Below are 144179 nucleotides of genomic sequence, written 5' to 3'. Positions count from 1 at the left end.
ATTTTGACACAATAAATAATTAACCGGTTTTGTTTGTGACTCAGTGAATCTAAGGATGGCAGGTGGTCACAAGGATTGTTCATTTTCCCTTACAATTTTTACTCCCTTGAAACTTCAATGAATTTGTTTCTAGCTCCCTTACTGCGTCTGAATAATTAGTGGCAACTACGAGCCACTGTTAATATGATATCTGTCTGACAAAAGTTGATTTGAAGGCTAAATCTGATTTAAGCAGTGTTGCCAATTTTAAAGTAGAAAAAGTGTCAATTTTTAATTTTAAAGTAGCTCCGCTACTGCGTCTGAACATAGAAATGACATTGTTTTACACCTTCATTTTATACTAAACGTCTTTGATATCTGGATTGGGTAAAAATAATTGTCACTACTCAACATAAGAACCTGATGTTAAATCAATGTAAAAGTAACGTATTGTGCTGATTAGAATTTTACATTGATTCAGCATCTGCAGACGTTAAATCAATGTAAAAGTAGTAGATTTCACTGGATATAAAGAAGCATAATGTTATTCAACCGTCGCAGACAATATAATTGCAGTTTCATTAATTAACTTTGATCACATCTTAATACAGGTACAATGGAAGCAACTTCTCACAATGAGCATTATGAGCAAACAACACCGAGATCAACTTCTGCACCTTCTCATCCCTCGCATCAACAAAGTAGGTTTAAACGAATCTTAATTTAAACTTCACCATTAGGGGCTGTCTATAAAAAACGTCCGCAGTCAGGGGGAAGGGGAGGGTTTGCAAATTGCAAACTTCTGTTAACAAAAGGGAAGGGAGGGTTCCTGGAATGCGGACATTCTTAATAGTACATACAACAAAATTAGTTTACCGATCATTTGACCCACACCTGTTTCCACACCGATTTCACAACCAGGTTTTGCGCCTGATTGCAAAACTCGGAGGGGTTCAGACATGCACCAACATCAACAATGTAGCAGAGATGTCTATTTCAGCATGACGTATCCCTAAGAACCGATTCCAAATTTAAACTAGATCCAAACAATGGAACCGAAATATCCATAATTATGTTCTTATCCAGTCACTGCAGAGCACATCAACCCCCAAGAAATCAAGTCTCCAGCAGCAGATTAGAAATGACCAGAAAACCATGTTTATCACAGTCAGCATCTCCTGGAAATAGTTGGAGGTGATAATGACTCTTGTTGTGGATCTTAGAGATCTAACTTGAAAGTGGTTTTGAGAAGCTGTTTCCTCCCGGCACCGTACCTTGTAGTCAATATCCCACGTGGACTTTACGTTCGTAGTTCAGGAAGTATAACCGATATTAATGCCATGAAGTTTTTTTTTTTTTTTTTAAAAAACAGCTATTCCACAGCCCTGCCTGTAACACCAGCAAAAAGATTAAAGCCACCTATCTGTTCTATAATCCCAGGGATATCTAAGGAAGGGGATGTGAAGGCTCGCAGCGATTACCTTACTCTTGTACCACTACCAGGGCGGTAGTTTGTAGCGCGTGAAACATGAGGTTCTTTTCAAAATTGCAGAAAGTTTTGTAGTGCAGCTGGTACACTCGGCTACACAAGACAGATAGCAAGTGTTACATAGAGCATATTCAAAGAATACTTGTTTAGAAAGACAGTTGAAAAGTTACCAGTAAGCTGTTTTTCTTAAAGCTTTTGCAGTAGGCTAGATGTAAAGCAGCTATACGAGTAGTTGAATTAACAAGTAGCCTAACCATGAGCATGAAGTGAATATCCAGGCCTGATGCTAATAGCGCAATGCAGGTTATCATAACAAGATTTATTGAACTATAATCGGTGTCAATTGTCATTTTACGGTAAACAGAAATTATTTACGATAAACAGAAGCCCTTCTACTGTCAGACGTATTAAAAGCCTTCGTATCCCCTTCTTTAGATATCCCTGCATAATCTATATGTCATGAACGAAGATGATTAGATTAGGCTTACATCTATTGCGTGTAGTCGAAAGAGAGTTTTGTGTACAGTCCTTGAAAAGTATGGTTTAACCCTTTGAGGACCATTAATTTTCCCGAAAATTTTTTTAGGTAGAATTGTTTGTTTACACTTTATACGTCATATAAAAAAACATCTACGAAAAAAAATAAAAAAAATATTTCATATGCGGGAGATATTGCATGGGACATATAGCCTATGTCCCATCGGTCCTCAAAGGTTTAATAACCCAATTTTAAATAAAGTTTTTTCAGCTTTAATGCACAATTTGTGAGGATCAGAAATAATTGACTATAGAAGGTTTGTAAACCACCACTCCAGTGGAAGTATATTTGTAGTCTCAAGCAAGCAATACAAGTTTATAGAACTGCTGTGGCCACTTACACTTTGGAGATATCGGTAATGTTTTCCGCACGGACAAGGAAGAAGGGGAGGTTGACACAATGCGGAAATGGAAGGAGGGAGGACATTTTTGCAATTTTATGAGGACGTGTTTTATGTACAGTACCTTGTGTGACAGTACCTTTCATACTTTACGGCACTCACTTCATCTGTGGGCATTCTGGACCAGATGAAGTGGCTGTCTGGGTAGAAAGCGTTGCATGCTGTGTAGAGTGAGCGCATCTTTTATTTATCTTATGTTCCTTAAAGATAAGTTTACTAGCAGCTTATTAAAACCTAACAAAAGGTGAATACTAATAGATGTGTTTTCTTACTTTACATATTCAGTTAATTTTTTTTCTTCTGATTTTAAATATTTTTTCCGCAGTTGTTACATCTGTAAGGATATGCGGGAAAAACTGCAAGAAACAATTCAAAAACGCCAGGATCCACATTTGCTACTTTTTAATGTACAAATTTAATAAATTTGATTTTTTTGTTTTTTAGGCTCAAACATCGGAATAGAAAAGCTAAAAGAAACGACCCTCAAGCTGTATGATCCTGAATATGACGTCGACCTTGGCCATTTTAATGTCTCTTCAGATGGTTTGCCAAAAGTGTGTGCTGAACTTTTTTTGGTTCAATTTTACGAAGGAAATGTTGTTCCCAATGACAACAAATATAATCCCAAAACCCATGAGTTTGAACTAACAAAATCTGACGAAAAAGTTGACTTTAATAAACTAGCTTTGGATGCTCAAAAGAACGATTTTGTTTCAATAATTGGATATCCTGGAGCAGGGAAAACGACCTTGTCCAAGCGCCTGGCTAGGCGTCTTTGTCAGTCTGGTGATCTTGTTGTTTTAAGGAAGCTTTTTATGAACATGGGCGACTGTGATGAAGACACATATACTTTGAAACAATTTTTATTGGGAGATAGCAACTACAACTTAAACGAGAACGAAGCCACTTCTGCTTTTGAATGGATCAAACACAATCCAAAAAAAGTTTGTATCATTCTTGACGGATTTGATCAAGTGAAATGGGATATAATAAAAACTGTGAAGACATGCAACTATGATAGCTCTCTTACTTCTCAGGAACTAGTTTCAAACCTTTGCCAAGGACAATTTCTATGTCACTGCCACCTCATCTTCACTTCTCGTCCACACGCTATGCTTTCCGTTCCTAAAAACTGCAGACCAAGTCTCATTTTCTTTCTTCGTGATTTAAACTCTTCAGATATGAGAAAATTGTTTGATGCTTTAATAAATAACCAGAGCAAAGCCGACGAACTCTGGGAATCATTAACCAGTAAAGCACCCCAGCTAGAATCATTATGCCACAACCCACTTATGTTACAACTTTATGTCAGAGCTTCATTGAGTTCATCTGGTCAAGTGAAGCGCATTTCCACAATGACCAAAGTGTTTCATTCTGTGCTTAAAAATCTTAAAGCGTCTGACCATACAGGTTTTTTGTCGGATGAAACTGTTATGAAATTGTCTGAAATCTCCTACAAAGCGACAAATGAGGGTACAGTACGTATTGATGCTAGAACTCTTATACAAAAAAATCTGACCATCAGCGAAGTTCAGGATTTTGTGGTACCTTTATTAGGATCCAACAAAACATGTCCACTGCTGGAAGGTAACCAACAATTATATTTCACACATCAAACCTTCCAGGAGTACTTCTCAGCTTTGTATCTTTGTCAACACATGCCATCAAGAGAGTTCGCTTCCTTCGTCCAAAACAATCTGCTCAATGATCATTGGTCCATTGTTGTACAATTTCTATCCGGTCTTTTGCTGGATCCAAGCACAGGAAATGGTAACTTTACGATTGATAAAAAATCATTCTTGCAAACAGCTCACTGTTTCTCATTTTCCATTATTATCCTTGATTTGCATTTCTATAGTTACAATGCTGAAAAAAAGTTGAAGATTTTAACGCTTAAAATTTGTTTAATTGTTTGTGCTTCTTAAGTGTACGGTACCTATTTACTTTCTCATGGTGTTCAAAAACAAATTTAGTTGCAGCGTCAACAAATATTTAACAATAGCTTTGCTATTAAAAATTAAATGAGACTGATCATCGGGCATTTTATTCAACATCATGATACGCTCTTCTGGTGTAAAATGAGCTAAACTTTAACAAAAGATATAACTTATTTTTAAATCAATCATAAACAAACGAAACCTAACAACACGGTATTCAGCATGACATGAAATAAAATTGGCAAACAATTTCGGCTGTACATCTAGTGCTTGTTAAAACTTTTAAAAATAATAGGCTATGTATTGCTCAAGTGATGATGATGATGATGTTCGCCCTTCGTTTCCGAAGATGGCCAATGAGACTGAGATCAAGCTTCTTTTTTAGTGTTGACTTTGGTCAGTGCAGGCTACATGAGTGCGGAGATGGCTGATGAGGCCTATCTGTGCGGTGAGACTTCTGCTGCAGGATGGACATTGGAAGGATGGTTGGCTAGGGCCAGGGTTGTTTGAGGATCGGGCCTTGCGATGTTCTCGTTTTCTGACAGCAGATAGCGTACGGTGTTTCTCAGCTGATTCTGCGCCTTTATAAATAAGGCTGCGCCATGTTGGTCGTTCTGCGGCTAAGTCTTCCCACGAATCTACGTCGATGGCGAATTCATTCATGGAAGCTTTTAAAGTGTCCTTAAAACGTTTTCTTTGACCACCTACATGACGTTTGCCGTTAGTCAGTTCTCCGTAGAGCAGTTGTTTAGGAATGCGATGGTTCGGCATCCGGTGGACATGGCCAGCCCATCTTATTTGCGCCTTTTTTACGAGGGTAAGAGTGCTGGGCATGTTTGCTTTACTGAGAACTTCGGTGTCTGGGACTTTGTCCTGCCATCGAATCTTGAGGAGCTTTCGGAGGCAGGAGAGGTGGAAGTGGTTCACCTGTCTTTCGTGTCTCCTATAAAGAGTCGAGGCCTCACATGCATACAGAAGGGTCGTCAGAATAACTGCTTTGTAAACTTTTAGCTTCGTGTGCAGCTTGATTCCCCGCCTCTCCCATACGTTAGACCTCAATCTACCGAAGGCGATAGATGCTTTGGCGATTCTGTTGTTGATTTCCAGGTCAATGGTGGCTGTGTTAGAAAGAGTACTACCGAGATACTTGAAACTTTGACATGCATGTAGTTTCTGGTCGTTTACAGTGATGAGTGGTTTGCTATAGGATTTTCCAGGGGCTGGTTGATACATTGCCTCTGTTTTTTTAGTGCTGATTGTTAGTCCAAAATTATCGCAAGCAGAGGAGAACTTATTCATTTGTTGTTGGATCTCGCTTTTGGAACAGGCGTTCAGGGCACAGTCATCCGCGTACAGAAGTTCTTTAATGACAGTTTCGGTCACTTTGGTGATTTGGTGTCACTGCGCAAGAAACTGACATCCCGCGCTGCATTACTGAAGCGCCTGGCAGGCTCTAGCTGGGGGGCGAGGGCTGACACTTTGCGAATAGCAGCCTTAGCCCTTGTCTACTCTTCAGCAGAGTACTGTGCACCTGTCTGGTGCCGCAGTGCTCACTGCCACAACATCGACACTGCCATAAACAGCGCCCTGCGCACAGTGACCGGATGCCTGCGTCCCACACCATTGGACAATCTCCCCATTCTCGCTGGCATCCAACCTGCTGAGCTTCGTCGCGAAGAAGCCACTCTGTCCCTCGGTCGACGGGCACTGGAGCCTAATCATCTTCTCCACCACAAGATCTCTGCCTTCCCAAACGGGCACCCCCGCCGACTGAAATCAAGACACCCATTCGTGCCAGCCGCTCGGCTTCTGATCAACGAAGCTGATGAACAAGACATATCTGCGGCTACTTGGGCGGACCATAAATGGAACTCTGAATGGAGGTCAAGCACCACCAGACTCCATTCATTCATCCCCACCGCCGACACACGCCCCATCGGCCTGACACTACAGAGACAGGCATGGGTGCGCCTCAACCGTCTCCGTACGGGCGTCGGCCTTTTCCGCTCAACCATGCACCAATGGGGAATGGCTTCTTCCTCCTCCTGTGAATGTGGTGCCGAGGAACAGACCGCAGACCACATCATCAATGACTGTACCATCTTCAAGCCACCTAACGGAGTGGAAGGTCTGCGCGTCATGGATGATGATACTAAAGACTGGCTGCTCTCTAGCAGCCTTCCAGTGTAGTCCGGGAACATCGTGAATCTGGGGTGGTAAAAGGATAGACCCTCGGCCCCAGAAGCTCAGACGACGACGACGACTTTGGTGATTGCTTTGAAGCGTCTCAGGTTAAATAGTTTTCCGTCACAACGATAGCGAATTGGAATACCATTGCAGTCCTCATCTCTGAAAGCATCTGTTAGCATTGCTGAAAACATCATGCTAAATAAGGTAGGTGCCAGGACACAGCCCTGTTTAACGCCGTTTGTAACTGGGAAGGCTTCAGAGAATTCATTGTCATCAACAACGTAGGCCATCATTCCATCATGAAATTGTCTTACAATGGAGATGTATGTATTTGGGCATCCGTATTTGTGCATGATCTTCCACAACCCTTCCCTGCTCACTGTATCAAAAGCTTTTGTCAAATCGACAAAGACAGTGTAAAGGTCTTGGTGTTGGTCCATGCACTTTTCTTGAAGCTGTCTGGCCGCAAAGATCATATCTACAGTTCCTCGGCCCTGGCGAAATCCACACTGGCTTTCAGGGAGGAGGCCTTGCTCGAGATGGTTCAAGAGGCGGTTCAGTAAGACACGAGCGAAAATTTTTCCAGCAATTGACAGGAGGGAGATTCCTCGATGGTTGTCGCACAATTGGGGATTTCCCTTGCGTTTGTAAATGTGCACTATAGATGCATCTTTGAAATCCTGGGGAAGTACACCTGTAACCCACATTGACTGGAATAATTCAGTAAGACTGTTAACAAGGCCCTTGCCACCTGATTTGTAGATCTCTGCTGGTATAGAGTCAGGTCCAGGGGCTTTTCCCAAGGGTAAGAGGTCGATGGATTTCTGAACTTCATCAACTGTTGGGAGGGCGTCGAGTTCACAATTGGTGGTTACCTGAGGGAGGCGATCAATGGCTTCGTCGTTTATCTCTGAAGGCCGGTTGAAACGTCATGGAAGTGTTCGGCCCACCTTTGTAAGATTTGGCTCTTGGTAGTGAGCAGAGTTGATCCATCGATGTTAAAGAGAGGGCGTGGTTTAGAGGTGGACGGCCATACACAGTTTTTAAGGCGGTGTAAAAGCGCTTAGTGTCGTGCCTATCTGCATAGCTTTGGATCTCAAGTAAAAAGGGTTAGTAAAAATTGCTCAAGTAAAAAGGGTTAAAAATATACATTTTGCGCAGAAAAAAAAAAAACGATTTAAAATTTGAGAAAACTACAAAATTGTAAAAATACGTTATGCAGTAAAACGGATCAAGTATAAGAAAAAAAATTATTGCCCAGTTAATCCCAGCACGTGTTAACAACTATAAGACTACGCTGGCAATCAATTGTCTGTCTAGCCCTGGGTTGGAGGATTAATAAACTTCATGAAGTAATCTTTGAGTAACATTTAAAATTTAGTTTAGCGATTGCAAACCTGTTTGCATTTGTATAGGCTCTTCAAGTTCTTCAACTATCCAGTTACCTTCAGATGAATCCGTTGCTTTACTACGTCAAAAATCTTCCCAGCAAACAGAACTATTTTCACCAGATAAAATATACTTTACATTTATGCGTTAAATTAGGATTTTAACAACACTGTAACTTAAAACACGGGCTACTTTATTTCTTCACTTCGAACACGGAAAAGTTCATTTGCACACCAAAATTGTTTGTTTAATTAAGATAGAACGACAATCCAGAGTGTAGTAGAGTTAGTTGTATAATGGAGTTGGAACCGTACTTCCACAATTTTTTTACAAGTTATCTCGCAAACATTTTGGCAATATCCAGACCCGTACCGCTCGTCAAAAGTTTACTACAAATTACAAACCAAAAATTTCAGTAGAGAAATTATTTTCAGACCCTACAGTGTGTAGAATTTTGGCGCAAATTGTACGTTAGAGAATATCTTTCTCACTGGCACCAAACAGTGGATCGGATTATTGTAATGGCTCGCTTGGATATACGGTTTTGAGACCTTCAACAAGACAAACAAGCTAAGTAGATTGAACTGAACACGGTCTTGAGTTCTGTTAGTTTATTGGGCAGAAAGGTTTCAAGATCACAATGTCGAGGTTACAAGGTCACAAGTTCAAGGTTACAAGGTCACAAGGTCAAAGTTACAAGGACACAAGGTCGTTTACCAAATTTAGTGCGCAGATGATAGTTCAATCCTAAGTAGAGCTGGTGTACGAGAGACAGTTCAGTCGACTCACCGAAGTCAGTAGGGTTTGAAATGATAATAATCAGTAAAGACCATAATCCAAATGAATATAGTCGTGACAGTCATGCATCAAATAATTCGACTAGTGCATCTTATTCAAATAGAATATAACATTTACAATTAGCAAATGATCTAGAAACATATAACAAAACCTTTCTCAATTTATGCTTAAGAATTAACTTTGAACAGCTCACTTACAAAATGCAGTTAATATAAACTCAAGAGAAACCCTACAGTCTATAGCCTACTTTCATGAGTAAATAAATGTTCAATTCGTAAAACTTTTGTGCTGATGTAGCAAGCACAGAGAAATTGTGTTATTTAAAGAGAGAGTGAAGAGAAAATAACTTCAAACAGTATGCCTTGCTGAAACAAGTGAGCGGATAACTATTGTTCGCTAACGTTGATATTGCATCTTTCAAGATGAGGCGAAAGCTTCGAAGAAATAATGCTCTTACGCCAGTATTTACAGTCACAGACATACAGATATCATTTAGACGCTGAATTAACGTTGGCCATGCTATGCCAACGTTTAAATGGATGATGAAGGACGTCAATTAATTCTCAGCCCGCACAGTGACATGAATTGTTTTTTAAAGAAGCAAAAGTTAAAAAATAGCCTTTCTGAACAAAGAAATCACAATTTCTGTTGCCTTTTCATGAGTCAGGCCTTTGTAGACCCAATTTCTAGTTTAAGCCTTTGCTTTTCAACGTTTTTTTGGAAGTTAACTGCTCAAGGGGGGGCCATTTTTGGATCAAATTCAATCAGCTGTTACGTGTTATCCGCTGGTGATATTTCAACAGAAGTTGCACTGGTGTGAAAGCAAATCATTTGTCTATAAGTTTGAAAAGTCATTATTTTAAAATTTTATATATTAAACTTGATATTTCAATTTTTGCAAAGGTACCCAAAAACGACAATTTTGATTTAACTTGCCGCTATTTAATTACCGTGCTAATCCGATTTCATGCAAACTTCTGAATAACAAAGAGCTCGATCGAACGCACGAAGTGTGTGTGCGGTGTGCCGAATCATTGCATTGATTAGAATTTACGACTTGCGAGCAAATCTTATTGTAAGCTACTCACTGATTCTAAAATAGTTACAATCAGAGTAACATTGTTACACGAATTTGAAAAAAAACAAAACTGCGTTTGTTGTCTTACATTTTTATCCTAAACTAATGCATTCCGAAACTCATGGCTAGCTTCTAGTTTTATGGAACCAAATTTCTCATAAGTAACACCTTAGCCTGCTTGAATAGCTGTTTACATCTTCGTTTGTGTATTTTATGTCTACAATTGAGTTTGTAGTATGAATATTTTTAGTAGAGAGAAGACAATTGAACAAGTTGTTGAAATTATCTGAAATTTCTAAGTTCAAATTAGGTGCTTTTGAAATTGTGGATTTGTGTCAAGTCGCAACACAAATATCATGCAGGCCACATCATAAGTCATTTCGCTTACGGGTGTTTATAAACATGACTCATAAATTACATCCACAAAAAATACAGCATTTACATCAACAAAGCTAAGTTCGAAGCTCACTTTTTATTGAAGATTGTGTCAATGAATTTGAAATAACATTTTTAGTCCGCCAGCGTCGAAACAATGCAACAGCGAATTGAGGAACATGCGTAAACAAAGGAAATGTGAAATAACCCACAGTCAGCAAATCTACATAAATTTAACGTTTACAAATGTTGAATCAATGTAAAAGGACTGGATTGCTGACTGGGTTCTTATTGTTTGAAGCACAAAAAATACGCGTAAAGGCGACAACATCAGCAAGGCAGCGATTATGTTTCTGGCCAAAAAAAAAATTAACTTTTGACTTCAAAGATAAAAATGATTATAACGAAGCTTCAAAGTTTGTCGTAAAAAATATTGCAGAAATACAATAAACATAATCATTTTGTGCCAGATTGTGAGAAGACTTCCTAGATTCTTCCCAAACATTTGCATGATTGCAAATTATTTTCTATAACTTTATATTGCCAAAAAATGGCTTTTTTGTTGAAACAACGTGGCTACAATTCTATAAAAAATTCTTAGGCCTACTACATTGAAGTAATAAATTTTTTTTTGTGATTTTGCTGATGACGTTTTAGAATATCCGAGAAGTAAAAAATAATAATGATGAATTATTTTACAAAACCGTGGTTTGCAAGCGCTTTACAAAAAATTGTTGGGGAAAAATTTACTATTAGACGTCAAATGTTTGTAAAAGAAAATTGTCGGTTTACGTATTTATAATGTTTATTGCGCTGTTATCGAAATATAAACTGCCTGTATTGTCTACCTTTGTGGTTGCCGGCCAGCTTAGACCAGCATGCAAACTACGCGTTTTTGGTATTTGCATCGTGTTATGATTCTCGAAAATTTCCCACAAGGTCTTTATTTTCATCGTGATATTTTTGTGCCTTTTCTGTCCTAAACTTGAAGTCATTGTGAAGCACAATCCACATCGGTTTTTAGACTCAATCTTCATTGAAAATATTTTGAGTGGTGCATCATTTCAAGTAGTGTCTTCCCCTAAGCTGTTACACAAACCGCCCAGAACCAGGTTGATTATTATATATCTTACAGCCGTTGAAAGCCCGTTATTGTATGTGTGGAATTATTACTGTAAATGTCTGACTAAATTCATGCCAAAGTTGAGCAAATTCTGCTTTCGGGATCCTTGCCGTTATTTACTGTATTTTTTGTTGATAAGTTTAGGCAGCATTTTTCCAAGATAAATGAAGACATCGGTATTGTTCGTCACTTAGATTTAGTTTCCTCAGCATTGTTTATTCATTCTTTGATCCACTAGTTTGTCTCACTTTTGGTATAATCGGATCCTTTATAAATGGCGGGTCTTCACAATAGCCGGCCTCTTTTTCTGTACATTGGCGCAACGTATTCAGACGTTGAATCAATGATCAAGAAAGCTGATTTGTTTTTTGTCTAATGTGACGCCTAACTTTATGCCTTGTCTACATTACAAAATATTTTGTAATGTAGATGAGGCATTATCATCTTTATTTTGCGCTCTTTGGAACAACACACAGTGCACGGTGAAACAAAAATGCAGGACATAAGAACAAGTAGGCGACATAAAGCAGGGAAGGGACGCCATCGAGTTAGCTGCTACGTGTAAATGGAGCCTATCTCATAATTTTGAGTGTATCTCACAATTACTGTTTGTAAAAACGCTATTTCTCCGGCTTCTCCCAAAAGCATTTGCAGTCATACATTTCCGCAATTGCAATGCTTGTCAATGAGAGTATTTCCATAAAACGTTTATTTCGAAACCAGGTTTTCGTGCCTTTACCCAAGATTTCTTATTGTAACGTTTTTTATTCGTCAATGAATATTATCTACTTGAAATAACTGTTTTGAATAGTTTGTGGCCTACATAGCCTACTATTTTGATCGTGGATTGCTATTCTTCTTTGTAGAGCTGATAACGCAAAAAACGTTTGCTATTATTTTTTCTAATTAACAGCTTTGTGATCACTGGCTTTTCTTTTGTAGCATAAGAAATAACGCGCTTTGTATTATTGAGGTCAAACCAAACAAAGGAAAACAAGAGGACGTTTCTCTCTGCTCGCGCATATCGATGCACGAAGCAATTATGAGCTTATGGCTTGTTATCGCAATGTAATCCATTTCACGCTTTGCTGGAAGTTAGCTAGAAATAGCAAAAATTCACCAAAATCTTGAATTTACAAGAAAACTACACAACTGTTAGTATCAAATTTAATATCATCAGATCCGCCTGGCAATTTTAGGAAAAGTCAAGAAAAACCAAGTGCATGGCGTTACTGTGCTTCAAATAATCAAAGGAAATATGAGGGGGGGGCCAAATCTGGCCTCCCTTTGAGGAGCAAAGTGTTAAGACAGCAATCCATTATTCAAACTTGTTTTTTAGAAAGAATAAAGCATTGCTAAAATGCCATTGTTCTTGTACAAGCTGATGGACCAGCAACTTGTGGAAAGAGAGATGTGGATTTTAGTAAACGCAAGCTTTATGTCTGTAAAAGTTACGTAATAATCTATTAACACAAAGACACGGTTGGCATTTTAGAAGTTTTCTAGAGACAACAAGCACCGCTTGGTCGACTGATGTTTGACATGATATTCTAGGCGATTATAAAATTAACACAGTGATTTTCTGCAGGCCTACTTCTGCAAAAGTGATGATGGCAAGCCGTAATTAGTAGTAAGTAATAACCCATCTCGGACCCCCATACACCATGCTGTGACGTCACAAAAGAAACAAACCAAAAACCACTCATGCATGACAATGAATTGTTGTTTGTTTCTATGATGATGCTAAGGTGTTGACGTCACAACCACTCATGCATGACAATGAATTGTTGTTTGTTTCTATGATGATGCTAAGGTGTTGACCTCACAAAAGGTGTTGAAGCGGAACAGTCCCACTTTTAGTGTAAATTCACCCGCCAAAATTCAAATGTATAAAGAATAAACAAAGAAATTAAAATTCAAATGTATAAAGAATAAACAAAGAAATGTGAGTATGATTCAAGCTCCAGGGTTGCCAGATGTATGGTAAATAAATCTCCAGGGTTGCCAGATCACTTTTTGTGTAAATTTACCCGCCAAAATTCAAATGTATAAAGAATAAACAAAGAAATGTGAGTTCTGCAGGGTTGCCAGATGTATAGTTAATAAATCTCCAGGGTTGCCAGATCACTTTTTGTGTAAATTGTGTGACAAGAACTATCCTGATGCCACAGTGTTGACGTCACTTACGTCACTTGTTTCTATGATGATGTCACTGTGTTGACGTCATGTTTCCTTGCACCATCCTTGAGTAATGGGTGATTTGGTCTCGATTTTTTTTCTTAATTTTTTTTTGTTTAAAACAAGAACACAACTCATTTCTATACGATTGAAAATGGATGTACGCTTTCAACACCCGTTCACGTGTGTGATCGCTGGACCAACTGGCAGCGGTAAAACTGAGTTTGTGGTAAAGTTTTTGCAACATCTCAAAGAGATGATAACACCTTCTCCAAATAAGGTGTTGTGGTGTTACGGGGAGTGGCAGGAGAGGTTTAAAACAATCCCGGATGTTGAGTTCTTACAAGGTCTCCCTTCAAGTGATGTCTTTGACTCGGAGAATAAAACATTGGTCGTGCTCGATGATTTGATGAGCGAAACTAATCGTAGTGTGACAGATCTTTTTACGAAAGGAAGCCATCATAAAAACATCAGTGTGATGTACATTGTTCAAAACCTTTTTCACAAAGGGAAAGAACACCGAACGATTAGTCTCAACGCACATTATTTGGTGGTGTTTAAAAACCCTAGAGACAACTCTCAGATACTTCATTTGGCAAAGCAAGCTTATCCGAGGCAAACGGGTGTTCTTCAAGAAGCTTTTGCAGACGCAACATCTAAACCTTTCGGTTATTTACTGTTGGATTTTAAACAAAGCACCCCAGAAAAATTTCGATTGCGAACTGACATCTTTCCAGGAGAAAGCAATTTTGTATACGTCCCCAATCCTCGATGATGACTGCTCGTTTACAACGACACATCGACACACTCAAACTTCTTTCCAAAGCGAATCATGATGTTGCTAAAGGGGTTATAAAGTCAGCAGATAACGAATTGATTAAGTGTGTTTGTGATTGTTGCTACAACGTGTTGAAGGGCAACGTCCCCATCTCTTCAAAGCAAAAGGCAAATCTGCTTAAATACAAGAAACCTTTGCGTGAACTGGCCAAAAAGAAGACCAGTCTTACTAAAAAACGACAGATTATTCAACACGGAGGCTTTCTGGGAGCTCTCCTGTCCGCCGTTGTTCCTGCGATCGCTGGGTTGATCGGCACTTTGGCTTCGAAATAACAAGATGGAGAGTGTCAAAAAGATGAGTCTTGTAGAACCAAGGCTTCTAGAATCGATGCGGGAAAAGAACATTCAAAAACCTCCTTTTCTGAAAGCGATGAGCGAGTTGGACTCCAAAATGAATGACATTCTTTCACGTTCTGATCTGACCACGAGTGAAAAAGTGAAACTGTACGATCAAATCTTGCAGCAGTATATTGTTTATCGTGAAAAATATGTCGACACTCCAACAAAGATTGTTCTTGAAGAGAAACGACATTTTACTGAGGATGACATATTGGCAGGAGTTGCAAAAACCTACCTCGGAAAAAGTCGCGATCTTGTAGCCTTCATCAAAAACAATCCTTCTCTCGGTTGGAACAAATCAGGCGAACTCACGATTCACGAACAGGCGATTCCTAACTCCAATATAAAACATTTGATTTCGGCTGTCGTTCATAAATCGAAAAACTCTCAACCGATCGGTTTGAAAGAGTTTCAAGAAGAGTTGGGTGAAGCTCAACCTTTTCCCAGTCTCAAAAAGAAGATAACATGGCGTCAGCACGATTGATTTATTATGACGCCGGGAATCCTGGAAGCTTCGGTGGAGAGGAAAGACTACGTAGGGTGATCAACAAACCTGTAAAACCCTGGCTCAGCTCTCAAGACGCTTACACACTCCATAAACCGATTCGCATACGCTTTCCACGTCGTCGTGTGGTGGTAGGTGGCATCGCAGAGCAATTTCAAGCTGATTTGATCGATTTGATCGCTTTGAAAAAAGAAAATCGCAACTACAAATATCTCTTGACTTGTATTGATGTTTTTTCAAAATTTGCTTGGGTTGAACCTTTGAAAGACAAAAGCGGAAAAAGCTTAGTTCGGGCCTTCTCAAAGATTGTTCAAAAATCTTCTCCTCGGACATTGCAAACCGATAAAGGTACAGAGTTTACAAACAAAACTTTTCAAAAATGGTTGAAAAACCACAGGATTTATTTCTTCACCACACACAATCAAGAAACAAAAGCCAGCGTTGTGGAGCGGTTTAATCGCATCCTTAAAAATCGCATGTGGCGCTATTTCACCTGGAAGAATACCAGACGTTATGTTGATGTTCTAACCGAGTTGGTGCGTTCCTACAATCATTCATACCACAGAAGCATCAAGCGCACACCGGCCTCCGTTAACACTGAAAATCAAGAGATTGTTTGGCAAACTCTTTACGGTGACATTTCCTTGCCTAAACAACCGAAGCTTGAAGCTGGTTCGCTTGTTCGAGTCAGCAAAAGCAGACGAAGCTTTCACAAAGGTTATTTACCTAACTGGACAGAGGAATTGTTTCTCGTGGACAAGGCTTTGACCGGTGACCCCCCGGTTTATGTTTTGAAAGATTTAGACGGGGAAGCACTGCACGGTACGTTTTACGAACAAGAAATTCAAAAAGTTTCAAAAGAAAACGACATCTACAAGGTAGAAGCGATTCTAGGGAGGAGAAAAAAGAATCGAAAGAATCAGATCCTTGTAAAGTGGCTCGGTTACCCGGACAAGTTCAATTGCTGGATTGACGAAGCGAGTGTTGTACGTTATGGTTGAGTGGAAAATGTGTGGAAAAAACGTTCCCAGAAGTGAAATAGTCTATTTTTTTCAAATGGTTGTCATTTTGATTGTGATATCGTTCAGTCTCTACAATCTGAGTTTAGAAGAGGACTCGCACAAACTTTGGATCGTGTTGCTTTCCAATTGTTTAGGTTTGGTTATGCCCCAACCCAAAATAAAATATCCAAAGAAAAATGTTTTACCTAACCCTGCCGAGTAACAGCTCCATGAAATTTTTCCCTTCCAACACCTTGACGGATTATGTGGTCAGACTACCGAATGAGATCAACTTGGAAGGAGATTGGGAGGTTGGTATCGCCGAAATCCAATATCCACACTCCTGGAAGAACATCACCAATTCGGTCAATCATTGGTTGCGCTATGTAGACGGTGTAATTGACACTGTCGTGGCCTTGGATTCTGGTCACTACCCTAATCCTCAAGCCATCCTTCAATACTTGGAAATGAAATTAAAGCGTACAATTGGAACGCAATTGTCATTACACTTGTATTACAATCCTTACACAAGGCTTATCAATATGTTGGTCAAAAGCGGCGCCCACATCACGATGGGTGAAGGACTTGCTCAATTGTTGGGGTTTCATAGAAAACGTTTTAAAAGCGGTGAATATGAAGCAAGACGTCGCGTAGATATACACCAAGGCTTTTATACCATGTACTTGTATTGCGATGTGGTAGAACCCAGGGTGGTCGGCGACACCTTAGCTCCTTTGCTGGCTATAGTTCCTGTGGAAGGAAAAGATGGCGATTACATTTACCAAAGAAGTGAGAAAGTGCATTATCACACGGTTCAACTGAAAAACTTCGACACGGTACATATATCGCTGCGAGACGATCAGGGCAAGCCAGTTCGATTTGAGACGGGAAAAGTAGTGGTCACGCTTCACTTTCGGAAAAGACGTCTTCATCAACTATAATGCCTCACAAGCCCGCGTTCTGTTGCAACGCAAGAGCCTATGAAAACTACTACGTCTCTCAGGTTGGTCACGGTACACCAGGGTTTTTTTCCGGCGCCCAATATCAAAACGGTTACGGTTTGGGGAGTATATTTTCCAGCCTCGGAAAAGCGATCTTGCCTTTGATCAAGTCAGGAGCAAAGACGGTTGGAAAAGAAGTTCTCAGGTCAGGTGCACATTTTGCTTCGGATGTGTTATCTGGAAAAAGTGCAAAAGAAGCGGCTTTACAAAGATCGAAGCAGGCTGGTGTCAATTTATTGAAACGCGTCGCGGCCCCGGTCCATCGAACCCCACCACGCGAGACCTTTTTCTCATCTCCGCCTGTCAAAAGGCGAAAGAAAATCAAAAAATCCAACAGTTTGAAAAAACGTAGACGGAAAGCGGTCGTATCAAAAGACATTTTCGATGGCTAGCTTGATTCATGAAAAGTCTTGTGAAGGATTGAAAACCGAGCTGGATTTGTTCGCTGTTCCGCCTACCCAAACCAGTTTGGAAAGTGGACATTATGTGGAACATCGCCCGCAATCTACTCTCACCGACAGCGGTCCTGTCGAGTTTTTGATTGTCGAGGAAGGTGACTACTACATCGATTTGGCCAACACCTTACTCTACGTTCGTGCTAAAGTGGTCAAAAACGACGGCACAAATTTAGCAGCAGACGATGCCGTTGCTCCGGTTTGCAATTGGTTGCACAGTCTGTGGTCACAGATCAATCTAAGCCTAAACAACACCCAGGTATCTCAATCGAATCACACGTATCCCTACAGAGCTTACTTGGAGACTCTTCTCAGTTTCGGAGGACCTGCAAAATCTTCACAGCTCTCTGCAAACTTATGGTACAAGGACTCCAAGGATAAGTTTGATACGCTCGCTGTTGCAAATGCAGGCTTCAATCGACGCAAGGCGTTGACGCAAGAAAGTCGATCGGTGGACATGATAGGGAAATTGCATCTGGATATGACCTTTCAGAATCGATATTTACTCAACGGAGTCGAGATGAAGCTCAAATTGACTAGAGCCTCCGACGCGTTTTGTCTCATGGGGGCAGGAAAGGTCAAGCTGCAAGAAGTGGCTTTATTCTGCAGAAAGGTCAAACCCAGTGACCCTGTAAGAATCGCCCACATCAAAGCGCTCCAGTCTGGAACAGCCAAGTATCCAATCCGCCGTGTAGAAACAAAAGCTTTTACCGTGCCAAGAGGCAATCTCACCGTCACCAAAGAAAATCTCTTTCTCGGTCAGTTACCAAGAAGGGTGGTGATCGGCATGGTGGACAATGCTTCTTTCAACGGTCTGTCGGCCAGAAATCCGTTTGATTTCAAACACAACTCTGTCAATTTTTTGGCTTTGTATTGTGACGGAAAGCAGATTCCTTCCAAACCATACCAACCTGACTTTGGAAATGGAAAATATATACGCAGCTACCTCTCGCTATTTACAGGAACAAATCAATATTACGCAGACGAAGGCAATGATATCTCCAGAGCGGAATATCCAGGCGGATATACCCTGTTTGCGTTTGATTTGACACCGGACCTTGGCTCGGGGGCGAGTCATTTCGAATTAATAAAGCACGGAAACTTACGATTGGAAATTCACTTTGCGACAGCCTTACAGCAAACTATCAACGTCATTGTCTATGCAGAGCACGACAATCTTCTAGAAATTGACCGCAACAAAAGTGTCATATTCGACTATTCGGCATGAACTCGGACCAGATTTCGAGGATTTTATTCAACGACTCTTGTCTAAAGCGTGTTTTCAAGGGTGTGTACGCGAGAGACATGTTGCCCCAAGACGTATCTCCACCTGCTGCCTTTGTCTTCAACACAGACGAAAGCGATCAACCGGGTGAACACTGGGTTGCTGTTTATTTGAACGGTCACGAGCAAGGCGAATTTTTCGATTCTTTTGGTATCCGACCCTACCACCGTGAATTTATCGATTTCATGCATCTCCACTCGATCGATTGGATCTGGAACCACACCACAATTCAAGGACCTTTGTCGCTTGTCTGTGGCCACTATTGCATGTATTTTCTATTAAAACGCTGTCGCGGTGTTTCCATGAAGGCGATTGTCTCAAATTTTTGTTCTGATCTTAATGCAAACGATCGTGCTATTGAAGATTTTGTACGCCAGCGTTATAGAGTAAAAATTTAATTTGTACATTTGTTTTGCTATTATGTATTCGTGTCTATTGCACAGTTGCTGCATTTTTACTTTTATTTCATGTATTTTCTATTAAAACGCTGTCGCGGTGTATCCGTGATAAGGCCATTGTCTCAAATTTTCGTTCTGATCTTAATGCAAACGATCGTGCTATTGAAGACTTTGTACGCCAGCGTTATAGAGTAAAAATTTAATTTGTACATTTCTTTTTCCGACGTAAAGTTAGAAAAAATAAACTTTCTAATTAACCTTTCAATGCAACGGTTTAAAGTTTAGCTTTTTTTTTTAATTCTACCTTTGCACTTAAAATTAAATTCTACCTTTGCACTTAAAATTATATTGCTGTTGTTGTTCAATAAAAAGTTGTTTTTTTTTTTCATTCTACCTTTGCACTTAAAATTATATTGCTGTTGTTGCTCAATAAAAAATTGAATACAAGTTTGCAATTTTATTTTATTGCAAAGCGCAAAAAAAAAAGCTAAAATGATGCAGGTGAAAAGACACAAGTTTATTTTATTGCAAAGCGGAAAAAAGCTAAAATGATGCAGGTGAAAAAAAACAAGTTTCTTTTCGAAATTTCATTTCGAAGAAATGAAATTTCGAAAAAAAAAAAAAAAAAGACATCTAGATGTTGCGGCGACGTTTGCTTGGGGGCTCGTCAGAAGCGGTACATTGCTTGACCTGAGACCGTTTGAGCAGTGCAAGGAGTGCCGCAAATTGTTCACCATCGTCAGGGTTGTCGAACTCGATCTCCTGGTTGTAAATCGCATAGGATTCGCAACGATCCAGAACGTGGACTAGATACTGGCTTGGTGCGTAGATGTTGTTGCTCTCGAAGTTTAAGACAAACTTATCTTCAGCAATTTCTGCCCGCACCAAGTCGACGCGTTGCTGATGACGGCAGTCATCGTCGATTTCCGCTGTGCTCCAGTATACAACAGTCAAGAAGGGGCGACTCTTCTTTCTGGGAAGAAAAGCGAGATAAGGAACGTTGAGAAAGAGACTTTCGGCGACCTTTAAAAGCTGCTGCGTGTTAAATTGCAGGGTTCCACGCTTAACAGTGAGGATAGCCTTGCGCAGTCGACCGTTACACGGTACGTGATCACCTTCGTCAAAGATCGCCGTAAACACATTGCGAATAGCGTACGATCGCTGCTTCAGATCATCGGCTTTATCCATCAAACGTTGAGACTCCATCAAACCGTTGTAACAAGACGTCGCCGGGAGAGTGTTGATCGATTCTTCGGTGATTTGAAGAGCTTGCTGTTCTAGTTTTCTTGCAATGCTAGCACAGGATTGCATTTTGTCTCACACTCGAGCACTGCTCCTTTTTATAGGCTTGAAACCTTTTTTTTTTTCAAAGACCTGTTCAGACCGGCCCACCAAATGCGGCAATCAATTTTTATATATTTTTTTTTCAAAGACCTGTTCAGACAGGCCCACCAAAGAAACGTCGCAAGCAACTCAAGGTGTTTATCAGGAAATGGTGCAACAACAGAGTTTGAAACAAGGAAATTAAGAAATTGATAGCGTTACCTTATCTGTGTAGCTGTTACTACGTTTCCAACACAATGAATATGATAAAACATAAAAATAAATCAACAGAGATTGAAACAAAGAAAATTTGCTTGTCTGTACAGCTTTTCACTATGTTGCCAACAAAAGAATATGATAAAAAACAAAACAAGTAGTTAAATTTGCAGCGGTTCTGTCGATACACCGTCTTCAAGAACCTTGCGTTTGATGTAAAGATATGTAAGGCTCACACGTTCTTGCACGCAAGTATGGACGGCGTTTTTATGAACTCGAAATGTTGTGTTTTTGCCAGATGCAGGAACGCCGGTTTCAAGAACATCGAGATATGTTTGTTCTGTCAACGGGTTTTGTTTTTTGACGATGCCTTTACAGGAGAGTTTATTTCCTTCTTCACCGCTGCAGTGGTAAGTTTTACTGTTCAAGGAGACAATCGATTCGCCGACAAATTCTGTCTTGAAAAGACCCGGTTCACGTTTGTCAAACTGCTCCCGAGCTTTGCAACACGCGTGAACCTGCGGCCATGTTTCGAATCGACACCGTGTTTCAATAAAATCATTCATATGCTTGTCGCAAGCGGGCGAAGGCAGCCAGCGATGGAATTCCGTAAAGAAGGAACGACGTTCATTTGGTTTGACCAAAGCATCCAAACTGTCACCAGCCAACGCAATGTAAAGTGAATCGGTGTCTGTGTTAAAAAAACATGTCTTAAAAAAACATCTTGTTAAAAAAAGCATTTGTTATTTTATCGGTAAATCGACACAAACTTTTACGTTAGGCTTGTGCTGTTAGGTGGTGCTAGAGAGCTGTTAACCACTTACCTGAATAGCAGACTTGAAAATCGTCTCTGTTGATGTAACGATCGAGAAATTGGAAATAAAATTCAAGCATTCTCAGCTTTGCATATTGATACACGAAAAACGCCACTTGAATAGGCAGGTTCAGCTTTACTTTCCTTGGCATAGACACAACTTCAAAAAGTTCTGGAGTGATTTCAAGCAAACTTCTGAAACTGTGGCTTTCGATCTTGCGAGAAAGACCACCTTCGCCCACAAGTTGCACTGTCCGATGGCGTTCTTTGTTGGTTGCCATTTTACCATACCCACAATTTCCAATTAATTTTTCAGTGTCGGCGATAATTTTGAAGCTGTCGTGAATATCAGCTTGGCGCCTAGCGGAACAAACGTTTTGAACAAATGTTTGAAAGGGTATTTTCTTGGTGTAACACATCACTGAATAAACCGCTGTCACTTGCAAACCGTTTTCGATGTACCATTTTAAGAGTGGAGTGGCCAGCAAAATCTTGTCACCTCTGTAGCTACCAACGAGTGTTCGCCGCGGTCGCTTTAATAAACCGTGCTGGCGAGCATAAGTCGCCATAGTCGACCCAATGTCGCCCAAACCAATTTCAATATTTTTAAAAATTGGTGTCATTTCGGAAAAAAACTTGCGCCGTGACTCAGGACGTGAAGATCACACAAAACCAAACCAAACAATTTACCACAGGCAATTTCTTTGAGAATTTGAACTTGGGTGCGCGGCCACACTTTGCGTGTTTCAAAACTTTTTAGAAATTCGGCTATTCTGTGAATTTGCCTCAAACGCAACCATTCACATTCACGCATGATTATGACGCGGTAATTTAAAGATTTGTAATATTCGTGAATTGCTTCCGTTTCTTCCGCAAGTTCAGAAGCTGAAAGGTTTTTGAAAGGGTGAAAATTTGCTTGATTTCGATGTGCCGTAACCGAACAGACATGACCGTGAAATGCGCAGCCTAGAAAAGAAAGAATGAGATTTCGTTGTTTGCAGAAACCATCAACTCGTAAGCGTCTAGCACCGACTTGTTTCTCAGGGCCGTTGCGTTGGTGTCTCACATGCACACCATTGATAAAACCAAACCAACGAAGCCATTGGTCAGCCATTTCTCCAAAGTACCAACGTTTGGCTCGCATTGGTTTAAACACACCGTCAGCGGTCGGTTTCAAGGTTGTACACGGACCACAGGGCAAATCGTGCCCGAGACAGTAAAGGTAAAGCGAATTGCAATCATACCCCACAATTTTTTGACACATTTTAGTCCCATTGTCTTGGGGTCTAAGGAACGTTTCGCCCGCTTTGTGTCTACGGTGAAAACAGATTGACGGCCCACCAACGATTTGCGATCGAATGAATTGAAAATTGTCTGCTTCAGTCTTATCAAATAGAGTTAAAAAACAATCACTTTTCATACTTTTCATGAGAATGATTTGGGCCAAACCTGGAACAGTGATTGCCTGTTTAAACATATCTACTCCTTTTTCACGATAAATGGCGCTTTGCTTTTCCAATGCTTCTAAAACGGAAGGACATCGGCGTTGTTGTACCAGATGAGAAAATCTCGAAGGGTTCGCATGCCGTGTTGTTTCCAGGCTTTTTGGCATATGCTATAGTCTTCATCGCTTATGGCGGTGTTGTTCATCTTATTAAAGAAGGCGCTTTTGGGTGGTAAACATGTTTCTTCAAGGCTTTGAAGGCTGGTGATGTGATCGTAAGGAAACACACCTTTTTCGCCTTCGCATTTGTACGCTTTCAAGTAACCTCGATAAGAAATCCCTGGTGCTAAATAATTTGTGATGTCTAAAAAAGTAAATTGAGAAGTGGAAATGGAGAGATATTCATTTCCCCTCTTAATCAAATGAGGTGAAGCCTCTTGTGAGTGAAAATAAAGCGCAAACAAAGGTTTCAACACGTTTAAATCATACTTTCCACCATTAAAAGAAATCACAGGGAGTTTTGCCAGGTAAGCCAGCAAATTGTTTTTGAGTTGGTGTAGAGGATGTTTTTCACGATTTTCCAAAGCAGGTTCTAGCAAAAGCTGCTGGTTCAATTCGTCTTCAATATTGTTTAAAACTGCAGCGTAGCGATCTGACAACAAAGCAAATGCGTGACGTTGTATTTCTTCCAAATAGTTCATTGTTTGACAGACCAATTGATACGAATTGCCGTCCGAAATGAAACATTTTGGAGCAAGGTACTCTGCAATATTACTGGCGACGCTAATTGACAAAAGTTCATGTTTTCCTAAAAACTTTGTTTGCTTTGATTGAGGTGGGCATTGGTCTGTGTTCAAATACGTTTCAATGTCAAAAGTTGCTCTGAAACAATAATATTTCAATGGTTCTGGCACAAAGACCCCCCATTCTTCCAACTTTTCAAATATAGTTTGCTCGTTGTGAAATACACCTCCCGGGTAGATAAGCTTTACTTTACCAGTACATGTTGCAGCGTGTTTTTTCATGTCCTTGAGTGTTTCCCAGGTTTTTTTACAACGCGGACACTCAACTAACCCTGTGTAAAGCCTAAAATCAGTTATAAGTGAAAAGTGGTTTTCGAAAAGATTCAAGAGCATGCAAGGGTCTCTCGGGTGTAATGCCTGGCGTGTGCTTTGTTGGATCAGTGAAGCGACAACTTTTTCAGCATTGTTCTGACGCAATTCATAGACCACGATATTGACACCGTAAACCTTTTCCAACGAAGGAAGACTTTTCAAAGAAACACCCTGAAATTGTTTTGGATCACCGCCTGACTTTGATGAAACAAACGCAAAGCAGCGCGCTCAAGCGATCGTTTAGGAAATCCTTGAAAGAGTGCGAGAGCTCTGAAAAAACAAAGCTTGTTTTGAAATCCACCTCCTGTTTTCGAACTTTTTACCAAACCTGCAACGCCTTTATTACATTTGAGAAATCGTGGAAGCTCCGTTTCGCTACCTATGGGTCTGTGAGAAATTAAGAATAAATAAAATCCTACGTTTAGTAGTTTCTCAACGAACCATTTGCTGTCCGGGCGTTTGTTACGAACCAGTGCAATAAAATCTGTGTTGTTGAATTCTTCCTGAAACTCTTCAAAATCGAGACGGTTTCGCACTAAAACTGGTTCTTGCAATATAGAATCATTTGAACTCGGGTGAAAATAACGCGTTTCTCCGGTTATTCTATGACGCAATAGGTACCCGAAAGAATATGTCAATTTAAACGCAGTTGTTTGTTGCTGCAACATGGCATTGAAATCAATCGCGTTGTGAATAGACGCTTCATCGTCGTCGTTCAAACGAAAGTTATAAGCGTTAACACGTCGACCGAGATGAATGACACGTGTCCGTACGGCGTTCCAGTGGTCTACAACGAATTGCGGTGCGTTTTCTGGCGGTCTAAGAGAATCACACGAAAAATGTGGACCTGATGCTGCCGAAGATGAACAAGGGCGTTCAATACACTGTCTAGTATGAGCAATGAGATTTTGCCTTCTAGTAAACTCTTTTGCACAAAATAAACATTTTTCTCGTTTTTCATCATGCGTCGTTTGAATATGACAACTGCGTTCCAATTGTACGCTTTAATTTCATTTCCAAGTATTGAAGGATGGCTTGAGGATTAGGGTAGTGACCAGAATCCAAGGCCACGACAGTGTCAATTACACCGTCTACATAGCGCAACCAATGATTGACCGAATTGGTGATGTTCTTCCAGGAGTGTGGATATTGGATTTCGGCGATACCAACCTCCCAATCTCCTTCCAAGTTGATCTCATTCGGTAGTCTGACCACATAATCCGTCAAGGTGTTGGAAGGGAAAAATTTCATGGAGCTGTTACTTGGCAGGGTTAGGTAAAACATTTTTCTTTTGGATATTTTATTTTGGGTTGGGGCATAACCAAACCTAAACAATTGGAAAGCAACACGATCCAAAGTTTGTGCGGGTCCTCTTCTAAACTCAGATTGTAGAGACTGAACGATATCACAATCAAAATGACAACCATTTGAAAAAAATAGACTATTTCACTTCTGGGAACGTTTTTTCCACACATTTTCCACTCAGTCATAACGCACAACACTCGCTTCGTCAATCCAGCAATTGAACTTGTCGGGTAACCGAGCCACTTTACAAGGATCTGTTTCTTTCGATTCTTTTTTCTCCTCCCTAGAATCGCTTCTACCTTGTAGATGTCGTGATCAAATCTGTTTGAAATTGTTCTGCAATGCCACCTACCACCACACGACGACGTGGAAAGCGTATGCGAATCGGTTTATGGAGTGTGTAAGCGTCTTGAGAGCTGAGCCAGGGTTTTACAGGTTTGTTGATCACCCTACGTAGTCTTTCCTCTCCACCGAAGCTTCCAGGATTCCCGGCGTCATAGTTAATCAATCGTGCTGACGCCATGTTATCTTCTTTTTGAGACCAGGAAAAGGGTGAGTTTCACCCAACTCTTCTTGAAACTCTTTCAAACCGATCGGTTGAGAATTTTTGGATTTATGAACGACAGCCGAAATCAAATGTTTTATATTGGAGTTAGGAATCGCCTGTTCGTGAATCGTGAGTTCGCCTGATTTGTTCCAACCGAGAGAAGAATTGTTTTTGATAACGTCCACAAGACCACGACTTTTTCCGAGGTAGGTTTTTGCAACTCCTGCCAATATGTCATCCTCAGTAAAATGTCGTTTCTCTTCAAGAACAATCTTTGTTGGAGTGTTGACATATTTTTCACGATAAACAATGTACTGCTACAAGATTTGATCGTAGAGTTTCACTTTTTCACTCGTGGTCAGATCAGAACGAGAAAGAATGTCATTCATTTTGGAGTCCAACTCACTCATCGCGTTCAGCAAAGGAGGTTTTTGCATGTTCTTTTCTCGCATCGACTCTAGAAGGCGTGGTTCCACAAGGCTCATCTTTTTGACACTCTTCATCTTGTTATTTTGAAGCCAAAGTGCCGATCAACCCAGCGATCGCAGGAACAACGGCGGATAAGAGAGCTCCCAGAAAGCCTCCGTGTTGAATAATCTGTCGTTTTTTTGTAAGACTGGTCTTCTTTTTGGCCAGCTCACGCAAAGGTTTCTTGTATTTAAGCAGATTTGCCTTTTGCTTTGAAGAGATGGGGACGTTGCCCTTCAACACGTTGTAGCAACAATCGCAAACACACTTAATCAATTCGTTATCTGCTGACTTTATAACCCCTTTAGCAACATTAGGATTCGCTTTGGAAAGAAGTTTGAGTGTGTCGATGTGTCGTTGTAAACGGGCAGTCATCATCAAGGAACGGGGATGTATACGAAATTGGTTTCTCCTGGAAAGATGTCAGTTCACAATCGAAATTTTTCCGGGGTGCTTTGTTTAAAATCCAACAGTTAATCAACGAAAAGCTTAGATGTTGCGTCTGCAAAAGCTTCTTGAAGAACACCCGTTTGCCTCGGATAAGCTAGTTTTGCCAAATGAAGTATCTGAGAGTTGTCTCTAGGGTTTTTAAACACCACCAAATAGTGTGCGTTGAGACTGATCGTCCGGTGTTCTACTCTAATTTCTTTGTTTATTCTTTATACATTTGAATTTTTTTTTGGCGGGTAAATTTATACAAAAAGTGATCTGGCAACCCTGGAGATTTATTTACTATACATCTGGCAACCCTGCAGGAAACAAACAACAATTCATTGTCACACATGAGTGGTTCTTGTCACACTTGAACACTCATGTGGAACATGCTTACCATACATCTGGCAACCCTAGAGATTTATTTACTATACATCTGGCAACCCTGCAGAACTCACATTTCTTTGTTTATTCTTTATACATTTGAATTTTGGCGGGTAAATTTACACAAAAAGTGATCTGGCAACCCTGGAGATTTATTTACCATACATCTGGCAACCCTGGAGCTTGAATCATACTCGCATTTCTTTGTTTATTCTTTATACATTTGAATTTGAATTTCTTTGTTTATTCTTTATACATTTGAATTTTGGCGGGTGAATTTACACTAAAAGTGGGACTGTTCCGCTTCAACACCTTTTGTGAGGTCAACACCTTAGCATCATCATAGAAACAAACAGCAATTCATTGTCATGCATGAGTGGTTGTGACCTCAACACCTTAGCATCATCATAGAAACAAACAACAATTCATTGTCATGCATGAGTGGTTTTTGGTTTGTTTCTTTTGTGACGTCACAGCATGGTGTATGGGGGTCCGAGATGGGGTATTACTTACTACTGTAATTTTTATGTGAATGCAATTGTTTTCAGGTGAGAAGTTGCAAAAGCAAAAAGTATTTATTTCAGAACTGTACAAGCAAACTCGGAAAGCTGCAAGTAAGTAAATGTGTTTAACTGGTCAACAGTGTTTTCTATGTTAAAAATGTTTCGCCAATTTCAAGGTAGCCTATATTCAAGGCACTGAAACTCAATATTGCATTGCCTTTTGAGTGGTTTTATTTTTAAAAAGTGTTCAAACTTTAGTTAAGTTTAGTTTAAACTTTATTTTAAACTTTTTTTAAGTTAAAAACAATCAAAAACTATAAAATTATCAAGTGAATAGAATCAGCCAGGTTCGGAAACAAAAGTTAAAACAATAAATAAGTTATCAGATACAAGTATAAACACAGTAAGCATAATGGCATAATAAGTAAGCTATACAACAAAAGTGGAAAAAGCATGGTCACAGTTCAGGCAGCAAAGTCAATTTATTCACTATGCAAGACCTTGTTAAGTTGAAACAGTCTTCACAAGATAGCCCAACTATTTGAATCTTAACATTTACGAAAAAATGAGCCTAGCCCCATGGGCGAAACAAATGTCTATTGTCAATTCTTGCTACACTCGACTGCCCAGAAACACAAGAAAGACCTTGTAAATTGGAGGTCTTTATGGCTAGCGTGGAAGCTACACCGTTATGGTTAGCGAAGCGTTACTGCTGCTCGCTGTTCTAGCGAGTGATCAGCCTTGTGCTGATGGCCGGGAAGAACACCCCTTTTTCACAAAAGACCTTGTAAAGTTGAAGTAGTCTTGACAAATAGCTTAACTTTTCAACATTTTAGCCTAGGCTACGCCTCTGTAAAAGCCTTACCGTCGATTATGGAGTGGCAACCAGAGATAATCGGAGTCTTGATTTTCAGGCTTCTTATCCTGTTGTTTGCGAAAAATTTGATCATTACAAACATTACAAAGTGATTGTCTGTTTATCCAAAAGTTTTATATTTACTTAACACCAAACTTTGCCTTTGCATCCGCTCCAGCTCCGGTTTTCAGACGAAAATTCGGGCTCCAGTTGAAAACAGCCGGACTCCGCATCCTTTTACTCCAGAATTCCGGCTCCTGTTCATATCTGGTGGCAACCCTTCGAGTATAACCCTTCAATTTTTTCATGATTATGGACAGTACTCTGCTCTAGAGAGCAATGCCTACGGCCCTTCTAAGGGCTATAGCTAACTAGAACTAAGAAAACATTAATGTTTTTTCGTGGAAACATTAAATTCAATACTTATGCTAATAAATTTCAAAAAATGGTTTAACACTTTGCTCCTCAAAGGGAGGCCAGATTTGGCCCCCCCCTCATATTTCCTTTAATTATTTGAAGCACAGTAACGCCATGCACTTTGTTTTTCTTGACTTTTCCTAAAATTGCCAGGCGGATCTGATGATATTAAATTTGATGCTAAAAGTTGTGTAGTTTTCTTGTAAATTCAAGATTTTGGTGAATTTTTGCTATTTCTAGCTAACTTCCAGCAAAGCGTGAAATGGATTACATTGCGATGACAAGCCATAAGCTCATAATTGCTTCGTGCATCGATATGCGCGAGCAGAGAGAAGCATCCTCTTGCTTTCTTTTGTTTGGTTTGACCTCAATAACACAAAGCGCGTTATTTCTTATGCTACAAAGAAAAGCCAGTGATCGCAAAGCTGTTAATTAGAAACAATAATAGCAAACGTTTTTTGCGTTATCAGCTCTATAAAGAAGAATAGCAATCCACGATCAAAATAGTAGGCTTTGCAGGCCACAAACTATTCAAAACAGCTGTTTCAAGCAGATAATATTCATTGACGAATAAAAAACGTTACAATAAGAAATCTTCTCTTGGATAAAGACACGAAAACCTGGTTTCGAAATAAACGTTCTATGGAAATGCTCTCATTGACAAAACTTGCAAATGAAGAAATGTATGACTGCAAATGCTTTTGGGAGAAGCCGGAGAAATAGCGTTTTAGCAAACAGTAATTGTGAGATACACTCAAAATTATGAGATAGGCTCCATTTACACGTAGCAGGTAACTCGATGGCGTCCCTTCACTGCTTTATGTCGCCTACTTGTTGTTATGTCCTGTATTTTTGTTTCACAGTGCACTGTGTTTTGTTCCAAAGAGCGCAAAATAAAGATGATAATGCCTCATCTACATTACAAAATATTTTGTAATGTAGGCCTACAAACAAAATGTACAATGTACACAACGTACATTACAAAATATTTTGTACTGTAGACGAGGCATAAAGTTAGGCGTCACATAAGACAAACAACAAATCAGCTTTCTTCATCATTGATTCAACATCTGAATACGTTGCGCCAATGTATAAGAGGCCGGCTATTGTGAAGACCCGCCATTTACAGTATAAACGATCCGATTATACCAAAAGTGGAACAAACTAGTGGATCAAAGAATGAATAAACAATGCTGAGAAAACTAAATCTAAGTGACGAACAATACCGATGTCTTCATTTATCTTGGAAAAATGCTGCCTAAACTTATCAACAAAAAAATACCGTAAATAACGGCAAGGATCCTGAAAGCAGAATTTGCTCGACTTTGGCATGAATTTAGTCAGACATTTACAGTAATAATTCCACACATACAATAACGGGCTCTCAACTGCTGTAAGATACATAATAATCAACCTGGTTCTGAGCGATTTGTGTAACAGTTTAGGGGAAGACATTACTTGAAATGATGCACCACACAAAAGATTTTCAATGAAGACTGAGTCTAAAAACCGATGTGGATTATGCTGCACAATAACTTCAAGTTTAGGACAGAAGAGGCACAAAATATCACGATAAAAATAAAGACCTTGTGGGAAATTTTCGCGAATCATAACACGATGCAAATACCATAAACGCTTAGTTTGCATGCTGCTCTAAGCTGGCCGGCAACCACAAAGGTAGGCAATACAGGCAGTTTATAATTCGATAACAGCGCAATAAACATTATAAATACGTAAACCGACAATTTCTTTTACAAACGTTTTACGTCTAATAGTAAATTTTCTCCCAACAATTTTTTGTGAAGCACTCGCAAACCACGGTTTTGTAAAATAATTCATCATTATTATTTTTTTACTTCTCGGATATTGTAAAACGTCATCAGCAAAATCACAAAAAAAATTTCATTACTTCAATGTAGTAGGCCTAAAATTTTTTTCTAGAATTGTAGCCACGTTGTTTCAACAAAGAAGCCATTTTTTAGCAATATAAAGTTATAGAAAATAATTTACAATCATGCAAATGGTTGGAAAGAATCTAGGAAGTCTTCTCACAATCTGGCACAAAATGATTATGTTTATTGTATCTCTGTAAAATATTTTACGACAAACTTTGAAGCTTCGTTATAATCATTTTTATCTTTGAAGTCAAAAGTTTTTTTTTTTTTTGGCCAGAAACATAATCACTGCCTTGCTGATGTTGTCGCTTTTACGCGTATTTTTAGTGCTTCAAACAATAAGGACCTAGTCAGCAATCCAGTCCTTTTACATTGATTCAACATTTGTAAACGTTAAATTTATGTAGATTTGCTGACTGTGGGTTATTTCACATTTCCTTTGTTTACGCATGCTCCTCAATTCGCTGTTGCATTATTTCGACGCTGGCAGACTAAAAATGTATTTTCAAATTGATTGACACAATCTTCAATAAAAAGTGAGCTTCAAACTTAGCTTTGTTGATGTAAATGCTGTATTTTTTGTGGATGTAATTTATGAGTCATGTTTATAAACACCCGTAAGCGAAATGACTTATGATGTGGCCTGCATGATATTTGTGATGCGACTTGACACAAATCCACAATTTCAAAAGCACCTAATTTGCACTTAGAAATTTCAGATAATTTCAACAACTTGTTCAATTGTCTTCTCTCTACTAAAAATATTCATACTACAAACTCAATTGTAGACCTAAAATACACAAACGAAGATGTAAACAGCTATTCAAGCAGGCTAAGGTGTTACTTATGAGAAATTTGGTTCCATAAAACTAGAAGCTAGCCATGAGTTTCGGAATGCATTAGTTTAGGATAAAAATGTAAGACAACAAACGCAGTTTTGTTTTTTTTTCAAATTTGTGTAACAATGTTACTCTGATTGTAACTATTTTAGAATCAGTGAGTAGCTTACAATTAGATTTGCTCGCAAGTCGTAAATTCTAATCAATGCAATGATTCGGCACACCGCACACACACTTCGTGCGTTCGATCGAGCTCTTTGTTATTTAGAAGTTTGCATGAAATCGGATTAGCACGGTAATTAAATAGCGGCAAGTTAAATCAAAATTGTCGTTTTTGGGTACCTTTGCAAAAATTGAAATATCAAGTTTAACATATAAAATTTTAAAATAATGACTTTTCAAACTTATAGACAAATGATTTGCTTTCACACCAGTGCAACTTCTGTTGAAATAGCATCAGCGGATAACACGTAACAGCTGATTGAATTTGATCCAAAAACGGCCCCCCTTTGAGCAGTTAACTTCCAAAAAAACGTTGAAAAGCAAAGGGTTAATTCAAAGTAATTTCAATGAAACATCCAAATAATGAATTTTCTTGCACTACTTGCTACTTGAATTTGTGGGTAAACGCTTTTTTTTTGAGCAACACTACGCAGAAATCCCGCCTAAAGCTGCAGACGACAATTTTTGTTAGTAGTTGACAAGAGTTGCCAACCTTGCAGTTTATCAGAAAGCTCTAACTTTCTTTTTTAAGTATGCACGTATTTTTTGCAACTTACAAGTTATTCGTGATTTTTAAATTATCTTTGATAAAAATTAAAATTATTGTGTGCTTTTTTCCAACTGGTTTAGCTTTACAACTTTAATTTAGTGTTTGACGCTTTAATTTAATTGGCAACCTTGCATAAAAACTCCCGCCCAAAACTGCAGGCGACAGCCATTTTATTTTCAATCGTTGAAGAGAAAGGAGTCAGTTTTGGTTCAGTTGCAGCAAAAAATAGTTGGTTTCCGCTTTCAATTCTGTCTTCATTCTGTTTGGTTTCATCAGACAAATGTTTTAAAGTTTGTTTCTGTCCGTGTCTTCTGAGTTTGAAGAAAGCATCAGCTTAATGGAGCTGCAGCAAGAAATGGCTGGTTGGAAAATTTTTTCGATCAAGTTCTAAAGTTGCTTCGAAGATTTATCGAAAAAGAAATCAAAGTTTATTTTAATTTGCAAACTCTGGTTAGTTTGATGTTAACAAAAGTTTAGATTCCACCTGCAAAGCTAGCAAAGTATTTTATCCTAGTTTGATAAAACTTCAAAGCCATTGAAGACAAAACTTATGATTTTGCGACCAGCTAACAAAAGTCAGAGCTGGTATACAAGCCCCCCCCCCCCCCCCCTCTTGGCAACTCATGACAAAGAGGAATTGACCAAAACATGTGGATTGAAGTGTGTGGACAGTAAAGCAAAGGTAAAATAGTTTCACCCTATATGTTTGGTTGAGTCCCATCTTTATCATGAGTTACCAAAGGGGGGAGGGGGACTTGTATACCAGCTCCCAACCTGGTTAGCCGAACTAATATTGATCGATATTTTTTCCAGCATTGTTAGATGATTCTCGCTCCATCGCCTGGATGGAAATGTTCTCAGGTAATTTTCAAATGAGAACTTTGACTCAAACCTGAAAGTTTTGTTCAAAATAATTTGTTTATATTTTTGTTTGCGATATAAATAATTTAATGGTTTGTTCTTTAGTAAACAACTTGTGTTCAATGTTTGATTATTTTATGGTTAGAACCAAACTGTGGTTTAAGATTACAACCTGGTTAGCCGAGCTAATATTGATTGATATTATTCCTGCAGTGTTAGATCACAATAATCGCTCCATCATCGCCATCAGCAAGATTCTGCGGGAAGTCAACGACTTGGAAGTGACAGTCACAGCAGGAAGTCATTTTGATGGAGGGAGGATAAAGATGGAATCCTCCAACACTCAGAATGACTTCCATGCTGTGATGTCATTCATCAAGTCGATGCCGACGCGACTTGGATTCCTTGATCTGTCCGAATGCAAAATGAATTCCAATCAATTCCTTCCATGGAAGGAGGTGATCAAATCGACGCCGACGCGACTTGGAATCCTTGATCTGTCCAATTGCGGAATGAATTCCAATCAATTCCTTCCATGGAAGGAGGCGATCAAATCGATGCGTGGATCCGTGAGTCATGTTTAACTTTTATAACCAACACATTGATTCATGGTCAGTTGTTACGTTGATTCAACGTCGCATTACGTTGTTTTAACGTCTCAGTTTCAACAAAGTAAGTTCCAGTTTCCAATTTTAATCATTTTCTAACAATTCTTGTAAACATAAAATAAATAAACAAAAAGTCGTAACATAAATAAATTGTTAATTGTTGCATCATAATTAATTTGTGTTTAGTTTGTTCGGATGAGTCTCCAACGCAACTTCCTATCTGTCGATGACGTCATCGAAGTGTTGCACAAGATTGAGGAGGAAGTTTGGATGCAGCATTCCCTCGATGATGGAGATGGTATAAGGAGGAGAAATCCGAACATGGAGGAAAGATCCAAGCTACAAGAAACATTGGATCGGTTGGACAATAAAGTGAGAGTTGTTTACGTTGTATCAACGTTATAACAATTAATTGTGTCAACATTAAATCAACGTCAATTATTCGCTTTGTCTTTTACAGGAGTTGAAGATCCATGTTGGCTACGGTCCATACCTCACCCACAAGGATCGTTGATGTTTTTATTTATTTGTTGATGTTTATAATAAAATTATGTCATCCAGTGATTTTGTTTGGTTGAGTTAAAAATACAACAAACTGCTTGTTTACATCAAGTAACGTAATATCAACAAAAATGTTTATAATATTGCATCAGGCCAAGGTTTGTTTATGTTCTTCAACCTGAGATCGATAAACATCAACAAAAGTAAGTTTGTTTCTTTAAATTTATTAATTTTTATGAAATAATTTCAATAAAGAATTAAAATTAAGTTATTTGTTAACAGTGTTGCCAGATTAGATAATTATTTTCTCAGTTAAAATCTGAAAGGAGCCGTCGAGATTAAACACATTGTAGGTGACGTCGCAACAGTTCATTTGCTAACAGTGTTGCCAGAATAAATTACTTTTTTAAATCAGAGAACTGCAGGCGTTACCTCAAAATAACCGTTGTCATGGTTGCCAATTCCATTCGGACTTGTTCTTCCGATTAAATTTTGGAATACGGTGAAGATAACATTACAATTTTGCCAAAAAGAACCCGCAGCATCAGGCTATAACAGACCGTTTGAATCTACACTGTGAAGTAAATAACATTACAATCCGATAAAAAAAAGTAGCGCGTTACTGGCCAAGACGTACACGCAAATATTTATTGTCAGGGTTGCCAGTTCCATACAGACCAGTTTTGCGCTTAAGATAAGGGTAAACGTTATGGTCCTATAAGGGAACGTTCAAATCCTTTGAGGGGGAGAGGGGTTATGCAAAGTGTTACGTTAGCGTCACATCGGGGGGGAGGGGGTTCAAGCAAAACGTTACGTAGGCTACCGTAACGCTTTCGAGTACGGAATGGTAGTTTTTTGTGCTGAATTCGTAATAGAAAAGAGTTACATGGGGGAGGTTGAAAAAAACGTTACATGGGGGAGGAGGGGTCAAAAATTTGGAAAAAAAGCGTTACATAATATTTGAACGTTCCCTAACTTTTCCAAATGTTTGTCAATCCCTAAAAGTGCCGACAATGCTTGACCAATTTTATGGGTTACCAGTTCTGCGATTTTTGCTTCAAAATAGGACTACTTTTGCTTCGCAGTCGTGATAAAATTATGCCAGCTACGAGTTGTCTTGTTGATTTCTTTTCATTTGGAACCAGCTTTTAATAGATAAATGCTATTTTTACTTGAACACAAACCCGGAACACTGACAATGGGTATTTCCGTATTTATAAGTAGTGTCCTCCACAATAAGCTGATTTTAAGATTAAACAATGACGGTTAGCCTATTTTGCTTAAATGTGTAACGAAAGATAAATGATTGAATCACAATTTCTATAACAAAACACATCATAAGACTTAAACTCGCCACCATAATCAAACAACTTGCGGCTCGCTAGCCTGGAGTGGATATACAATGGAACGAAACAAGTAAAATAAAGCATAATCTTGCTTCACTAAGTATGCGTAAGGAAAAGAACAACTAGTAATTAAAAAGAGGCACAATAGCTGGATGCATTTGTGCATCTTCCAGTTTGTAAGGCGAAACTACACTTACGTGAGCTCAAATATTACACCAGATGAAAGACTCTGTGGGTGAGCCACTGGTTAAAGATGGGTTGACTTTGATGACGATCACATTTGACTCAACAAGGATCCACGTTTTGAAAGATGTTATTGGTTTGCTTTTGAATCATTATCCTCAGACTGACAAAGCCTTGATAGAGATTCCTGGTAGTTTCGCATACGTGTAGTGGCCTTTGACAGCAGGCCCGGATTTAGGGGGGGCAGAGGGGGCAGTTGCCCCGGGCCCCCCGATTTTCTATGCTGCCGATAATAAAGTTTCAATGTGTTGTCAGCAAAGGATTGTGACGACCAGCTTAAAAGCCAAGCGGTAATCGCCTTTGTGAATTATGAGAAGATCCATCTATCACGTGCTCGAACCAATTAACATAACACGCAAGAACACCGAATTAATGTAGCTATTGTCGAGTAATAAAGTATCGGGTACTGAAAATTGAATGAGGCTGTTCACCAGGCATTAAATTAAATAATACGAGATGTTCTACTGGTGCAAATTAAGCTAAACTATCACAAGATGTATAAAGTGACAATCTGCTTTTATTCCGCCGTTTCGTCAATCAGACACGACTGACTTCTTCAGGGAGCTAGACCAGGTAGTGACTACCTGTCTAGCATGGCAAAACACAGAACCATGATGCTGACATCAACTAAACGTGCAAAATAAAAATTCAACTTTTAGACAAAATTATCGCGCGCAAAGTTTGAAATAAGTTAGAAAAAGGGGCTTACATGTTAATGATCAACAAGAAACTTAAATAACAACAAGAGAGGAGAGTGCGTATAAAACTCACTTCATCATGACTCATGCTGTTCACAGTAGATTGTCACTGTATACATCTTGTGATAGTTTAGCTTAATTTGCACCAGTAGAACATTTCATATTATTTAAAGTATCGGGTAGCATACCAAAGAAAAAACACAACAAAAAATGGATGAGATCATTATACGTGAACAATGACAGAAAAACGAAACGTGATTATTTAGCGCAAGCAATAAGAACATGTCAGAAGGCAATAAGAACATGTATTGCAGTTATTGATATTCCTTTGTGCACATCTTTCCAGCTTTTAGTTTATAATGGAAACTATAAAATGTTTCAGTTTCGAAAATTTTGTTAGTAATGTTTGTGATATCTTAATATTCTTGTTACTTCGAGTCCAAAGATAAATCTGTTTATATTGCACTGAAAATGTTAGTCTGATTTCACATTCGCTCAAAAATGAATGAACTTCGTTGGTAATAAATTACGGACCATTATCAGAGGTTATTAAACAAGGTAAGCCATGCGTTGCAAATATTTTCTTCAAACTTCCAATCAGTTTTTCACTATTAACTGATTTTTTTTTTTTAGCCAAAAATTTCGCTGTGAGCCCTTATAAGTCTACCAAGCTCTTGTTTTTGTATATAGTTATATGCCATTATAACTACCAACAAAAGCATGTACATTTGTATAATTGTATTTATATATAACTTACGTGTTATACTATATGCAGCTTTCTGAGGCTTCTGTGTAATGATTTAAAGTGTTGCTAAAAGCACATGCAGGTACTTTTTTAACGCTACACTACATCTTTTCTGGACCTGGGTTTTTTTTGCCTCATCTGTTTTTTTTTGGACACACGATCTAAGTTTATTGGAAATTTGTTACTGGCATCCCTGGTATTCAGATATTAGTGTTTGTGCGGTATGTGAAAGAGAAAGAAAAAGTGGAAGAATTCTTATTTTGCTCTGTTTTGAATTCCAGTTTAGTTGATATTTAAGATTTGCAGCTGAGGTATAATTGTCTTTTAAAATTTAGAAAGAAACATTCATGTCTAAAAAACGTAAGTGGAATGAAGACTATGTGAAATATAAGTGTAGTGAAACCATCTACAATTCCTCTATTAAGAAGTTTATTACGCTAAAATGCAGCTAGGTTGCTCTGACTACGTAAACTGCAAACTGAAATGAGACTGAAAATAAACACTAGTAAAAACGACAAAGGAACTTAAGGCAACGTAACATGTCATTCACCCCTTCCATAGATTATCAATAGGGATCAACAAAAATTAAAGGCGCTAATACATTAAATACATTTAATTAATTTACAAATCTGTTTGGCGGTCGCCTTGAACGTGATGAGCGCCGGGGCATTGGGCGCTCGCTGGAATTAGTCGGTATGTGAGTTTCCGATGACGGGGCAGGTGCATCTTCATTGACAGGCTCACTATTAGTTGTTATTTGTTCGGGAAATTCCACAGATGGATTGTTTATCTCTTCGTTTGGACTCCCGGGATCCGGCAAACTAAGAGTCGACTCGTCAAGGCCACCACGAGCAGTTGGAGCGATGTCACGAATTGACACTGTGGTTTCGCGTCCGTTCGCGAAACGAACGTGCGCGTAGTTCGGAGTTGCATGAGTTATTTCCACTTCTTCGACAAGCGGTTCATACTTGCTAGCACGAACGTGTCGTCTCAATAAAACCTTTTGAGGGCATTTAACCCAAGTAGGTATGGAAAGACCTAGACTTGAACGACGCTGAAAATTAAAAAATCGCTCGTGTGGCGTCACGTTTGTTGCAGTACATAATAAAGAGCGCATAGAATGTAAAACATCAGGTAGAACACACTCCCATTTAGAAATAGGAAGATCTCGAGTTTTCAAAGCAAGTTTTACAGAAGTCCAAATTACGTCGTTGTATCTTTCGCATTGGCCATTAGCCCGTGGATTGTATATAGAGGTTCTGCTGGTAGGAATACGCAAACTGTACATGTAAGACACAAAATCCTTAGACATAAACGATGCACCTCTATCCGAATGCACATAACCACATTTACCAAACATCGCAAAAAGACTAGACATGCACGAGATTACAGTTTCAGTGTCTACTTTACTACAAGGAAAGGCGAAAGGAAATCGAGAGTACTCATCTACTACAGTCAGAATGTATTTGTTATTCGTAGCAGAAGGTAAAGGTCCTTTGAAATCGATGCTTAAGCGCTCCATAGGTTGCGTAGCTTTTATCAATGGAATATCAATTGGCTTGTAGAACTTAAGTTTCAACTCAGCACAAATTTTACAAGCGGATGTCATTTTACGGATGTCATCAATAGAATAAGGCAAATTCTTTGTTTTAACATAATGATGCATGCGAGTTACTCCAGGGTGGCATAAGGCCGCATGAATTTCATACAACGAATTGTCCATCATAGTTGCACAATACACTCTAGATAAAGTGTCGGGAGCAGTATTATACTTCCCTGCTCGATAAACGATTTCATAATCGTACTGTGATAGTTCCAGTCGCCATCTCAAAATTTTTGCGTTTTTTTACCTTGCCATGGTTGTTGCTGTTGTACATGAATGCCACCGATTTTTGATCTGTGACAAGTTTGAATCGGCGTCCCTCTAGAAAATGACTCCATTTTCGAATGGCTTCGATAATTGCAGTCGCTTCTTTCTCTATGCTTGAGTGTACTTTTTCACTTTTGTTGAGTGTCCTGGAAAAAAAAAGCAACGGGTCGCCCGTTCTGATTTAAAGTGGCTGAAATGGCAATGTCAGATGCGTCAGTTTCTACTGTAAATGAAATTTCTTCATCTATCACCCCAAGCGTAACTTGAGCCAATTCAGCTTTCAACGTCGCGAAAGAGTTTAGGGCTGCATCATTCAGAGGAAAGGTAGTGTTTCGAATTAGAGGCTGAATCTTGTCAGAATAACGCGAGATCCATTGCGCATAATACGCAAATAAACCGACAATCCTCTGCTGTTGTTTAGTACTTTCTGGAGGCGGGATTTTTAGTAAAGATTCCACTCTTTCGGGGTTAGGACTTAAAGTAGCCTACCTTTAGAGATTCTATATCCAAGCAAGTCGATTGTATCTGCTGAATAAGTACTTTTTGCTTCATTGAAAGTTAGATTGCATTCTCGATCTACTGCAAGAAATTTTGATAAATTTTGATCGTGCTCTTCTTGGGTTTTCCCGCAAATGGTAATATTGTCAAGATAAGCGTACTTACCTTTGCACTCGTAGTCTTTGATAATGTTGTCCATTATCCGTTGAAAACCAGGTACTGCATTCGTTAGACCAAACGGCGTTCTCTTCCATTGCCACAAGCTTCCATTGGCTTCGAAAGCAGTGTAATTTCGATCTTGCAGAGTAACTTCTACCTGATGGTACGCACTTTTTAAATCTAGCGTTGTGTAGATGCTGTTCCTAGCGACATTGTTCACTACGTCTGACATAAGAGGTAAAGGATACGCGTCCAAACAAGTGAATTTGTTTATGGTTTGGCTAAAATCGATGACCATACGCTTTTTGTAATTTTCTTGAGTGACCACAAGAGGTTGTGCTCGCCATGGCGAACGACTCGGCTCAACCTTCTTTATAAAGTCGCTGCACCTCTGAAGAGATAAAACTTCTATCGGCTTGAGAATACTTTCTAGACTTTGTAGCAATCGGATGGCACTCCTTCCTTAAGTGTTTGAAAAGCTGTATTGAAGTAGACGTTTTAATAGCTTCTAATGCTCCAATCTGTAACGTTGGCATAGGGCCTCCAAATTGAATATTCACGCTTGTTCCAGCCAATTGTTCACCAAATCAAACGTCATATAAAAACCGTTATGCTCTACTTAACCTAGCTGGCATCTTACGCCATGGAAATTGCTAGAAAATGTCCAAATATTGCACCATCGGTCGTAAGACCTGATGAAATATTGCATTAGCCGCTTGAATACCTGTTTGAATGACTTCATAATTGTCTTTCATTATTGCGTCACAGTACTGTGTACGTGCATTTGAGATATTGCTATCTATTTTGGTCATTCGTGAAATGGTTGCTTGACAGTTAGTCGCACATTTAACTGTTGGCTTAGTGCTTGCTAGCTGGACAAAAATTCCGTCTTTTATCTAAGTAATCTGTATTGTAGTGACAGTTTTTAGAGGCGTACGGTGTTGCGTTCCATTTTCGATAGCCGCGGGCTAATTTTTACAGGAATACACTTTTGAATAGACGTTTCAAAAGAGTGTTTATTTTTCGGTCATTACATGCAGACGAACGGATTTGGGAATCTTATGTTACAATTTTCCCACGAAGAGATTATGGTTTACCGCTGTGACCAACGCTTTTGTGCTGTTTCATAAAAGTTTGTCCGATAATTAGGTCGGTGAGCAAATTTTTCAAAACAGTGACTCCTACATTATCATACTCTTGTCCAAAAAGCGCGACTTTTACGTTACAGATTCCTAAACTTTGCGATGAACATCCTTTCACGGCTAAACCAATGCGGCATTCACTTTCTTCAAGATTTAGTTTTAGACGCTTTCTTAAACTGTCGCTCATGTGACAAAGGGTAGAGCCAGTGTCGATGAGAGCATTGGCTTGAACTCCGTTAACTGTAACAGGGACGTTGACCTTTGCGTGGGTGTCGAAAGATTCGGTTGTCATATTCATAATGACATCTCGTGGAGTAGAAGCAGATGAATAAATAGGTTTTCGATTTACCCTGGAAAGACGACAAACTTTTGAGAAATGACCTTTTTTAAAACATTTGAAACAAATAACTTCACGAGCAGGGCAATATCTTCTACTATGTCGCCTATTTCCGCAATAGTTACACTTTTCAACCAACGCGGGGCTAACATCTGAGCTTTCTTCCTTATCTGAAGGATCTTCAATTTTAAAGGTAGGACGTGTTTCAAAAGCTGTTGTGCCACAATCAAGTGAAGACGGAGTCTGGCTCGCAGTCATTTCGACACGATTGCAAAACGTTTGGGCATCATCTAAGGATCGAGCTTTATCAAAAGTTTGTTGTAGCGAAGCATTTTTGTCCTCTAGCAAGCGTTGTTTAATGTGATTTGACAAAATCCCAGCGATAAACGAGTCACGTATAGCTTCCTCTGTATGCGCAACTGCCGATACGGCCCGAAAGTCACAAGAGAGGCCCAATCGCTTTAACCCTTTGCTTTTCAACGTTGTTTTGGAAGTTAACTGCTCAAGGGGGGGGGGGCATTTTTGGATCAAATTCAATCAGCTGTTACGTGTGATCCGCTGGTGCTATTTCAACAGAAGTTGCACTGGTGTGAAAAAAAATCATTTGTCTATAAGTTTGAAAAGTCATTATTCTAAAATTTTATATGTTAAACTTGATATTTCAACTTTTGCAAAGATACCCAAAAACGACAATTTTGATTTAACTTGCCGCCTTTAATTAACCGTGCTAATCCGATTTCATGCAAAATTCTAAAGGACAAAGAGCTCGATCAATCGCACGAAGTGTGTGTGCGGTGTGCCGACTCATTGCGTTGATAAAGATTTACGACACGCGAGCAAATCTTATTGTAGGCTACTCATTAATTATAAAATAGTTACAGAGTAACATTGTTACATGAATTTGAAAAAAAACAAACTGCGTTGTTTTATATTTTTGTCCTGAACTAATGCTTTGCGAAACTCATGGCCAGCTTCTTGTTTTATGGAACCAAACTTCTCATAAGTAACACCTTGGCCTACTTGAATAGCTGTTTACATCTTCGTTTGTGTATTTTAGGTCTACAATTGAGTTTGTAGTATGAATATTTTTAGTAGAGAGAAGACAATTGAACAAGCTGTTGAAATTATCTGAAATTTCTAAGTTCAAATTAGGCGCTTTTGGAATTGTGGATTTGTGTCAAGTCGCATCACAAATATCATGCAGGCTACATCATAAGTCATTTGGCTTACGGGTGTTTATAAACATAACTCATGAATTACATCCACTAAAAATACAGCATTTACATCAACAAAGCTAAGTTCGAAGTTCACTTTTTATTGAAGATTGTGTCAATCAATTTGAAAATGCATTTTAGTCCGCCAGCGTCGAAACAATTCAACAGCGCAGTGAGGAACATGCGTAAACAAAGGAAATGTGAAATAAACCCACAGACAGCAGATCTACATTAATTCAACGTTTACAAATGTTGAATCAATGTAAAAGGACTGAATTGCTGACTTGGTCGTTATTGTTTGGAACACAAAAAATACGCGTAAGCGCGACGAAGCGATACAAGAGCAAAGCAGCGATTATGTTTCTGGCCAAAAAAAATGGACTTATGACTTGAAAGATAAAAATGATTATAACGAAGCTTCAAAATTTGTCATAAAAAATATTGCTGAGATACAATAAACTCAATCATTTTGTGCTAGATTGTGAGAAGACTTCCTAGATTCTTTTCAAACATTTGCAGTATTGCAAATTATTTTGTATAACTTCATATTGCCAAAAAATGGCTTCTTGGTTGATAAAACGTGGCTACAATTCTATAAAAAATTCTTAGGCCTACTACATTGAAGTAATGAAATGTTTTTTTTTGATTTTTTCTGATGACGTTTTACAACATCCGAAAAGTAAAAATAATAATGATGAATAATTTCGCATAACCATGGTTTGTAAACGCTTCACAAAAATTTTGCGGAGACTTTTCTGTTAGACGTAAAACGCTTGTAAAAGAAAACTGTCGGGTTACGTATTTATAATGTTTATTGCGCTGTTATCTAGTTATAAACTGCCTTTGTTGTCTACCTTTGTGGTTACCGGCCAGCTTAGAGGAGCATGCAAACTACGCGTTTATGGTATTTGCATCGTGTTATGATCCCCACAAATTTCCCACAAGGTCTTTGTTTTTATCTTGATATTTTTGTGCCTTTTCTGTCCTAAACTTGAAGTCACTGTGCAGCACAATCCACATCGGTTTTTAGAAATCCACAATCAACATTGAAAATCTTTTGTGTGGTGCACCATTTCAAGTAGTGTCTTCCCTTGAACCGTTACACAAACCGCCCAGAACCAGGTTGATTATGAATATTATAGCCGTTGAGTGGCCGTTATTGTATGTGTGGATTTATTAGCTGTCTGACTAAATTCATGCCAAAGTCGAGCAAATTCTGCTTTCGGGATCCCTGCCGTTTTTTTCGGTATTTTTTGTTGATAAGTTTAGGCAGCATTTTTCCAAAATAAATGACGACATCGGTATTGTTCGTCACTTAGATTTAGTTTTCTCAGCATTGTTTATTCATTCTTTGATCCATTAGTTTATCCCACTTTTGGAATAATCAAATCGTTTATAAATGGCGGGTTTTCACAATAGCCGGCCTCTTATACATTGGCGCAACGTATTCAGATGTTGAATCAATGATCAAGAAAGCCGATTTGTTGTTTGTCTGATGTGACGCCGAGCATTATGCCTAGTCTACAATACAAAATATTTTGTAGTTAAGACGAGGCATTATCATCTTTATTTTGCGCTCTTTGGAGCAATACACAGTGCACCGTCGAACAAAAATGCAACACATAACATGTAAGCGTAGGCGACATAAAGCAGCGAAGGGACATGTAGTCATCGAGTAAGCTGCTACGTGATCTCATAATTTTGAGCATACTGTATTTCACAATTACTGTTTGCAAAAACGCCATTTTTTCAGCTTCTTCCAAAAGCATTTGAAGTGATACATTTCCTCAATTGCAAGTTTTGTCAATGAGAGCATTTCCATAGAACGTTTATTTCGAAACCAGGTTTTTCATGTCACTACTCACTACCTAAGGGAAGATTTCTTATTGTAACGCTTTTTATTCGTCAATGGATATTTGCTGGTTGAAACAACTGTTATGAATAGTTTGTGGCCTACATTGATCATAGATTGCTTTTCTTCGTAAAGCTGATAACGCAAAAAACGTTTGCTATTATTGTTTCTAATTAACAACTTTGTGACCACTGGCTTTTTTTGTAGCATTAGAAATAACGCGCTTTGTGTTATCAGGGTTGTCAGATAGCTTTTGAGAAAAAGAGCCAAACAATGTCGAAAAAAGGGCCAAACTGGGTAAAAAAGAGCCAAATTGTTCAATAATGTTAATAACGTTGCTAATAAAACATAATAACGTTACACCATTGCAACAACACAGTGGCTTGAAGATGGTACAGTCATTGATGATGTGGTCTGCGGTCTGTTCCTCGGTACCACATTCACAGGAGGAGGAAGAAGCCATTCCCCATTGGTGCATGGTTGAGCGGAAAAGCCCGACGCCCGTACGGAGACGGTTGAGGCGCACCCATGCCTGTTTCTGTAGTGTCAGGCCGATGGGGCGTGTGTCGGCGTCGGGGATGAATGAATGGAGTCTGGTGGTGCTTGACCTCCATTCAGAATTCCATTTATGGTCCGCCCAAGTAGCCGCAGAGATGTCTTGTTCATCAGCTTTGTTGATCAGAAGCCGAGCGGCTGGCACGAATGGGTGTCTTGATTTCAGTCGGCGGGGGTGCCCGTTTGGGAAGGCAGAGATCTTGTGGTGGAGAAGATGATTAGGCTCCAGTGCCCGTCGACCGAGGGACAGAGTGGCTTCTTCGCGACGAAGCTCAGCAGGTTGGATGCCAGCGAGAATGGGGAGATTGTCCAATGGTGTGGGACGCAGGCATCCGGTCACTGTGCGCAGGGCGCTGTATATGGCAGTGTCGATGTTGTGGCAGTGAGCACTGCGGCACCAGACAGGTGCACAGTACTCTGCTGAAGAGTAGACAAGGGCTAAGGCTGCTATTCGCAAAGTGTCAGCCCTCGCCCCCCAGCTAGAGCCTGCCAGGCGCTTCAGTAATGCAGCGCGGGATGTCAGTTTCTTGCGCAGTGACACCAAATGGTGGCGGTATGTGAGCGATCTGTCCAGTGTCACCCCAAGATACCTTGGCTCGGGGCAGAAGGACAGAGGTTTTGCGTTGTTGTGGACATGTAGCTCACGATCAGCTTCCCGATTGTGTAGGTGGAAAGCTGCCGCCACAGTTTTGGTTTCGCTGAGTTTCAGTCGCCAATTCTGGAGATAAGCTGAGGTGGTTTGCATGTCCTGGTTCAAGGTGTCTTCTAGATTTTCCCACGACTTTGTGGACGACACGTTCCTCTTCAGTGAGTGGAAGGTCTGCGCGTCATGGATGATGAAACTAAAGATTGGCTGCTCTCTAGCAGCCTTCCAGTGTAGTCCGGGAACATCGTGAATCTGGGGTGGTAAAAGGATAGACCCTCGGCCCCAGAAGCTCAGACGACGACGACGAACAACACAGTCTACATTCTACAAGAGCAATTCCAAATCTTCATCTTTTACAGTGTTTCCACTCGAATCTTTGGCATTGGCATAAACATTGTCAGCTAAACACTGTCTAAAAAATCGTATTAACACTTTTCAGTCTCAATTTCCGAAAGACATTTATTTAAATAGCTAGTTTGATAGTATGTGCCAACTGCTTCCAAAAAGAGCCAAACATTGAAAACAAAGGGCCAAGGGGCCAAACAATTTTTTTGGGGCCAACTACCTCTAAAAAGGGCCAAACTTCACAAATTTGGCCCCAAAAGGGCCAATCTGGCAAGCCTGTGTGTTATTGAGGTCAAACCAAACAAAGGAAAACAAGAGGATGTTCCTCTCTGCTCGCGCATATGGATTCACGAAGCAATTATTAGCTTATGGCTTGTTTTCGCAATGTAATCCATTTCACGCTTAGCTGGAAGTTAGCTAGAAATAGCAAAAATTCACCAAAATCTTGAAATTACAAGAAAAATACACAACTTTTAGCATCAAATTTAGTATCATTAGATCCGCCTGGCAATTTTGGGAAAAGTCAAGAAAAACCAAGTGCATGGCGTTACTGTGCTTCAAGTAATCAACGGAAATATGAGGGGGGGGGGCCAAATATGGCCTCCCTTTGAGGAGCAAAGTGTTAAGGTCTGCATGTACTCGTCTAGTGATTCATCTGGCTTCTGCTTCCTAGTTTTTAAAACAAATCGAGAAAACATGGGGTTAGAAACCTTTTCAAAAAGGCGCTTCAGTTGTTCGATAGCTTCATCATAATTTGTTGTCTCACACACCAGTTCATATATTGAAGCGTCTATATGATTTATAAGCAAATTCAACTTGTCTTCAGCTGAAACTTCTCCGAGCTTTTCTACATAAATTGTAAAAGACTTGTACCAATGCACCCATTGTCGTTTAGCGTCTTTACTTTGCGGGTCCGCAGCTAAGAGTCTAGGGCGCAAGTCTTTTAGATCCATACTTTATTAGCGTAATAAAATGTAGTGAAGCCATCTACAATTCCTCTATTAAGAAGTTTATTACGCTAAAATGCAGCTAGGTTGTTCTGACTACGTAAACTGCAAACTGAAATGAGACTGAAAATAAACACCAGTAAAAACGACAAAGGAACTTAAGGCAACGTAACAAAGCAATCACCAACAAAGCAATCAGCAACAACGTAAATTACAATGCAACTTAAAGCAATAACATGTCAATAAGTTCACTTGCATGACGGAAAAAGATGGAACTTAGAGACCGCAGTTCATATTATACAACAAAGTATTTGCAAATGCAAATCTCAAGCCTCCAAGGCTTAATGAGCACATCAATAATTAATCGACATGGGGTGAAAAGTCAGGAAATAATTTAAATATTTAAATATAATTTGAAGACCATAAGGAAACGTTTTCATCAGAGTGGTACCTTACCAAAGCATAGTTTTTTAAAGATTGAAAATCCATTGTTGCTAGTATCGTATCAAGTTGTATTTCTGTTTGCCAAAAATAATAAGCCACATACAGAAGCATAAGAGTTAGTGAAACCATGCGCAATGGAAATGGCAAAAACAGTTCAGGGGACTGAAACTGAAAAAAAAAACTAAGTTTAGTGCGATTGTGAAATGACATCATCGGTTCCAGGATTCGTGATATGAGCGAAGATATTTTGTAGCAGGTTACTGCCGATATCAAATCCAGTCCTATCAAAGTGAGTCTGCAGTTGGATGAGTCAACAGACGTCAGTTGCTGTAGTCAGTTATTGGTGTTTGTGCGGTATGTGAAAGAGAAGATGTACTTGAAGAATTGTTATTTTGTAAATCATTGACAACAGTCACAAAGGCAATTGATGTATTCAATATCGTCAAGAAGTTCTTTTTGAATCATAAATTGACTCTTGACATGTGCGGTTCACTTTGCACCGATGGTGCACTTTAAAATGGTGCACCTGCACCTGTTTAAAGTTTTTTTGTAACGAATTTGGAGCTAAACACGGTGCGGTGGCTTTCCCGTGGTCTATAGTGCTTGCTCGTGCTTTACAAAGAAATTAAGCTGTTTTTTGGACAGAAGGTTGTAGCATAGTAGAACACTTTGAAATGAGAATTTTATTTTGTCCCTGGCCTACTTGGCAGATATATTCAGCCACTAAAACGATTTGAACACCTCCATCCGGGGTACAGGGATAAACATGATCACTGATCTGGAAACATCGCATTACTTGTGGAAACTATGCAAATTTTTCAAATCTTGATAAAGTTTTCAATTCAACAAATTTATTTCCGGAACATTTTGTGACTGAAATAAAAGAACACTCGCAGGGACTCAGACAGTCTTTCCAGGGATACTTTCATCATGGGAGGTTTCTGTTTTTCAGGGATGGATGCAAGACCCATTTATTTTCAGCCTACATTCTATGGATGATAATGACCAAATGAAAGACTATCTTATTGAGATGAAAGCTAGTAGTAAAATCAAAATCGAGTTTGATCCAATACAGTTGGATGCCTTCTGGTGTGCACAACTCAACACATTTCCCCAGTTAGCAAAAAAGCTTTAGACCAACCTTGTGCTTTTGCGACACCCTACCTATGTGACACTATGGGTTCTCAACTCTTGTAAGCATCAAAACTAAGGCGAGAAATCGTTTGGATCCAAGAAATGATATGCGTGTGTCCATCTCAAAGATAGAACCTGGTTTCAACATGATTATTGGCAAACAGCAGCAACAATAAAAGCCATTAGTAAATTGATTGATTGTTGATGTGCTGTAAATACTTACAAGATTGTTTTTAATGCATACATCCAACACGTAGCCTAAGTTATGAATACACTGAGTTTAATTCCTATTATTATAATTTTATTGACTTCCGTCGCCCATTGTAGACATGGGGTACGAGAAAATTTCACGAAAGCTCAAAAGGTACGAGCGCTAAAAAGGTTAAGAAACACTGGTTTTAAGGATTGAATGGATTCCTTTATAAACTAACAGAAGCTGCAACCAGTTGGCTATATAGGGATCCGAGCAGCTTGCAAAGCACTTGGTGGAGAACTTGCTGTTCATGGAATGCAAAGTGATCTTAGGGGGTTAGTGGTTGTTTCATATTTTATTCTTGTTTTGATGCATTGCTACAATTATCCTGTTTTTTCTCTTTTCTTTTCTTATACTCATTTATGTTTTTATTTTTTTCCTTATCCTTCTCTCTCTAGCACTGTGTTTTCCTTCAAATTAGCGGATGCCCACCTCTGCCTGCAACTAACAAATGAACCCCTGTTAAAATTAAATATCTTTTATAGGTAAACTACATAGGCCGGCTGCATTGCCCAGTGGTGGCAGCCCTGGTTGGCTACGGTACTCGAAAGGGCATTTGTTCGACACCGCGCATTAGCATGCAGCTGTGTCTTTAGTAGTAGGCTACACTTGCCATGCCTGAAGGAAACCTTTTCATCCACCACCTAGCAACTTGAAATTTAAGTTTTGTGTAGCGTTTAAGTTAAATGCTATTCAAAACTTTCCCAAACGTCTGTTAACTGCAAGCTAAAACAGAGATGTTATTGAAAATAGCTGTTTATAAAAGAAAGTGTTGTGTTGCATTGGATGAGATGATATGTGTCTAAAAACAATGGGACCAGTTTAAATGCGTACTCAGTGAAGTATATTGCTGACTTCATTTTTCTGACTCACATTTTCGGAAATGATTTTTCAAAAATGTTGCTTGTTTTCGCAAAATGTCGCCACTGATGAAGTCAATTGTTGTTGATGCAAATCTTACTTTTAAGGACCATAATTATACAAAGAAATATCTGGTGCTGGTTTCATCTGAGTAGGATTGAATGATATCAATGAAGAAGGAATCCTCAAATGGGTGGATGGAACTCTTTCAACTTCAAACAACACTGCATGGAACAGAGGACAGCCAGGCGGGATGAGGGAGAATATTGCGCTTTATATCTCGATCAAAAGACTCGTATCGTTTCCATGATGGAATATGTTCTCACCTCTTCAAAGGAATCTGTGAAAAAGTCTCACCTCTTAAAGTTGTGGAATTCAAAGAAAGGAACGAAGTGTATTATAGAATTTAAAACTACAAGAAATCTTTGTTTTAATCATCCAGTTGTTTTTGTTTTAATCATCCAATCACGATACGCAAGGCGTCATTTATAACAGTGTCAATTTAATGGCAGTGGACGCTGCAACAACTGAAAAATTAAACTTTTACACGAAACGAAACAAACGCGTTGGAACAAATCTTTGCATTTATATGAGCCCCATGACACCCCCATGACATATTTTGGCCAGAAACAATTTTTTCCAGTAACTCCTTCTTCGTAGAAAATACTTTGTGCATCTTACGACAGCTCGGGTGTAGGTTTACCTTTACTTGTAGGCTATCAGGGATTTAACTGTTATTTCAATAATTCTGTTCCTTTCCTTGGTCGACTATGAGCGAAAACGAGAGAGAACACTCTTTCCACAAACGCGTTACTGACCGGAAGAGAGAAGATGATGCTAACCAGCTTGTAGAGCAACGGAAAAAAAGTCGTTTCCTGTAAAGATCTTCATCCCTGTCCTCAGGTTCATCCTTGCGAAACACATCATCTGGAATCTTCTGAAGCAAAGCATTAACAGCCAAAACCTCATCGAACAATTCATTACCATAGGTGGATCAATTTGCTTCGCCAACCCCTTTACTTTCTTGCTTTTAAATGTTTGATAGCTTAGTAGGATCCAGTTGATGTGCATTGGATGCTTCTCAAATCGATACCATTTATTAAATATTTAAAAATAAAGATTAAGTTTTGTAATTGCTAAAAATAAGATAAAGTAAGGACTTACGTCAAAAACAAGGACATTTCTTAGAAATAGAGACAATAAATTTTTCCAAGACATTTCCCTTCGAAATAAGCACAAATCTTAGAAATAAGGACGGTATGGCAACCTTGTAGGCTATGCAGCAACCTTCGAATTTGACTTCGGCAATCCGCAATTGTCGAAGTAATTAAGTCTATCTGTACCGACACAGGGTTTTATGAGGACGCCCCACTCTAGTAGTGAAATATTTCACAGAAGGAAATATGCTAGAAATGTGAATTTCTTGACTTTTAGCTTTTGTTCTTTGCGAATTTTCAAAACCTACACTGGTCATTTTTTGTTGTTCTTCTTGCCCTTCACAATAAGCATTTTGTCTCAGGTGGCTAGACATTTTCGTGCAATACTAGTTATATATAATTATGTTAATGTTAGTGCAATATAAATGTCAGTGCAATTACTTTGAAATATAAAAACGCCCAATAATGTCTTATCTTTATGAGCAAAAGTAATTTTTGTTTACGTAATAAGAGTAAGCTAATGCACCTAGTTTAGCATTACTCTATGACTCTATGTTATAATTCAAATATTGTAATTTTGAAGCTATTTTCAGGAAATTAGAATAAAATCCGACTTTGTGACGTTTTTTCATCTCAAACACTTTATTTCAATAAATTTTTTGGGTAAAAATTTAATTTCTTTACGCACAATACACATGACTATCATCTTGTAAAATATTTTGGCTCTGTGATTTTCATAGCTCCCGTTATTAGCGATTAATTAGCACGGGGCTAAGATAGCCCGTGACGTAGACTACTTTCCGAGTACGAAAAAAGCTCGTACTTTTAAGATAGAGTTAAGTGCCGACGCAAATTTCGATGGGTGTTAACTACACAAACTAAATCAGTAAATCAATCCTTTTTTACGATGGTTCAACGTCTGCAGACGTTGAATCATGGCTGTAAAATGATGTAAAAATGGCTGATGTCAGGCAGGGGCAAAAACCGTGTCAAAGTAGCGCGAAGAGAAAATTGTAACTCATGACGTAAGTAAGCGATCGATTTCATTAAAAATAAGTGGAGAAGTGACGCCTTGAGAGAAAGATTCAAACGATTCAATTCAAACAAAACTAGGTCAGTAAAATATCTGATGAAGACTCCCCGTGACGTCCTTGAAGCTAAGATACTCGTATAATTGTTTTGTATTGTGTATTATTATTGTGTATTATTATGTAGGCCTATTGTTTTGATATGATGGTCAGATATAAAAACAACTGAACTGAACTGAATGTGTAAGAATTAAATCGAAAAATGATAAAAAATGTTTAATGGTTTTGGTCACAGATGCAAATATTAGTTTTGACGTTGTCAATATTCAGTTCTCCGATTTTCGTGCCGAAAGCTCATACAGTTTAAAAATGGTCATATGCAAGTTGCTGCTAAACGATGAAGATTGAATATTGCCGTTGGTGATGGTTGGTGTATCGCTTTCGACTTTTCGAGCATTTTTATTTTCTTGTGTTTTTATTCTGTTAATATTTTGTTTGTGTAATCAGTTGTCTGCATTAACGACGTCTATTACCTGGCCAACTTTACGTCCTGGTTTTATGCGGCCGCTAAGCTTTAAGGTTGACTGCAACAATCTTGGAATGTTGCGTAACGAAAATAATTATATAAGCAAAAATAAAAAAAATAATCGCAAGAAACCAGGGGCTGTGAAATCGGGCGAAAAATTTTCGACTCCGGCTCCTCGGTTTAGGCTATAACTGAGCGACACCGACTCTGGACACACCAAAATGCCTCCAACTCCACAGTCCTGCTTAAAACAGCTCCTTTTGCCTACTGAACAGTGAATACTATTTTCCAATAAGCAGTTACTTTGTCTCGTGAGCATTGCATAATTGCTCAACAAGCACATTAAGTTCAGAAACGACAAAAAATCATTAAGTGTAAAAATGTGGTTTGAATTACTGCAAATAAACGGGTTGGAAACATTTACTTTGGTCATTGCGGACGGCATTTCACTATCCGTAATTTTACGTCGAGAGTGATTTTGCTGCAGTAAAAATATGCTAATTTCGAAGGCTGATGCTGACAACAACACTACAAGAACAAGGGGGAACAAAAGGGGAAACGAACTCCTTGGGTATGTGCTTGAACAACGCACTTCAAGGTTAGAACTCAAACCCATCGCAACAAGTTTGGATCGATTTTGTGACTTCATTTCAAAGATAGAACGCAAAACTGTTCAAGCTATTTATCAAGAGTGTGTGAAACAACAATCGCCAACAATATTCTGACAAGTAACAAAAGCTGTTGTTGTTTTCTTCTCTATATTTATCTGCTTTGTAATGACATTGTTGCTTGATTGACCGACGAATTTAGTTCTAATCGAACGGCATCCACTGCGTTGTATTTTTAGCCAAGCCCTATATACAGTATAAGCATGCGAAAGTCGTTCGGTATATGTCTTTCGGTCAACTATACGCAATTAGACTACAGGCAAACTAAACAATGAGCAAAATGATGCACGACAATCGCGAGACTGACATGTAGGTCCACAAATATTATTTAGGCTGAAGATGGACAACTTATAACTTTCAGAATTAAAGGGTAATTCACGCTCTCCTAGAATTAGCTTACTTCGGTAAAAAAAATCGACGCCAATTATTTTTTCGAAAGAATTGTTTACCTACACTGTATAACAAAATGAAAACTGACGATAGATCATTGTGTATTAGGGAGGGCCGTCGGAAACAGATCGCTTAGCAACTCGAGTTTCTTAGGAGGCTTGTCGAGTTAATGGCGAAATTGAAAACCATTTTTTAATTGAACGCCAGGAAGACGGTGCGCCACAGGGTCCAACTAATCAGTAAATCACCCCATTCCTATTGTGTATTCATAAACGGAGGATTAACACAAAAACGTGATACTGCACTTTACCTTGAAATCTCTAAACATGTCTGAACTAGACAAGGATTTTGTTTGAACCAAAACAATAAACAGTTTGATAGTATTTGTTGAACAAGCGATCTCTTCTTCATCTTTTTCATATACAGTGTCACTATGTTGTATACGTATGCAGTCAGATTGTGCAGACATCTCATAGAATAGACACAACTTTGGAATGTGTCTTCAATCACTTTAGAATTGCAAGAAACAACACCTTTTGTTATTAGGAAACATGTTTAATATAAACAAAGTATAATAACGGTATATCCACTAGGGTGGCTCATTTTCCTTGATGTTCTTTAAAATTTTTCTCAGTTTGGAATAATGTTCCATTTTGCTCACTGATATTTGTAAACCAAAAATTTTTGTTGGGTTTTGACCTTTGACCCTGGTTCACCCAAGGAGAAATTCTGAATTTTTCTGAAAAATTAGTAAATTTCGAAGTGGTTTAGCAGTATCTGAAGAGAGGATTTCTCAAAATTTGACAACGTGATTTTGACGTCACTTCCTCTGTTAACTTCCACGTGGAACATCTTCACCCTACTCCAAGTCTGAGAGTCACTAATAGTGCATGCTTTTAGTGTCATTTTAATTGATTTTACAGCCTTCTCGCAGTCAGTGAATCTATCACATAGACCAACAAGGCACAAAAGATGAGAGTCATTTTAGAGTATTTCAAGGCCCCTGATTCCGAAAATGCACTTAGTTTTTTCGAATTGGCTCTAGTTTTCGAGATATTCGACAATGAAAACATTTTTGAAATCGTTTCTCAAAAGCTTTCAATTAGCAAATTACTTATTTTCAGCCCTGTTTACCATTATGATGTCATAATTGCACTTGTCTAGTTCAATTGGTTCATATTGCATGAAAGTTCAAAACGCAAGCAAAGGTTGAAATGAACTGTGTTTAACGTAAGGGAGACATGATACTCAATGAAAACAGTTGTGAATCAGTAGGCCTACATCACAAGAAAAATATCCCGAAAGTCATGTGTTTATGAATGCAGCTTTATATTGAAAAGGTAGGCCTACTGAAATGGATACTTGTACAAATGAAGTTTTATTCTAAGCCTTTGCTAAGGCCAAGTCTTTGCTGCAAGAAGTTTTTTTCTGGTCTATAGGCTAAATAAATGGCATATAGGCTAATAAAATATGCCTTTGACAAGTAGGATGATGTACAAACAACCCAGATATATTTTGCTGCATCAGGCAACGCATTCTGCGATAGATACAGCGCTATATAAAAACAAGCATTATTATTATTATTATTACTTTGAAATGAAGCTGGGTGATCAAGATAAGTCCTGGGTTCCTCCTAAAGTATGCAAACATTGCACTCAAACCCGTTTCTGGGCTCAAGGCTAAGAAGTTCAGAGTGCCATGGCATAAAGAGAGCCGTGGAATCACCATGAAAATTGATACTTCTGCACGGTGAGGATAGGGACAGTAATCTACTGTCCCTAGGTGAGGATGTTCGAAGGAAGTTGGAACATCATGTTTACATGGAGTGTGCAACGCAGTCATTGCATGGATGTTGCTATTTCTGTTTTTTGTTTGCCCTCTCTAGTTTCAAGTGGTGATTTGCTTGAAACAATAAGAAAACGGGCATGACTGAGAGTAACCTCAATACCTTCAGTAATGTTTTGGAGCGAGGTCAAGTTTTTTCTCAAAACCATTTCTACCACCTACTGTAGTAGTTAAAGAGTTAGTTATCAAAAGTGGTAGCTGCAATCTTGGCTCCTCATCTCGATCAACATGGCATTCTTGACTCCAAGGCCAAGATTACGTTCTTCCGCAGCAAGGATAAAATTCTAAGCAGCTACTTTACTGAAGAACATAACTTTGTATTCTGTAATTATATAAATGGCCTTCGTACCTTGATGGGTGTTGCTCAGTAGGCCAATCATAATAAAGAGTTGCGTTTGTTCATCGATAGCTTGGTTTTGCTTATTTGTCTAGTTTGTTAAGCAAAACAATGTATGCATTTTGTTTGTAATTAGTAGCTTACTTAGTAAGTCTGAGACTGTTGAAATCAACAAATATATTAATGCAAAACGCAAGTTATATATTCTACATCTTGTATCCTCAGGCTTACTTCACATCATATTTTGATTAGTACTAGGCCAGGAAACGTTAAATGGATGTTTGTTTGGGTTGTAATCAACGTGATTGGTTCCAAATAGCGTTTATACAACTCAGAAATGTGCCTGGGATTACTTCCAGTTTTGTCTATGTAGTAAACGACACAACGTTAAATCTATAGGGGCTCAAAATTGCGAAAAAAATATTTTTGCTGTATCTCAAAAACTAAAGCCAATTCGAGAAAACTTAGTGCATTTTCAGAATCAGGGGCCTCGAAATACCTTAAAATGACTCTCACATGTCTTTATATAAAAAAAAGTTTTGTTGGCCTATGAAAATCGATAAACATCGTCAAACGATTCAAGAAACTGAAAGCAGTAGATATTTACTACGTGAAGGGTGCACAAAGAAAATCATGTCTGAAATGTGGTAGAATTCGACATTTTGAGAGTAGTACATGTGTCAGTGTTCATGGAGTTGCTAATTAAACCACTTTGCTTGCTACGAGTTTGTGTTACTGCCTCTTATTGTGTCCATTAAGATGCTAGAGTGCATTAGAAGATAGCAGGTGAGCAGTTTCAGGGATAAGCGAAAATTCGATATTTTGAAAAAATTCAAACCAGGTGAACCAGGGTCAAACGTTAATATTTTTTTGTGAAATTTGTTGTAGGAGATACATTTACCAAAAGGAACAATATTCCAAACTGACGAAAAATTTAAAAAAAAAAAAATTTTTTTTCAAGATTTTGCGCCAGCCTAATATCCACACATCACAATTACTGATGTATTTGCAACATGCACAACAAAACTGCACTTGGATACAGACCATGTCAGATTTCATGGCCTATATAAAAAGGTGAGCAATGAGCAAGGATGGAGAAACCACGTGGGCCTCGTGGGCCTGGGCCCACCTACTTTATTTTCTGGTTGGGCCTGGCCCAGCCACTTTTGAAAGCCAAATTTCTTTGAAAAGGTAGTGGAAACGGCAAATTAGAGGAGTTCCAAAAAAAAGCTCGTCACTCATTTGATACACACTAGTTTAATTGCACAAGCCAAAAAAAAAATTGGCACAAAAGGTGAGAGTCATTTTAAAGTATTTCAGGGCCTCTGATTCCAAAAATGCACTTAGTTTTTTCGAATTTTTGAAACTACCAGGAATTGAATTTCGAACCAAGATTACATTCTTCCGTAACAAGGATAAAATTTTAAGCAGCTACTTTATTGAAGAACACAACTTTGTATTCTATGGCCTTCGTACCTTGATGGGTGTTGCTCAGCATAATAAGCCTACCATAATAAAGAATTGCGTTTGTTCATCGATGGCTTTATGTATTTTGTTTGTAGGCTACTTAATATCTTAGTTAGTAGGCCTAAGTCTGATACTGTTGAAGTCAACAAATATATTAACGCAATGCACAAGTTGTATATTCTACATCTTGTATCCTAAGGCTTGCTTCACGTCGTATTTTGATTGCTACTAGGCCAGTAAACGTTAAATAGCCGTTTGTTTGGGTTGTAATCAACGTGATTGGTTTCAAATGGCGTTTATACAACTCAGAAATGTGCCTGGGATTACTTTTAGTTTTGTCTATGTAATAAGCGACACGACGTTAAATCTATATAGCCTAGGGCAGGGGTTCCCAAATCCCAACCGGGGGTACTCGTACCCTTTGGGGGTACGAGATTGAACACTAAGGGGTACGAAGATCCATGGACCACAGAGCAGCATTTCAAACAGATTTCACACTACAATTTTATTTTGGAATTGTAAATGATTAATATACCACTACGGTCTTTTGCTTTGAAAAAAACAATAATCTAGAAATAATTGTTGTTCTTTAGTACGAAGCCTCATTGTCTCATAACAATGCGTTTTCTTTACTTGCTGCTGCCAGCAATAAACAAGAAAGTACAAAGTTAGGAAGAAAATGCGCAGATAAAGGAGGCATTTAGTTCAGTTCAGTTTGTTTTCATTTCTAACCACCACAACGGAAAACAATATATGCCAAACATAGCAGAGGTCTAGAAAAAGGTAGAAGCGACAAAACGCGGACGCTATAACGTGCATGATACTGTTGCATCATAGGCACAATCATTTTTTAAGGACTTTCATATAAAATAATCATGGCTCTCCAGTGGACACATTCTTTAGACACGTTTGACGTTTTTGACGTGGAGTGACATATCAATTCCATGCAAAACTTCCATGAGAGACTCACTTCCCATCTCTTCCAGGGTGAGATAATTGGCCAGTTCGGATTGGTTCCTTCGAATTTCGTCAAGCCAATCACTGAGGACCAGCTGACGGCGAATCAGGTTCGTAAGGTGTCGGCGACGACGATGACCAAAACGACGTCGATCGCAAGGAAAAGCGACAAGCCGACCGACCCCGCGAGTTTCACATCCACCAGCGCTAGCAACTCAAGCTCAAACAAAGGTGACGGGGTAAGTTGAACCTTGTTGGGACCTTGTTATAAGTTTTGATTTGGAACCTGCTCCTTGTGGTTGATAGGTTGCGGAAATGTGGCGATTCTTTCGTCTGGTTTTGACATGAAACTCCCATCTGCTTCGTGAGGAAACTGCCGTTCGGAGGTCATCGGTTCGATTCCCCCTGCAGCACGTGGCTGTGTCTTTACAAGATTGTTGACACGCGGTGGTCATCAACCACCTCACATTGTGGTCTATTGTTAAGAAATTATTTTATTGTTTATGAATGATGAAGGTTACTGTGCAGCGTGTATGTTTGTGACGGAATAGTTGATGGCAAACAACCCAACAATCGCCCAGTGCGGTGATAATCGGCTTACCTGGCGGTGTCATCGAAGTAGCAAAGCATTGCTTAGTTTTGCACCTCGGCGTACAATAATGCTTCTGGATACTTACTGCATGTGGTCGCCCTAAGCCCGATGGGAAAGTATTTGATGCCGCAGAGTGTTAACACACCCCGCCCCCAACTTTGTGCAAGCGAACAAAATATTTCATAATCCATGATGCACTTTCAGACGCGAAAGAAAGGAATATTCTCGAAAGGGAAGAAATTGTTGAAGAAGCTCGGAAACAACGAGACTCGAAGAAGATGACGTCACAATGGACGTTTCTTTCGCTACAAACTCTTCTTTCCAGACGCCTGCACGTTCAGGCATCGTTGTTAGACGCAAACCGATTGGTTGCTTGCCCGCTGTTTATGCTTAAGTTTTTATTCAAGAAGTAGTTTATTTGAATGGTGAAAACATCAATATTTTTATAAACTTTTCATCAAAATGCCAGAAATTTTTGCACGTTTTGTGTTCATGGAGTTGCAGTACCTGTGTATGTACTGCTCTATGGTGCCACCCTCGTGGTTGACATTGCTATGAAAGGTTTGCCACTGTGGGCGATAAGGAGCTAACCTGTTGTGTGTAAACATTTAAGCTTTGTAACTCTCAGTTTTTACATCTTGATATTTTAGCGCAGACTTTGCGGCGACGCCTTGTGCGTCTTTCCCATATTTCGACGCAAGTTTGCAGCGACTAGATGTTCACCTACACATTCCTATCCTTTGTGACATCACAAACACCTGCACGATGGCCTCCTGATTGTTTGTCTTGTTTGTAGATCGATATGTTGCTGCTTGTTTTCACTGTGGTTCAAACATTCGTTACACCAGTACGTGTCAACATCACATTGTGGTCTCCGTTCAGTGTTTCCGCTTGCTGTTTGCTTAATTTCATATTGCATTTATGATGACGCAAGCCTCGATTCCGCGTTAAATCTACGTCATAGTTAATGCAATTGTTTGTCTCGCTCGAAACTCACATCCATGACCAACGCCACCATCCATGACGCCTCATCGTTGCTTGCTGTGATATCTCAAAATCCTTCCACGGTTGTGTGGAGTCGAACCCGCAGCCTTGCGTCTCTCCACCCACTTTCCTCCCGACGGCAAGAATCTTGACGCTGAAGTTTCATCAGTGTGGAATGCACGGGGTGCTTCCAACTTTATTCCAACCTCACAACCGACACTGCTGGGATAACGTTTGGCAACTCTGGGTGAACAAACTTGACTGTTGTCGCTGCAAGATGTAATATCAATGCAAACAACTTGTTGTACATTCTCTTGCATGCATCTGTGCAGAGCCGTTCTTTTGTTCCCAGATTGTAAATGACTCACTGCTTATCTTGCCACCTAGCGGCCACTGTGATGTCACAATGCCCAGCAGAAAGCTCGTTCTGTTCATGGAAATCTGAAGATGTCTGAAGGAAATTTATTTTTCATTTCCTTCACTCATACACAGCATCATTACAACGCAATTACACAACGATGTTTTAGTGTTAGATTCAATGTGTTGTTTTAAACTTAGCAAACATCCCCACTTGAGGTACGCTCCATGTGATATCGATGTTTCATCAACGTGATTATGCAACTTTATGTTACCTGGATTGGATTTCCTCACATCTCATTGACTCCGTTTATCGCCGGCATCCCTTGTTGCTATAACTATAGTCTTGCTGATTTTTACGTCTTTTCTACATCATATAGGCTTGTGCCTGTTGCCGCATATGCTTGGTGCTATCTCATTTTCCTGGAAGGGATTGATTTTGAAAGTTCGGGTGCTGTTCTCTCAATTTAAAGTTGGTTCATTGGTGAAGCCAGTGCTCTTAGGATAATTTTTCAAGGGTTCTGCTGTTTACCTCACCCCACTGACCTGGGGAACCACCGGGATGAAGCCCCCGACTTCCCACAACTAGGTTAGACACTAGACATCCGTCCCTGTAGAATGTTCATGAGCAATATGAAATGACGTAATGTCCCTAGAGAGCTGTTTAAGAAGTTGTGCTCGCGTAGCTATCCCCGTCTCGTGTAGAGCGGGGGATGGTGAACGAATAAATAACAATTTGTTTAAACGTTTGTTGCTTATTTGGCTGGAAATAGAAGATTTTTGATTGAGCAAACAGGAAGGTAGTTTCTTCCAAACTTCGAAACAACGTTGAAAAGTTTTCACGAGATAGTCTGCATTGTTGCATCACAATGAAACAGCTCCATGATCGGAAAAGTGATTTTTTAATGAAATCTAAGACACTTTGCCTTATTTTTGAAGATTGTTTGCACGCAATGAAACAATACAATGCCAAGATGGCCTACACAAGATTTTCCTGAAGGGAAAAGTCAGTTTCTTGTTTTTTTCATAACCAACATAAGATAATGCCATGCTTTGACTATGCGACAAATTGGCATTTTTTTCTTATCGGAAACAATCTATGCAATAGGCATCGATCATAAGTTGACGTGTGAGCAGGGCCGTTGAGGGGACAATTTGGGCCAAGTACCAATGAGATCCTCGGGCCCAAGTCAAGACATTTCTAAGAAAAACGCACTCAGTGAAAGAGATAAACAAACTAATCAAAGAAATTAAGACAAACAACCAGTGATGTACGCGCATACAAAAAATATTGACGCCGTCAGCGTAAACGTTCGAAAAACTATACGCCGTATGCGTCAACGTAACTTGTAAAAAATGTTGGCGACGTCAGCGTTAGCGCATACACTAGCGTAAACTAATTTTGTTTGCTAGGTGCCAAACATTCACACGGTATAAACCACTCGAAACAAACAAGTTTTATTTTGAATTTCCACGAAGAACTACAAACATCTGAAAGTGGTCATCTGACATTTTGCTGTGTTTTGGTTCTAATATGTCTTTGCCCATACCTCTACGAAATCGGAGTGTCTAGGGAGCTGACTGTTCAGCCCCCATCCTATGGAGATGCCTCAACGTGGTGTAGAGGTGAACCCAGGCTGAAAACTAGGCTAATCCCTAGCAACTCCTGGGGCTAATGGACACACGTGAAAGTCCCCAACGGCAATCTCTTTTTGGCGGAAGAGGGCAATGTCTGACGGGCAGGCATCTTGTAAGGCGGGCCTCAATGATCAGAGCACCCGGCAGCCCGTTGCAACCGGTTCCCCTGAATTTGCACGTTCCGATCTTATTGGACCGCAGTGGGCATGGAGCTGGCCAAGAGTGTGTGCGTAGCCCTCGCGCAGTCACGACCACCTTAAACAACCACACAAGCGAATGGCCTTTGTCTCAATTTTGGACCAGGACCGAACAAAGCCCAATGGCGATGATATCACGGGTAACGGGGGCAGGCTTGGTAGAGCTGGAAGCCTCCAGCCCGGCCTCACACATTGGCGGCGGATCTATGATGATCGTCTCCCAATGAACTGCGGTGACATTGGGTTCCGGTAGCAAGACCCGTGTCTGGGCTGGCCTATCTAGGATTTCCCGCAGCCCACCCCACATGGGGAAGCCCCTAGAAAAGATGGGGTATACATCGGACACCGCAAATCTCATCTGGCCAGCTTGCCGGATTACCCAAATAGCGGTCGACCTACGACGACGATGTCTTTGCCCATTGAAAACATTCTTTCAACTGCAGCGCTGGAAGGTATTGGTGTGTTGTAGCGAAAAAATGCATTAAAAAGTATGCGTTGACGCTATACGCTAAAAAACCGCGAAAACTTTACGGCGTAGCCTCAAGCGCAAACTATCCAAAAAAATGTGGCCGCAAGCATTAGCGTAAACAAAAATTCTACGCCGCAAGTGTGCGGCGTATACGTACATCTCTGCAAACAACAAAGGAGGTGAACATGGTCATCACTGCGACAATATTTCCAGGATTTATCATTCGATCAGTCCTCATCTTCATCACTGGTACCACTTGAAGTTTAGTGATGTATTAGTAGGTAGCCACTTTAATAACTTTTGTAAAGCATGAACCAATCAGATACTGCGCTTAAGTGGCTCTCGTCCAATTGTGACCCTTCTAGCACTCAGCCAGAGTGCATTACTACCTTGAATCTATTTCTTTGCAGAGTGCCAAACAGAAAAAAGTTTCAACACCACAGCGATATACAGTATCACTGATTAATGATTTGGTTTTGACACCAAATATGTCGAAGATGTAGCCTATAGCCTAACCCAGGGGTGTCCAACCTTTTTGGCCAAAGGGCCACATGCAGTTTACGAATGATTGCGCGGGCCACTTGAGTATTTACTGCTAATTTGTAATCTTAAAAATGGCGGTCTTATAATTTTTAATTAAAACCTTCACACCAAAGCTCTAATCTTAGAAATGTGCATTATCCTCTTACAATTATAAGAACAATAGACAAATCAAGATATAGTAAAACCGACAAAGTTTTTACTACACGTCGACATTTCATTGTGAAGTTTGGCACTCTTTTTCTCTAACAAGTATGGCAATGTGCGGTGAGATGGACGATGTGCCAATGCGAAGCGAGGTTTTCGTAATATGGCTGTCAGAAATTAGTGATCTCACAGCCTCACAGGGGATTTGACATGGTTCATCCGCGAAAAAACTTGCTCGCACAAGTAAGTGCTGCCGAATAATGATGTCACGAAAACTGCCAATCTGTAAATCCTCTGAAATTTTTCTAAAGAGACAATTTTTTGTAAAATTCTAGAAATAGAAAGTTTTGAACTTCTCCCTTTAAAGCAAGAAATATTACTCATTGACTGACTCTTGAAGCACGAGTACAACAGTTGCGCACCCCTGCACTAGGGACTACAAAATAATAGACAAAGAAAGCTAACAGTAAATGCCAATTTCTCGAAATGTAAGTTCGCCATAAATTACGTAGGCGATTGACTTGGTTATATAGGTTATTTCGAAATGTATCACGCGGGCCACTCAGAACCTTCTCGCGGGCCACGGTTGGACACCCCTGGTTACCCTATTATTTTTAAAAACGTGGCAAAATTTAGTCAACTTGTACGATGAACCTTTTAAATTTATATCAAATATTTTCAAGAACAATCGACCGTGATTTTAATGTTGGCGACAGTTAGCTGGTTCATAAAAGCTTCGAACGAAAAACATTTTGGGAAGTTTTTTGTTTAACCTAAAAGTCATAAAGTGAAGCTTTACGAGGGCCATGGGTTTATTGTTGGCGGCAGTTAGCCGGTTTGCACAGAATGAACAAACACTTTGGATACTTTCATGATTTACAAGTCACGCTCGTTTGCGACTTGATATTGAGGCACCCTTGTTTGCTAAGCTGGTATTGTTGAGTTTGGCGATAAATTGTTCGCCTTTAATGAGAGTTATTCAAACAGTGAGCAAACCGTTGATCACAAAAGCGCGCAGTAAAGTTCATTGGTGAATTCTATTGCTATGGACAACAAACAATTGTTTAGAAACTTTTTGTAATTTACGAGCTTTTGTGAATCACTGATGTAGTTCTTTGAATTGTTCAACAGTCAACATTAATTTTAATTTATTTTAATCTTGTTACGTTGGAGTTCATGGCAGAATAAAATTGAAAATCTCTCTGAGTTTATATGACGATTCAGAATTGGGCAATACAAGAATATGTCCATTGCGTCTTTCCAACGTAATACGATGAGAAACATATTCAGCTCACATCATGAATATGGTAATATAACCAGCAACGTACAAACGTAGAAACAGACTGAAAATACTTCAAATAAATTTGTTGTGTACAAAGTAAGTTATAAATTACAATGTACAAACAAGCTTTAAAATACAAGGAGATTAGTGTCGGTTTCTTTCGATTGTTTTCATCTAAGCATTCGAACGAGATTGTTCACTAGTCCACTGGTTCTCCAACTTGTTTCGTGGCAAAAAATTAAGACAGAACTTTTATTTTGGATATATAATATTCTTTGTTGTAACAAAAAATACAAAAATCCTTATTTAATATTTTAAAGATAATTCAGGAAGGTTTTTTATTAATGTTTACAAATAATACACGTTGTTTTTGCATGCGATTGTTCGTCGTAAACAGGTTGAGCGTAAACTACGCAGCTTTTCCTAGTTTTCGTTGCTTTCGTTTGTTGGCTTGGCAGACATAGCAACTGCCAACAATCATATTAGGTTATGTCTGAGTATTGTGTTGAAACTTTCGGACCAATAAGAACCATACAGAAAGTATACCTGCGCTAATTTTCATGCAACATTATATGAAGCTACAATTGCACCTATGCCGCCTGTGAGTGTTGTAAAATTATGCCTCCGGACGAAGGTTCAGAGGGAAATTTTAACAGCAATTTTAAGTTATTTGAAACAAGTGTTTTTGTTTTCAAGATTATATTGACTTTATTAATTTGTTTTACCAGTACATGTTGTACAATATTGAAAACATTTAAGTTATTCTTTAAAATCGTGATTTAGATATGAAGATGTTTGGTCACGTAGGCTAGACTGGAGAGCAAACGTTATAGACAACTTATCACAACGCAGCTCCATGTTCACAATTGACGTTTTTCAGGAGCTGCATATTTGCTTCGTATGCGCTCAGCTCTGCGGCTCAACCGCCAACTTACCTGGTTATTCGCTTATCCGCTCACAATATTGTTTTGGTTAATTTTCTTTGAGGGAAGAGGAAGTGAACATGCATTTTAAAATAGAGACACAGTTTCATCTTTAAGAGGATAAACTTTATGTCAAAGTTTAAAAAGGTGTTTTTGCAAAAACTAGCTCGTTGTTTTAACTTTTTGTGACAATCCATGTTACAGCTATAGTGGCATATCTTAAGGCGCAGCAACTTGCCTACTGCCTACGACAGCAGTTCAATAGAGAACTTACGAACTGAGCGAAGTAAAATGCGACACATCAACTCCTGCAGCGATGTGTCGCTTACTGTATGAACTAAAGAAGGAAAGAAAAGTTCCAACATAAACAAAAGGAAGCAAGCATTAAAAATGATTGGTAACCACTTGCGGACGGATGATGTATACAGGCAAATGTAACAAGGAGGTTAGTAAAGTTAACATGCAAGGCTTGAAAATGTAGCACAAAACAAAGTTTAAAAGCTGTTCATGAAAGGGGAATCTCCCGGTTTCCATGGTGAAAGTGAGGTTTATGTTTACGATGAGTACGATCATGCCGGCCGAACGACTCTATGGAAACATGCGACGCAGCTGACGTGTCAACCTGCTGTTAAGGGGCAACTTGGGCAGCACCGCAGTTGTTCAGGCAGTTGAAGGGTAGTTCCTCCGCAAATTAATCATATGCTGACAACATGAGAACTCTGAACTGTGCAAAGTCGTGATAGAATCAAGAAAACACTCTGAACTAAGAAATGATAAACAACATTTTTAAGCGAAGAGTTCGTTAATTACAAAAAACACACGTAATGTGACAAAAGGCCACATAGCAGAGTCTTTGTCATATGGAACGTCATTGTCCTAACAAATTACATTATGACCCCCCCATTAGGGTGTACCATTTTTCAAAAAGTTTTTAGAAATTATTGCGGCTATGTATTACGGGTTTCCACTTTTGTTAAAAATTATTTTGGTAGAGTTTCAGAATTTTTCCGCCAAAACTGCGGTTCTGCCGCCATTTTGAAAAAATGGCGTCCAGATAGGATATTATGAAAGTCTACAGTCTTAAACTGGCGCAATGTGATCATATAATATGTCGATTACGGGGTTTTTGGTGTCGCAGAACTCGAATTTGAAGTTAAAAACACTCTACGGCAACAATTTTGCAAAGTGAATTTTGACATATAGATGTGACCACATTGTTTTGGACTGCAGATTTACATGAAAAGAGCATCTTATTGTCATTTTAATCTTGAAATGCATGTAGGCTATGCATAAACTTTTCTATTCGGTGTGATTATATCAATCAGTATGAGGGAAAAATTAACATGTACTTTCTCGTGTACTTTCACATCCGATGAAAATCTACTAGCTAGTCCACAGTATAGCCTATAGCCTGTCTTTAGTTACTAACCTACCTGTTTATTCACTAATGGCGGCAACAGAGTACCCCACGGCAGACCAAAAAGTTCGAAAAGCCGAAGTGAACTCTCCCAACTGGGTAAATGCTTTACTTCTACACGACGAAGATCATCATTAGCTCAGTGACTCGAAGAGTAGCTAGTGATCGTACGCAAGTTATACAAGATTCAGATCAGTAATGGCACTGAATGAGACGGCCGGTGAAGCACACCGCTCACTGGCACAAAAACCAAAAAGAAACTTCTTCCTCATTGGAAACACTAGCAAAAGACTAGGTGTTCCAAAGCTTCCTAAAAGCTCTGACGCTCTAGCTAGGCTGTTGTTCCTCAGAGACGAAAGTCACAGAACGATCAACCAATCCATCGTGATAGCAAGGGAGGAAATTCCCCTGGTATGGAAACATCATTTTGGCGTGGGTTAGGTATTTGGTAACAAAAACGAGAAACAATCTGGAAAAAAGAAGTAATCGTGAAAGGATATTGTTAAAAATGCGAATATAGACCGGCATCTGAAGAATTTGTATAAAACTTAGTATTTAAAACTTGATTCCAGGCATGAGAGGAATAATAGTGATTCATTTAAAAAATGTTTGCATGATATGGAAGAAAAGCTCAAGGATCCTCTGAATATATGTAAGACTACTTCGCGATCAATTCTCATGCATTCCGGTATTATTGACTGGGAGACAGATTTGGAACATCTGAAAAATCAGCTCCAGAGAGATCAAGTAGGCTAGGTTGCGCATTGGGCAGAGATGCTCTGTAGAAGAGACGGGACTGAGCTAGAGAAACACGACACAGTGCAGCTGGTGAAAGGAAACAGAAAGAGGATGTTGCTGACAATCTAAAAACCGTGAAGTTGGACTTGTGCAGTTGGTGCAGATGAAGAAACAGAAAGTGACAGTGACAACTGGAAAACTCCTGAATGGAAAAGAAAATGGGTATTACGTCGCCTAGCCTATACCTTTAACATCTGATCGACGGATGAGCTATCGGCAAAGAACAATGTTCGCTATGTGGCTCAAGCGTCCGGCATACAAGTCGAAGATACTAATATCAGTCACAGCAGCTCATAGACTGGCTAATAAGACTATAGGTCCTTTCACTCCCAAATTAATTATCAGAGATGAGTTCCAGACCCCTGATTTCGCAATAATTCATTGGGCCGGTAAGATTCTGAAAACGAGAGGAAATGTTTCATCAGAACAGTGCTGTGTATATGTATCTGGCGTTAGTTTTGATGATGAAGGTAATGCAGAAATGAAAGCTTCTGGAGGTGCATGAGACCAGACGGCACCAGATCATCTCAGGAACAGGCCGTTATAAAATTGGTGGAAGACTGGAGAGAGAAAGGTGTCATTGATGGAGGTATTTGATACGACTGCCGTCAATTCAGGGAAGTGGCAAGGTACTTGTAGGCTACATTGCTGGAGGCAACAATTGGGAAAGCAATTTGAAATTCACTGATCAAGAGTGGCAACAAATGCCAGTATCAGAATGGAAAATTTTTAGTGATTATAAGAAACTAAGAAAATTCGTTTTGAACGTAAGGATGGTCAATGATATTGCGGAAAGCGAGATTAAGCTAATCACTGATTTTATTGACAGGTGTTCTGACGAAAGCCACCGGCAAGCTCTCTTGCTTGTCGTGCAAACTGCAAAGGCACAGAGAACAGTTCTAAAATTACAAAAAAGCTACCTTAGCCAAACTCAATTGTTAAAGAAATTCGTCAAAAATTCATTGAATTGAGTGTTTGCATAACTCAGGTAGGCTATTGTGTTGATGAAATACTGGGAATTGAAATCAATCAGGACTGAAGCATAAGGAATAGCATGCAGAAGAAACAGGGATGGATCGTGTTTGAGAGTGATTAACTCAATTTGTTTGCAAATGAATCGTGTTGTTATTTCAACAGTTTGACAATATTTCAGGAATGCTCATTCTGGGGTGAGGTATTCTTGGTTAGGTTGTGTCCATGTCTGCAAAATTTCACCATAAATTTCAAGTGGTAAAATTTCACTTTGCAAAATTGTTGTCGTAGAGCGCTTTTGACTTCAAATTCGTGTTCTGCGACCCCAAAAACCCCGTAATCGACATATTATATGATCACATTATGCCAGTTTAAGGCTGCAGATTTTCATAATATCTTATCTGGCCGCCATTTTTTCAAAATAACGGCAGAACCACAGTTTTGGCGGGAAAATTCTGAAACTCTACCAAAATAATTTTTAACAAAAGTGGAAACCCGTAATACATAGCCGCAATAATTTCTAAAAACTTTTTGCAAAATGGTACACCCTACCCCCCCATCTACCACGTCACAGATGATCAACATTTTTCCTATCAGCACTTCAATGCGATTGTTGACGTTTCTACTTTGGCCAATTCTGCAAAAACATCATCCGATATCAGGTTGGCAATTTACAAGAACCGGTGTTATCAAACAAACAGTTTAAAGGTCGCTGTACCCAGGGCCGGATTTAGATGATGGGGGGCCCGGGGCACTTTTAGATTGGGGGGCCCCCGTGCAAAAAATTTTTTCAAGCCTACGGCGCGAAAAACCACCTCTACGTCTACAGTAGCATTAATCCAGCACTGCACAGCATTTTGCAGAAACTTTAAAGGCTGAAAGAAAAAAATAACACAAAATCACATTTTTTCCATGTAGAGGGGCCCTTCAAAAGTCGGGAGGCCCGGGGCACCTGCCCCCTCTGCCCCCCCCCCCTAAATCCGGGCCTGGCTGTACCAAGTCCTGGCATCACCCACATTGTTCGTTGATATGTTGCGCAAATTAATCTTATCATGAACAAACAGTTTGAAGAACCTTCCACTTAGCAAAGTCACCAACTAATTTGCACTTCCATTTCGCCGATCGTTTACCGAGCTATTATTGTCCCGCACGATGCTACATTGTTGAGGTCATAAGAACCCTGCAAATCATGAGGAAGCAATTTAGAAGTTTTTAGTTACGATAAATTGATCATGAACAAACAATTTGAAGGAGATTATACTTATAGCGGAGTTATTAATATTTGCGCTTGGCGGTATGAAGCTAAGTTGTCATTGTTGATCTGAACGATTTGCAGTTGTTTGATTTCCCACACATGGAAGCCTAGCAATATTGTCATGCTTTATATGAACAAGTTAAATACAATTTGAACCGATTTGTTAATAAAGAGGATTACAGTGCTGCATGTGCGTGGAAGATTCCTGTTAAGAATTATGGAATTGCAATCGACAACGTCTTCTGATGAATGATTCCTTTCAATTTTGAAAATGCGTAATGTGCAATAACACAGGAGCCTTCCACAACCTTTATCACATCAGAATAGCCGACAATTTAAATGAAATGCAACTCGGCTCCAATGTGCCAGCAATTCAAAATATCTTGGTTCTTTAATTCTTCCTGTCCCACCAGACTTATGACCGGTGGCTGAATATTTGAATTGCACTCATGGGAAAGTAAAGAAGACAATTTCCATTTTAAAATGCCTCATGTGCAAAGAATCAGTTGAACTTAAGTTATTGTATTTCTAATTTTATTTCAAGTTACTTAATAACAAGAACGTTAACAATCTTTTCATCAAAACCCCAGTTCCTTCCATTCTTATAGACTCGGACAAACAGAATTTCTTATCGACTCTGCCCCGATAGCTCAGTTGGTTTGCTCGTGATTTTGTGAACGAGGAAAATTCAAGATCAAGCGGCGCTGGTTCGACTCTCACCGTGTGCGCTGGAGCCACGAACGTTAAAGGCATAGCCTACTAAAGGAAAATTTCAAACCGGAATTAAGCATTAAAATGAGTAAACTGAACATTCAAGAATACATTTCAAAAACAATTACCGAAAAAAATTTGTTTTCAATGGCGCTGGCAAGGCCCAAAGTCCAGAGTTTCATTTATTTTCATTTTTTTCAAAATGACCAAAACTGCTCGAGAATACGTCATAAAGGCCAGCAATAACAAAAGCCACGTTACCAATCTGATGTTTTGAGCAAACTGTCTGCTGTTTTGATGTTAAAATGTGCTGTTTTGATGTAAATACATGCATAGCCTACAGTCAAATCGCCCGCAGTAACAATTATTGCGTGATCGGTTGATTGCTAGCCTTTATGACGTAGACTGTACAGTCGCACGCTTCGTTGCTCAGGCTCAATCTCATTTTGAAAGCTTTGACAAAAGCACGCCCACAATGGTGGTCAGACCGCAATGGGGCAAAATTTTATTGAAAATCGTTTTATGGTAGCATGTTAAACACAAAGAACGTGGAAAATCGCCAAGTCAGGTTTTTCCTTTAGTACCCCTTTAAGATCTGCTTTCCATTCAGCAGCATCTAATGGATGGAATAATTCTTTGTCAATCTGGGTGACTGGCACTGCGTCAGTTGTTTAAAGCCACCACAAGTATGCGAAACTGCCAGGATTAAGCTCTCGAAGTCAGTTTTCATCAGAAGCTTTCCCAGTCCGAGGATAAAGATTCAATAATATTTTTTAAATTGTTTTGAAATGTGTTGACCCATGGCCACCTGGAAATCATTTTGTCACATTTTGTCACCTGATTTGCCACATTTTGCAGATTTTGATTACAGCTACTGCTAGTGTTTGACTGACATTTTTTGAGATGTTTTTACTTTTTGCTGTGATATAAAAGCTTTTTGTTGGCTTGGGGAAGCAGTAGCAAATGAGAAAAAGATAGTTGGAAAACGCTCAATCAGATTGTTATTGAAAAATTAACAGTCCGACTAAAATGTTCGAAATCAAATTTTCTTTGTTTTTCAACATCTGAGGATGTTAAAACCTATTGTGTCATCTGGGGAAAACAGTAAAGAAGGCGTAAAAATATAATTAAAAAAAAATTATTTAAACATTTGCTCAAAGTTAGCAAAATCTGAAAATTTCTGAAAAATGTGACAAATCAGGCCGTATCTTTAGTTAGCCATGGTTGACCTAACACGAGGTTTCTTCGCTGATTATACCCACGTTACTTGCAACAGTATCTATTTATCTCCCATAGTTGTTCAAGTATGATTTCAACACATTTTTTAATGCAAGCAGAAACGTTATGTTATCTTCCAGTTAGATCAGTGGTTTTCAACCAGGGTTCCGCGGAACCGTAAGGTTCCGCAAGTTCACATTCAAATCCGAGAGTCTATTTAATTATTATATGCATATTATTTAAATATAATCAAATATTGATTATGTTTGCCACTATTAATAAATTTTCTACACTTTAACACGTTCGCTGCGATCCCGAATTTGGTGCGATTACCTTTAACTTTCTGCTTTCCGGCCAAATTTTGTCGACATGTTTTCTTTGCTTCAAGGACTAGGAGTTCTTTCAGACAGTTCGTTTGTACACCGGTGGGTCAAATTGTCGTGAACGTGTTGGAGTTAGAGATCATTTTGTTTTGCCAGTAGGCTATTAGGTTTTTTACAGTTTTTATTTTTATTATACATAAATAAATCTGAACATGAGTATTTTAATTTAATTTTATTAATCAAATGATGTCTTTTTGCATAAGGTAATTAAATTATTGAACAGGGGTTCCTCGAGCTTTTGGAATGTTTCATTGGGTTCCGTTCCACCAAAAAGGTTGAAAGCCACTGAGTTAGATGAACTAGATCATTATTAACCTGTTGATCAAAACCGCAATTGTTTTAGTTCCAACCGACTGCCACAAACACAATTTTGTCAACTTTTCAAATTTATTTGAAGCATGGCAACACAGGTTTTTGTAGAATATTAATTAAAATTTTATCAATGCTTTTTCTGAACAACTAAAGCAGATAATAATCTTAACATTACAATTTGGAAATTATCTTCCACACTCACAAAGCAATGCCAAGTACTGCGTTAATCCAACGCCACACAACGCAAATTTAACGTAATGTGTGGTTGTAAGTTTCAATGTAAGCAGCAAGCTGCAATACATCAAGAATGCATCCCAAGAATGTGAACGCAAAACAACAATACAATGAAACGAGATGTATTTGCTACAACTTGTGTCACTAGTGATGGTTGCAAAGGATGAAGCTCGAAATTTCTCCCATAAGGGAATCAAAAACACAAGGCTATTGGACGGGATCAATGTTGCGCAGTGAGTATTGCGACACCAAACAATAGCAAAATATTCCTTATAAATATAACAAAGGCTAGGATTGTTGGATGAAGTGTATCAGCCTTCGTACGAACTGCGTCAATTGTTGTGTCAACTCCCTTGTTTCCCAAAGGCTAGCACACCGCAGTCAACCGCCCTTACCCTTTATCATTGATTTGCGTTCAATAGTAATGGTATGCGATAAAAATTCATCTTCTAAAACATGGCTGAAAACTTTATGATGCTTTGTAAATTTTATATGTCAACTATATTCTACAGGCACCATCCGTTGTCCTTTATCACTAATTTGTGCTCAATAGTATTCAGACGCAATTAAAATCTGTGTTTTTCTAAAAAATCATGCAACTTTGTATTGTTTTATAAATTTTACATGTCAACTATCGTCTACTCTCCCCGCAATGAAAGTGCAGATGGCAAGCAAAGGTAAAAGTAGTTGACTCTTTATCAAGCAAAACCTCAATATTTTCATTTACGTTGATTCAACATATGCCAACGATGTAACGCAATCAACTAAATCGCTTATGGCTGGAGGTTTTCTTGTTTCTCACAAAGAAGTTTCCATTTTTTCTGTTTACACTCACGTGACCATTCCGCTGTAAAACTCCAGTTGCTGAGCACTTCTGCCCAATCGGCGAGTTTGAGGTCTGGGTTGTAGTCAAATGAAAGTCAATACAAAATAACCGAATTAAACTGTGATGCTGTTTCTAATTTTGGTGATGAAAATAAGTTTGAGTTAGAACAATAACTTATGAATCCCGCGTGAATGAGTTTGTATCATTTGTTGTTAAACAAGCTGGTTGTTCGCCAAAAAAATATGGTTACTCAGCGTCAGTGGAAACTACAGTCTACAGTATTATGAAGATAATGGTTTATGTTAGCTTGCTCAATGGAATTTTATCATTGCTTGACTTGCCATGTTTTTCTTGAGGAAAGCAACATTAAAATCAATCACATTTGCGTTTTGCAGCATCAACTACAGACAGGCGCGGATCTAGGAGTTTTTTTCGGGGGGGGCCACAAAATTTGAAAAGCAATTAAAAAGAAAGAAAAAGATAAAACAAATATGAGCAATGATACTGCGACATAATACGATATGCTGTAAAATAGAGGAAAAACGTTTGAAGAAAATGTAATTACATCTGACCAAGCTTAAGCTCAGTTACGGTAAATGTTACATCTGACCAACCCCAAGCTAAACTTAGAGCCGTAAACAAATTCCAATGCAAAGGTTAATGCAATAAAGCAAGCTTTTAAACAAAAGTTATTGGAGCAAAAGCCGTCGGGTTTTCTTTTGTGCGTATTTGTCCGTAATCTTAGCTTCATCAATGTGCTGTGTGGGATTGCAAGCAAGTAACCCTAACGAACTGAGACGTTCTTGTCCACATGTTGAACGTTCGTAAGTTTTGAGTCGTTTTAGAGAACTAAATGTTCGCTCTGCCGTAGCAGTCGTAACAGGAAGTGTGCCAAATATGCGCAACATGATTGAAACTGCAGGAAAATACCGATCTCTAGCTGCGGTCAGAGCGTTTTCTAAATCGGATTTGGCAGCATGGGTGATAATATCTTCATGCTCTAATGCCATCCAGCGTTGCACTTCAGCTTTGACGATCATTTCAGGCCGATTGACGTCTTCACTGTAAACTGAAGCAGCTTGACAAACGCGTTCAAATGATCCTTCACGCCGATAATCTGGCATTAGCTCCTGAAATACTATAGCTGGGGCAACGTTGTCAGCGCCGAATCGTTCATCCAGCTGAACCAGAATCCCATCCAGAAAAGGGATGAAAGCATTATAGCGATAATACTCTTCTGGATTTTTAGCTGGAACATTTCCTCGATTCTGTTGGGTTCCACTACACCGGGGCATGGCAATTTCACCTCCTCCTATTTCCAGCATCAATTTTTTTGCCTCTACAAAAATATCGTGAAATTTTTTATCAGCTTCAGATCTTAAGTTTTGCAGAGTAAGCTTGAGCTTTCGAATGCGGCCGTACGATTCCCCCAAATGCTGATCGACTTTTTGTAACCCTTCACTAACGTAAACTGTATGAATCATCACAACCTCGCAGATTTTTAGTGCCATGATAAATGGTGAAGACTGGATTGCAGAAAGCAAAACTGTAGCATCTGATGTTGTTTCCAAAGATAGAAATTTTGAAACGGCTGGAACCATTTCTATAAACACTATTACAGCATCATGTCGTTGCACCCAACGAGTGGGACACAACTGAACTAACCGACGTCTTTTCGTTTCACCGGAGTAACTGTTACTCACCGTGTCTTCAAGTTTCTTAGTCCTGACAGAAGAAGATTTGATGTAATCGTACACTTTTGTCAAGATTGAAGCCATGTTTCGAATTGGAGGGAATTCGCATGATTTGGACAGTACTAGGTTTAACCTGTGGCTGAAGCAATGAACTGGAAAGGCAACAGGGTTATCGTTTAAAATAATTTTTGCACAACCTCTTATTTTACCCATCATAGCGGCAGCACCGTCATACCCCTGGCCTCTACACTTCGAAATATCAAGTCCTAACCTTTTCAAATAGTTCATTAGGAGCAGCGCGAGGCCTTGTCCAGTTAAATTAACTGCATGGCTGAAGCCAACGAACTCTTCCGCAATTGTGCCAGCTTCCTCCACATACCGAATTACAATTGTTGCTTGCTCTTTACAACTAACGTCTTGGGTTTCATCCATCAACACGCTGAAAAAAACATTTTCTTTCACCTTGGCAACAATTTTTTCCTGGATTTCTTCTCCAATAATACTTAGCAACTCATTTTGAGTGAATTTGCTGATCAGGATTGGTTTGGATGGTGATTTGTTAAATAGTTCCAGCAAATCTTTATCGCCAGCTTGCAATCGAAAGCGAAGTAACCCTCGAAAAATACCCTCTCCAACCACATGGTCCACATCAACATCGATTGCACCATCATCTCGGTGGCCTCGAATTGGAAGTACATTTCTTCCACAAAACACCAAAGTTTGAATGATCGGTACCAACAATTTTCTATTTCGTTTAATATCGCTTTTTCGTTGTTGATCCAATAAATTGGCAATGCTTTGACTGGGATCTTTTCGTCTCAGCACAAATTCTTTCATCTTCGTCATAGATTCATTGTGAAAATCGCATGTATGATGGCCTTTCAAATATTCGGTAGCTTTCTTGTACTTTATCATTGGCGTTTTTACAAATATGCCTGGATTTTGATGATTGCCTCGACCAACAGAATTGGGTCCAAAAAGCACGCAAGCTACGCATAGACCTCCACTTTTGCAGTGGCTATATCGGAGCCAAGAATAGGTGTGTAACCATGAATGCTGAAAAGACCTTCGATGATTCCTTCTTGGATTAGTGGAAAACATGTAGTACTTGGCTCTTTCCAGTTTATCAACTTTAATATCACTTCGTCAGATAAATTTCTCTGGCCCTGCTCTGGAACATTACCAATGTCTAAACAAAAGCCCGCGTCGTCTGCATTGATATTATCAGCTTCTTGTGCAATAGAAGTAGTGTGCTGATTTATCGAAACCGGGTCTGTGACTGCAGGGAAAGTGGATTCAGTATTAGATGTTTCAGGTATTTCATCAACCGAATCAATGGTTATCGAAGGTCTGACAAAAAAATCTGTTATTTTACGTTTCCTCATCTTGGAAAGGATGTTTTGTTCAGAAAGCTACAGACAGACACGAGACACCACACTATAGTCACAAGTCACTGATAACAATAATTAGATAACGAGTTAAAATGGATGCCTGCCTACCGAGGAAATAACTGAGACACGAGTCCAAGTATTCTTAAACTGTCGTTGGTTTTACCTTTTGTCAAGTGGTACTGGTAGGCTAGCCTAATAAAACCTTTCCTATGCTGCCTTACTCTGTTACTAGCGTAATTAGCTCACCAAACTTAACTCTCGCTGCGTCCACTAGACTAGAGTAGCGTAACTCAGCAATTAGCGTAAATCTGTTGTACAATTTTTGGTTAATTTGTTCTGTATTCAGCTTGAAAACAGCACAGAGTACAAACTGCAAACCACAAATCACAATCATCATTGACAAGTGATCGACAAGTTTCAAGGTTTCAGATTGTTTCAACTGACGTCATTTGGTTCAGCGTTAGTTCCAGCTGAGTCAGCTCCAACAAACGTTGCTATTAAAATGTATTTAAAGTTGTATGAAAGAAAATAACGGAGTCTGATCGATGGATAATTCCAACCACAATAATAACAAAAAGTAATCCCCCCCCCCCCCAGGGATAAGTTAAGTCCGCCGTGGGACTAATATCAGCTGTTTAGAAGCATATCAAACCATTTGATGCGGAATTGCGGAAACATACAGTTTCAACAATTCCTCACAAAATTTCGGGGGGGGCCCGGGCCCCCTGGGCCCCCCCATAAATCCGCGCCTGACTACAGATACTTAGTTTTAAACCTGTTCTTTCTTCAAGTTCCTTAAACTAAACACAAAATGTCTCGCAAACAAACAAGACCAGTTGTTCAAAATGAGGATGAAGGTGACTTGTCAACCAATCTTGGTAAGTTTGCTTGGAGGTTTCTATGATATGTAGATTAGCCTACTTTGATATTCATGAGTTTTTTGACATTTTACACATAAATATCACGCTTTGAAATGTGTTGCTGCATTTTACTGCAAGAGAACGAAACTTAGAAACCACTATGATTCTAGCATCAATTTGTGTAGGCATCAAATTACCTCTATAATTACCTGGATTTTTTTTCTACCTAAAATTACCACAATCTTTTATAGGACACTGTTGGTGATACCGTTTGGTAATTTTTGAGCTGTTCTGAAGAAAGACAGTTATGCAATGAACTTCTTTGAGTGCAGTTTGAATTTTGATTACAGTATTTGAAAAATTAACTACCAAGGGTTTAGCAATATTCTGTTGCATCTGAATATCAGATTCTAAAATTAAAATTGAAAAATTGTTGCAAAATGAGGCATCTCTCTTTGTTGTTGGTTTGAATCTTTATCCTCGGACTGAGAAAGCCTTGATAGATTATTCCTGGCAGTTTCGCATACTTGTATAGGCTTTGAACCACATGCGCAAGCTTGGTTATCGAAATTGGCAAAGTGAAGTTACCAATTATTGAAGTGTGGTTATCTTTGAATTATTTCATTTACCAGGTGCCACTAAATGAGAGCTGTCTTTAAATTCGTTGCTCAAGCGCACACCCCAAGAATCGAACCGGCGCTGCTTGATCTTGCATCTTTTCATACACAACGCTGGGCACTGAATCAACTGAGCTAATGGGGCGGACAACCCTTGAAAATGTTCACACCTGTTGTCTACATTGTTTGCTTTCCTTTCACAAGGTTGCTTGTCACTTATGCTGACTCATCGCTGTTCTGACACATCACAAACTGTGCTGCCCCACATTGCCATGGCTACAGCGGTTGATTGTTTCTCTAGTCTATAGCAAGCAGCTTGTTGCAAAAACACAGCACTGTCGTCTGTCGACGACTCCATTATTTCCACGGTCGATTCTTCTTCTTTAACAGATTGATCATGTTTGATCAGCTGTGATCTCCCTTATGAACTGCCTCCATTTTGTTCTGTCTTTTGTTTTTATTAGTACTTCCGGCATGCTTTTTATTCCTGTAATTTGCTTAATATTGTCAAAATATTTCATTTTTTGTTGTCCTTTTCTTCGTTTGCCTTGCACCATCCCAGTCAACATTGAATTTTCCAACGAGTTGCTTCTTGCCATGTGTCCGAAATATCTCAATTTTCTGAGGTTAATGTTGTTAATCAGACTCCATTTATCGTTTATTTGTTGGGAAACAAATTCATTTGTTTTTCTTTCCATCCAGCTGATGCGTAATAGTCTTCTGTGACACCACGTTTCAAAACTTTTTAACTTTTTAATATCAGGCTTTTTGCATGTCCAAATTCACATCCATATGTGGCAATTGGGAAACGAGAGTTCGCAGAAACCTTAATTTTGTGTTTTTACCAATTGACCTCTGTTTCCACACCGTTGTAAGTGATGTCACAGCTGTTTTTGCCATAGCAATTCGCCTTCTAATTTCCGTGCTATCATCATAAATGTCAGTTATGACACTGCCAAGATAGCAGAAATTGCTTACACTTTGAACAACATTACCACCAATGTATAAGTTTGGACAAATTTTATCCTTTTTACTTATGGCCATCATTTTTGTTTTTGTGGAATGTAATAGCAAACCATATTCTTCACTTCTTAACTTGACCCTATTCAAAAGTTCTTGCAGAGTGAAAAGGATCGATATCAAACTTGATTCAATGTTTTCCCTTAACCATGATGTCGATGTTGATAACAATCGTATTTTTGATTGCCACCTTGATATTGTAGATTATATGTCAATTGTCAAGAAATCTTGATTATTCTTTGATTTTGAATCCATTTTCTACTTTCCAGACACTTTAGAGATTCGCAACCTGGAATGTCGAACTCAAAACAGAGAAGTGAGCAGAGACGAGACTGGAAGTGCCATGGAGAGAAGAGCAAAGGTGAGTTAACATAAGCAGCGAATCGTTGTTCAATCAATGGAGTCACCAGTTAACGATGACACGACAGTGTGTGCCACAATCAATGTGCGTAGTCCCGCGGCAGGCTATATTTTTGTTCTAGAATAGGTGAACTATTTTTATTGCGTAATTCTGTTATGGCGTTTCGACAATTGCTGACCGATGGTAACCTTTTGTTACGCAATCTGTTATTGTAAAGTCTTCTTCTAGAAATTTTGTGTACGTGACATTCTGGAAACTTCTCGTTCTTGACCAAAACAAGGAATGTTTGTGATGTAATATCACAATTGTATAATATAATATCAATTATGATGTAATATCTTGTGATGCAATATCACAATTATATAATATCAATTATGATGTAATATCTTGGGATGTAATATTAACCCCATAGCCCCTGGAAGCTTTCGGTCCAAGCGACCTGTTATAAATAGTCACGTGATTTGTTTACATTTATTAATAGAGTTGTGTTGAGAGCTGTGTATTCTGGTGATTAGAAGTTGTAATGAAAGTATATTGAAGACGATTGTAGATTTCCAGCCGATATTGAACAGATTGTAAAAGTGGAAGTTGTTGTCAATTGTATAGTAGCTGTTGCAAACTAAGCTGGTGAACCTCTTTCCTGGTGCAAATATTTGGTATTTTTGGTAGAGCTTGGAACCCATCTAATGGAATTATATTTTATGGATTTTCTATTAACACGTAATAATTTACCTGTGTCCCATCTTTCAAACTTTTATATTTCAGGAACTGTCAGTGGCAACTAGCAGTGATGCATCTTCTAGACCATTAGTGCTCATGGAACAAGCTGACAACTGCATAGGTTCAGTTGAAACGTTTTTTGAAATTCAGAATCCAACATACACTCAAACTATCCACCAAGTCCACCAACATCATCATTATACGCCAGGTGAGATGGTTCTCATTTCATTTTTTTCTGTGCATTAACTGGTTATGGAACAACTTCCATTTCTGGTTTCGGCTCCAGCCAAACTCCGGCCATTTTTTTCAACAACTATGGGGCCAAATATGATAGTGGCTCCGGCCCGGAGGTTTGTACGCAAGCTATGTTTATGTGGCTGTGGTCAAATTCATGACCTTGGATAAGGTTAATTTCTCTTATCATTGTGGTACCGGTACTACTGTAGTAATGCAAGAATATACTGTATATATATGTTGCCGATATCATTGGTCTTATATCTAATGTAAGATTGAAAACCGGATCAAGGAATTCAATGAAAAATTATTAATATTTTAGAAACAATACTACATCGGGTGGATAGGTCACATTGCTAACTTTGAAATCCACCCAAAAATTTACTCATAAACGGACTCTTTTGAAGGGTTAGGGTTAGCCACATAGAACTTAATAACAGCCTCTCTCCGATTTTAGCGAAATATTTCCAAAGCATAAATTCGAAAAATTATCAATACAAATAAATCTATTTTCACGAGAGTCAGTGTAATCTTAACAGCTAAACGAGCGCTTTCGATCTTGTAGATCAATTCTCTTCAACTTTCTTCTTGTAAGCTCCCTTCCGAATGGATGCTGCTACTCCATAAGCCTTTGTGGTTGACTTAATAATCAACCGGCTTTCTAGGAAGACTTACAAGCGTGAAATATGAAAACGTCAAATTGGAAAACCTCAAATATGAAGCGACACTTTTTACAACAAACATGCAATAAACTTGCGCTACATATGCAACTATAGCTACCTTGTAATTCTTTACTTAGAGATAGTTAGAGATAGTTTTTGGTTCTTATAAAGAGTGGGGGTTTGATGCCTGTCTAGAATTCCTCCTTCGCGCGCTCTACTGTCGCGCACATAACTTTCTATCCTTTGTTTTTCTATGATTGGGAATAAAAACTTGATTTTTTTTCACACGCTAGGATTTTGCATACACTTATAAATCAAACTAATATCACAAATCTCTAGGAAGGCGTCCTGTCATTCTCTTGCTTGCTAACGTATATTACTGAATTTCCAACACAAAAAAGGTACACAGGTTTTCAACACAATGGCCGTTGGCAGGCAGCAGAAGCGATTATAGGCAGGCTACGTCATGAAAACAAACGCGAGATAACGAAAAAACAAAACAAGGAAAAATAACGTTGAGGCAAATGCCATATCCAAGGAAGGGCAACTGGGCTGCTGGATCAGTTGTCAAGACTTAAGAACCAACCTCATGTTACATCAAAGGTTTGGTTGCAACTCGATGACTTTCTTCTGTTTTAAACCTTTGACCAGTAAATAATAGTCAGAATAAATTTTATAAAATGAATAACAAAACTCCCATTGAATCTTTGGTAAATATAAAAGTTTGCTTTTAGCGTTAGGCATGCGAACATATATAATCGTATTGTCACCTATTTCATGCCAATCAGCTAACCCACGTCCTGTTGCTGTCTCTAAAAACATAGAAATGCAATGAATATATAGATTGTAAGCTAGCTCTGTGTTAATTAAATTATAACATTACGTTTACTAACGTAAAGGTTGCATTAAACCAAATTTAAACTTTTCATTTCTACAAACTTGGTTTATTAGATTGTAAAATAAAACAATCACTTTTTTTCTATCTTTTATCTTATGGGTACAAAGTAAATTAAAAATGAATTTCTGTCACTTTTCAAACTAAAAATTAGATCTACAAAGGTTTGACTCATAATAAGATGCCGGAATTCACTTTTCTTCACAAGCGATGCTATGGTAAATGTAAATAGAAAGAACAAAAATCTTTAAAAATAATTACTATGCGTTATCAAACGCGTTGATACTTAATTGGTATAGCTCGGTTTGATGTTGATTCAATGTTTTTAAATGTCATTATGTTTGTTAGTGATTGTACAATGTAAGTGCTTGAGTGGACTACAAATCTGCTAAACCTTTGCTGCATTAGGAGTTGACTTGAACGAAAGTGAAATTTTAAAGGAAGAAAGCTTAAATACTGTAAACGTTTATGTTGAATGATTAACCATAGAAGGACCAAGTTGGTCAAATGTTGAATGATTTGATCTGAGGAGCAAAATTAGCTGAATAAAATCAGTAATTACAAGATTTCTATTTTGAAAGTGTATTAGATAATCTGCTGTGTGCAGTAGCGGATCCAGGGAGGCACTTGGCCACGTGCCACCACCAAAAACAAAAAACCTAGAACACTTTTGATTGGATAAATTAGAAGTTTTTGTGAAAGCCTTTTGTTTCAAATTTAGAAGTTGAATTGTTCGGTCAGATTGCGTCACAATACAATTTAGATAGTTATCATTTTGACACAATAAATAATTAACCGGTTTTGTTTGTGAATCGGCGAATCTAAGGATGGAAGGTGATCACAAGGATTGTTCATTTTCTCTTACAATTTTTAATCCCTTGAAACTTCAATGAATTTGTTTCTAGCTCCCTTACTGCGTCTGAATAATTAGTGGCAACTACTGAGCCACTGTTAATATGATATCTGTCTGACAAAAGTTGATTTGAAATCTCAATCTTGTTGAATCAGTGTTGCCAATTTTAAAGTAGAAAAATTGTCAATTTTAAATTTTAAACTAGCTCCGCTACTGCGCCTGAATATAGAAATGACATTGGTTTGCGCCTTCATTTTATACTAAACGTATTTGATATCTGGATTGGGTAAAAAATAATTGTCGCTACTTAACATAAGAACCTGACGTTAAATCAATGTAAAAGTAACGTATTGTGCTGATTAGAATTTTACATTGATTCAGCATCTGCAGACGTTAAATCAATGTAAAAGTAATGGATTCCGCTGGTTATAAAGAAGCATAATGTTATTCAACCGTCGCAGATAATATAATTGCAGTTTCATTAATTAACTTTGATCACATGTTAATAAAGGTACAATGGAAGCAACTTCTCACAATGAGCATTATGAGCAAACAACATCGAGATCAACTTCCGCATCTTCTCACCCCTTGCATCGACAAAGTAGGTTTAAACGAATCTTAATTTAAACTTCACCATTAGGGGGCTGTCTATAAAAAACGTCCGCAGTCAGGGGGAAGGGGAGGGTTTGCAAATTGCAAACTTCTGTTAACAAAACGGAAGGGAGGGTTCCTGGAATGCGGACATTCTTAATAGTACATACAACAAAATTAGTTTACCGATCATTTGACCCACACCTGTTTCCATACCGATTTCACAACCAGGTTTTGCGTCTGATTGCAAAACTCGGAGGGGTTCAGACATGCACCAACATCAACAATGTAGCAGAGATGTCTATTTCAGCATGACGTATCATTAAGAACCGATTCCAAATTTAAACTAGATCCAAACAATGGAACCGAAATATCCATAATTATGTTCTTATCCAGTTACTGCAGAGCACATCAACCCCCAAGAAATCAAGTCTCCAGCAGCAGATTAGAAATGACCAGAAAACCATGTTTATCACAGTCAGTATCTCCTGGAAATAGTTGGAGGTGATAATGACTCTTGTTGTGGATCTTAGAGATCTAACTGGAAAGTGGTTTTGGGATGCAGTTTCCTCCCGGCACCGTACCTTGTAGTCCACATCCCACGTGGACTTTATGTTCGTAGTTCAGGAAGTATGACCGATATTAATGCCATGAAGTTTTTTCTTTTTTTTTTAAATTTAATTCACTCAATTTGTGATAGAAATATCAACGGCGACTTAGAATTTTATTGTAAATTGTTTTGTATAAAGTCGGTCTTAACAACTCCGACTCCAGACACATCAAAATCCTTCCGATTCCAAAGCCCTGCCTGTAACACCAGCAAAAAGATTAAAGCCACCTATCTGTTCTATAATCCCAGGGATATCTAAGGAAAGGGATGCAATAAGGCTCACAGCGATTACCTTACTCTTGTACCACTACCAGGGCGGTAGTTTGTAGCGCGTGAAACATGAGGTTCTTTTCAAAATTGCAGAAAGTTTTGTAGTGCAGCTGGTACACTCGGCTACACAAGACAGTTAGCAAGTGTTACATAGAGCATATTCAAAGAATACTTGTTTAGAAAGACAGTTGAAAAGTTACCAGTAAGCTGTTTTTCTTAACAAAGCTTTTGCAGTAGGCTAGATGTAAAGCAGCTATACGAGTAGTTGAATTAACAAGTAACCATGAGCATGCAGTGAATATCCAGGCCTGATGCTAATAGCGCAATGCAGGTTATCATAACAAGATTTATTGAACTATAATCGGTGCCAATTGTCATTTTACGGTAAACAGAGATTATTTACGATAAACAGAAGCCCTTCTACTGTCAGACGTATTAAAATCCTTCGTATCCCCTTCTTTAGATATCCCTGTATAATCTATATGTCATGAACGAAGATGATTAGATTAGCCCTACATCTATTGCGTGTAGTCGAAAGAGAGTTTTGTGTACAGTACTTGAAAAGTATGGTTTAATAACCCAATTTTAAATAAAGTTTTTTCAGCTTTAATGCACAATTTGTGGGGATCAGAAATAGTTGACTATAGAATGTTTGTAAACCACCACTCCAGTGGAAGTATATTTGTAGTCTCAAGCAAGCAATACAGGTTTATAGAACTGCTATGGCCACTTACACTTTGGAGATATCGCTATCGGTAATGTTTTCCGCACGGACAAGGAAGAAGGGGAGGTTGACACAATGCGGAAATGGAAGGAGGGAGGACATTTTTGCAATTTTATGAGGACGTATTTTATGTACAGTCCCTTGTGTTAAAACCTTTCATACTTTACGGCACTCACTTCATCTGTGGGCATTCTGGACCAGATGAAGTGGCTGTCTGGGTAGAAAGCGTTGCATGCTGTGTAGAGTGAGCGCATCTTTATTTATCTTATGTTCCCTAAAGATAAGTTTACTAGCAGCTTATTAAAACCTAACAAAAGGTGAATACTAATAGATGACGTGTTTTCTTACTTTACATTTTCAGTTAATTTTTTTTCTTCTGATTTTAAATATTTTTTCCGCAGTTGTTACATCTGTAAGGATGTGCGGGAAAAACTGCGAGAAACAATTCCAAAACGTCAGGATCCACATTTGCTACTTTTTAATGCAAAAATTTAATAAATTTGATTTTTTTGTTTTTTAGGCTCAAACATCGGAATAGAAAAGCTAAAAGAAACGACCCTCAAGCTGTATGATCCTGAATATGACGTCGACCTTGGCCATTTTAATGTCTCTTCAGATGGTTTGCCAGAAGTGTGTGCTGAACTTTTTTTGGTTCCATTTTACGAAGGAAATCTTGTTCCCGATGACAACAAATATGATCCCAAAACCCATGAGTTTAAACTAACAAAATCTGACGAAAAAGTTGACTTCAATAAACTAGCTTTGGATGCTCAAAAGAACGATTTTGTTTCAATAATTGGATATCCTGGAGCAGGGAAAACGACCTTGTCCAAGCGCCTGGCTAGGCATCTTTGTCAGTCTGGTGATCTTGTTGTTTTAAGGAAGCTTTTTATGAACATGGGCGACTGTGATGAAGACACATATACTTTGAAACAATTTTTATTGGGAGATAGCAACTACAACTTAAACGAGAACGAAGCCACTTCTGCTTTTGAATGGATCAAACACAATCCAAAAAAAGTTTGTATCATTCTTGACGGATTTGATCAAGTGAAATGGGATATAATAAAAACTGTGAAGACATGCAACTATGATAGCTCTCTTACTTCTCAGGAACTAGTTTCAAACCTTTGCCAAGAACAATTTCTATGTCACTGCCACCTCATCTTCACTTCTCGTCCACACGCTATGCTTTCCGTTCCTAAAAACTGCAGACCAAGTCTTGTTTTCTTTCTTCGTGATTTAAACTCTTCAGATATGAGAAAATTGTTTGATGCTTTAATAAATAACCAGAGCAAAGCCGACGAACTCTGGGAATCATTAACCAGTAAAGCACCCCAGCTAGAATCATTATGCCACAACCCACTTATGTTACAACTTTATGTCAGAGCTTCATTGGGTTCATCTGGACAGGTGAAGTGCATTTCCACAATGACCAAAGTGTTTCATTCTGTGCTTAAAAATCTTAAAGCGTCTGACCATACAGGTTCTTTGTCGGATGAAACTGTTATGAAATTGTCTGAAATCTCCTACCAAGCGACAAAAGAGGGTACAGTACTTATTAATGCTAGAACTCTTAGACAAAAGAATCTGACCATCAACGAAGTTCAGGATTTTGTGGTACCTTTATTAGGATCCAACAAAACATGTCCGCTGCTGGAAGGTAACCAACAATTGTATTTTACACATCAAACCTTCCAGGAGTACTTCTCAGCTTTGTATCTTTGTCAACACATGCCATCAAGAGAGTTCGCTTCCTTCGTCCAAAACAATCTGCTCAATGATCATTGGTCCATTGTTGTACAATTTCTATCCGGTCTTTTGCTGGATCCAAGCACAGGAAATGGTAACTTTACGATTGATAACAAATCATTCTTGCAAACAGCTCACTGTTTCTCATTTTCCATTATTATCCTTGATTTTCATTTCTATAGTTACAATGCTGAAAAAAAGTTGAAGATTTTAACGCTTAAAATTTGTTTAATTGTTTGTGCTTCTTAAGTGTACGGTACCTATTTACTTTCTCATGGTGCTCAAAAACAAATTTAGTTGCAGCGTCAACAAATATTTAACAATCAATAGCTTTGGTATTAAAAATTAAATGAGACAGATCATCGGGCATTTTATTCAACATCATGATACGCTCTTCTGGTGTAAAATGAGCTAAACTTTAACAAAAGATATAACTTATTTTTAAATCAATCATAAACTAACGAAACCTAACAACATGGTATTCAGCATGACATGAAATAAAATTGGCAAACACTTTCGGCTGTACATCTAGCGCTTGTTAAAACTTTTAAAAATAATAGGCTATAATATACATTTTGCGCAGAAAAAAAAAACGATTTAAAATTTGAGAAAACTACAAAATTGTAAAAATACGTTATGCAGTAAAACGGATCAAGTATAAGAAAAAAAATTATTGCCCAGTTAATCCCAGCACATGTTAACAACTATAAGACTACGCTGGCAATCAATTGTCTGTCTAGCCCTGGGTTGGAGGATTAATAAACTTCATGAAGTAATCTTTGAGTAACATTTAAAATTTAGTTTAGCGATTGCAAACCTGTTTGCATTTGTATAGGCTCTTCAAGTTCTTCAACTATCCAGTTACCTTCAGATGAATCCGTTGCTTTACTACGTCAAAAATCTTCCCAGCAAACAGAACTATTTTCACCAGGTAAAATATACTTTACATTTATGCGTTAAATTAGGATTTTAACAACACTGTAACTTAAAACACGGGCTACTTTATTTCTTCACTTCGAACACGGAAAAGTTCATTTGCACACCAAGATTGTTTGTTTAATTAAGATAGAACGACAATCCAGAGTGTAGTAGAGTTAGTTGTATAATGGAGTTGGAACCGTATTTCCACAATTTTTTTACAAGTTATCTCGCAAACATTTTGGCAAAATCCAGACCCGTACCGCTCGTCAAAAGTTTACTACAAATTACAAACCAAAAATTTCAGTAGAGAAATTATTTTCAGACCCTACAGTCAGTGCAGGATTAAGGTGGATGCTATTGATGCTGCAGCATTAGGCCCATTCCTGAAATAGGCCCAGACGAAAACAGACGTGAATTTTCCGGACGCTGAACAGTTTTCCTTTGCTTAATTAACCCACAAATAATTCTTATTATGAAATTTGTAGTCCGACTTTCGCACGCCTAGGCACAGTGTTACGCCTAGGCACGTAAGATAAAGCAAGATTTTGGCATAGACTACTTATTTAAGATGAAAAATTATAACACTTTTCGAGCTGTTTCAGGGCCCTTCATTACTTCAGCCGCAGATAAGATGCACGGCTTTATTAACTCTTCCCCAATCGTGTATGCTTTTTTTGGTTTTAACTATTCGTAGAGAAACTAGATAGGATTCATGAAGAAAGGATTTTTCGGTAGTCGTCATCTTTTCATTTGCTTTTTTTAATCGTTCATATCAGAGAAAATTCGTCCAAAATATTCAAGTGGCATGCCTTCAAGATTGTTGTGCTTTGAATGAAAGTGACGAACAACTTTAGAAGGTTTCATAACGTCATTTGGCAGAATTTGGGAGCACACCAAACATTAGGGCCGTGACGATTGTTCACTACCCGGATTTTCACTACCCGCCATTTTCCTATTCTGAAGGAAAATGGCTTGGATGTTACTAACTGCAGAGGCCAGTCGTATGACAATGCGTCAAACATGTCAGGACGGTACAACGGTGTCCAGGCAATTGTGAAGCGACAATGTAAATATGCTGCTTTTATTCCATGCTGCAACCACAGTTTAAACCTGGTAGGAGACCAGGCTGTTAATAGCTGCGCTGGCTGTACCAGGTTTTTTCATTTTGTCAATGGACTATACGTTTTCCTGTCTGAATCGACATATCGCTGGCAGAAACTGAAGAATCGCTGCACATTAACGCTCAAAGGTTTGTCTGGAACCCGATGGTGTGAACGTGCAGATGCTGTCAAAGCGCTAGTAGAAGGGTGGAAGAGCATTCAAGAAGTCCTGGATGAGCTTGCGGCAGATAAGGAGCAGAAGGCCGATACGAGAAACCAGGCCGACGGATTTTCGCGCAGGATGGACGAACTTGAGACAGCAGTTATGGCGACTGCCTGGAACGATATCCTATGCCGTCTCAACAGTACGAGCATTAGCCTCCAAGACCCTACAGTCAGTCTGAATACGGCAACTAGTTTATTGGCATCACTGGTCGACACGATTCAATTTGCACGGGACAGATTTGACGTGTATGAGCAGATGGCGATCGAAAAGGTTCCTCACGGCGAATACAAGGCTGAAGAACGTCGAGGCCGTAAGCGAAAGCGAATGCCTGATGAAGGAGCTGCAAACGAAGAAAACCTCACCCCTAGGGAAACATTCAAAACCCATATATATCTGGTCATGATCGACAGACTGTTAGCTGAACTGGAAAAGCGAATGAAGGCGTATGAGGATATATCTACAACATTCGGATTTCTTTCGGAGCTAACGTCATTGAGCATAAAGCAGATCGAGAATAAAGCTCAAAATCTCGTTTCCTCGTATCCAGATGACTTGGAAGACACGCTGGTGGCTGAGCTCATACAGTTTGCTGCATTTATGCGCACCCAGAAATCGGTGAGTGTGAACGAGTCAGCAGAGCTTACCATGTACAAGCTTTTGTCGTCGTTGAACCTTTCTCAAACATTTCCAAACGTCGAGATTGCTTTGCGCATCTATCTGTGCTTGATGGTGTCTAATGCCTCCGGCGAGCGGAGCTTCTCAAAACTGGGAATAGTCAAAGGAGAGCTGCGGTCCTCGATGAGGGAGGAAAGGCTAAACATGCTGGCGCTTATGAGCATTGAACATGAGGTGCTGAGCAGCCTTGACTGCACTGACATGATCGAAGATTTCGCTCTTGCTAAGGCTCGAAAAACAGTAGTATAAGTAAGCAGCACTAGCGCAGCATTGACAATATGCCAACGTTAAGTTGATCTGGATTAGCCTTTTCTTCATTAACTCCGCTTTTCAGGCAATATTGGTATTGAATTGTGTTGGTGTTACATAGCCTGATGTTACTCTCGAGTTTTTACGATAACACGTCGTTATTATTGTTCATGTTCATTAAAATTTGGCTGACTGCGTCGAAAGCAATAAAGGCTCTTTGGTCGGTCTGATTACGCGTGTACGGTGGAATCAGAGTGTCGAATGCATATGTACCAATGCCTAGAAAAAATAGGCCTGTTTTTGCGCTGCAGCATCAGGCCCAGTTTCGTCTTAATCCGGCCCTGCCTACAGTGTGTAGAATTTTGGCGCAAATTGTACGTTAGAGAATATCTTTCTCACTGGCACCAAACAGTGGATCGGATTATTGCAATGGCTCGCTTGGATATACGGTTTTGAGACCTTCAACAAGACAAACAAGCTAAGTAGATTGAACTGAACACGGTCTTGAGTTCTGTTAGTTTATTGGGCAGAAAGGTTTCAAGATCACAATTTCGAGGTTACAAGGTCACAAGTTCAAGATTACAAGGTCACAAGGTCAAAGTTACAAGGACACAAGGTCGTTTACCAAATTTAGTGCGCAGATGATAGTTCAATCCTAAGTAGAGCTGGTGTACGAGAGACAGTTCAGTCGACTCACCGAAGTCAGTAGGGCTTGAAATGATAATAATCAGTAAAGACCATAATCCGAATGAATATAGTCGTGACAGTCATGCATCAAATAATTCGACTAGTGCATCTAATTCAAATAGAATATAAAATTTACAATTAGCAAATGATCTAGAAACATATAACAAAACCTTTCTCAATTTATGCTTAAGAATAAACTTTGAACAGCTCACTTACAAAATGCAGTTAATATAAACTCAAGAGAAACTTGTCTACAGTCTATAGCCTACTTTCATGAGTAAATAAATGTTCAATTCGTAAAACTTTTGTCCTGATGTAGCAAGCACAGAGAAGTTGTGTAATTTAAAGACAGAGTGAAGAGAAAATAACTTCAAATAGTATGCCTTGTTGAAACAAGTGAGCGGATAACTATTGTTCGCTAACGTTGATATTGCATCTTTCAAGATGAGGCGAAAGCTTCGAAGAAACAATGCTCTTACGCCAGTATTTACAGTCACAGACATGCAGATATCATTTAGACGCTGAATTAACCTTGGCCATGCTATGCCAACGTTTAAATGGATGATGAAGGACGCCAATTAATTCTCAGCCCGCACAGTGACATAAATTGTTTTTTAAAGAAGCAAAAGTTAAAAAATAGCCTTTCTGAACAAAGAAATCACAATTTCTGGTGCCTTTTGCATGAGTCAGGCCTTTGTAGACCCAATTTCTAGTTTAAGACAGCAATCCATTATTTAAACTTGTTTTTTAGAAAGAATAAAGCATTGCTAAAATGCCATTGTTCTTGTACAAGCTGATGGACCAGCAACTTGTGGAAAGAGAGATGTGGATTTTAGTAAACGCAAGCTTTATGTCTGTAAAAGTTACGTAATAATCTATTAACACAAAGACACGGTTGGCATTTTAGAAGTTTTCTAGAGACAACAAGCACCGCTTGGTCGACTGATGCTTGACATGATATTCTAGGTGATTATAAAATTAACACAGTGATTTGTTGTAGGTCTACTTCTGCAAAAGTGATGATGGCAAGCCGTAATTTTTATGTGAATGCAATTTTTTCAGGTGAGAAGTTGCAAAAGCAAAAAGTATTTATTTCAGAACTGTACAAGCAAACTCGGAAAGCTGCAAGTAAGTAAATGTGTTTAACTGGTCAACAGTGTTTTCTATGTTAAAAATGTTTCGCCAATTTAAAGGTAGCCTATATTCAAGGCACTGAAACTCAATATTGCCTTTTGAGTGGTTTTATTTTTAAAAAGTGTTCAAACTTTAGTTAAGTTTACTTTAAACTTTATTTTAAACTTTTTTTAAGTTAAAAACAATCAAAAACTATAAAATTATCAAGTGAATAGAATCAGCCAGGTTCGGAAACAAAAGTTAAAACAATAAATAAGTTATCAGATACAAGTATAAACACAGTAAGCATAATAGCATAATAAGTAAGCTATACAACAAAAGTGGAAAAAGCATGGTCACAGTTCAGGCAGCAAAGTCAATTTATTCACTATGCAAGACCTTGTTAAGTTGAAACAGTCTTCACAAGATAGCCCAACTATTTGAATCTTAACTCTTTCATATCTGGGCTTTTTGAGACGATGTTTTTCTGGGCAGGGGCACAAAGTGCCTTAAAGTTTAACCGCTTATAACTTCTTTCAGTTATGAACTAGAATCTTTTACCGCTGGAAAAACAATCGCAAGGCCTTTGAGCGTTGAATGATATTAAAATGTTTGTAATACATATTATTAAAGTTTGTTAATAAATGTGTTTATGAACGCGGGTCAAATTTGAAAGCTGCCTGATTTTTATAATAAAGAAACAAACCTTTCGTTTTCCCACTCTCGTGTCATTTGCCTTTTTCTAGACCTCTTTTTCGCTGTGATGGTCAGAAATAAAAACAAAACTCAACTGAATTGTGAAGACGTATTGTCGCCTGATTAGTTACGCTTGGCCGGCCAACAAACAAACTATGACAATTCGATGATTACGACGATCTTGTGTGTGTTCGAACAATGCCCTTAGAATTGCGACTGCTTTCCACATTTCGCTGCTTTCCAGATAGAATAAACAAGTTTTATTCCGTTACAGAAAGTCTGTCCCTGATGTTTCGTCGATGCATTTCTACGTTGAATCAACGTAAAATGCTTGATCATTATTGTAACAATATGTTGCTTACTTTGATTGTAGCCTATCGCACAAACTGCAAATCAAACATTACGATTTTTTCTTTTTATGTGCTCTACCCTTGTTCGACGACATTGCCGAAGTCGTAAATACGCTTGTTTCTTAGAAGATGCTGAAGCCCAAATTTAATTATTTTTGATTTGATTCTTTTTGATGCATGTTGTATTCCCATAATAATAACAAAATTGCTCGATTATTGATTTCACAACGCCTTATCGTACCCTAGATTCTTGCAAGTATATTCACTTGTATTTATCTCGTAGAGCGTCGATACAATATAATATAATACCTGTCATGCTACATACATAACGTGTTTTGTCAGCACCACGGTGTAATGAATTCTAGGTCATTGATTTTCGTTATGAGTTCATAGCGTCCCTACAATGAAGAATGAGAGGTACTTCAAGCGGTACCATCATTGCTTAAAATCATTATACGTTTCACATATTTGTGTAATTGGTTGTAACAGTCAAATTATGCTAATTTACTGTCATTCAACCTATTTAGACAAATATAGATGAGTTTATATCGGACAGAAAACAAAGTATCCTGGCTCATTTTAATTTCTTTGCGCAAAACTTATAAACTTTACAGCTATTCTACGTCATTTTGATGTCTCATGGCACTTTGTTATTTATGAGATGAAGAATACTTTGAATAAGACACAAAGCATTCCTGATTATTGCGGCAAACTCTTGAATTATGTAAAATCGTACTGATGAATTCCTCTAAAGGTGCGATATTGATTATTATCTGCAACAGGTTTTCAGTATATTTAGCTCTGGGAGTACTATGAGCAACTGTCCAAATAAAACGACATCTACGATATGTTAGTATGCTAAAGATCAACGTTGCGTACAGGAGTAATGTAGAAATGCACATAATACCATGGCGATATTACAAGTCAGGTTACATCATTAGGCTATATGAAAAAAATGTTTTATGGCCCAATTAATTTGATATTGAAAAGGCCAGAAGTAAAGTAATAAACTTCGGAGCATAACCGTAGGATTTAGAGGAAATTCGGACTATGAATATCAAAGCTAACACATTAGCGAACATATTATTCAAACGTTTCGATAACTGCTGTTTTCATCGTCAGTCAAAAGTAAGAATGAAGCTATGTTTTTACAATGGCAAAATCGAGCGAAAATGCGATACAGTAGTTGAGTCACCTCGGCTATCAAAATCAGTCACTCAACAACGATTCAACATCTGCCAACGTTGAATCAATGCAAATGGCTGACTCTGCCAGCAAGGGATAGTATAGCGTCTGAATAATAATTGTAACGAATGTCTGCTCTTTCCTCCAATTATTGTATTATTAAATTTAACTTCTTAATTGCTCAAAACACGAACAGTTGAAGAAAAAAATCTTCTCACACCCTATATTGGATTTATTTTTCTTGCAAAATGAAGTCCTTTTGTTTCAGCAAGTGGCAAGTGTGTACCTTATACCACAGTTCAAAATTATGGTTTCGAATGTGTATTATGATGCAAAGCAAACGGCAAATTTATTAGCAACCGAAGATGAAAGAGATGCAAATTTTTCGGATAGTGATGTTGATTTGCCTTTATCTGATGGTGAAGGTGGTTCGCTAACATCTGACAAGAGTAACGAAGATGAGGTCGTGACCGTCAGACATAGGCAGTCCCAACGTCGTAGGAGCCATGACGTCAAATTATTAGATAGCGCTTTGGATGAGAAAAATTACCATACATTGCCTGACCAGGAAGAGGAGCGAATGTCGGTAGTTGTTGACTAAAGAAGTAGAGTGAAAGTTGTTTGGAGTACCAAGCAACCATCAATAAGAGGAAGACAAAACTCTGCTAATGTGGTGCACAGTTTACCAGGAGTAAAGCGCGATTATCAATATGCAACGACGTCGTATGATGCATGGCGTTTCTTATTCACAGCAGAGATGATCTACATCATTGTTTCAAGCACCAGCACATGTATACCAGAGAGGCTATCGCGAATATCGGAGGCTCAACGAACATCTTGGCATGCTTCACATTTTCAGCAAACTGATGCCATGGAACTAGAAGCATTCATTGGATTGTGGTGTATTAGAGGACTACTCAAGCGAACATTTCACCGAATTAAGATTGCTTTTCCCATTTATATGGACATCCTATATTTAGTGCGACAATGTCGTTGAACCGATTCAAATTTCTGTCTGCAAATATTCGTTTTGATGATAAAAGCACTAGGGCCAATCGCTGGAAAAGTGACCGATTTACAGCAATCAGAGAACTTTTCCAATATTTTACTGGAAATTGTGAAAAGATTTTAATACCAGAAGACTTCCTTTCACTGGATGAGACTTTGTTTCCATCCCGCGTTGGTGTGTCCTTCAGGCAATAAGCTTCAGGCAAAAAATAAGCCTGCTAAATATGATTTTTTGCTAAGAAGCATAAATAGTGCGCGTATGTCATTCACCTATACCGCCATAGCTTATGCGGGTAAGCCAGTAGGTGTACCAGGACCACACTATCTGACTTCCACTATGGAATATGTGGAAACGTTGGTACACAATTTGGACAGAGTTTCTTCGCTTCAAGGACGAAACATATCCCTTGATCGCTTTTACACTTCACTTGATGAGGCAGAATGGCTTTGGAACAAAAACATAACTTTAGTTGGAAAATGGCAAAGCAATAGAAAAGGGGTTAGCGAGTTAAAATCTCTCACTGATTGGGAAGCCTTCAGTACCAAAATTTACTGGGAGGAGTCGAGAACCCACATTACCGTTACGTCGTACGCAGTCAAACCAAAATCTACCGGTAAACGCAATGTTCTGGTCTTATCAACTATGCAGCCAATCCTTGGAGTAACCAAAGATGACGGAAAGGAAAAACCTGCAATAATCAAGCTCTACGATTTTACCAAGGGTGGGACTGATATCGTCGACCAGAAGATGGCATATTATAGCGTCAAGCCGAAATCAGCAAAATGGACTGTGTCTGCATTTTCTTACATTTTAGACGTTGCGCGGGTCAATGCGATGACCATTAGTTACTTGAACCGCGAGTTGTCCTTTTCACAAGCCAAGGGAGACGAAAGTTTTGTGGAGGGGTGGCAGCTAGCCATGTCATTAGTCAAACCACACATGTCTAGACGATCGGATGATGTACCTATTCTACGTGGGTCACTCCGCCATGCAATGTCAACATTTTTGGGACGAAACCATGGATTAACAGCAAACTCAAATTTGCTATTACCAGTGGTTTTCATAATGAAATAGCAGGCTATCATAAGATTTGTTCTTATCATGTTATCGTTGATTATGAGATTAGATATTTTAATCACAGTATTTGGTCATTTCTGCTATATGACTGTGAATCCTGGACTGTATGCCCGAAGATAGTAAAGAAGATCAACAGTGCTGAAATTTGGTTCATTCGTAGAATGATGGGAATTAACTGGATGGATAAAATCACTAACGAAGAAGTGTGGAGACGCTCTGGGTGCACCCCTGGCGTCCTCATCACAACTATCAAAAAAAGGCAAATGACATTTATCGGGCATGTCTACCGCAAACGCGGAATTGAACACTCGGCAATGATGGGGCGATTTCCTGGTCAGAGACACCAGGGGCGTCCACGTTTGGAAATCTTCAAAAATCTTTCAACGTGGACAAACCAAAATTTTGAAAATCTAATTAGAAGTATGGACAATCGATCGTTGTGGAGACTCACGGTAGCCGACGCCTTGTTCAGGCATGGCCGATGATGATGATGATTTGGTCATCACCGTTTTATTCAAAAGCGGGGTATTTTTCTATCTATTAATTGATCGAAATATTACTTATAAAGCTGTGCGGTTCAATTTCATTACCATTATACTTGACGATGCTAATTTACTACACTTGCAATACGGTCTGTTTTGTAGCCTACAATATTTCGCACAAGTCATATTTTTTTTGTGACTGGAATTTCTTGTCTTCGAAAAATTTTGATAAGTCAGTTTTTCTCCATGCAATGACGAGCTGCATGTCTTCATTTTCAATAAACAGTGCCTGGATGACATTATGTGTTTCCATTTTCGCTGATAGGCATTACTTTCACAGATCAAATGTTTGTACTGTTTCAACGTCTGACGATGGTGAACCGCTGTAAAGCGGCCGATATTTCCTGCGAAAGTTTTGCGTAACAAAAAAGCATTCATTCAAGAGGAATGCAATTTGAAACAAACTCATGATTTTCTTAGGTTGTATCGCAACACCGCTGAACGTTGTATCGACATAAGCAAAGTATCTATAAGCTGTCAGCACTCGCAATGACACGATAGGACATATCAAGCTGTGCTTATTTCTCTACGATGAGAATTAGGTCAGGGCAAGAACGGCAAACCAGAGTTGACCTTTCGCTGCTTGATATTTGAGCAAACAAATTATATGGTAGATTATATTATGGTAGAGTAGATTACTTACATACGTTCGACGTCTGTTGATGTTGTGTATGTCTTGTAAAAGCAGCGCGATCATTTCGGTTACAGCTGCACAAGCTAACGCAAGGCGAGGCACGAAAGTAGATGCTCATAATAATTTGACGTCTACTGGCGTTGAATCAATGCAAATAGGGTGATGTTTCTATAAAAGATTCAATTTTGCAAGTTGGGCACGTGCTATGCGCCGGCGCGTATCACCAGTGAATAAAGAAACAACAGGAGAAAATTTCTGCTCCTAAAAAGAGCAAACTGCAAAATTGTTTGTGACAAGGTGTCATAAACCACGTTGTATTTCAAATAGTATCTGAGATACAAATTTTTGAGTAGCATCTCCAATATGCGTATGAACTTTGTGACAAAGTCATGAAATTTCAGCTTTTTAGAATAGTTTTATCGTATGGTTTTCAGCGTTTAAAAATTCGTAAGGCATGAGATGCCCTAGCCCAGGCATGAAAGTGTTAACATTTACGAAAAAATGAGCCTAGCCTCATGAGCGAAACACATGTCTATTGTCAATTCTTGCTACACTCGACTGCCGAGAAACACAAGAAAGACCTTGTAAATTGGAGGTCTTTATGGCTAGCGTGGAAGCTACACCGTTATGGTTAGCGAAGCGTTACTGCTGCTCGCTGTTCTAGCGAGTGATCAGCCTTGTGCTGATGGCCGGGAAGAACACCCCTTCTTCACAAAAGACCTTGTAAAGTTGAAGTAGTCTTGACAAACAGTAGTCTTTTCAACATTTTAGCCTAGGCTACGCCTCTGTAAAAGCTTTACCGTCGATTATGGAGTGGCAACCAGAGATAATCGGAGTCTTGATTTTCAGGCTTCTTATCCTGTTGTTTGCGAAAAATTTGATCATTACAAACATTACAAAGTGATTGTCTGTTTATCCAAAAGTTTTATATTTACTTAACACCAAACTTTGCCTTCGCATCCGCTCCAGCTCCGGTTTTCAGACGAAAATTCGGGCTCCAGTTGAAAACAGCCGGACTCCGCATCCTTTTACTCCAGAATTCCGGCTTCTGTTCATATCTGGTGGCAACCCTTCGAGTATAACCCTTCAATTTTTTCATGATTATGGACAGTACTCTGCTCTAGAGAGCAATGCCTACGGCCCTTCTAACGGCTATAGCTAACTAGAACTAAGACAACATTAATGTTTTTTTGTGGAAACATTAAATTCAATACTTATGCTAATAAATTTCAAAAAATGGTTTAATTCAAAGTAATTTCAATGAAACATCCAAATAATGAATTTTCTTGCACTACTTGCTACTTGAATTTGTGGGTAAACGCTTTTTTTTTTGGGCAACACTCCGCAGAAATCCCGCCTAAAGCTGCAGACGACAATTTTTGTTAGTAGTTGACAAGAGTTGCCAACCTTGCAGTTTATCAGAAAGCTCTAACTTTCTTTTTTAAGTATGCACGTATTTTTTGCAACTTACAAGTTATTCGTGATTTTTAAATTATCTTTGATAAAAATTAAAATTATTGTGTGCTTTTTTCCAACTGGTTTAGCTTTACAACTTTAATTTAGTGTTTGAGGCTTTAATTTAATTGGCAACCTTGCATAAAAACTCCCGCCCAAAACTGCAGGCGACAGCCATTTTACAGTATTTTCAATCATTGAAGAGAAAGGAGCAGCTTTGGTTCAGTTGCTGCAAAAAATAGTTGGTTTCCGCTTTCAATTCTGTCTTCATGCTGTTTGGTTTCATCAGACAAATGTTTTAAAGTTTGTTTCTGTCCGTGTCTTCTGAGTTTGAAGAAAGCTTGGATGGAGCTGCAGCAAGAAATGGCTGGTTGGAAAATTTTTTCGATCAAGTTCTAAAGTTGCTTCGAAGATTTATCGAAAAAGAAATCAAAGTTTATTTTAATTTGCAAACTCTGGTTAGTTTGATGTTAACAAAAGTTTAGTTTCCACCTGCAAAGCTAGCCTAATTATTTTATCCTAATTTGATAAAACTTCGAAGCCATTGAAGACAAAACTTATGATTTTGCGACCAGCTAACAAAAGTCAGAGCTGGTATACAAGCCCCCCCCCCCCCCCCCCCCCCTTGGCAACTCATGACAAAGAGGAATTGACCAAAACATGTGGATTGAAGTGTGCGGACAGTAAAGCAGAGGTAAAATAGTTTCATCCTATATGTTTGGTTGAGTCCCGTCTTTATCATGAGTTACCAAAGGGGGGAGGGGGACTTGTATACCAGCTCCCAACCTGGTTAGCCGAACTAATATTGATTGATATTTTTCCTGCATTATTAGATGATTCTCGCTCCATCAGCACCTGGGTGAAAATGATCCCAGGTAATTTTCAAATGAGAACTTTGACTCAAACCTGAAAGTTTTGTTCAAAATAATTTGTTTATATTCTTGTTTGCGATATAAATAAATTAATGGTTTGTTCTTTAGTAAACAACTTGTGTTCAATGTTTGATTATTTTATGGTTAGAACCAAACTGTGGTTTTAGATTACAACCTGGTTAGCCGAGCTAATATTGATTGATATTATTCCTGCATTGTTAGATGGCAATGATGATCGCTCCATCATCCCCATCAGCAAGATCCTGCGGGAAGGCAACGACTTGGAAGTGACAGTCACAGCAGGAAGTCACTTTGATGGAGGGAAGATATGGATGGATTCCTCCCACACTCAGAATGACTTCCATGCTGTGATGTCATTCCTCAAGTGGATGCCGACGCGACTTGGAATCCTTGATCTGTCCGGATGCTTCATGAATTCCAATCAATTCCTTCCATGGAAGGAGGCGATCAAATCGATGCGTGGATCCGTGAGTCATGTTTAACTTTTATAACCAACACATTGATTCATGGTCAGTTGTTACGTTGATTCAACGTCGCATTACGTTGTTTTAACGTCTCAGTTTCAACAAGTTTCACAAAGTAAGTTCGAGTTTCCAATTTTAATCATTTTCTAACAATTCTTGTAAACATCAAATAAATAAACAAAAAGTCACAACATAAATAAATTGTTTATGTTTAATTGTTGCGTCATAATTAATTTGTGTTTAGATTGTTCGAATGCATCTCCATGGCAACCGCCTATCTATCGATGACGTCATCGAAGTGTTGCACAAGATTGAGGAGGAAGTTGGGATGTGGCTTTCCCTCGACGATGGAGATGGGAGGTTGTGGAGAAATCCGAACATGGAGGAAAGATCCAAGCTGCAAGAAGCATTGGATCGGTTGGACAATAAAGTGAGAGTTGTTTACGTTGTATCAACGTTATAACAATTAATTGTGTCAACATTAAATCAACGTCAATTATTCGCTTTGTCGTTTACAGGAGTTGAAGATCTGGGTTGACAGGGATGATTATGGCAATCCTATTTACCTCAAGCACAAGGATCGTTGATGTTTTTATTTATTTGTTGATGTTTATAATAAAATTATGTCATCCAGTGATTTTGTTTGGTTGAGTTAAAAATACAATAAACTGCTTGTTTACATCAGGTGATGTAGCATCAACAAAAATGTTTATAATATTATCAAACCAAGGTTTGTCTATGTTCTTCAACTTGAGGTCAACAAACATCAACAAAAGTAACCTTTGTTTTTTAAACTTATTAGTTTTTATGAAATAATTTCAATAAAGAATTCAAATTAAGTTATTTGTTAACAGTGTTGCCAGATTAGATAATTATTTTCTCAGTTTAAATCTGAAAGTAGCCGTCGAGATTAAACACATTGTAGGTGACGTCGCAACAGTTCATTTGCTAACAGTGTTGCCAGAATACTTTATTTTTTTAAATTTAAACCAGAGAACTGCAAGCGTTATCTCAAAATAATCATTGTTAAGGTTGCCAATTCCGTTCGGACTTGTTCTTCCGATTAAATTTTGGAATACGGCAAAGATAACATTATAAGCCGATAACAAAAGTAGCGCGTTACTGGCCACATCCGCCAAGACATACACCCAAATATTTATTGTCAGGATTGCCAGTTCCATTCGGACCAGTTTTAAGATAAGGGTAAACATTATGGTCCGATAACCTTTCAAAATGTTTGCCAATCCCTAAAATTGCCGACAATGGTTGACAAGTTTTATGGGTTGCCAGTTCTGCGATTTTTGCCTCAAAATAAGACTATTTTTACTTCGCAGTCGCGAGAAAACTATGCCAGCTACGAGTTGTGTTGTTGATTTTTTTTCATTTGGAACCAACTTTTAATAAATGAATGGTACTTTTACTTGAACACATCCTGTAACACTGACAATGGGTATTTAGAAATAGTGTCCTCCTCAATAAGCTGATTTTAAGATTAAACAAAGACGGATATTTTGCTTAAATGTGTAACAAAATATAAATGATTGAATCACAATTTCTATAACAAACACATCATAAGACTTAAAAAGGAAAAGAACAACTAGTAATTAAAAAGAGGCACAATAGCTGGATTACTATCCCTAAGCTGGATGCATTTGTGCATCTTCCAGTTTGTAAGGCGAAACTACACTTACGAGAGCTCGAATATTACACCAGATGAAGGACTCTGTGGGTGAGCCACTGGTTAAAGGTGGGTTGACTTTGATGACGGTCGTAATCACATTTGACTCAACAAGGATCCACGTTTTGAAAGATGTTATTGGTTTGGTTTTGAATCATTATCCTCAGACTGACAAAGCCTTGATAGGGATTCCTGGTAGTTTCGCATACTTGTAGTGGCCTTTGACAGAGTGAAGTCTCCATATGTTCAAGTGTTGTTGCGGGGGAATTATCTCATCCATTAGGTGCCGCTGAATGGAAAGCAATTCTGAATGCGTTGCTCAAGCGCACACCCCGAGAGTCGAACCAGCGCTACTTGATCTTCGTTCAGGCGGCAACCACTGATCTAACGGGGCGTTAATTATTTGATGATGAATTGATGTTATGCGTTGATTGTTTATTACATGGTTGCCTTGTGTGACAACTACAAAGTATCAACGGCAGACGACGTTGTATCAACCAAAACTTCTATGCTGCCGATAATGAAGTTTCAATGAGTTGTTATAGCAAAGGATTGTGAGTTGTGGCAACCAGCTTAGAGGCCAAGTGGTTAACGCTTTTGTGAATTATGAGAAATTCCATCTATCACGTTATCGACATAATTAACATAGCACCGAAATAATGTAGCAATTGTCGGGTAATAAAGTATTGGGTAGCCTACCAAAAAAAAAAACACAACAAAAAATGGATGAGATCATTATAAGTGAGGAATGACAGAAAACAAAACGTGTTTATTTAGCGCAAGCAACAAGAACATGGGGGAGGTCGATTGCGCGCTGCTTCTGTTACGTCATGAGCCACCAGACAAGATGTAACGTGAAACAGATGACAGTAGGCTATACTTTGTGTCATCATTTTCAACAATCACACAATTTCCATGCTTCTCTGTAGCAATAAACGGATTTTTACGAAAGGTAGTAGAGAGTTTGCCACGGCCAGGTTGTTTCAATAGTACAGTATCACCTGAGTTAATATCAGCTTGAACTGCACCAACCCGCACTGAACCAGCGTGGTGAGGAAAGGGTCAAACCCACAAATGAAAAAATGCACAAACAGACCCTCAGTCCCTTCACCTTTGTTATGATATGTTATGAACCTTTAGCTTCCGCATTAATTTCTCTACAGTTTTATTGCCAGTTCTAAAAATAACATGTGACTTTCACCAGGATTGAGCAAAATGGTCTGCCGATATCAGGAGCTTCTAAAGCAGTTGTTATGATACTCCTTAGAAAAAAATATCCATGTAGGATGCCTTGGTGTCGTTGCCGGATGGAAATGACGAAGGTCGAAGTTCGGATTTCCGTGAAGACAAGAATTCATCGCCTAATTTCTTTGAGCTTCGACATTTGGATAATTCGGGTGCACTCTCCGATGTGAGATGAGAAGAGTCAGAGTCTTACTGAGTCAGAGTCTCTTACTGCTGTTGTGCTTTATTGATTCTGTGTTACATGTTGTTACAAACATATCGTCGTTTCGGGCCGGTTGTAATGTTTTTTTTTTCTGATTTTCACGTTACATAGATATTGCGTAAATATTCGTCTTGGCCACATTATTTTTAGGTTTTCTACATTTGTCACCAGAGTGGCGGCGTTTGAAACTCTGTCGATGCGAATCATCGTGAAGTCCAGGCAGGGGCGCCGGGAGCGGGGGGGGGGGGGGGCAATGGTGCCCTTGGTCATGTGAGCTACTGCACATTTTTCAATATAACAATTTCTGCTATTCGCTTTTAGCTTAATTACAATCTTTCATTTTTGCCTCAAAATAATATTCACACACAAAATTCTGTATCACTCACAGTAGGTTATATGATGCCCTTTCGTGCTATTGTTCTTTGTTTATCGGTATGCAGTTGATGATGGCTGATTTATGAGAAAAGAAAATGTTCCTCGTGGTCTTGGTTTTAATTAGAAAAAATATCTGAGTGATACAGAATTGTATGAAAGTTATAGAATGCTGGAATGGTAAGTTATAAACGTCTTAGCATAGCAAAGAAGGTGAGAACCTGGAAGTTAAAATTGTTTAGAAGGAAAGAGTAAGTAAAGCCGTTATGATATAGGGTCAAATTAGGAAAAGTGAATGCTGAACGCAGTTTTAACGCCATGAGGCGAGTAAAAATATGGCTTCGTACCACAATGACAGACAACAGTTTAAACAACCGAATGTTTGCGACTATTCACAAACAGGTGATGGACACCATTGACTTAGAAGCTGTTGCAAATGAGTTCATTCGAGCAACCGACGCGCGTACAATGCAGGCTTACTTTGGATTGGTTTGATATTTTTTCCATATACAGTACAGTATACAAATTATCCCGCGAACACTTTTTATACTTTCCAGTAGATTGTGACGCCATAAAAGTGAAATTTATCTTTCGTTTCTTCTTGTTCAAGCTATTTCAATATATTTCATTCTTTTATATTCATCTGTCTCACATTTCGATTTATATGGCCAATAGGGGGAAAACGATTAACGAACTGCCTAGCATTATCGCTATATCTTATCTTAAAACTTAAAAAAATGCCCTTTTTTCATAATCTTGCCCCCCCAGTCAAAAGTCGTTCCGGCGCCCCTGAGTCCAGGGTTGTCAGGTTGGCATTTTTTTATGTTGTTTGACATGAAAAATTCCTGTTTGGCATTTTCACCTCCCTGTAGGCTACTAATGAAAGGATTGGCTTGTACTCAGTGACTGCTAATCAAACACATTCAAACAGGCCCTTAGTCCCTGGTAGCCGAAAGGCAGAGGGTGCGAAGAATCTCCGGGTTCCCAAAATCTACATCTCTACGCATAATGTAAGAAGCTTAAAAGATGAAGACAGGCTTTTAGAATTAACACACGAGCTAAATGAAACAAGGATGAAGTGGCAAATAATTGGTCTAGCAGAAACAAAAAGACAAGGAGAGCATCTCGTACAGATTGGAGGAGGGCACATGCTCTACACCAGAGGGGGAGATACTTCAACAAAAGGGGTCGGTTTTTTAATCCATCAAAGCATAAAACACAAAATTACGGAAATAAAAGGAATTAGTGATAGAGTGGCTTCCCTCACAATAAAAATCAACAATAAATACTCTATGCAAATATTACAGATATATGCACCAACCACAAGCCATGATGATGAAAAAATAGAGGATTTGTATGAAGAAACAAATGAAGAAATGGAAAAGAATAAAAGTCACTACAAAGTTATCATGGCAGACTTTAATGCAAAAATAGGAAAACACCAACAGCGTGACGGAAATACCACTGGAGCATATGGCATTGGAAAGAGAAATGCACGGGGGGATAGGATGATCCAGTTTGCAACATCAGAGAAACTGATCATCACAAATACTCTTTTTAGAAAGTCAAATGGAAGAAAGTGGACTTGGAAAAGTCCAAATTGAAAGGTGAAATATGAAATTGATTATATTCTAACAAATAAACGAGAAATTGTCCTTAACACTTGGTTTGGTTTTTGGTTGGTTTGGTTTTTGAATCTTTATCCTCGGACTGACAAAGCCTTGATAGGGATTCCTGGTACTTGTTCGCATACTTGTAGAGGCTCTTGACACAGGGCCGGTTACCGAGATTGGCAGAGTGAAGTTTTCCGATTGTTGAAGTGTCGTTGCGCAGAAATGATTCCATTCACTGAAGTCATTGTGGTTCATTCTGGTTCATTGCAACAATTGCTTGAGAAACTGAATCGAGAAGGGAAACGAGATGAAATGAAGATGAACAAGAAAAAGACAAAAATAATGTGTAACGAGATAGCAGGGAAACAACCAAGGACGGGTATTTTGATAGATGGAAAAAAGATAGAGGAGATTGATCAATAGGCTACAAATAGCCTATTTAGGGAAAATGATAACACCAGGAAACGACATCGAAACTGAGATCACCCAAAGGATAATATCAGGCTGGAAAAGAATTGGTCAATATAGCACTTTTTTAATGAGCAAGAACATTCCAATTAGCCTAAAACGAAAAATCATGGACACAGTAATATTGCCAACATTAACATACGGAGCAGAAACATGGTCACTCACAAAACAACAAACAAGAAAACTGGCAGCAGCGCAAAGGAACATTGAAAGAATAATATTAAACATAAATAGAAAAGACAAGATTAGAAATGAAGTTATCAGAAACAAAACTTGTATCAAAGATGTCATAGAAACAGCAACAAACCTAAAGTGACAATGGGTGGGACATGTAGCAAGAATGACAAACAACAGACAGGCCAAGATAACCACAAAATAGACACCAAGATATGCAAGAAGAACTAGAGGGAGACCAAAAAGAAAATGGCGAGATGACATAGAAGAAAAGATTGGCATCACCTGGATGAGAACAGCAAAAGACAGAATGGTGTGGAAACATTATGTGGAGGCCATCTGCCAGCAGTGGCATGACCGGCTGATGATGATGATGAACTGCACCACGTCTAAGATCAGCATATAGCTTTCTTTTTTCCTTCATTTCTGTCACGAACAGATTGAAAATCATGGTCATAAGAACAATCAATGCATGGTAACTTAGTAGGCTACGCAATTTTCGTTTGAACAACAATTCGGCTGGACTAACTCCAGTCGTTGAGTGTGGTGCAGAGCGATACATAAGTAAATACGAATACAATGCATTTATCTAGTTTTTACTTTCAGCTTGTGCTAGCAATGAGCGATTTTGAATTTCAACTTCTCCGTTGGCTTGAGGCCACAATGGAGTTACTCTACGATGCAATATTCCACATTCGCTCAAAAATGAATGAAATTCGTTGCTAATAAATTGCGGACCATTATCAGAAGTTATTGAATAAGGTAAGCCATGTGTTGCAAATGTTTTCTTCAAACTTCCAATCACTTTTTTACTAGTAGCCTAACTGTTTTTTTGAGCCAAAATCATTGCTGTGAGCCCTTATAAGCCTACCTAGCTCTTGTTTTTGTATATAGTTGTGTTATATGCCATAATAACTACCAACATAAGCATGTATATTTGTATAATTATATAAGTTATACGTGTTATTATATGCAGCCTTCTGAGGCTTCAGTGTCATGATTTATTAAAGTGTTGCTAAAAGCCCATACAGGTAGCCTACTTTTAACCGCTTTACTACATCTTTTCTGGACCTAGGTTTTCTTTGCCTCATCTGTTTTTTTTTTAACACACGATCTAAGTTTATTGGAAATTTGTCGCTGGAATCCCTGGTATTCAGATATTAGTGTTTGTGCGGTATGTGAAAGAGAAAGAAAAAGTGGAAGAATTCTGATTTTGCTCTGTTTTAAATTCCAGTTCAGTTGACATTTAAGAGTTGCAGCTGAGGTAGGCTATAACTGTCTTTTAAAATTTAGAAAGAAACATTCATGTCTAAAAAACGTAAGTGGAATGAAGACTATGTAAAATATAAGTTCACTTGCATGACGGAAAAAGATGGAACTTAGAGACCGCATAAGGATAGCAATCTTCTTGCCCGTGCCATTTCACTTTTTGAGTTTATACAAATATTAGCCTGTTTATTTTGAAATTCATGTTTCGGGCAGTGGTGGATTTCCAGAATATTAGCTTCCGGAGGGCTAGTTTTTTACTTTCCAAATGCGCTAGGTGCCGTAGAAGAAATTTAGAAATATGTCTTTATAAGACTTTGAAATAACATACTTGATGTAGGTAGGCCTACCTAAAACGTTGCTAAAGTAAGTATCATGGTTTATAGATGGTAGCCTAAAGCGTTGTTCAATGCAAATGTTCATGTTTTAGTGAAACAACAATACAAAAAAATACAAGTTAGGCCTATAGCCTAGAAAAAAAAAGAAAAAAAATTGTTTTTAGTTTTTTCCACTTTTGATTTTTCAAGTTATAGCCTTCAATTTTTAAGACACTTATCGTATTCAAAATCATAAAACCTCTGGCGACTTCGGGTCTCAATTGCCGGGTTACGTCCATGGCGTAATCAGGATCCAACATACTTCGCTGGTTAAAACTTTCTCAGTGGAAGACGGATCATTCGTATAAAGAGTAAACTTGAAACAGTTACAGTGTGTAGAGAAGCACGGTCAGATGTCAGTATGAGGTTCATTTGTCAAAATCCGCGCTCACACTCGCTCGATGAAATTGGAAGGGATTATAGTGACGTTATCAAATTTTGAAGACTCTGGGATCTTCTTTTCGTAGCTGTATATTCACGAAGCCGTCTCACAGCAGCTTCGCTTTCATCTAAGCGCAATCTCTTTGCCACTTCAATGATTTCGTTTTCTCCGTGTGTCATTACTGTGTCCTCTGGTCAAATAGTTGGATCAAGTACTTTTCAGCTGTTAATAAATGACAAGTCTGTTGAATTCAACAAGCGATCTTGGATGGAATTTCCTAAGTGATTATACACCCTTCTCTGTTGAGTGGAAAATACCACCCTTTGGTAGGGTGGAAATGACCATCCTTCTCAATAGGCTATGGGGTGGGAATGAAAAAGTAGAAGTGGAGTTTTTAGACCACCCCAAGAAGTGGTTAAAACTACAATTTTTGATTTACAGCGTAGGAGATGCGGGGATTGATTAGCGGGCTATTTCTGCAATTTTTTACATGGAGCCTAATTCTACACCTTTGAACTCTAAGTTTTCTTCAGCATCCTTAGCAATGCCATAATGTCGTCGTTCCTTCGTGTTTCAAATAAGTTTGCAAGATTATTAATTTTGTTATCTGCATCTCAAATAATAGCCTACATGCTCTGTTTTACAGTTCAAGGCTTAGGCTATTTCGGATAATTCTTGCGAGTATTCGTACATCAAAGCCAAGTCCAACAAGAAATCAGTGGATGTTATCTTCGACAAGAGTCCTTGATATTTCGCACGTTCCCGAGAATCTCTTGTGTCGCTAATAGCCCCCTTTTTGAAAAATTCGAAAAGTGCTGGGAAATCATTCCAGACGGCACTAATTGTGCGGAAACTCGAGGCTACCCAACGTGTGTCCAGTAGGCCTACCCTTCCGATTTTCAACAACTGCACTTCAACAGCCGCTGCACATTCACCCAATTCCCTGCTATTGTTAGGAGAAGCGTGGTAAAGGTTATAGCGTTTGTCTGTAAAAGATCGAAATCGATTCAAATTACTGACCGATATTACAGCATGACGAACCGATAGTTCCAATCTATGGTTGCACAATACCACACCACAATGTCTGGAAATTAATCACGAAGCAATTTTGCCACACCATTTTTGTGACCTATCATCACAGCCGCGCCATCACATACAACACCAATCAAACAAGAAGATAAAAATGTTGTAGACATGCCATATGATTTTAGGCAGCTCTTCAGGGAATCAAAGATGCCATTCACCATAAGACTAGCGAGCTCAACAAGACAAATACATTCACAGGTTCGCTTCCGTCAAGACTGGTACGAAGATATATTATCAGAGTGAATAGGCCTACCCGATTTAACGTGGTCGACTCATCAAGAATTATGGATATACTTTTACTGAACATGGCAAAGCATAATAAGAGTATAAAATATTTGAGCTTCCGGAACGCCGTTCCGGAGAAGTCAATTTTTTGATCGAGCTTCCGGAGCTGCGCTCCGGACCGCTCCGGCTGAAATCCAGCCCTGGTTTCGGGTAATATTCGTGGTTAGGGAAATCACTATACTAGACTAAATTCTTATCTTACTGTTTGGTGGGTGGCTAAGTGGCAATTTTACCACCAGAAAGCTGAAGTGGGCCCGGTACCCAAAAGGGAGCCCGGTCATGGGCGCCGGAACGATGTTTGACTGGGGGGGAGGGGCAGGATTATGAAAAAAGGGCACTTTTGTGACGGAAAGGCCAAATTTTTTGTAAAGTTTTAAGATATACCTTAGCGATAATGTTCATCTATCAGCTCATTAGGCTACATGTCCGGCACCACTCGCATATGTCCACCTTCATCTTTGGCCACACGAAACGTTGGGAGATTAAGTTTTGCGACCCCTTAATTCCTGGGTGTGAAAGCTGATGCAAATAATCGAACACCTTTCGTCTTGACGACAAAGGAACCAAAGGCCTAAACAGACCAGTGCTTATGTCTCCAAGCAATGACACGCCATGCTCAGGCATGCGTTGTTCTGTAATATTTAAAGAAGAGTTGCCCGAACGTAAGGGTTCGAGAGTTTCGTCTGTCAACTGTTCACCGGCCATTTTTAAAAAATCCAAACCGCTATTTTCTTCAAATACCGCGTTGATTTCTGACCTACTCAAATAGTCAGCGACGACATTTTCTGTGCCGCTTACATAGCGTAATTCACTAGTAAACTCCGATATGTAAGCAGAGTGTCTGGTCTGCCTGGCTGTGGCATGTTTTAGCGTCGATTTAAATGCTGTGACAAGAGGTTTGTGATCAGTCAAGATGGTAAAGCTGCGGCCTTCTATGAAGTACCGAAAATGGCGTACGGCTAGGTAAACAGCCAGCAGTTCTCTATCGAAAGTGGAATACCTTTTTTGTGTGGGGCTCAAGCATTTCGAGAAAAAAGCAATCGGTCTTTGTTCTTCTTCGACAGTTTGTTCTAAAACAGCCCCGACCGCCCGCGGTCGCACTGGCATCCACGACGAGATTAGTCGGTGCGCTGGGTACCGGAAATGCCAACAACATAGATTCTTCTAATTTATCCTTCACATTTTCGAATGCTTGTCTGGATGCTTCGGACCATTCCAAAGTTTTATAATTTTTTGTGTTGTTAGACAACATGGATGTTAATGGCTGTAAGAGAGCGGCGACGTGTGGCAAGAATTTTCTATACAAATTAATCATACCCAAGAAACCACGCAGTTGCTTTATCGTTTTTGGCAAGGAGAAATTTTTTATTGCTTCAATTTTGGATGCTACAGGGCTTAAACCGTTTTTGTTTATCATGTGGCCGAGAAACCTGATTTCGGGCAAACCAAATTGGCATTTCTCTTTGTTCAGTATCAACCCGTAGGCTACTGTTGTAAACGTTGAAAGACTGCACGTAAGTGGGTTTCGTGTTCAGCGGCGTTTTTCGAAAATATTAAGATATCATCGACATAGCAGAAAACGAATGGCAGGCCACGTAATACTTCGTCTAAGAAACGCTGGAATGTCTGTGCTGCTGATGACAAGCCCATTGACATTTTTCTGAATTGAAAAGATCCAATCGGGGTGATGATAGCCGTTTTAGCAACGTCTTCTTCGGCGATTCGAATTTGGTGATAACTCTTAAACAAGTCTAAATTAGAGAATATGGTAGCGCCGTGTAGGTTTCCGGCAAAATCGTGAAGAAACGGTAACGGGTATCGATCTGGTTGTGTTTGATTATTAAGTGACCGATAATCGCCCGTTATTCTGAAACGACCAGAATCTCCTTTTGGGACCATATGAACTGGTGAGGCCCATGGAGAGTTAGATGGTTAAATGACGCCAAGTTCTAATAAGTGTTGCATTTCCCGTCGCAAGATGTCTATACGTTCGGGAGAAAGTCGCCTTACGCGTGCATGTACTGGAGGCCCATTTGTTACAATATGATGACGGGTTGTGTGTTTACATGGCTTGTGATAATTAGCAAGCTCAAATACTTGAGGAAATTCTCTGCGTAAAAACGAGTACTGGGAGTTGCAGGTGTTTGCTTCACTGTTCTCACATGAAGGTTTTGACTTTTTGTTTGTAGATAGTTGCGCACAAGGATGGTGTTGGTTTGGTGATATTAATTTTCTATTGCGGATATCTAACATGAAACCAAAATGATGTAAGAAATCGATGCCGATTATACCACTTTGAACGTCTGCAATGGCAAAGCGCCAAGAATATTCTTTAGTTGTGCATAGTGATACACGTTTGTCAGAATAACCCAATATCGGTACGGAAGTGCCGTTCACAGCGCGGAGACAAGCGTCTGTTTTACTAGAAGGCATTTGGGAGACGTTGCAAATGTTAGCGGGAAGTATGCTCACCGTGCTGCCGGTGTCAATTAAAAAATTAATGTTGGTTATTGAGTCTTTAACGTAAAATGTTTGCGGGCTTTCCTCTATTGCACCAACCGTCCCCACTAAGCGGATTGGCCGTTCCCATTTTTTGGAAGGTTCCACGTGCATGGTTTTTCACACTTAGTTGATTTGTTGCCGAATCGATTGTGGTAATAGCATAGGCCATCGTTGGTTACAAAAGAAGCAGGCCACTGTACCGTGGATTGTTAAATTGGTCATGACCTAGATTTCGGGGGCGAAAGCGTGGGCACCAATGCAGGGGTTCTAGGTTTTATTGTTGATTTAAATGTTTATTCCCCTGATGACAGCAGATACGCTGCTGGCGTAACAAAGCTTCGATGGCGTAGAGATAACACAATGAGTCTCAAGTTCTTTTATTCGTGAGTTCGAGTTGAATTTAGATTTTGAATTTGAAAAGTTATCTTCTGAGTCTGGGTTAATTTTCAGTAATATTATGAGTCTCTGTTAAAATTGTTTTGTGCAGAGGTATATAAACCACTTTCAGAAAAAGGAAAAAGCAAACAGTTACGTAATTTAAAATTGGCAAATTTCAACAATGTTTACGAACTAGGGTGAACTCCTGCTAGTGAGATTCCATTACAGAGGTGAACTGCGGGTATACTGAATAAGATTGAAAGCAATAAATGGCCATTTTAACAGCCTCACTTGGGAAAGCTGCGGGTGGTAGGTTATTTGAGTAAAAAATGATCCATCAAAATTATCCCAGTGCACAACAAGTGAGTTTTCTTAAGAAACGCAACTATTTATTCTCACTGTTGGGTTCCTGGGTAGAAAACTATTTATCAAACTATATTTGTGCACAACAAGTGAGTTTTTTAAGAAATGTAAATGTTATGTGAGAATTACATTTTGTAGAAAGCTAAAAACAATGGAAATTCATTCGGGTCCCTACATGTTCAACAAAAATTTGGGTATGAATATTACTGTAAAATGGTGCGATCCGGTAGCATAGCAACATGATAAGATCAAGTTTTCTTTAGCATTTTTCGGAAATAATATGTCTCTATGTTGAGTGTCAATGCAACCTATTTCAGTCAGATAAGTTAAATCTGGTGTGACCGCCGTGAGACTTAATTTGTCCGCCGAGATGGCTGCTCAGACTGGACACGTTCGTTCGCGGTCAACAAAATCGAATTTCGATCTATTTTGTCCCCTGAAAAGATCGAGAGAAATTTTGAAATGTTCGCGGCAACTCCGATCAGCAACTCCGGCTCTGTTCTTTTTTTTTCTCGATCTTTTCAAGGGACGAAATAGGTTGCACCCGTTGAATCTCTATGTTTTCTTGCTGCTAATTTTTTTGGCTGGTCACCTTGGAAAAGATTGGAGCCTTACCAAGTATACATTCCATAGTAAACAATGCTAGCTATTAAAACGAAAATGAGTCATGGAGACTGATCAGGGCCCCCTGCTGTGAAGTCCCCTAAAAGCTACAGGGAAGGAGGAACCTCTTCTATGTGCACAGCTGCTCGTGATGATGGCTTATGCCCAAATCCCTCTGGAAGGCATAAGTCTGATGGTAGACTTCTGAATACTAGAAAAAGGGCACTCAAAATAGGAAAATGGAATGTAAGAACCCTTTATAAAGCAGGTCGATACGAAAATTTAAAACAAGAGATGTCGGTCATGAACTTTGATTTAATTGGGATAAGTGAAACTAGATGGATAGGTGATGGTAAAGTGACAGAAGATAGATTTGTTTTTGTATATTCAGGAGGAGAACAGCATATGTAGGCTACGGCGTCGGTATGATAATGAAAAAAGAAATAGCTAACTCAGTCATTGGATTTTGGCCAATTTCTAACAGAGTTATGATGATTAAATTGTCTGCAGCACCATTTAATGTAAATATATTACAAATCTATGCACCAACCCAAGAACATACCGATGAAGAGATTGAGTTGTTTTATGAGTCAATAAAGGATGTACTTAAATATACTAAAAGTGGAGAAGTTAATATAGTAATGGGCGATTTTAATGCAATAGTGGGTGATCATCATGAATATCCCACAACTGGTCGTTATGGATTTGGCAATTTAAAGGAACGTGGAAGAAGGTTGCTGGAGTTTTGTAAACTTATTGATTTATTAATAGCGAACACTCTTTTTCAACATCCTGCTAGGCGGTTGTATACATGGCAAAGTCCAGGTTATCAATTTCGGAATCAAATTGACTATGTTATGATAAACCATAGGTTCAGAAATGCAGTAAGACAAGTTAAAACGTATCCAGGATGTGACATAATGTCTGACCACAATCCAGTTGTTATGAAAATCCAAATAAAGCTAAAAAGAGTGAAAAGAACAAATATGTCAGAACATATGGACATGAACATGCTTAAAAATGAACAATATCGAGAGAAATTCAGTATTACAGTAAACAATAAATTTGAATTATTACAGCAAACAGAAATTCCCCAAGTAATTACACAAGAAACTATAGATAGAAGTTGGAATGAAATTAAAGAAACCTTAAATGATGCAGCTGCCAATATTTTACCATCAAAGAGGAAAAACATTAAACAGCCTTGGATTACTGAGAAGATACTTGACTTAATGCAACAGAGAAAGAAAAACAAATTCAATAATCACAAGAAATATAAAGCTATAAATAAGGAAATATCCCAATTATGCAAAGATGCTAAACGAAGGTGGTGGGAAAATCAATGCAGTGAAATAGAACATCTATAGAAGCATCTCATAAGTCACTTGAATTACACAATAAAGTTAAACAGCTAACATGTTTGAAGAAAGTTGAACAAGCAAACAGCTGCATCATGGACAGTGGAGGAAAAATGTTATTTCAGGAAGAGGATATAAAGAGTAGATGGGAAGAGTATGTAACAGAATTATATGATGATGATAGAACATGTATGCCTGAAATTACCAATAACGAAGGAGAAGAAATATTGATATCTGAAGTTGAGAAAGCCATTCAAGATCTGAAATGTAATAAAGCTGCAGGAAAGGATAACATTTATCCAGAAATGCTAAAAGCACTCAATGGCATAAGTTTAAAACGCATACACAAATTATGTAATGAAATATATATGACTGGATTTATACCTAAAGAAATGAATGAAACTGTTTTTGTCAGACTACCAAAGAAATCCAAAGCAAAGAACTGCAGTGACTTTAGAACATTAAGTTTGATCAGTCATGTACTGAAAATTTTGTTGAGAATAATTTTATTAAGAAATCGAAAATCTATTGAGAATGAGGTTAGCATGACTCAAAGTGGATTTATAACTGGTAAAGGAACACGAGAGAGTATACGTAACTTCAGAACAATTTGTGAGAGTTACAATGCAGTAAATAAAGATGTATATGCATGTTTTATTGATTATGAGAAAGCATTTGATAGAGTTAACCATGAGAAACTGATTCATTGTTTGTCCAATATTGGTATGAATGGCAAAGACTTACGTTTTATTATTAATTTGTACTGGAATCAAAAAGCATTTATTCGCATGGAAAAAGATTTATCTAAAGGAATTGATATCAAGCGTGGAGTACGCCAAGGATGTGTACTTTCTCCATGTCTTTTTAATTTATATACAGAAATGATTTTTCGATCAATTGATGATATGAAAGGAGTAAAAGTTGGTGGCTTGAATATAACAAATTTACGCTATGCTGATGATACTGTTCTGTTGGCTGAATCACAAGAAGATCTTCAAGAAATATTGGACAATGTTAACTCAATTGGTAAAGAATTTAATATGAAAATTAACGCTAAAAAGACCAAATCAATGATAATCTCAAAATCACCAGACACCACAGTAGGTCCAAATTATAATTGACAATAAAATTATACAAAAAGTAAAATCTTTTTCATATCTTGGTCATTTAATAACTGAAGATGGGTGGTGTGACCATGAAATTCTTAGACGGATAGAAATTGCAAGAACTACATTTGGAAAAATGAAAAATATTTTAACCAATCAACGTTTAAATTTATCAACTCGTCTCAGGATCTTAAAATGCTATATCTGGTCGACCCTATCATACAGTTCTGAAACTTGGACAATATCACAAAAAATGGAGAAACGGATGGATGCCTTCGAGCTCTGGACATACAGGCAAATGTTAAAAATTTCATGGAAACAAAAAATCACTAACGATGAAGTACTCTCCAAATTCAATTCAAGCAAAATGCTCTTACAAACAGTCAAAAGAAGAAAATTGAAGTATTTCGGACACACAATAAGGCAAAATTCATTACAAAGATCATTAATAGAAGGGAAGATAAACGGCAAAAGAAGTAAAGGCAGACCAAGAATGATTTGGACAACAAACATCACAAAATGGACAAAATTAACTTATGAATGTGCAGTACGCACAGCTCATGGTCGAGAACAATGGCGCATTGTATCCAACCCTCCAGACGAGGAAGGAACAAAATGATGATGAATTTTTTTGTTGAATTCACTTGCTGAATTCTTCCATTGGAAATGACAAAAATTACTGCATTTTCTGAGTAAATTGCGGGCCCCCTAATTTGCGGGCCCTGTGCGATCGCACGGTTTGTACACCCCAAAGACTGGCACTGCCCCGGCCCCCCGACTTTTGAAGAGCCCCCTACGTGGAAAAAATGTGATTTTGTATCATTTTTTTTTCTTTCAGCCATTGAAGTTTCTACAAAATGCTGTGTAGTGCTGGATTAATGCTACTGTAGAAGTAGAGGCGGTTTTTCTTGCACGGGGCCCCCCAATGTAAAACCCCATAAACATTGGCTCGTGAAAAACACGAGAAAGATACGTGTTTTTTTACCTCAGTTTCTCGTGTAAAACCCGTGATGTGCACCCGTGTATTACACAGGTGTTTGCACAAACGCAACCCGTGTTTTTCACGACTTCTAACCCGTGTTTTACACGACTTCTAAACCCGTGTTTTACACGACTTCTAAACCCGTGTTTTACACGGCATCTAACTCGTGTTTTACACGACTTCTAAACCCGTGTTTTACACGGCATCTAACCCGTGTTTTACACGACTTCTAAACCCGTGTTTTACACGACTTCTAAACCCGTGTTTTACACGGGTGTTTGCACAAACGCAACCCGTGTTTTTACACGACTTCTAACCCGTGTTTTACACGACTTCTAAACCCGTGTTTTACACGACTTCTAAACCCGTGTTTTACACATCAAACCCGTGTTTAATATGGCAATTTATTTGGTATCAAAATCACACATGCCAAAAATACAGATATAACTGAAGACAGTACAGCTGTTTCACACATCATCAGTTGGGCGAACCGTGCTGGATGAAGATGTCCTTGCAACTGACTGTCTTCTTATTCTCTTTTCAGCTGATTTGAGGAATTCTTGCACAACAGCTTTAACATCGCCTATGGTTGTGTCTTTTGTGTAACTGTATGTTCGAACTGATGCTGTAAGCAAAAAAGAGTTAGTGCTTAGTCACAAAAGCAATAGGCTAGCAATAGATATACAGAATTCTTCACGGATCAAATATATTAAAAATAGATTGCAACATACGTTCATTAAGCAGGGTATACGTGCAAAATCTAAAATTTAGGCTACATACCATAAATTACAAAAATAAGTTTGCAATCTTTAATTAGGCGCTTGGAACCGCGTTGACCCATCCAATTAAACTTCGTCATAAGCGTATCCGTAAATACTCCAGAAACAATTTGCTTTACGCTCTTTTTGTAGTCCGTCGAAAAATACCGACTAAAATAAGAAATCTGCAAAACAACGTAGACTTCACGGTTATATTCCATAGAATAAACGTACAGCACACTCATACTGCGAGCTGTTAAATTTCATTGTTAACAGTCAGGGCCGTGGAGTCAGAGCCGTAACAATGTTTATTGTTTAGCCAAAGGAGTCGGAGTTTTAAAAATTGCACTGACTCTGACCCCTATATAAAATTGAGGAATGCTCTACATTGCGAGGAATTTTAAAATTATCCTTTGTCAGAGTGTCAAAAACTTTGGGAAATGTATATTTTGTTGTTTTGCTGCAAATCAATGAATCGTTGTTTTGCTGCAATCAATGCTGGTTGAAACTTTCAAGAACTTTGCAGCAGTACGACATTGCAAAACTGTTTTAAAGAGGGTGAAAATAACCAGTATTTCTTGTATGTCTATTCTATGAGGAGAGTCGGAGTTGTGATACCGATTCCACAGCCATGTTAACAGTAAAAAAAAATTACCAGTTTATTTTGAACAGTGCTGTTTCCCAGGTTGTGTTCAAGCTCATCAAAATCCTCCAGGCTGTTGATGGGAAAAGATGGAATGTCCGAAGGGGGTTCCTCTATTTGTTGAGCTGGGGCGCTTCTTTCGTTTGTCATTATTATATCCAATTATTCGTTAACAGAATTTAAAATTACCTTAATTTCCAATTGAGCAATTCGAATTCGTCGAACTGTGTGAAAAATAAATAGTTGCTTTAACATCCCAGGTAGCAACAGTCGACGTGCAGCTGGCGTCATCAGGGCGGCGAGCGCTCACATTGGCGACATCGAAAATCGTTAGCGGTAAGCCAGCGGTTGAATGGCGAATCTCGTCATGACTTTTTTTCTTTGAAGTTTATCGCTTTCTGCTGGCTTCACGCCATCGACTTTCGCGCGAGAGACGCGCTTTCGATATTCGCTCGTTTTCCGCTGACAACGCGTTGTCGAGTTTCCTACGAAAGGCCTCGCTTCGCGCTTGATTAAAAAAATTCATCATACCGTTTTAGTTGCGCTTGATTGAAGTCACGTGCCATTTCAAACCAGCAGTTGATATGAGTTGAAGCATGTTTGTCGTTTGTCTAATTGTCAGTGGTGCCACTCCTAGTGTTTTTTCACCAGATCTCGTGATTTTGGATTGCATCTAGTGTTCTAGTGTTTTTTTTAGCGATTTAGCTTTATGTTTGTGTACATAAATTTGGACAGTGTTTAAAGTAGCCCCACCTATTTTTTGTTTGGCTGCATCAATGTGTTTGTAGTGCTTTTCAAAGTGGACAGCAAGTTTTTTTGTCTGGTTACACCCAATGATGACCAAATTTGAGATATTTAGCATAAATACTTTAAAGAATACACACAAAATTTGTGTTCGATCTTAACGCTAGTCCGCTAGCCAATGGCTAGTGAAAATTTGCGCGGATAAGTAGAAATGTTGCAGTAGGTTATCTAGTCCGATTGGCTAGTAAAAATATTCGCCGGTGAAAAGTTTTGGTTTACAAAATGGCGGTTGGTGACGTCACTCTGAAATACTGCAAAAATTTGCTTGCCAGAGGCGAAATTGCACGAAGAATGCTGTAAAGTGGGTCAATGAGCACGTGACTACTTTTTTCTCGCAACTTTGCTAGACACGACACGTGTTGAGCACTCCTGCACAGAGGTCAGAGTAAGAGAAGCCAGCAAGCCAAAACACTTATCTTAATACGTCATCAGACAAGTGAAAAGTCAGTAGGCTAAACTGGTCGGACTAGTGAAAAAAAAGTTAAGATCGACCCCTTGAAATTTTCAAATGAATGTGAAAAGTGTTTAAAGTAGCTATAGCGTAGCCTACCGTACCTTATGGTAGGCTTGCATTTTGTCGGCTTACATTTGATGAGTATGGAGTTCTTAGACTACACTACCTCAGAGATTGTGAGTAATATTGCGTTTTTGACAATATATTTGCAAAGGCCAAATTTGGGCAAATTTTTTTCGCCCCCCCAAAAATGTTTTACTCTTCTGCGGCTATGATTTCAGGGCTCTCTATATCAAAGAAATTCAGTTCTATTTCGAAATTTTAAGGACTTTTAACACTCATTAACGCCATTGGCTGTCATTTTAGCTTTAAGCTTTTTCTGTCTCCTGATTTATATTTTAGTGAAAAATTGCTCATGCGTCTGAATATCAACCTGGTGCATCAAAACGTAGAGCTGCTGCTTGCCTGCTACTTCAGAAAGTGAGTTAATGGTACATTACAGATGTTCATGTTTTTTTTCCGCTTTGCAGGTGGTAACTACGGCAAATCATACTTAAAAAAGATTAGAACCTTCTAATTATTCAACTGCTCAGTTTTAATTTTTAAAACTTGTTTGTTTTGCTCTAAACGCTTCCACATACATTTTGTGTGCAGAAATACTTTAGTTTGTAAAATAGAATCATGTTTATTAGACCAATTTATGATGATTTTTAAAGCATAACCTAATGATTAACCAATATATAGAATGTGTAGTTGTTTGGTTTGAGTTCACGATCTAGATTTGGCTTGTTACCTTATTCAGTTTTAAACTGACTATTGAGTAACGTGTGGATGTTCATTTAACAGCGATGGAAAATACGAACGGTTGGAGGAAACGATTGTATCGAAACTGTGTGGAGAGTTATGCGACCTTTTGTGAATGACGATCTGGCCGCTCAGTTTAATTGGACTGGAAAAAATGTAAAAACTGCCTTTCTTGATCTGAAAATAAAAAAGTGTTATTTGGTAAGTTTGTATTTATATAATTGTATATTTACGTAGTTTTACGAGCTATCGTCAGTAGGCTAATAAGTGCTGCCAATGCCAACACCATGCATACTACAGAAGGATGGTGGAAAATGCCAGGCCTCTTTGTTTTTATGAATGTAAGTTAAATATAAATCAAATCAACTGAGGATTAACAAATTGGAAGTTTTATCAGGGAATGGAATATTTTTCTGTAATATGAAGGTTAAAATGTGACAACGTCCAGTATTAGATCAGCTTCTACTATTTAGCCCTCCCTTTCCAATATCACATGCGTGGTTGTTGTTGCAGGATAAAACACGGGTTTCGGCAGCACCTTATCACAAAAGATGTTTCAATAATGCTGAGTTAATTACTGATGAATTACCGGTATATTATACTGTATATATCACTTATATTATCGAAAGCGTTACGTAACGTTTGGCTTGAACCTCCTCCCCCCCAATATGACGCTAACGTCACGCTTTGCATTACCCCCCCGTCGAAGGCGTTACGTAATATTTGAACGTTCCCTAATTACAATTTTTTGACGTATTTTTTATATTACTACCCATCTTGCATTGGAGGTTTATACCAATATACAGTACATTTAATTGTAGTGAACCCCGCTCATGTCCAGATTAAGGACACTTGCCATCGGTTCGATCCCTAATAATGAGGTAGTAGTGTAATTACGTTGTTGTGAGCGAAATTGTTTTCACTGAGAGCTCATTTTGTATTATTACAGATGTGATTCGAAGGCAAGCCAAGGCGACGGACAAAGATATCGAATCTGCAATGAAGCAATATTTGAAGGCGGCTGGTGACAGAAACGAAAAAAAACAAAACCGGGCAAACAAAACTTTCGGCGCAGATAAAAATTCCGACAATGGCCTACTCTACATGAACGCTATCTGTTTTTTGATTGTTTGTTGACCTTTTAGTGTTCACTTTTAATATGTTTACTGTTGTTATTCAAACGTGTTTTCGGAGGGGTGTTTTTCCGCCAGTCCTAATCCCTAACATTGCCTCGAACCCAAGCTCTTTGGCATCAAAACGACCTGTTCCCAGTTTTTTTTCATATTTACCTAATGGATGTCGAAACGCAATAATCACTCATGATTGTTGATATACTGCATATATCCTACGTGAGTTTACGTTTTTTTCATGCAATGGTAGACTATGTTATGACGTATGTTAGACGTATGTTACTATGTTATACTATGTTATAGACTATGTTATTTCGCTCGAGTCCGAAATTAAATATTAAATCCAGTCTCATTGTCTCACAACAATCACTCAAGTTTCAAATCATCATCTCAACCAACGCTTCAAGACAACTTTCCACTTTCATTTTACTACGCTGAAGAGATCGGAAGATCGAAACACTGGCCTTTGTCCGTAGTTACTTTTCATAATGTCTTTTTAGACATTCTTTTTCGGTCAATAATGTCTTTTTAGATATTACTTTTAAAGAAATAAAAAAGAGTCAAAAGTCATGTAAATTTCACTCTGTGTGGAGCTACATGTACTTGAGAGGTTAACTGTTATTTTTTTATTCACTATGTTATGAGGGTTTGAATTTTGTGTTATCTGGCTTTGAAGGTTGCCAGCATGACAGCCACAACAAATGTGTAAACGAAAATGCTTTGTGGTCGTCGTTCAGGCGGCTCTTCCCCATAATTGTGGTTGCCGTGCTGGCAACCATCAAAGCCAGATAGCACAAAAAACTTATTAATTTGAATTTCTCTGCTGGCTATGTCTTTTCTTTATTACATTATTACATCTTTATTACATATTACTCCACCGCCCTCCGCCTAGTGAAACCACACAAGTCTCCAGGGCCCGATAAGATCTGCCCTGAGCTTGTGCTCCATGCTGGCCATGCCCTAAAGTCCTGGTTACGTAGATTCCTCTCTTCCTGCCTGCACCACCACACAATCCCAAAAATCTGGAGAAGAGCTTTAGTAGTTGCGATCCCTAAGCCTCACAAGCCACCAGAGGACCCAAGGAGTTATCGTCCGATATCCCTCCTCTGTGTTCCTTTCAAGATCCTCGAAAGACTGATCTATGCCCGCGTCAACCCAATCATCGACCCGCTCCTTCCAAAAGAGCAAGCTGGGTTTCGGCGCGGAAAATCCACCGTAGATCAGGTCACACTGTTGACCCAAGACATCGAGGACTGCTTTGAGGCAAAAAAGAAGGCCGGCGCTGTCTTCCTAGATCTCACAGCTGCCTATGATACTGTATGGCATCGCGGCCTTACTTACAAGCTGCTTCGCCTGCTTCCTGACCGACATATGGTCCATATGATTATGGAACTTGTCAGGAATCGAAGCTTCACCCTCACCACCGGCAACCCACGGCGAAGCAGACTGAGACGCCTGAAAAACGGCGTCCCACAGGGATCGGTCCTGGCTCCACTTCTTTTCAACATCTACACCCACGACCTGCCAACCACGGTCTCCGCAGAATACGCTTATGCGGACGATCTGGCAATTCTCCACTCCACAAAGTCGTGGGAAAATCTAGAAGACACCTTGAGCCAGGACATGCAAACCATCTCAGCTTATCTCCAGAACTGGCGACTGAGACTCAGCGAAACCAAAACTGTGGCAGCAGCTTTCCACCTACACAATCGGGAAGCTGATCGTGAGCTACATGTCCACAGCAGCGGAGAACCTCTGTCCTTCTGCCCCGGGCCAAGGTGTCTTGGGGTGGCACTGGACGGATCGCTCACATACCGCCACCATTTGGTGTCACTGCGCAAGAAACTGACATCCCGCGCTGCATTACTCAAGCGCCTGGCAGGCTCTGGCTGGGGGGCGGGGGCTGACACTTTGCGAATGGCGGCCTTGGCCCTTGTCTGCTCTTCAGCAGAGTACTGTGCACCTGTCTGGTGCCGCGGTGCTCACTACCACAACATCGACACTGCCATAAACAGCGCCCTGCGCACAGTGACCGGATGCCTGCGTCCCACACCATTGGACAATCTCCCCATTCTCGCTGGCATCCAACCTGCTGAGCTTCGTCGCGAGGAAGCCACTCTGTCCCTCGGTCGACGGGCACTGGAGCCTAACCATCTTCTCCACCACAAGATCTCAGCCTTCCCAAACGGGCACCCCCGCCGACTGAAATCAAGACACCCATTCGTGCCAGCCGCTCGGCTTCTGATCAGCGAAGCTGATGAGCAAGACATCTCTGCGGCTACTTGGGCGGACCATAAATGGAATTCTGAATGGAAGTCAAGCACCACCAGACTCCATTCATTCATCCCCGACGCCGACACACGCCCCATCGGCCTGACACTACAGAGACAGGCATGGGTGCGCCTCAACCGTCTCCGTACGGGCGTCGGGCTTTTCCGCTCAACCATGCACCAATAGGGAATGGCTTCTTCCTCCTCCTGTGAATGTGGTGCCGAGGAACAGACCGCAGACCACATCATCAATGACTGTACCATCTTCAAACCACCTAACGGAGTGGAAGGTCTGCGCGTCATGGATGATGAAACTAAAGACTGGCTGCTCTCTAGCAGCCTTCCAGTGTAGTCCGGGAACATCGTGAATCTGGGGTGGTAAAAGGATAGACCCTCGGCCCCAGAAGCTCAGACGACGACATCATAGAGTACAGTGGAAGCAATAAGTGTTCTTGATGTTGCTGTGTAGTTTCTTCCAGTGCTGTGATTTTGACGTATTGGAATACCTACGATATATGCTTATTGCTTATTTGTAAAAACCCCACAGCTGTTAAGTGAATTTTGACAGTTTTCGCACAAACAATAATTTTTAAGGAAGAAATTCTATTAAAAAAAACTTTCTTGGTTTTCGAAACTAGTTATACTGTATATATATATTACTATATATAGTCATATATAACGACATATATCTAAATATAACTATATGCACTTATAGTTATATAACCATAGTTATGATAGTGTAGTATGTAGTACACAATTGGTTTCTAATCGGGAGTAAGCTTTACTTACCCTTACCCTAGGGTAAATCTTGCAAGCAAAAATTTGAATCACACCCATTGTAGTTTCGAAAACCAAGAAAGTTTTTTTTAATAGAATTTCTTCCTTAAAAATTATTGTTTGCCCGATAACTGTCAAAATTCACTTTACAGCTGTTGGGCTTTTATTAAATAACCTCATGTTTATAGTCTAGCTTTGCTCTCACATGACTTGGACGTGTAAATTGTTTTGTTATTTGTATTACAAATGATCGTAAAAACCGCCATTCATTAATTACTGAATCATGTTTTAGCATTGTAGGCTATCACGGAAATGGAGCTGTGGGAAGACTGTGTATTAAAAATCTTCATTGTTTTTGTTGTTTTACATTCTTGAATTGCGTCTCGCTTTAATCACAAAAAGACAATTAATACACAAAATGCTTCCAAAACTTTTACTGTTTTGTTTTGGTAATTTCGCAAAACAACAGCTGCTGATGGTGGCCGAAAAAAAGAGCTTCAGCAGGGCGGCATTCGTCAGCCAAGCGACAGCGCGCGCAGCCAGAAAAACGTGCCAGTAAGTTTAGAGAAATTCGTTGACGTACAGACAGCGCGCCGTTAACTGACTTTGAGCGACTTTCACGTTCGGGGCGCTTACGCGCCGCTGACTTTATTGTCGATTTTCGTCAGCGTTACGCCGGTTAAACGATGAGCAGATCGGTGGCGGCTGGCTGGCGATTATCGCCGGCGCGTCGCCAATAACTTCGCTAACGTGTAGCTGGCTAGACGCCAATCTTTGCTACTTGGGATGATTTGGTGTTAGCAAAGGTGCTTTACTTTGACAATACAAAAAGAATAGCTCCCACGCTAGGGCAGTTGTGATTTAAGCAGCTGCCAAACAAGAAAAGCGAGTGGTAAATAATACTGCCAATTAAGAACAATGCTCTTGTGGGGGCGCTCACGTGAGAGACTCAACAGATCTTCCAAAATTAGAGAAACTGAATTTTCAAAATGCGCTGCTTGTGAGTAAAGATGGGAGTTACGAAGGATAAAAAAGAGAGTAAACATAAATAAACGAAGTGAAGAATTATAGCTAAAACTATAACATCACACCGATGCAGCTGAGCAATTGTTGAGCAAAGTGAATCGAACAAGTTTCAAGATTTTAATTTAACCAGGTGCAAACCTTCACTCTGCAGCGCAACAAATTCGTCACAAGATATGTTCTTGGTCACTTCAGGCATAGTGTCGATTGCAACATTCAACTGATTGTCATCCAAGTGAAAATCAAAGATTGATTGTTCGCGCTCTGGACTTGAATGCTGTGGTGCCCTCATAGAGGAAGATTGTGGAAATTCCGGAACTTGTGGCAGTTGCTGCAAGGTTGTAGCAACCTCAGCTGCTCGTACAGGAGTAGAAACCTATGGAAGATTTAGTGACCGTCAGAGTGAACATTAACAAAATATATTTAGTGATATGCTTGGCTCCCTCTACACCCTCAAGTGTCGCACACGAAAACAAACTGACAACTATGTTATTCAGGACTGTCCAATCTATCGCGTTCCAACTGGGGCACATGCTGGTCTCAAAATCCTGGATGACGACAGCATATTTGGGCAATGTTCGAAAAGTTCTGATTGAACACCTTAATCCGTGCTATTAACCTTAAAAATGAGATTGCAATATTTTTTTAAAATCATACCACTTTTAGAAACCGCTCAATTTCCAAAAAAAACAACACCTAAAAATCGTCAAATTTTGGGATTATCATAATTAATAAGTGATTAAAGTATTTGTTTACTTACAGTAATGATATTTTCTGACTCCGGTAAGTCGCTTTCATCTGTATATGCAATCCTCATAGGCAACCGGCAATTCCTGCATTCATAATTTGAAAACAGTTACTTCAGCTAGATGTCATGCTTGCCCTTGCTTACTAGTACATTACCTACTGATATCTCGTCAACATCAACATATTTTGCATATACAACCAATCATCATGCAATAAACGTAGAAATGCATGGGTGTACGGTATCTTAAAGGATTAGCTTATATTTGCATCGCGGTGTTGTCAGGTACAATGTAACAAGCCAAAATGTACTTACATTAGATACAATTTATGCAACAATGTTACAAAAACGTTATGAGTAATTTTTTTATAAGACAAGAAATGGTGTGTAATGCCATCTCTCAGATTTTTACAATTTTTGAATATGTGAAATAGAATGTATATACAAGGACAACAAAAAAAAATTTATCAAAATCAGAGTTGTACTTTTCAAGATGTCGCACATTAAAAAAATAGGATTTTTAATTGTCACGCCTGAGCGATTTCGTTGATTTTTCTTTTATCTCAAGACCTGTTAGTAGGAATACAGTGAAAATTGGTATTCTACCATTTTCGGGGTCAAGGAATTCAAAAATGTTGTCCTTGAAATGATTAACACAAACAAAATATCAAAAAAGTTGATTTTAAATTTTTTTAAGCAGGCTACCACCAGGAGGCGCCCCAGGAATGGTGACAAGTAAAATCATTTTTTTTTTTTTGAAAATCTATCTTCGTTGATGTGCAATTCCAGTAAACAAAAGGAAAACAAGGCCCCAGCTTGTTTTAAGGTGCTATAATGCTGAAATAATAATGATAATAAAAAAGAACAAAAATTCAGTGCCGCATCACCACAGCAAAAATGGTAAAACACTAGTTACAGATAAACATAATAGACCATATGTAAGATTCACACACACATAAGGACAAACACTTTTGATTACATACATATTCCCAATTAACATTATTATGTAGGTAGCAAAATTGACCCCTTGTTTGTGTTCAAGCTTTATTTTTACAACGAAAAATTTCTTGAGTGGATAACTACCTTATAAAACAACTACATATTCAATTTAATAAGTTACGAAATGCAAATATGCACTTACTGTATTTCTAAAGTACAATTCAGGTTACAAACTAGCATGAGCTCAGCTGTAAATCAGACATAAGTGTGTTGTCCTGACTTTCTTGATTAGGAACATGACAGTCTAACCGGTGTTCTCTTCTAACTGCTTGCCGAAACTTCATCTTGTTTTGAAGCTCAGTTTTTCCAATCTTTTGAAGTTCTTCATTTTTTACTTGTAATTGTCTTTTCTATTATATGAATTTCAAAAACCTCATCAGTACATGTTTACCTCAGTTTATAATCATTTATAACTACTCCGTTTATAACTTCTCTTTACATTTGAGTTGCTGCCATGTAATTCATTTCATCTTGAGTGAGTTTGTACTGCCTTCCATTGATTGTTGTTGGAACTTGCAGTTTCAGCAAAATGCTATCCAATGGAACCCAACAAGAATCCTCTGATATTGGCCAGTAAAACATCTGTGAAGGACCATGAGGATGCATAAACGTAATCAGTATGTCATTGTGCATAACGTCATGTTCTTTCACCAGACCTATCCACCAGGAATCATCATATTTGGCAACAACGTATGTCTGTGGTGGAATTTCATTAAGTTGATACACATTTTTACACATAAAGAATGAATGACATCCTGCAAAATTTTCATCATCTGATACACGTTTATATTGTATTGTGCCAATTTCCTTTGGACAAAAATGGTGAAAGCTTCTTGTCCCATTGACAGTTTGTCCCCTGATATATCTATCTTGTAGCAGACTGCGTGTTTCTTCAATATCCGTTTTAAGAAGGAGAAAAAAAGTTATCTTAGGCATTGTGTGACAGCAGTGGTTGTATGCTGTTTCAGCAGATAAAATTTTGTTGGATGGAGATGCAGTAAGACTAGCGTTGGTCAGCTTTCGTTTCACACTACCCCCAATTCCGTCACAAGGTGACTTTCCGTGACTTGTGGCAAAGAAAGACCAAGATGCTTTTATGCCAAAGTCTGAGTGATGGTATGTCAGGTTCAGAAAGTTTTTGAAGTTTTTATACTGTCCACCACAGCCATCAGAGAAGTACTCAATATGTGTTAGTTGAGGATGTTGAAGTTTCAAATGTGTAATAAGATGTTTCTGTAGGTTGTACACAAATGATGTATCATGTGTTAAATCATCGGACATGAAACACAAGGATTGCTCTTTGACTTGAAATATTGTTGAATCAATGTCACGAGTATAAACTGCAATGGGGTGAATTGTGCATTGTTCCTTGCACCAGTGATAACTTTGGATTTCATTTTGAACTACAAATTCATAATTTTCTGCAAAGTCTGTCAAAACAATTGCTTCATGTGGCTCCAATGTCGATTTTCGTGATTTCAAATAGTTAGCTTGTGACTTTGCAATATAAGAATGTGCTGTCAGTTTGTTGATTGCAGCAAGAGTATCTTCAATGAGTTCCTCCTTAATATATACCATTGTTTTCAAATCTGATCGGTCAGTAGAAGTCCATTGTTCTACCAAAAAGGTCTCAGTCTCATCATATGTAGTCAAATTATCAAATAATTTACGTTTCAAAGCAGCCAAACCAGGACAACTTGGACAGCGATGAATCATGCAATTTTTATTTGTCACATCACATACAAGAACACTCATCATTTCTTTGCTTGGCAGACCACATGCTGAGGCCAAGAGCTCTGCGTTTTGATGCATGCGACAAACACATACATTGTGAGTTCCAGAAGCTCCTGGTGAAACACACCATTTAGGTTTTAAAGACCAAAATTTGGAAAAACTAATTTTCAGTGTTGGATTTTGCTCTCTAAAGATATTGTAAAGTTCCCAGCCTGACCCTAGTAACAACCGTTTTTGATGATAAACATTTTTTTGTATGCTTACTTTGTCCTTCATGCCTGGCAACATACGAGATGTTTCATCATTTTCAAAAAAATCCAAAATTTTTTGTTGTATCCCAGCTGGAGTACCAATTCTTTGTTTTCGATCATGCCGACCCAAAATTCCTTCTTCTTTTTCAATATTTCTGGCTTTATAGATTGAATACGTGGAGCAACCAAAATAAGTTGATGCTTTTTCAGCAGACCAAGACTGAGGAATTAGGGTCAGAATTTGTAATTTGTCAGAAAACTTTTTTGTGTTCTGAAATTTAATCTTTAATTTTGCCATGAGACTGTTTAAATCCATGCTGTCATTATGTAGTTGTTTAACTTTGTCTCTTAGTTCAAGGTCTTGGGAGTTTTCTGTCTCTAGCTCATTGGGATTCAAGTCAGACACTACAGCAAATTGTGACGTTAGCTTTCTCTTGCATTTTTGCAATTTTTGGGAACATACTTTTAGTTTTTGGTGCTTGGGTTTGCTGTGCAATGGCACCAGTGGAGATTCATTCAATAGTGCGAAACTGTCATTTAAGTTTGCTGTAGATGCTTCCTTTTCTGCATTAAAAACTGCACTTTGAAGTTCCTTTGTGATTGGAGATACACTTGACTCACCTTCAAAAATGCTACTATCAAAATCAATTGCCATGTTTCCTGCTTTGGTGAAACAGCGGCTGCAAAGCCTTTGTCCTGGAACAACATTTAAGTTTCCAAAACTTCTCAATTTTTTTGCCAATTCAAGCCCAATTGTGCGTCTACTCTGAGGAAGAGGTTTTGAAGATGCATCAACCTCATGTATTTCAAAAATGTTGCAGCATTTTTTAAAATTTATCAGAGAAAATTTTTTTAATAACCGCATTTCATGATGTGCACAAATCACAGCATCATCAGCTCTGTCCACACCAGACCTCCACCATAGTAGCTCCTGATCTTCTTCTGACAACTCCTTTACTAGCTTTACTTCATTTTCTACCTCATCTATCTTATCTTCCACATTGCACCATTCTTTCCAAATATTTCCAAAATAGCACTTGTCATTTGATCTTAACATTTTAACTGTAATCTTAAATTAATATTGCAAATAATCTGCAAATATATTTTTCATTAACAATTGCTTAGTCTCTCAACCTCTCTCCGACCTGCAACAGGCTAGGGTGACAGCTGACATAGATGACCTTACAGGTCTTTCGTTGCCATCCTGTTGTGCTGATAGACACTCAATTTGTATGTACTTATTGTTTGTTTATCGCCAGCAAAACAATAAACTGAACTTATTTCTTTGCTGGAATAACTTCTTCTTTGCTGGAATCCAAACAGACATCGACAATCATTAATCATTTTCAAAGCATTTTCTAGAATGAGGTCTTTATTATCTGCTATTCAAGTTCTGCAACTCTTCTTATCTCACAATTAATCATCGTTTACCAAAGGTGCATTCTCTGTTTGAAGCATAATGTTAATGCCAAGCAAGTCAGATAGATATAGTCTATCTTAGAAGTCTTTCTAATTACCAAGTTACAAGCAAACAGCTTATTGACTTGACTACATTGTTAACTAGGCTGAATGAGACTCATCTAAAAGTAGGTTAAAGATGTGCATTACCAGTATATTTAAGTGTTTTAGCTGTTCATGCAAATAACTTTAATTGTTGACCTTTTGAAAATGGTTTAACTTGCAAATATGTTGTCAGCACACAAAACAAAGGCATATATTTCTTATCAGTAGGCTGCACTTTAGAATTGAGTTCATAATGTACCCTGAACTCAACAGGCTTGGGACACCTGAAAACAAGCTGGGGCCTAGTTTTCCTTATGTTTACTGGAATAGCACATCAATGAAGAATAACTTTCAAAAAAAAATTAATGATTTTACTAGTCACCATTCTTGGGGCGCCCTCTGGTGGTAGCCTACTTTAAAAAAATTAAATTCAAACTTTTCGCTATTTTCTTTGCAGCAATCATTTCAGAGACAATATTTTTGAATTCCTTGACTCCTAAAATGGTAGTTCACCAATTTTCACTGTTCTCCTACTACTAGATCTTAAGAAATAAGAAAAAACAATGAAATCACTCAAGCGTGACAATTAAAAAGCACAAATTTTTAATGAGTGACATCTGGAGAAATACAACTCGGATTTTGATAAATTTTTTTTTATTCTGCTCCCCTATACATTCTCTTTTACATATGTGGAAATCAGAAAAATCTGAGAGATGGCATTACAAAATCCTCATAAAATTTCTTGTCTTATAAAAAAATGACTCTTATATACAACTGCCACGTTAGTGTAACTGTGACTTCAATGCAATAAGTTACTATAATGCGAAGTACTGGCATGCTCCCATGTATTATAATTAAATTAAGAAAGGGTAAAATTAGTTTTGAGCAGTTAAAATCAAAATGAAATGAACAAATATCAGGGAAAAATGAATGCATTGTTATACCGCTTTCTTCTTTTCGATTTAGGTTGTCTACTATCATTTACTTCTTCTTCACTAGCTGCTGTTGAAGCCAAATCAGAAGTATTTTCAGCATGTTGTAACTTTAACAGTGCTTTGGCCAAATCATCTGTTGCAAAATATTAACAGGTCATCTTCCCATAACAGTGATCAAGATTAGGAAAAACAATACACTGGAGAATAAGATCTCATGCATATTGCATATGGAATAATAACAATCTGCTAAAGCGGTTAAATGGAAATTACACACCTTTTACAGTAATATTCATACCCAAATTTTTGTTGAACATGCTCAAAGAATGCCCCAAATTCAACGTAATTTTTCAAAGTTTTCTGGGGGAGGACTCCCAGATCCCCGCCGCTGGGAAGAATAAGATCTCATGATACACTGATTTTTATATACACTGATCTCATGATACACTGATTCAAGAATAATACACTGAAGAATAAGATCTCATGCATATTGCATATGGAATAATAACAACCTGTTAAAGCGGTTAAATGGAAATTACATACCAAAAAATTGACAGCTAATTAAGACAAGCAGCTGTGCTGCAACAGAAACAACAGAGCAAACATAAATTTTGTTGCACAAAACTCCACATATTGGAAAACATATTATATATATACATATATTATATGATACATGTTGATTGTTGAATGAAACAACCTTGACACTTGGCAATGTAAATTGGTAAGAGAGAATCATAAGGCCAGTGAATTCCAACTCTTAACTCTTAAGTCACCATAATTATATATATGTATAATATAGCCGGCCATTGGGTACTCTACTGGCAAAACCCTACCTCTGATTGTTTCCAACTTTTATTTAGGTATCATACCCATACCGTATGTATTATAACTTAATGGGTAGTATAAATTAATATTAATGTTTACCTGTTTTGTACATAATTCGTACATGATACTTTTTTCAATTTGGATTGACATCTGAATTTTGTAGGCATAACTGGCAAACCTTGTAAGCGGGAAAGCTCAGGCCAATAACATTTCAAAACATCATTATCATGAAATATCCATTTCTCTAGGACAAGATCAACTTCACCTCTTGATATAAAGTCAACGACTGCAAATGCTCTCAGTCATAGTCTTTATATTTTTAATATACAGTAGCACAAAATAGACTGGACTTACTTAACATAGACAGTAAAGTATTTTCAATCAGTGTTGTTTCACAAGACTGCACAATGATAGGCTAATCGAGTAAAACTATTCCTACAATAGAAATAAATGCACTGTCTACAGCAAGCCCTGTAGCCTGTAGGTAGGTACCATACTTCGATAGATGACCAAAAACAGGCACAGCTTTTAGCTACCTTTCTGAACAGCACTGCACCATTTCGGTATGTTCACCGCGATTCGTGCACAATCTTTTGGTAAAAAGAAAGATTGAACCTTTTATCTTCAGGCGCTTTTCGGTAAATTTAAATCAGTTGATGATTTCTAAATATAAATGGAAGATTAATTAACACAAACCTTGTAGCCTACTTAACAGTCACTCTAAAAAGTCCTCTCCTAAGCTGATAAGTAAATACTTAGTGAAATTCTGTGCCATTTTTTTATGTCACAGACTCACAGGGATATTTAATCAGGTGACCGCTGGTAACCGCGATATAAGGTTTACGAAAAATAAAGGGGAGAAATTCGGTCTTAACAATGAAAATTACATAATACTGTATTCCTGAGTTGCACAATTCCTATTGTAAAGCTATTAACATAAAACACAACAAATAGCCTACTAGAGTTGAAAATTTATTTTAAACGAGAGAAACAAGATGAAACAAACTTGCTACTAGCGTGAAAAAAACACGTGTATAACACGTTAAAAACACGTGAGTATACAAAAAAAGTGAATATGCAACTGCAGAAATTTTTTAAAGATATTAACATAAAACACATCAAATAGCCTACTAGAGTTGAAATATTACTTTAAACGAGAAAAACAAGATAAAACAAACTTGGTACTGGCGTGTAAAAACACGTGTATAACACGTTAAAAACACGTGAGTATACAGAAAAAAGTGAATATGCAACTGCAGAGATTTTTTAAAGATATTAACATAAAACGCATCATATAGGAAATAGCCTACTAGAGTTTAAAAATTACTTTAAACGAGAAAAACAAGATGAAACGAACTTGCTACTGGCGTGTAAAAAACACGTGTATAACACGTTAAAAACACGTAAGTATGCAGAAAAAAATGAATACGCAATTGGAGAATTTTTTTAAAGATATTAACATAAAACGTATCAAAAAGTCTACTAGAGTTGAAAAATTATTTTAAACGAGAAAACAAGATGAAACAAACTTGGTACTGGCGTGTAAAAAATACGTGTATAACACGTTAAAAACACGTGAGTATGCAGAAAAAAATGAGTATGCAATTGGAGAAATTTTTTAAAGATATTAACATAAAACGCAGTGACGTTCGGTGGCTTAAACCGTTGGGAAAGCAACTTGTAAATATGCTGCAGCAAGGTAGTAGGCCTAGGCACGAAGGGCCTAACCGTTGGGCGAAGCCCGAAGGCGTGTTGCCGAAGGCAACACTTCCAGCGGGGGGTCTGGGGGACTTCCCCCAGAAATTTTTGAAAAACACTTCCAATTTGGTGCGCTCTGAGAGCATTTTCAAAACAAATCAAACATAAAAATCTGTCAAATTGTGCTTCGCCTATGTCGTGATCATACATCCATTTAATGTTTAGAAGTCATGAACAATCTTAATTTTAACGTTGCAGGACCAAAATCCAGTGTTAAACATGGAATAATAGTTGTCTAAATATTTAATTCGTCATGAATGTTCATTCATTCTCAGATATTCAGTTAGGCCTACACTACAAAAACTAACACTTAGGTCTAAACATTACAACCGCAAGCAATTTGTACAAAAAGCTGGATAAGTTTGCCTCCTGAGTATAGAAGCTTAACAAACTAAATATTGCAGCCGCACCTGAACGTTCATTGGCGAAGTAACGTTATATCAACGCTGTAAAAAGGGCAAAGGCATGACTATGAAAGTTAGTAGGCTAAAGTACAGTACATGGCGAGGAGACATCAAAAAACAGCAACAATTATTTCAGCATTATGATGCTTGTGCTGTGTACCGTGACGAGCACCATTCTGACGAGTTAGTCTAGCCGCTCTAGCGAATGTATGCATTGACGTCACTGGGAAAGCAAGACTCACCTGGTCTCACCATAACACATCTGATTGGCTAAGCAGCTGGTGACGTTTTGCAAAACGAGTGATGATTGGATAAAACGAAGGCGTTTTTTGACATTTTTGAATCTGGTTAAGCAATTTTGATAGTTGCTTACCTAGAGCCTCAGTGATTGTTTCTGACAGAAGCGTTTGCGTTAATTGGCATTTATAGGCAAGACATGCGGTTTGGTGAGGATTTAGACTACTCACAAGCGTTACGAGTAATTCTAGTCACGAATACAGTAATTTTCAAGTTAAAATAGACATGATAAAAATAATAAGAAGTTAAACCTAGAATTCAGTCATTATAACCTACTTTGCATAGTTTTCGCTCAGGTAAGCACTGCTTTCCTTGCTTTCCCTCACCGATCGTCACTGATAAAACGTATCAAATAGCCTACTGGAGTTGAAAAATTATTTTAAACGAAAAAACAAGATGAAACAAACTTGGTACTGGCGTGTAAAACACACGTGTATAACACGTTAAAAACACGTGAGTATGCAGAAACAAGTGAATATGCAACTGCAGAGATTTTTCAAAGATATTAACATAAAACGTATCAATTGATATTCTAGAGTTGAAAAACTTACTTCAAATATGATATAAAGCATTATTGCAATTGATAACATGTGTAAAAAAAACTCGTGTTAATCACGTGTTAAAGTGGTGTAAAAAGAACGTACCCCAGTATTACACGAGTTCCCCCAGAATTTCACGTGTTTTTCACGTGTTTTCACGAGCCAATGTTTATGGGGAAGTGCCTCGGGCCCCCCATCAGCTAAATCCGGCCCTGCGTATAATCTAATTTTGTAACCACCCTTGCCTTATCAATATTACTCGGAGATTAAAGCCAGACATTGTGACGTTAAACTTGAACTAAGTTGCGCTGATCAATTAGAGTAGGTAGAAGTAGGCCTACTGGTAGGCTACTCCCATCGATTCTTAGCGAAGAATTCACCTTTGTTGCACTGATTCAATGTCATCAATCGTTGAAGCCACGTAAAAATCGAAAGTTCTCCTGCTTGAATGGAAGCTCAGGATACAGTATTCACATTTTCTAAATGCGCGGAAAATTATATTCTAGTAACAATTGTTCGTGCTTTGCAAGGACAGTAGGCAGGCCCGTAACTAGCTTGGAGCAGCAGGGGGGGCAAAAAGTATTCTAGAGGGGGCCCAACTTTTACCTTCCGTATCATGTAGCCTACGAAAGCGACGTTTGTACACAATGTGGGTATATTTACGCAAGAACATTCATCGTAGGCTTAATACAACGTTTATATTAGAATAGTTTATTATAGAAACAGACAAACAGTCAGTGGCGTAGCCAGGAATTTTAAAAGGGGGGGTTTTGACGGCCAGCGGGCGAAGCCCGACGGCGTCTTCGCCAAAGGCGACACCCAGCAGCGGAGGGTCTGGGGGGCCACCCCCAGAAAACTTTGAAAAATTACTTTGAATTTGGTGCATTCTGAGAGCAATTTTAACAAAAATGTGGGTATAAATATTCCTGTAAAATGGTGCTGTCCGGTGGTATAGCAAAAGGATAAGATCATGTTTTCTAGGGCATTTTTCGGTAATAAAGCTAAGTCTCTATGTTTTCTTGTTGCTAATTCCTGGCTGAGATATTTGAATGTTTGGTATTGGCAAAACTCGCTCTTTTAATGCAGTTTCGTTTAAAATTAGACAAACTTTGTTTTAGAGACAACATTCTACCACACCATTAAACACACAATGTTTACAATGAAACAACACAAGAAAATTGAGTATAAAACTGAAAAGTCAGCGACAGAGCAAATTAACATAATTTTTCCAGGGGGTGCCAACATTTTTGCAGGGGGGGCTTCGCCCCCCCTGCGCCCCCCCTAGTTACGGGCCTGACAGTAGGCTATGTATCGCTATTTCTCCGCTGACAAATACGACGAGCCTACTTCCCGCGTGACGACGAACAGTCTGCAGTGAATTTCGTGACCTGCAATATAAAATACCATTTGTGAGCGTAGTGGGTGTGCGCGCCTCTATAGCTCAGTGGCAGAGCGCTGGTCTTGTAAACCAGCGGTCGTGAGTTCGATCCTCACTGGAGGCTCTTTCTTTTGCACATGTTTTCATGGCACAATTTAGCACTTTCCCAATAATTTCACACATTTCGTATTGTTAATGTCTTTGAAATATTTCTTTTTTGTCCATAAATATTATCGTGAGTGATTTCAAATAATTCAATCCGATTTATTTTTCTTTATCGGAAAACAACAGCAATGATAAAGTCACAAATAAGTGTAGGTCTACGGCAGGCAGGCCCGGATTAACCATTAGGCTAATAAGGTTATAGCCTTATAAGCCTTGGAAAAATTCGGCCCTCAATTTTTGTAAGGCTGATAGTGATACAGATCCACTACAGTAGGCCTACAGTTTTTGCTTAAAAACGAATGACTGAGTGGAGTCAATGCATATAAAGAGCTCATTTCCAAAACCACGTAGGCGCCACTTTTACCGAAATTGAGTAGAGCGGGGCTTTTCAACCTGGGGGTCGCGAACCGTTTTTCGGAGGGTTGCGAGGCGCTTGAAATTCCAGCTTGAAATTCCAGCGCAAGACTACATTGATTGCTCTGAGGGGGTCGCAGTGGAAAAAAGATTGAAAACCCCTGTTTAGAGTGTTATTAGGTAAAGTATTATCATACATAGCCGTAGGAGCAGGGGGGGCGGTCGCTCCCCCGTTGAAAAAAAAATGTCGCGAATTTGGGCAAAAATGTCAAGTTATTTGGGCAAATCAATCTTACCATGATGTTTCGAAGTCTCACCAGTTTATAGACTTTATATAATTATTATGATATAATTTATGAGATGCATTGATATTTTTCAATGAATGTAAAATGCATTATCGTTGATTTTGGAAACAATTGCAATCTCGGCATTTAAATGATAAGTTTCGATTCTAAAACTACAAAAAGTAACTGTAAAAGAGCACAGTTGGCAAACAAATCTAAGTTTATCACTGATTTTCACTAAAACATAGGCTGCATTAGATATATAAGGTTTAAAGGCTTAGGCCTACTGGTAACTTTTTGAGAGTTTTTTCGGTTTTTTCCTTAATATTCTACTACTGTGATGTTGTTGTTTGTAAAAATCATTTGGGCAAAAATATCTAGTTAATTGAATCAATTAATTCATGGCTGTGGTTATATTTACACTATAATAGTGTAAATATAGCCGTAATAGCATTGCCAGATAAGAAATTCTGCCCTAATTTGAGAAAAGTTAATCCTAACTCTGGCAACACCTTTTATAAGCAAGCATGGCAACAAGTGTGTAAAAATAGCCACTTTGTTAATTCTTACCATGAGTTTTCAACATTTTACCAGTTTAGTAACTTTATAGTGTTGCATTTTGTATGAAATACATTAACATTTTTCTTTGAATGTAAATGTAGCATCAACAATTTTGAAAACTTTTGTATATGGTATAGAAATTTGGGCAGAATGTAACTTTCGATTCACTATCTAAAGAAAGTAAATGTAAAATAATGCATTTGGCGAGCTGAGGTGGGCTTATTACAGATATTCATTAGGATATATACAGTATGTATACACACTAGCTTACATTTCTTCATTGGTAGAATTTTGAAACCCTACTGGATTCTTGTACTAATGTAGTTGTATGAGCAAAATTATCTAGTTATTGGATAAATTAATCTTATCATGAGTTATGCTATGCTCACAAAACTTAACTTAAATACTACAAAGATAGCTCATCATTTTTAGATATGGCGAAACAAGTTAAGCATTTGTTATAAACTCTAAAAATCAACAGTTGTGAGGCCACATATACAGTATACACCACTTTTGTGGGCATTTGATCTCGGCAACTAACTACCGCATGGGCCTGCACAAAGTGAAAAAGTATATTAAATGAATATAATTTGTAAATTTTCCAGCATTTAGTTTCATGTAATTTGTTGGCTACAGTTTAACTGTTTTCTATTATGTAAAGAAGTTTTTTGTTTAAACTGCTGTTTGTCTTTGCTAGTCCTGGGGTTGATATGCTCAGCTATTTAGCCTACTATCTATGATCAGTTTTAGAGCAACAACAATCAAATATAAAAACACATGTTATGTTGTTCATGTTTTGTCATCCAATTCATGCAGTTGGTGCATCAGGCAATGTAAATAGTGCTGTTGGTAATGAGGTCTGTAATATTTTGTGGCAAGGATTAAGTTTGAAGTTACCACCTGGGAGTCGCTTTTCTTCAGTGCTTGCAATTTGAATAGCTGCTTCATTATGAAGTAAGAATATCAGAATATCATTCTAATGATGTTCTGTAAGACCGTTGAGTATGATTTCACTGTAATAGGATATCAATATTTGTGTTATTAAAAGTAGTTTTGTTCAAAGGTGCAAGTTTGATGTGCAATTGTGCATAGCATCATAAACTGTCAAATTCTTTTTAAGCTATAGTGTTTGAAGTAGCATGGATTAAGTAATGTTACTGGTTTGATAAGTAAATAGGTTGTCATTCTAGATTTTTTTCAATGCAAATTTACAAATAGGCTACTGAGTCTTTGGACTATCTTTATATTGAAGAGATTGAGCTACTTTTTGTCTGGCCTTTTAGTGAAGTTAGGCTGGAGATTTTCAAATAATCTGACAAGGATATTCATCAATTGTTACCCGGTTATTGCTGTAAGTCAGTTTAAATTGTAGAATCCAGCTAGGCTTAGTATATATTTTTGTGCCACATAGGAGTGCTTTAATTTAATCGTTTATTTAATTGGGACACAGACAGGTCTATGAATGCACGTTAAAGTTAAGTTAGCCTTGTTTTGCTGTTGTAGCCTATGTTATGTTGCCTGTGTTTTCGTACACGGCCAAGTTGATGCCTGTAGAGTTATTAAATGCACTACCTCAGAGATTGTGAGTAATTTTGTGCTTTTGAAATACATATATACGCAAAGATAAAATGTGGGCAAACTTTGAAAAATTTGGGTAAATTTTGTTCGCCCCCCCAAAATGTTTTACTCTCCTACGGCTATGGGTACCTAGCATACTATCCATTTCTTTCTTTCCAAAATCTTTTCCATCTGCTTCATATTTGACAATAAAAATTGCGTTTGTTTCCAAAACCAATTATGCGTCATTTTTCTGTTATGTTTATGTCATTTTGCAGTGAATAATTTCAATTTTTCATGCATGTATTTTTATTACTTTTTGTAGCCTGGTTTGCAAAATTAGGCCCTTCTATAGTAAACAGCCTTAGGCCTATAGTACCCTAAATCTGGCCCTGACGGCAGGGGTATCCAAACTTTTTACCAGGCGAGATAGATTTGATATTGCGGAAGTGCTCGCGGACCAACACCCTATGGCAATTTAGTTTTGCGTTAAGAAAGATGCATACACAGTGTCACGATTTCTTTCTATCTCTTACCAGGAAAAAGACTTGGAAAGGTTCAATGACGTAGTTTAATGGGTTAAACCGAAAAGAAGTCAATTAAATGTCGAATAATTCTACTAGTGAAATGATAATCTGACTTCTTGAAGAACTTTAACGAACGGCTTCTCAAATAACTCTAATTTCTGCATCAACTACCAATCCACAACTCATAGCACAACTCTCATAACCAACTCATAACAATCACCATAATAATAATCTCAGAATCTACACCACTATTTATATAGTTGGTTGTTCAGTCCAGTAACTTCGAGAAGGTAACGTAGTGATGCATCACACGAACTCATCGTCGGTCACGTAGCATTTAAATGTAAACAACAGAAGTCTCTAGAATGTCACGTAGGGTCGAAGGTTGTAGAAAACACGTTACATAATACAGATTTCGTCATCAGAGGTTACTTTAGGTCAATACCCGATAATAACACATCGCTCAAGAATTCCATAATGAAAACAGCACATTCTGTCAAGACGCAAAGCAGCCCGACGCGAGGCTTTGCACATTGATTGTGACATACGCCCCCCCTTAGAATATTGTTGCAAACAATATAACAACACAATCAATACAAAGCACACCACAAAACAATTAATTACTCAATAAATCAATTCTCATAAGTCCATCGTTGCATGATCTACCAACGATAACTTTTCTCAAAACAATAGTCACGTTTACTGTGAAAGTTTTCATCGTCCTCAATGTTTTCAGTGCATCGGCGAGCGAGATGACCCATCTTCCTACATCGGAAACACCTCCTCTCCGGACAGTCCTTGGCGAGATGACCTTCTTTACGACAATTGTAGCAAGCCTTTTCATCAAAAGGGCAGCTCCTGGCTATGTGTCCAATCTCCCCACATCGGTAGCAGTGGTTGTCACGGCAACGTCTGTTTTCCGAATGTCCGCCGTCAGCAACGCACTCCCTGGCGAAGTGTCCGCGTCTACCACATCTATAGCAAACTCCTAAAGGTCGTCGCCTGCCTCTTCTCCTCGGTTCATCGCGCTCGTAATATCCGTCATCGTGAGATCGTTGCTGATTGTCTACAGAACAATCTCGAGCAAAGTGACCATTCTTGCCACAAGAATAACAAGTAACTTCAGAATCCCTCTCAAAAACATTTCCGATTATAAGATCAACTAAAGAGTTTTGTAAACATAACGCTTTCACAGTCCCACTACAATATGGAGTTTCGATATATATCTTCGCTAACGGTCCTTGGATTGAAGTGTTATTTATCGATATCACAATTCCAGTTTTTCCCGTTAATTGACTGTCTTTAACCAAATCTCTCCTCACTATTATACCAGTAGAACCAGAATCACGTAAAACTTTTACCTTTTTGTTCCAACTTTTCCATCTACTACTGGCAGGTAATCTTCAGGTATTATTTTTCCGTAAACATCTTCATCCGGATTCTCCTCGTCAAGCGTGGGTTCAGGAATCATTAACGCACAACCGCATCGATAAACGTCCGTGTCTTTATCTTTTCCAGACTGATTGGAAAGAGAAAACGACTTGTCCTTGCATTCCTTCGCTTCGTGTCCTTGCCTATTGCAACGATTGCACCACTTCCTCGATTCCTGATGATTTCTGTTAGTCTTCTTCCGGCAGTTAACAGATTTATGACCTAAGCCATTACAATTAAAACAACGTACTTCTCTTGGAACCGCACCTCCTTTAAAATTATTTGTTTACTCTTCGTCATTATCGCATGACAACGTTCCTTCAGTCGACAACTTCTCATCATGAGCAACTAAGTACTGTTCTGCCACACTGGCCATTTCTTCTAGATTCTTTGGACTTCTCTCCATTAGATAAACAGACCGATCTTTTGAACATGAATCTGTGAATTGTTCCTTAACTATAAGGTTTGCCAATCCGTCCAATGATTGTTCGGCTCCCGAAAGTTCAAACCATTTTAACAAAAGATTTCTCAAACGTTCAATAAATTGACCTGGGCTTTCGTGTTTTTCAGGCTTTGCCTCACGGAATCTTTGACGGTATCCATGCTCGGTAAAATTGTATCGCTTTAACAGAGCTAACTTCAATCTGTCGTAATTCATGGCTTCTTCTTGTGAAAGTCTTGAATATACATCAAGAGCTTGTCCCGATAATAACATGCTTAGCTGGGTAGCCCACGTCGACTTCTCTAATTTGGCTATTGTAGCATATCTTTCAAATCTTAACAAATAACTATCCAACTCATCTTTTTCTTCAACAAATGATGGCAAATCTGGACGTCTAACTTGCGCCACAATAACATCTCGAGCATTATCATTAATAGAATTAGATCGCTCACCAATGTCCAGCTTTTGTCTTTCTAATTCAAGTTTTAACTTTTCCAATTCATATTGCGCTCTTCTTTCTTCAGCTTCTACTTCGCGCTGCGCTTGTTTCTCTTCAGCTTCTCGTTGAGCTTGTTTTTCTTCAGCTTCAGCTTCTCGTTGAGCTTGTTTTTCTTCAGCTTCGCGCTGCGCCCGCTTCTCCTCTGCTTCAGCTTCAAGTTCACGCTGTGCTCGTTTTTCTTCAGCTTCAAGTTCTGCTTTCCTTATTTCACGAGCAGCTCTTCTATCTTCTCTTTCGTCAGCTTCTCGCTGAGCTTTTTGGTCCATTATCTTGTGATACTCTTCCATCACAAACTGAGACTTCTCATTACCAGTCAGCCCCATTCGTTCAGCCATGCTCCCTAAGTCTTCAATCATCTCATGTTTGACAGTATCCGCCATCTTGACATTAATTTATTATTCTTTCAATAAATCTTCGGTATTCTTCGGTTTTTCGGTTAAATCTTTTTCGGTTTATCCCGGACGAGCTCCCAGAATGTCACGATTTCTTTCTATCTCTTACCAGGAAAAAGACTTGGAAAGGTTCAATGACGTAGTTTAATGGGTTAAACCGAAAAGAAGTCAATTAAATGTCGAATAATTCTACTAGTGAAATGATAATCTGACTTCTTGAAGAACTTTAACGAACGGCTTCTCAAATAACTCTAATTTCTGCATCAACTACCAATCCACAACTCATAGCACAACTCTCATAACCAACTCATAACAATCACCATAATAATAATCTCAGAATCTACACCACTATTTATATAGTTGGTTGTTCAGTCCAGTAACTTCGAGAAGGTAACGTAGTGATGCATCACACGAACTCATCGTCGGTCACGTAGCATTTAAATGTAAACAACAGAAGTCTCTAGAATGTCACGTAGGGTCGAAGGTTGTAGAAAACACGTTACATAATACAGATTTCGTCATCAGAGGTTACTTTAGGTCAATACCCGATAATAACACATCGCTCAAGAATTCCATAATGAAAACAGCACATTCTGTCAAGACGCAAAGCAGCCCGACGCGAGGCTTTGCACATTGATTGTGACACACAGCAATATTGTAATATTTAATGTCATTTTCATACAAGAAAGCAAGGTTAATATGCAGGTATAAATATTTTGTGCCATCTGGTTGTTAGGTTCTATTTGTCCATGTGTTGATGAGTGATCCGCTTTTACACGAATCAGTGTGATTTTACCTTGTACTTTGCGTGATCGAATTGCCTTTCTCATTATTCTTATCGAGCGTAGTGTTGGCATGAAAGCACGTTATGATTTAGACTGTATATAGCTGTGAATACAATTTGCTATGTTAAGAGTATCTTGTGGTCCTTGGCTCCTTATTAAGCAGGTTAACAACATGGTGGCAGCGTGAATCATCATCTTTCTGAAGAATACTTAAAACCTAGCCCAGAAGCCTAGCTGAGTGCTGCAGAAGTTCAACCCGTCAGCATTTTTGAAAGATTTTAATCTGCTTTAATCTTGAGTTCGATCCATAGCCAAGCAGCGAAAATGACAGATTCACACATTCGTTTCCCTCCTATGCTGGATTTAAATGATGGGAATGTCGCTGAGAGCTACAAAGATTGGAAAGACCTCCTTGATATATACCTATTGGCCAGTGGCGCAAATACCAAAGAAAAGAACGTACAGCGCGCCATCATCCTCAATTGTGCTGGACCCCAGGTAGTCAAAATCGCCAAACAATTTACGTATGCGAATTAAGAAGAGAAAAAAGATCCGGAAGTGCTCCTTCGAAAACTATCCCAATACTGCAACCCAAGACAGAATGAGGTAATGCAAAGTTTTCGGTTCTGGAAGAAGTCTTACCAGGAACCATTCGATTCTTTTTTGCGAG

At 38.6% G+C, this 144179-nt stretch overlaps 9 protein-coding genes, 1 long non-coding RNA gene and 1 other non-coding gene across 13 annotated transcripts in view; 7 read left to right on the top strand and 4 right to left on the bottom strand.

The window, feature by feature from the left end:
* The window catches only part of LOC145775877 (uncharacterized), a 19648-nt gene extending 7512 nt beyond the window's left edge, over positions 1-12136 (top strand). Inside the window, exons 6-8 of one of the 3 annotated variants that reach the window (XM_082587264.1) lie at positions 591-680; positions 2851-4176; positions 7949-12136. In XM_082587264.1, coding sequence (XP_082443390.1) covers positions 591-680; positions 2851-4176; positions 7949-8073 — 1541 coding nt within the window. In that variant the 3' untranslated portion in view covers positions 8074-12136. Of the gene's footprint in view, positions 1-590; positions 681-2850; positions 4560-7948 lie in introns of those variants that run through there. The other 2 variants (XM_082587263.1, XM_082587265.1) reach the window with 2 other exon arrangements.
* Positions 12137-17096: 4960 nt separating this feature from the next.
* LOC145776293 (uncharacterized protein F54H12.2-like) lies at positions 17097-18840 on the top strand. The gene is made up of 2 exons (XM_082587696.1): positions 17097-17493; positions 17576-18840. Exons 1-2 carry the CDS (start codon positions 17097-17099, stop codon positions 18838-18840), a joined length of 1662 nt encoding a protein of 553 aa, XP_082443822.1.
* A 15147-nt stretch (positions 18841-33987) lies between these two features.
* LOC145776361 (uncharacterized) lies at positions 33988-34658 on the top strand. Its single transcript, XR_014290212.1, has 3 exons — positions 33988-34055; positions 34281-34466; positions 34555-34658. It is a non-coding gene; the product is annotated as an uncharacterized LOC145776361 (long non-coding RNA).
* A 3585-nt stretch (positions 34659-38243) lies between these two features.
* LOC145776292 (uncharacterized) lies at positions 38244-41891 on the bottom strand. The gene is made up of 4 exons (XM_082587695.1): positions 41340-41891; positions 40161-40545; positions 38835-39403; positions 38244-38681 (listed from the first exon to the last, which is right to left on the bottom strand). The coding sequence occupies exons 1-4, from the start codon at positions 41889-41891 to the stop codon at positions 38244-38246; spliced, it is 1944 nt and encodes a 647-aa protein (XP_082443821.1).
* Positions 41892-58246: 16355 nt separating this feature from the next.
* Positions 58247-60024, top strand: LOC145776291 (uncharacterized). The gene is made up of 2 exons (XM_082587694.1): positions 58247-58498; positions 59056-60024. The coding sequence occupies exons 1-2, from the start codon at positions 58247-58249 to the stop codon at positions 59131-59133; spliced, it is 330 nt and encodes a 109-aa protein (XP_082443820.1). The 3' UTR covers positions 59134-60024.
* A 14179-nt stretch (positions 60025-74203) lies between these two features.
* On the bottom strand, positions 74204-76123 carry LOC145776290 (52 kDa repressor of the inhibitor of the protein kinase-like). Its single transcript, XM_082587693.1, has one exon. It carries the CDS (start codon positions 76121-76123, stop codon positions 74204-74206), a length of 1920 nt encoding a protein of 639 aa, XP_082443819.1.
* Positions 76124-77352: 1229 nt separating this feature from the next.
* LOC145775538 (uncharacterized) lies at positions 77353-100681 on the top strand. Its single transcript, XM_082586834.1, has 11 exons — positions 77353-77477; positions 79366-79457; positions 80223-80385; positions 83333-83422; positions 85537-86862; positions 87604-87699; positions 91689-91754; positions 99521-99562; positions 99782-100047; positions 100289-100474; positions 100563-100681. The coding sequence occupies exons 1-11, from the start codon at positions 77411-77413 to the stop codon at positions 100629-100631; spliced, it is 2463 nt and encodes an 820-aa protein (XP_082442960.1). The 5' UTR covers positions 77353-77410; the 3' UTR covers positions 100632-100681.
* A 3029-nt stretch (positions 100682-103710) lies between these two features.
* Positions 103711-105145, top strand: LOC145776289 (protein CFDP2-like). Its single transcript, XM_082587692.1, has 2 exons — positions 103711-103721; positions 104473-105145. The coding sequence occupies exons 1-2, from the start codon at positions 103711-103713 to the stop codon at positions 105143-105145; spliced, it is 684 nt and encodes a 227-aa protein (XP_082443818.1).
* Positions 105146-116881: 11736 nt separating this feature from the next.
* Positions 116882-119128, bottom strand: LOC145775698 (uncharacterized). Its single transcript, XM_082587046.1, has 3 exons — positions 117898-119128; positions 117265-117427; positions 116882-117109 (listed from the first exon to the last, which is right to left on the bottom strand). The coding sequence occupies exons 1-3, from the start codon at positions 118033-118035 to the stop codon at positions 116952-116954; spliced, it is 459 nt and encodes a 152-aa protein (XP_082443172.1). The 5' UTR covers positions 118036-119128; the 3' UTR covers positions 116882-116951.
* Positions 119129-120017: 889 nt separating this feature from the next.
* LOC145775697 (uncharacterized) lies at positions 120018-132364 on the bottom strand. The gene is made up of 5 exons (XM_082587044.1): positions 132236-132364; positions 131324-131447; positions 125908-125980; positions 125289-125523; positions 120018-120124 (listed from the first exon to the last, which is right to left on the bottom strand). The coding sequence occupies exons 1-5, from the start codon at positions 132246-132248 to the stop codon at positions 120084-120086; spliced, it is 486 nt and encodes a 161-aa protein (XP_082443170.1). The 5' UTR covers positions 132249-132364; the 3' UTR covers positions 120018-120083.
* Positions 132365-136564: 4200 nt separating this feature from the next.
* On the top strand, positions 136565-136636 carry Trnat-ugu (transfer RNA threonine (anticodon UGU)). Its single transcript has one exon. It is a non-coding gene; the product is annotated as a tRNA-Thr (tRNA).
* Positions 136637-144179: the final 7543 nt, after the last annotated feature.

This window comes from Aplidium turbinatum, chromosome 8 (assembly GCF_918807975.1).
Source record: "Aplidium turbinatum chromosome 8, kaAplTurb1.1, whole genome shotgun sequence".
Taxonomy (NCBI): Eukaryota; Metazoa; Chordata; class Ascidiacea; order Aplousobranchia; family Polyclinidae; genus Aplidium; species Aplidium turbinatum.
Note: the sequence above shows the minus strand (reverse complement) of the source record. Positions and strands in the feature narration are given on the sequence as shown.

What these genes read in the sequence shown, in the direction of transcription:
- LOC145775698 (XM_082587046.1), bottom strand. Translation starts at nt 118,035, where the DNA reads ATGACAAACGAAAGAAGCGCCCCAGCTCAACAAATAGAGGAACCCCCT. An exon ending in GCACTGTTCAAAATAAACTG is followed by an intron (nt 117,428 to 117,897) that starts GTAATTTTTTTT and finishes GTTGTTTTGCAG; the next exon opens with ATTTCTTATTTTAGTCGGTA. An exon ending in ACTTATTTTTGTAATTTATG is followed by an intron (nt 117,110 to 117,264) that starts GTATGTAGCCTA and finishes TTTTGCTTACAG; the next exon opens with CATCAGTTCGAACATACAGT.
- LOC145775697 (XM_082587044.1), bottom strand. An exon ending in AAATCGAAAAGAAGAAAGCG is followed by an intron (nt 125,981 to 131,323) that starts GTATAACAATGC and finishes TTATGAATGCAG; the next exon opens with GAATTGCCGGTTGCCTATGA. An exon ending in AGTCAGAAAATATCATTACT is followed by an intron (nt 125,524 to 125,907) that starts GTAAGTAAACAA and finishes AATCTTCCATAG; the next exon opens with GTTTCTACTCCTGTACGAGC.
- LOC145775538 (XM_082586834.1), top strand. Translation starts at nt 77,411, where the DNA reads ATGTCTCGCAAACAAACAAGACCAGTTGTTCAAAATGAGGATGAAGGT. An exon ending in CCATGGAGAGAAGAGCAAAG is followed by an intron (nt 79,458 to 80,222) that starts GTGAGTTAACAT and finishes TTTATATTTCAG; the next exon opens with GAACTGTCAGTGGCAACTAG. An exon ending in TCACCCCTTGCATCGACAAA is followed by an intron (nt 83,423 to 85,536) that starts GTAGGTTTAAAC and finishes TTTGTTTTTTAG; the next exon opens with GCTCAAACATCGGAATAGAA.
- LOC145776293 (XM_082587696.1), top strand. Translation starts at nt 17,097, where the DNA reads ATGCCTCACAAGCCCGCGTTCTGTTGCAACGCAAGAGCCTATGAAAAC. An exon ending in GAAAATCAAAAAATCCAACA is followed by an intron (nt 17,494 to 17,575) that starts GTTTGAAAAAAC and finishes AGTCTTGTGAAG; the next exon opens with GATTGAAAACCGAGCTGGAT.
- LOC145776290 (XM_082587693.1), bottom strand. Translation starts at nt 76,123, where the DNA reads ATGATAAAGTACAAGAAAGCTACCGAATATTTGAAAGGCCATCATACA.
- LOC145776291 (XM_082587694.1), top strand. Translation starts at nt 58,247, where the DNA reads ATGCAAAACTTCCATGAGAGACTCACTTCCCATCTCTTCCAGGGTGAG. An exon ending in GCTCAAACAAAGGTGACGGG is followed by an intron (nt 58,499 to 59,055) that starts GTAAGTTGAACC and finishes ATGCACTTTCAG; the next exon opens with ACGCGAAAGAAAGGAATATT.
- LOC145776292 (XM_082587695.1), bottom strand. Translation starts at nt 41,891, where the DNA reads ATGACTGCGAGCCAGACTCCGTCTTCACTTGATTGTGGCACAACAGCT. An exon ending in CAAAGACTACGAGTGCAAAG is followed by an intron (nt 39,404 to 40,160) that starts GTAAGTACGCTT and finishes TTTATCGAGCAG; the next exon opens with GGAAGTATAATACTGCTCCC. An exon ending in AATGCGAAAGATACAACGAC is followed by an intron (nt 38,682 to 38,834) that starts GTAATTTGGACT and finishes TTTAATTTTCAG; the next exon opens with CGTCGTTCAAGTCTAGGTCT.